The following is a 144179-nucleotide window of genomic DNA, read 5'->3' as shown; positions in this document are numbered from 1 at the left end:
GATACAGTAAGTCCAAACGGTAATTTCCGAAATCACTTTTGGGTAAAATAGTCATATCCGGTAATTCTTTACTGACTCCTTTTCTAGATAGATTGATAGTTGAAGAGTTGTTTTGATAGATACAAAGAATAGTAAAAGAGTAGGCAGCAGTGCAGAAAACTAAAAGAGAAATAGCACCACTACAGCTCGGGGCCCAGTGACCAATTTGATGGAAGTGCGTACATAAATTGATCTAACCATGAACATGGATGTATGTCATTCTTAGAATTGCGAAAGATCTTAAGTTTCCGAACAGTTAAAAAGTGTTTATAGTCAAAGTTTTCGCCTCGTGGCGACAAAGACCTACCGCGTCTGTCCCAGTCCGAATGTCGATTATTGTCAAGTTCGCGCGCCTGGCGCTCTCTTGTTGCATCTCGTAAATGAAATAAATTATTTTCTCCAAAACCCGCTGCTATCTGTGATTCTAAATTTCTTCTACTGTCTTTTCCTACGATTTTGCTTTCAATTTGTTTAACTTGCTTTCTTACGCCTCAAATTCCCTTTTAACGCGTTCATTAAATTTTCCCTGTTTTTCAACATGTTTATTTATATTCTGGTACTCTTCTGTTTCTGCAAATGGCAATGGAGCTGTATCACCTGAATCTCTGCCCCCATTTAAACTAAGACTTGTCAATTTATCTGAAATCTCCTCAACTCTTTCCGATAAGTCACCTATCTCTTCTTTCTGTTTATTTACGTCTTCCGTAAGTGTCGCGACTCGGGTTTCAGTATTGACACATTTAGTAGTTAACTGTTCATATTGTTGTGTTAGATTATTTATTCTGTCACTTGGTACGGATTCCTCGATTCTTTCAAATATTTCTTCCTTATCGTGTGCACGTTGCAAATTTAACTCTGAAAATTTTTGTACTATCACGCGATCTCTTTCTTCCTGTTCTCTATCCTGTTCCTTTTGTCTAATTTCTATTGAAATTAATCTATTATTGTGAGCATTCAAAATCGGTTGTACTTCTTCTCTAATTACTTTTTTTAATTCATCTTTCATGTTTTTGAAGCACGTCCCTATTCGTGAGTCTAACCGTGTTGCCAATGTTCGCATCTCTATTATTAATTCAGAATGAACTGTGTTCCCAGTGAGTCTAACCGTGTTTCCATTGTTCCCATATCAGTTTCTAACCGTGTTGCCACTGTTTTTAATTCAGATCCTAACTGTGATCCCAAATTTAATATTGCACTCATCAACTGCTCCATATTAACTGGTTCGAAATTCTTTTCGCCCTTAACATTTCTCGTAAAACTTACGTCCTTCGTCATAGCTGTAAAGCTATCTGTGTTCGATACTATTCCAGAATCTTCAGTCGTTAATCTCGTATTCTGAAAATTTTTTGATTGTGAAAAATTTTGAACTGGTTCCGGACTATTTTCCCGGCTTATTAAATTGTTTCCTACTTCATTATTCATCATACTGTTCTCCTGTGTTGGCGAGTTCGCCATGTTAACAATTTCGTCATTCTGACTATCTATCATTTTTGCCTTTTTCATCGATCGCGTTATCATTTACAAAACATACAAACCTCGTCGCTATACGAAAATTACACACAATATAGCACTTTATCACCAACAATACCATTCACACGAAATGCTTCCCGACAAACACGCCTAACGAACAATTAAAACCCTCACAATTGCACAAAACTGTCAAACCCGTATACGACTCATCAAAAACTAAATTCCACAAAAATACCATCAGAAGAATGCCAAGACAACTACAAATGTTCAGTTACAAAATCTATACGTGCAATATAGACTACAATTACTAAACTACAAATTACTACAACAATACTACTGTCTGCTATTTTTACTGTCAAAAGAATTCCAAGGGACGATCCGAAGCAGCGGTCGTCACGTGCATGGGGGCTCAATTAAATAAATACAACAAAAATAATTTTAGTAGCTGTGTGTCCGGTTACGAAGTCTCGTAACCGGTTGGCCCTGACTAGTATTAGTACGCAATCTGACTGCATAAAATAACAATAAAGAAAGAAAGGAAATTTCCGTTAACACAATTGATTAATTAAGTCCCCTGCAACTATAAAAGCTACGAAACAATAAAGCACAAGTGTAACTGTTCTGTCTGTGGTAGTGTGGTTCAACGTACATGTATCTGGCACGGTTCTTCCTCAATACGACAACAAATTTTAAACACCATTTACAATGAACTAATTGAAAAACCAGAAATACTATAATTGCACATAGAAACCAGAATTACAAGTCTAATACATGAACACCAGCCAGATGCTTTGTTCACTGAACCTGTGACCAAGAGGCATTATTGTTAAGGACATTTGAAATAAAAAAAATTTTGTTTACCTCCTTATATATTGACGAAAAATACACTGTGATCATTGCAACATCTTCCATATATACATTACACCAACCGAACAGTATCTACTCTCTCGGCCAGCAGAAGAACAACTGCATACGACATGCTCTCAACTAGTACTGCTCTCGACATCCTCTCAACAAGCACTTCCCACGGCAACCTCTGAACTACAACTGCTCTCGACATTCTCTGAACAACTACTGCGCCAGTAGAGGCGGCGGAATAATACCCCTTGGCGCAATCTCTGGCGCTGTGACTCAGTGTAGCCACCTTTCAACGTCATTCCTTCATGTCTTTACAGATGTCCTATCATCCTGTCCCTTCTCCTTATCAATGTTTTCCACATGTTCCTTTCCTCTCCTATTCTGTGCAGAACCTCCTCATTTCTTACCTTATCAATCCACCTAATTTTCAACATTCGTCTGTAGCACCACATCTCAAATGCTTCGATTCTCTTCTGTTCCCACAGTCCATGTTTCACTACCATACAATGCTGTACTCCAAAAGTCCTTTCTCAGAAATTTCTTCTTCAAATTAAGGCCGATATTTGATGTTAGTAGACTTCTCTTGGCCAGGAATGCCCTTTTTGTCATTGCTAGTCTGCTTTTGACGTCCTCCTTGCTCCGTCCGTCACTCGTTATTTTACTGGCTAGGTAGCAGAATTCTTGAACTTCATCTACTTCGTGACCATCAATCTTGATATTAAGTTTCTCGCTGTTCTCATTTCTACTATTTCTCATTAACTTCGTCTTTCTTCGATTTACTCTCAATCCACATTCTATACGTTTTAGACTGTTCATTCCATTCACCAGATCATGTACTTCTTCTTCACTTTCACTCAGGATAGCAATGTCATCAGCGAATCGTATCATTGACATCTTTTCACAGTGAATTTTAATTCCACTGCTGAACCTTTCTTTTATGTCCATCATTGCTTCCTCAATGTACAGATTGATCAGTAGGGGCAAAAGACTACCTCCTTGTATTGCGCCGTTTTCCATACAAGCACTTCGTTCTTGGTCGTCCACTCTTATTATTCCCTCTAGGTTGTTGTACATATTGTGTATGATCCGTCTCTCCCTATAGTGTACCACTATTTTTCTCAGAATTTCTAACGTCTTGCACCATTGTACACTGTCGAACGCTTTTTCCAGGTCGAGAAATCCTATGAACGTGTCTCGATTTTTCTTTAGTCTTGCTTCCATTATTAACCGAAACGTCAGAATTGCCTCCCTCGTGCATTTACCTTTCCTAAAGCCCAACTGATCGTCGTCTAGCGCATCCTAAATTTTCTTTTCCATTCTTCCGTATATTATTCTTGTAAGCAAATTGGATGCATGAGCTGTTAAGCTGATTGTGCGATAATTCTCGCACTTGTCATATCTCGCCGTCTTCGGAATTGTGTGGATGATGCTTTTCCGAAAGTAAGATGATATGACGCCAGACTCATACATTCTACACACCAAAGTGAATAGTCATTTTGTTGCCACTTCCCCCAATGATTTTAGACATTCTGTTGGAATGTTATCTATCCATTCTGCCTTATTTGAACTTAAGAGAGAATCCATAAAGTAGAAATTGCTAATTTAAAATGCACAAAAGAAGCTAGACAAAAAACAAGGGGGTCCAAGAGAAGAAAAGAAGATCAATATGATTCAGGTGACTCTCAGTACGGTGCAGGAAGATACTAGTGATAAGTAATTCTCATCAAGCCCACCGGGTTAGCCGTGCGATCTAACGCTCTGCTTTCCGGGCGGGAAGGCGTGCCGGTCCCCGGCACGAATCCTCCCGGCGGATAAGTATCGAGATCCGGTGTGCCGGGCAGTCTCTGGACGGTTTGTTGTTGTTGTTGTTGTGGTCTTCAGTCGTGAGACTGGTTTGATGCAGCTCTCCATGCTACTCTATCCTGTGCATGCTTCTTCATCTCCCAGTACCTAATGCAGCCCACATCCTTCTGAATCTGCTTAGTGTATTCATCTCTTGGTCTCCCTCTACGATTTTTACCCTCCACGCTGCCCTCCAGTATTAAATTGGTGATCCCTTGATGCCTCAGAACATGTCCTACCGACCGATCCCTTCTTCTAGTCAAGTAGTGCCACACACTCCTCATCTCCCCAATTCTATTCAATACCTCCTCATTAGTTATGTGATCTACCCATCTAATCTTTAGCGTTCTTCTGTAGCACCACATTCCGAAAGCTTCTGTTCTCTTCTTGTCTATGCTACTTATCGTCCACGTTTCACTTCCATACATGGTTACACTCCATACAAATACTTTCAGAAACGACACTTAAATCAATACTCGATGGTAACAAATTTCTCTTCTTCAGAAACGCTTTCCGTGCCAATGCCAGTCTACATTTTATATCCTCTCTATTTCGACCATTATGAGTTACTTTCGTCCCCAAATAGCAAAACTCCTTTACTACTTTAAGTGTCTCATTTCCTAATCTAATTCCCTCAGCATCGCACGACTTAATTCGACTACATTCCATTATCCTCGTTTTGCTTTTGTTGATGTTCATCTTAAATCCTCCTTTCAAGACACTGTCCATTCCGTTCAACTGATCTTCCAAGTCCTTTGCTGTCTCTGACAAAATTACAATGTCATCGGGGAACCTCAAAATTTTTACTTCTTCTCCATGGCTTTTAATTCCTACTCCGAATTCTTTTATTTCCTTTACTGCTTACTCAATCTACAGGTTGAATAGCATCGGGGAGAGGCTACAACCCTGTCTCACTCCCTTCCCGACCACTGGTTCCCTTTGATGTCCCTCGACTCTTATAACTGCCATCTGGTTTCTGTACATATTGTAAAAAGCCTTTCGCTCCCTGTATTTTACCCGAGCCACCCCAAGAAATTGAAAGAGGTTATTCCAGTCAACATTGTCAAAAGCTTTCTCTAAGTCTACAAATGCTAGAAACGTAGGTTTGCCTTTCCTTAATCTTTCTTCCAAGATAAGTCTTAAGGTCAGTATTACCTCACGTGTTCCAACATTTCTAGGGAATCCAAACTGATCTTCCCCAAGGTCGGCTTCTACCATTTTTTCCATTTGTCTGTAAAGAATTCGCATTAGTATTTTGCAGCTGTGACTTATTAAACTGATAGTTCGGTAGTTCTAATGGAATTTAGACTACTCCCGGTGCCTTGTTTCGACTCAGGTCTTTCAGTACTCTGTCAAACTCTTCACGCAGTATCGTATCTCCCATTTCATCTTCATCTACATCCTCTTCCATTTCCATAATATTGTCCTCAAGAACATCGACCCTGTATAGACCCTCTATATACTCCTTCAACCTTTCTACTGTCCCTTCTTTGCTTAGAACTGGGTTTCCATCTGAGCTCTTGATATTCATGCAAGTGGTTCTCTTTTATTCAAAGGTCTCTTTAATTTTCCTGTAGGCAGTATCTATCTTACCCCTAGTGAGATAAGCCTCTACATCCCTATATTTGTCCACTAGCCATCCCTGCTTAGCCATTTTGCACCTCCTGTCGGTCTCATTTTTGAGACGTTTGTATTCCTTTTTGCCTGCTTCACTAACTGCATTTTTGTATTTTCTCCTTTCATCAATTAAATTCAGTATCTCCTCTGTTACCTAAGGATTTCAACTAGCCCTTGTCTTTTTACCTACTTGATCCTCTCCTGCCTTCACTATTTCATTCCTCAAAGCTACCCATTCATCTTCTACCTTATTTCTTTTCCCCATTCCTGTCAATTGTTCCCTTATGCTCTCCCTGAAACTCTGTACGACCTCTGGTTTAGTCAGTTTATCCAGGTTCCATCTCCTTAAATTCTCAACTTTTTGCAGTTTCTTTAGTTTTAATATACAGTTCATAACCAATAGATTGTGGTCAGAGGTCACATCTGCCCCTGGAAATGTCTTACAATTTAAAATCTGGTTCCTAAATCTCTGTCTTATCATTATATGATCTATCTGAAACCTTCCAGTATCTCCAGGGTTCTTCCATGTATACAACCTTATTTCATGAGTTAGGTATTATTAAGTTATGCTCTGTGCAAAATTCCTCCTTCATTTCTTACCCCCAATCCATACTCACCTACTATGATTCCTTCTCTTCCTTTTCCTACTGTCGAATTCCAGTCACCCATGACTATTAAATTTTCGTCTCCCTTCACTACCTGAATAGTTTCTTTTATCTCATCATACATTTCATCAATTTCGTCATCATCTGCAGTGCTAGTTGGCGTATAAACTTGTACTACTGTAGTAGGCATGGGCTTCGTGTCTATCTTGGCCACAATAATGCGTTCACTATGCTGCTTGTAGTAGTTTACCCGCACTCCTATTTTTTTATTCATTATTAAACCTATTCCATCTGATATTGTATTTACAACCCTGTATTCACCTGACCAAAAGTCTTGTTCCTCCTGCCACCGAACTTCACTAATTCCCACTATACCTAATTTTAACCTATCCATTTCCCTTTTTAAATTTTCTAATCTACCTGCCCGATTAAGGGATCTGACATTCCGCGCTCCGATCCGTAGAACGCAAGCTTTCTTTCTGCTGATTACGACGTCCTCCTGAGTAATCCCCGTCCGGAGATCCGAATGGGGGACTATTTTACCTCCGGAATATTTTACCCAAGAGGACGCCATCATCATTTAATGTTACAGTAAAGCTGCATGCCCTCGGGAAAAATTACGGCTGTAGTTCCCCCTTGCTTTCAGCCGTTCGCAGTACCACAACAGCAAGGCCGTTTTGGTTAGTGTTACAGGGCCAGATCAGTCAATCATCCAGCCTGTTGCCCCTGCAGCTACTGAAAAGACTGCTGCCCCTCTTCAGGAACCACACGTTTGTCTGGCCTATCAACAGATACCCCTCCGTTGTGGTTGCACCTACAGTACGGCTATCTTTATAGTTGAGGCACGCAAGCCTCCCCACCAACGGCAAGGTCCATGGTTCATGGGGGGGAGGGGGGTGGGTGGTTTAGAAGGCGGTTTTCCATCTGCCTCGGTGAATACGGGCTGGTGCCCCTTATTTCGCGTCAATTACACTATGTCGGCGATTGCTGCGCAAAAACTGTCTACACGTATGTGTACACCATAATTACTCTACCATGCAAACATTGGGGCTACACTCGTCTGGTGTGAAACGTTCCTGGCGAGGTCCACTGGGGCCAAGCCGCACAATAACCCTGGGTTCAGTGTGGGGCGGCGGTGGGGTGAGTGGACTGCTGTAGCTTGTTGAAGGGTTGTGAACCACTGAGGGCTATGCCGGGGACGAAGCCTCTCCGTTGTTTTAGGTCCCCAGTTCAGTACAATACAGTACAAAAATTGTCATCAAGAACTATACTAAAATTGCAATGCTAAACTTTAAATTGAATTTTCTCAAAACTATATTTTTTGATTTTCAGGTACCATTACTTTCTAAACTAATTGGGTTAGAAATATGAAATAAGGTCAGTTTGTGCTCAGGATGGTAATAAGTTATTACAAATACATTGAGATCTACAAACCAACAAAAACTGTTTTCTAATAGCTTATGTATTAAAAAACGTGAAATTTTATTATTGAAAGACAAAAAAAATTTCTTCAAATGTTCTGAGAGGTATTTTGTTCATTGTCTGTGTAAATGCAGGCATCTATATTATATACAGTCAGCAAAATTTTCACTATTTTGACACTTATAGTTCTTTTGTAAAGTATACCCCTACAAAGAGTGAAATAGCAGTGGCAGTGTAGGGATAAAAATTACCTTCCGTCTGCCTTTCATTCGTCGTGAATTGAATACATACGTAAAACAGCTTGTTAACCCTCAAATGTAAAAAGTTATGTATAGGTGTTGCCAGATGTTGCTGGGTACGGGAACTATCAAAATTGACATTGGTCTCATCCCTAAATATCTTAATGTGGTATTCAGTGGTGAGACCAAAGTCGATTTTGATAGGTTCCGTACCCAACAGCAGATGGCAACACTTATCCTCAAGATTTTATATTTGAGAGTAAGCCCGTTTTTCCGCGCATGTCTTCAATTTCCCTTTAGCGCTACGCAGCGAGGCCACTGGACTATAAACAGCGCACTGTTCTCTCCGCCTTGACCGGGATGTACACAAGTTCCATTTGACAGCAATCAGCAGGCCAGCATGATGACGCGGGGTATAATACCGCAGATGACCATCGTCGGCGAATATGGCAGCGATCGGGTGAGAGGTCCCAGTCTCCCAATGTTTTAGAGGGGCTCTGCGGTGTTGCCGCTGGCATCACGGTGGGAGCCATCAGGTGTGACTTCTGGTTGCGGCTGGTAGTGATTGAGGGAATTCTGAGGGTACGGCGTCTAGTATGATAAAAAAAATTATTACTATTAAATATATTTCAATTCTTTCAATTTAAATCTGAGTTTCATACTAGAATGTCGTGTTCCCAGTTTGGCACAGCTTTGCCACAGGAGACACGAAAGCAGTCGGCTCCTGATTGTTGTCAGAAGGAGGCTAGTTTTTGATTACGCAAAGACTTCTATTACTTGGAAAAGAACAACCCGGATTTTTTTACGTAATCAGTATGAATTTTATAATTACCTAAGGGACCTTTAACAATGAACAGTAAAAAATATGCATTTGCAAATGAAATCATTCATAAATGGGGCAGCTATGAGTTGTGTAGAAGACAAGGAGCGGCCTTCTGTCTACGACCAGGATGCCGCAGTATTCTCTGCTGTAGTAAAAGCTGTTTGACATTCATAAAAATAATATGGCATGGAGATTAAAAAAGTATAAAGGAGAAAAAAAAACAGAATAAGAAGTCTGGTAAACACTAAATATATTCTAATAATTCTCACAAGCAATTAGAGCTACTTTATAGACAGCATAACTTACATAAGTAATTATCTAACTCCATGGTGCGAGCAGATTTCAGTCTGTCCTGTACTAGCTCCTATGTTCGCGTTTTTGTCACAAATTACAGTCACTTTTCTCCTTCGTTAAAGACAATTCTTGCACTGTTCAACACCTCTGATAACAATAGCTTGCCGAGTTACAGTTTCGAACATAAATTACTTGAATGTTATTAATTAATAATGTTGTCTGCACGCTGGCAAGACCGCTCACTTTGTTAGCTTAAAGTCGACCTCCTTTACGTTTTCACATCACAAGCAGAAGTACATTAAAAAAATCTGAAGATCTACCAAAGTTTTTATACTGTCATCTTTTATTTAGATCGAAGCGGAACGTCGTTCAGCTTCTGTTAAAATGCTTCTTTGACTGCGCAATCGATGTATTAGCGTCCGCGCTAGATGCGCATCTTTACAGTTATGTAAATTATACAAAACAAATGTCTTTCAAAGAATACTCAAAGCTTTCATAGGACGGAAATACCAATAATATTACATCGCTTCCCGCGTGAGGAGTAATGAGTCTGAAAGATCGTTACGACTCACGCGCAGTCGTAATATTATTGTATTCATGTACTTAGTGAATGAAGTATTTAAGGATCTCTCCTTGTAGGGAGCAAAACAAACATAACATAAGGCACATAGAATTATATACGTTTCACACTAAGTCGTCAAAGCTACACACAGTTGCTTGATCATTAACAAACTTGGTTGTGGCATGATGCCATCATAAGTGTTCAAGGATTTTACATACGTTCCTTTTTGTCTCATTCAGTCAATTGAAACATTGAAATACTAACATAGATACAAGTACAAATTAAATACAGATACAGATACAAATATACATAAATATTGACAATAAGAAAAAAAATTCTATTACAGTATTGGTGCATTTCCGCCAATTGTGAACAGAACATGAAACTTTTATCAGTCTTTCTCGTAGCGACGTCACTCCTCACTTTGTAGTTGGTAGTATTTCCCATGAACTCGGGTCATTTTCACAGGGGACTTCTTTCATCACTTTTCACTTTTCACTGCACTAAAACTGGGGATCACCTTTTCACATTCTGGTGGAGAACACTGGGAATTTCACTATGTGAAGGGGGAAGTGATATTTCTTGACTCGACGATCCATCGGGTCATGTCGGGAATCAGGAAAGTTGATGACTGGTTTAATGACGAATGAGTCAGTTTGGTGGCTGTCTTAATCTCATTCCAATTCATGTTTCCGCACATGAAAATACAGAAAAAAAAGTCTGTATTAGGACTTGCTCATTAACTAGCATCTTAATCTAAGGGAATATAGAGTAAGAATTTAAGACAATAAAAATTACTACATAGACTATGTACATATACATTATATATTATTCATATTTTGTGTCTAGGTTTTATATTCTTTCGTTAGCAAATATTAGCAAAACACGTTTCGTCTTGTACAGGTCTTTCTTAAGCAATGTATTTAGCAATATTGCCGTAGCAATTTTCATAGTTAAGGAAAAGTCATCATTAGTGTCCTTTTAATGTAAATATAGTAAAATCGTGCGTAGTTTATCAACGTTTTATTATTTTTATGTCCATTTTCATCTCAAATCTGGAGCACGCTCGCGCCCGTTATGGAGAGGAATGCTTATTGTTGAGTGCGGGCCGGCGAGCAGTCATTGAATGTTGCCACAGTGCTTCACAGTCACGTGGTAGCGAACTGGCGGTTTAACAGCGTTGGCAGTCCGCGTCCTGCACGAGGCAGATAGTTCTGTGGCTGCCAACCTTTTTTTTTTTTTAACTTGTGCATTTTGTTGAATCGTGGGTACTGGAGCAGCTCGTCAAGGCGACATGGTCAACCTGGACGGTAATTTGACTGCACCAGCGACGAAGAACAGTCATCGATGAAAATGACTACTGTCACCTATTGCAATAAGTACAATAGCTTGTCTATCCTTTGACTGATAGTCACTGTATCGTCGTTGCAACGTGAGAATACTTGTAATGCTACTTCACACGCGGAACATCACACGTGTCCATAAGTTTATTACAGTTTTGATTCACACAAGAGATAACTAGTTTTTCGTGTCCATACATGTGTCAAATCACGATTTTACACACGTGTCCATTATTTTGTCACTGAGTCACACGCAGCAATCCATACGTGTCCATATAGGTCTCTCTATACCACAGAGTAGCACAGGTAATGCTAAAATTACTAATCATGAAAGGATCATTTACAAAATATACATGGTTTTTTTTTTATTACTGTCCAAGACCTAACGAAAAACGTGTTTGCTATTCTGAATGGTGCTTCTGAAGCACGTTAGATTTTATATATTTTTTTAAAATCTGATTCTTTTCCTTTTCTTATTGTTCTATAACAGCCCCTTTTTTTTGTTCATTCATTCAGTTACATCAATAATCAGTAAAATATACCCACTTTGGCGTGCCGAACAGTTCACGTTCAAAACTTCATCTAACAGAAATCGGGAAAATTATTCCTATTTCCTAGGATGCTTTTGCTCACAGCAAATCAGATTTACATCACGTTTCGATAAGTAACTGCAGATACGCATTAACCAACGAGCCACGATCGTCAATACACACAATATACACACGTCAAGTCTTTTGAACTAATTTCCAAATTTCTTCCCCTACCGGGTAGGGTAGAAAGGTAAGAACGCTAAAGAAGAAAACTACAATAGGATAGTGCAAGGAAATGAAAGATACGAAGATAGATAATAGGTGAAATAATCAGTTGAGCAAATTCATTCTTCGGCTCCACCGTTTTTAGTGTCATCCTCGTGGGATAACTTGACTTCAGTATTAAAATGTCGCACAAATCCGCTTCCAAAGCATCTTCAAATATATCTCAAAATCACGGCATGCGGACATAACAGAAGAATATAAGCAGATTATCTCAGTCCTCAACTAGGTACCTTAATATCGAAGGTTTCTGTATAATACTCGTGACACAGGAATAGTCTCTCTAAGTTTCTCCAATACAGGACCTAATTCTAATTATAAATGCAAATTTCTTAACTGGTTGACTCATAGTAATAAATAAATTAAAGTTGCTCTCCAGTTGCGGGTACCATTATTAATTTCTTTGTACATTAACTATATGTTGCTGCTTATACTCGGTGTAATCTACATATTACAATGTATCAGTTTTGCATCGTACATGGTTCTAGCGACTTAAAATATCAATCCTTTGAAAGCTTAACTTAGGTTAATACTTCACATGTATGGACATTCTGGTCTGAATGAGGGATTTAAAGAAAACCTTTAGTACTTGGTAAAAAAGGAGATTTGCCGTAACTTAAAACTAAAGCAGCAGGTGGCACTTTGGCACATCCCTTACTCAATTCAACGACTGCAGTCTTCTATTGCTCAAGAAACTTAAAACTACCTTAAAACTAAAGCAAATCTTATTTTTCCAAATACGTAGAGTACCTTCTTCAATCACTTCATATCTTTCAAGCTCCATCATTACTTTGTGTCCACCTCACTCAAATGATTACGTCACCTGCAGAATACATGTACATGCTGTTGATTCACATACTTTCTAAACAGATCACACTCTTGTTTCAAGTTGCAGCTTAACATAATAAATGATATTTTTTTAATGTTTTTCATGGTACTTCTTCAGGTCTACATGGTGGTAAAATCCTTTTATTCGTCCACTAACTGGATCTGCCAACACGTAACAACCAATATGTGGCTTCCTGACTATAACAAGCGGTCCTTCGTATAGGTGTTGCCACTTACGATTTTTACGTAAGATGAGAGATGGTTTGAAGTGTGTTCTCAGAAGAACACGCTCGTTCAGGCGATACGACAGAACTTTATTGACATGCTTGTCAAATGCCTTTTTTCTTAAATTAGCATGAGTTGTGAGAGAGATCAGGGCTTGTCTTAACTTATTATCTAGGTTGACTTCTGGACCTTGTATCTTGGGGATAGGATCAGTCCATTCATTGCTTTCCTTTTGCCTGGAGATAAGTTCTGAAGGTGTGAAACCGGTCGAAGTGTGCTTTTAGTTTTCCGCATGTTCATTAGGTTGAATATCGCTCACAATTACCTTTGAAGTACCGGGCGGTACGCTCGGTACGAAGTTTGCTTCCGTATTCCACGTAAGTTGCGGGCTATTATCCGGAATTTCAGCCGAGATGGTGTGTGTTGGCTGGTTTGCTCGTGCATAATAGATGCGAGAATTTTGAGGTTCATGATTTTGACTTCGATAGTTAGTAAAAGGTGGAGGACTATTCCTAAAGTTTGGAGCATACCGCTGTTTGTATTGCTTGGAAGGACCTGGAGCATTTCTCCCTTGACAACAGTGCTGGAATCTAGGCTGGTTACCATACTGCTGCTGACTGTTGGTGTTAATCCAACGTCCTTTACCATTGAAATTATTATTTTGGCGATCGTTATTGTAGTGATAGCGATCATTGTAATTAACTGGTGAATTACCGTATTGCTGTTGTGTTGTCTGGTATATGGGGTGGTACCTGTTTTGATCCTGGAATTTATGTTTCTGCTTCCCGTTACGGCGATAGTAGTTGTTATTATCGCACGGAACGTCGTGTCCTTTACTGTTGTTGGGTTGGTATGACATACCTGAGTCTGCGCCTACACCGTGCGGCTGTGTAGTGTGCGGGCCTAGATTACAATTACTCCGCGCACTAGCACGCACGTCTTCCTGAATCATGTCAAGGTTGTCAAATACTGACAGAAAAGCCTCCGTGTCGTCGTCACTGACATTTACTAACTTCTCCCTGATTGATACCGGTAGCTTTGACTTAAGGATCATAATTACGTCCTTCGTGGAAATGGGCGTGTCCCAATATTGTATTTTTGGCAGGTATTTCTCAAAGTACCTACGGAGACCAGCACTTCTCGTGTTAAACGGTTCAGCATTATATACTTCCTTTCTAAGGCGTTGTTGTATACCTGAACTCCAGAATTTGTTCAGAAATTGCTTTTCGAAGTCAGCGTAATTATTACATCTTTCAATTACTTCTGTTCCCCAGACAGAACCCTCTCCTTGAATGTAACCTACTATAAAACGCATACGTTGCTTGTCATCCCAGCTCTCAGGAAAAACACCATTAAATGACTTCAGAAAAACCATTGGGTGGATGTTGCGTTTCTCTGGCAGAAAAGGCTGGAACTCGCGGTGCTTGAGAACGCTTTCTTCTTTCATTAGCTCGACAAGAGTTACTTGATCATTCTGGTTGCGTACTAGCGGATTCTTACTGCTGTGACCATGTACAAGTGGAGAGAATTTTACACGAGACATGGGATTATTATTGTATTCATGTTCTGAAGAAAGCAAGTGTGAATGCTCACTTCTATTGTCATTAGGAAAATCATTGACTTGTTGTTTCAACTGCTCAATTTCCTCAGTGAGGTGTCGTTTCCACTCGGGAAGATCTCGGTGAAAAACTCTACGAATCTCTCCTAGTTCAGTGAGAATCGTATCTCCTGATGTTCCTGGAGCAGCTAAAACTTCAACTGTGGCTGACTTAACGGCTTCCTTTAAGTCGTGTTGAACCTTGTTTTCTATATACTGTTCCTTGGTCTCGACCCATTCTACAAATTCTTTTCCTATCGTGGAACGTACGTTTGCTGCAGCATCATTCACCCTCTTTTCAATGTTTATTTCGGATAGCGCCTGTGTCAGGTCATTGACCTGGCCTTGCAGAGTGACGACATTGTCTGCAAGCTTGTTTACTTTAGCTCCGACCTCAGTGGATTTTTTTGAAACTTCTGTTGTAACTGCCTGGCAACTTTCGATTTGTACCTTAATGTCTTTGTGCACATTACCTACAGTACTCTCACATGCATCTACCTTCTGCAGAATACCTTCTATCCTTTCATTAACTTTAGTGCTTAATTCCGAGATATATTCCACCGTGACTGTCCTTATTCTTGCCTCTAAGTTGGCATCAATATTATCTAACCTATTTTTCATTGTACCAATCATGGTATTCAGGTCAAACCATTTTCGCTCTGTCTCCCGTTCCTTTTCCCTTTCTTTTTGTTCCCTTTCTTGTCTATCTCGTTGTTTTTGTAATTTATAAGCTTCCCTTTCCCTTTTCTCCTGTTCTCTTTCTTGAAAAAAAATTCTCATCATTTCAACCATCGAATTTTCTCCCGCTTGCTGTGACGATGATTGCTGTGACGATACGTCACGCACACCATCATCGTCTCCCGTTCTCTCCATTCGCGAATCGGGTCTGCCTGTTCCCGTTCGCGAACGTAGTGGGTATGACTTGACAACTGTGTCATCACCGTCATCCACACTGTTTGTCGGCTTTCCTTTGTCATCTGCCATGTTTATTTTCAAGTTTGTGACGTAACTGCTCAAAGAAATCTTTCGCAGCACGCCGATCGTCAACTCTCAGATTCGCACGCTGCGACGCTTCCTGATAGTCAAACGTCACACCGCGGTAGGTGACAATTGCAGAGCTATACCGGGTAGAAGACAAGATGGCACCTAACTTTGAAAATAAGTGACAAACACCTACTAGACACTTAATCCAGCTATTATGGCATCCATCTTGTGTTCCTATCCGTAGCAACAATGAAGATGCTAATAACGCTAACAAACAAACTTTGCATGAAGAGATCAGAAATGAATTCTAACTACGTAAATAAGCAACTCTGCAAGGAAATAACAGCGATAGGATAAAATGAAGCAGTAAGGAAAGAAATTCCGGAAATCAGTTTCTTTTATACAAGACGCGAGATTTTATGCGTAATGAAAACCGTACTTACATCAGTCGTTTTGCGCACTGCTATTATTTTCCGAAAAAAAATTTTTTTTAATACTTCCTCGGTTTCGTTCGGTACTTCCTTTACGGCTTCCCGATGTCCACCGGATGATGTCATGAAACAATAACAGAACACATTAAAAAAAAAATTTTATCAGGTCCCTGTTCGGGCGCCACATCTAGTATGATAAAAAAAATTATTATTATTAAATATATTTCAATTCTTTCAATTTAAATCTGAGTTTCATACTAGAATGTCGTGTTCTCAGTTTGGCACAGCTTTGATTACGCAAAGACTTCTATTACTTGGAAAAGAACAACCCGGATTTTTTTACGTAATCAGTATGAATTTTATAATTACCTAAGGGACCTTTAACAATGAACAGTAAAAAATATGCATTTGCAAATGAAATCATTCATAAATGGGGCAGCTATGAGTTGTGTAGAAGACAAGGAGCGGCCTTCTGTCTACGACCAGGATGCCGCAGTATTCTCTGCTGTAGTAAAAGCTGTTTGACATTCATAAAAATAATATGGCATGGAGATTAAAAAAGTATAAAGGAGAAAAAAACAGAATAAGAAGTCTGGTAAACACTAAATATATTCTAATAATTCTCACAAGCAATTAGAGCTACTTTATAGACAGCATAACTTACATAAGTAATTATCTAACTCCATGGTGCGAGCAGATTTCAGTCTGTCCTGTACTAGCTCCTATGTTCGCGTTTTTGTCACAAATTACAGTCACTTTTCTCCTTCGTTAAAGACAATTCTTGCACTGTTCAACACCTCTGATAACAATAGCTTGCCGAGTTACAGTTTCGAACATAAATTACTTGAATGTTATTAATTAATAATGTTGTCTGCACGCTGGCAAGACCGCTCACTTTGTTAGCTTAAAGTCGACCTCCTTTACGTTTTCACATCACAAGCAGAAGTACATTAAAAAAATCTGAAGATCTACCAAAGTTTTTATACTGTCATCTTTTATTTAGATCGAAGCGGAACGTCGTTCAGCTTCTGTTAAAATGCTTCTTTGACTGCGCAATCGATGTATTAGCGTCCGCGCTAGATGCGCATCTTTACAGTTACGTAAATTATACAAAACAAATGTCTTTCAAAGAATACTCAAAGCTTTCATAGGACGGAAATACCAATAATATTACAGGCGGTACATCGCAGACATCCTGCGTCCACATGTGTTATCTCTAATGCGGCAGGTTGGTGGTGGCATTTTTCCAAATGTGTTTCTATGAACTGTCTTCGTCTTGTTGCCGTACTCCTGTGGCCGACAAGATACCCAGATCTGTCCTCGACAAAACATCTGTGCGGCCAGCTAGGACGGCAATTCCATCCCAGTGCCACTATCCAGCATATCAACGAGCAGCTACAACATTCGTGGGCCAGCTCGCTTCAGGAGAGGATGAAATGGCTTTTGTAACGCCGGAAATGCATATCCTCCTATTTCCATCTATTGTACTATAAATTTTTTCCCTTATTTTGTTGCCTGAAGATATGACATTTCTGTGTATATATATATATATATATATATATATATATATATATATATATATATATATATATACTCCTGGAAATGGAAAAAAGAACACATTGACACCGGTGTGTCAGACCCACCATACTTGCTCCGGACACTGCGAGAGGGCTGTACAAGCAATGATCACACGCACGGCACAGCGGACACACCAGGAACCGCGGTGTTGGCCGTCGAATGGCGCTAGCTGCGCAGCATTTGTGCACCGCCGCCGTCAGTGTCAGCCAGTTTGCCGTGGCATACGGAGCTCCATCGCAGTCTTTAACACTGGTAGCATGCCGCGACAGCGTGGACGTGAACCGTATGTGCAGTTGACGGACTTTGAGCGAGGGCCTATAGTGGGCATGCGGGAGGCCGGGTGGACGTACCGCCGAATTGCTCAACACGTGGGGCGTGAGGTCTCCACAGTACATCGATGTTGTCGCCAGTGGTCGGCGGAAGGTGCACGTGCCCGTCAACCTGGGACCGGACCGCAGCGACGCACGGATGCACGCCAAGGCCGTAGGATCCTACGCAGTGCCGTAGGGGACCGCACCGCCACTTCCCAGCAAATTAGGGACACTGTTGCTCCTGGGGTATCGGCGAGGACCATTCGCAACCGTCTCCATGAAGCTGGGCTACGGTCCCGCACACCGTTAGGCCGTCTTCCGCTCACGCCCCAACATCGTGCAGCCCGCCTCCAGTGGTGTCGCGACAGGCGTGAATGGAGGGACGAATGGAGACGTGTCGTCTTCAGCGATGAGAGTCGCTTCTGCCTTGGTGCCAAGGATGGTCGTATGCGTGTTTGGCGCCGTGCAGGTGAGCGCCACAATCAGGACTGCATACGACCGAGGCACACAGGGCCAACACCCGGCATCATGGTGTGGGGAGCGATCTCCTACACTGGCCGTACACCACTGGTGATCGTCGAGGGGACACTGAATAGTGCACGGTACATCCAAACTGTCATCGAACCCATCGTTCTACCATTCCTAGACCGGCAAGGGAACTTGCTGTTCCAACAGGACAATGCACGTCCGCATGTATCCCGTGCCACCCAACGTGCTCTAGATGATGTAAGTCAACTAGCCTGGCCAGCAAGATCTCCGGATCTGTCCCCCATTGAGCATGTTTGGGACTGGATGAAGCGTCGTCTCACGCGGTCTGCACGTCCAGCACGAACGCTGGTCCAACTGAGGCTGTGGAAATGGCATGGCAAGCCGTTCCACAGGACTACATCCAGCATCTCTACGATCGTCTCCATGGGAGAATAGCAGCCTGCATTGCTGCGAAAGGTGGATATACACTGTACTAGTGCCGACATTGTGCATGCTCTGTTGCCTGTGTCTATGTGCCTGTGGTTCTGTCAGTGTGATCATGTGATGTATCTGACCCCAGGAATGTGTCAATAAAGTTTCCCCTTCCTGGGACAATGAATTCACGGTGTTCTTATTTCAATTTCCAGGAGTATATATATATATATATATATATATATATATATATATATATATATATATATATATATATATATATATGTCGATGTACAATTGGTTTGTTTTGTAAATATTATTTGTATTTTTACGCTGGGTCTGGCCTAGGGAAAACTATGGTCTCGAACGATTACATCGATAGGTCGTGTGGAGAACCAAAGTGTTGAGGATATTTGGTAGTGTTAACTCTCTGCCGTGTGGAGCGCTGGCTGGAGTAGGGCAGTGGAGCAGGTGTGTTCTATGACGCTCCCTGCGAGTTGCCGCGCTTTCGGGGTTTGGCAGAACGCTCGACTTGCTATGTTAGTTTCTGACATGGTGTCGCGGACGGAAGGCGTTAGCTGGCACACATCAAGAGCCCCTTTCGGATGGAGACCGTGTCGAGAAGAAGGCGCGCCAACATCCAGCTCCTGCAACAGCGACGGCCGACAATGAGTGACTGTCGCCACCTCCCCGATCGACGACTGCAAACCTTCAATCAACCAACAAGGAAGACCAAAAGCACGTAAAGTTTTAGAACTGTATGGTAGACCTCAGCTTTTCAAACTGTTGCATTACAAAATACAGCAACTTAGCATGAACCTTTGTTGCTCATTGTCCCAATTGCATTACCAAGCAGGGTCCCTTCCTTTTCTGGAATGAACCCGAGTGTCGTTGAAATTCATACGCCAGCATTAAAGTAATATCATTCCATTTCACTGCTTTAATTTCAAAGTTCAGTTAAAGTATTCATAGCTGGCTACAATATTTAGATTACACAAGCAGAAATTAAGAGTGCGAGTTTTGTTACCATATTTTAGCTTACCTGTGACTGCAGCCCAGCTTGGTATGTACTAAATTTTACTATTGTTAATTGATCAGAATCATTTAATTCAAGTTCAAAGTTAAATCTCTTATTTCTAAATTGCGTAGATTCAAGAAGCGTTTGAAATGATTGTTGAGGTAGCCCAAAACTAACCTTATTTTACTGAATTTCGTAGTGCTTCAGAAACAAAGACCACTATTAATTTCAGTCACTATATTAACTTTCAATTTTCCGGTTTTATTAATTCTTTTGCTAAATTAAGTCAGAGTGTAGCGAAATTTATTACTTCTGACAAACATTCAGTTTTCACACAACACGTGTCAACCTTCAGTTGCCACGCTTTTCGTGCTAATTATATGTGCATTAATCTTTCATTTTCAGTTATTATAGTAGTTGTCCATAGGACTGGCGACCGTAATGTTCCCCAAATCTCAAATATCTAATTAACGCCAATTAATTGTTAACGTAATGACAGCACATTTACTTTCTTTATTAATTTTACCCTTTTCTCAAAGTTAATTTCCACCAATTTCATTTGCATTTTTTCTTTCATTGAGATGTAACCCTTTCCTCCCTCTTTACCGACAAATTAACTTCGGTGACGACTGCTTTTCCCAAATTTCCATTAGGTGCACGCGGTTTAATTTTTACTGTCATTAAGGTCGATAAGTGAGGGGGAGGTTACACTTTGTGACATGAAACTTCGTGGCAGATTAAAACTGTGTGCTGGAACGAGACTCGAACTCGGGACCTTTGCCTTTCGCGGGCAAGTGCTCTACCAGAGCAAGCGTAAGGCAAAGGTCCTGAGTTCGAGTCTCGGTCCGGCACACAGTTTTAATCTGCCAGGAAGTTTCACATCAGCGCACACTCCGCTGCAGAGTGAAAATGTCATTCTGGACACATCCCCCAGGCTGTGGCTAAGCCATGTCTCCGCAATATCCTTCCTTTCAGGAGTGCTAGTTCTCCAAGCCTTCAGGAGAGCTTCTGTAAAGTTTGGAAGATAAGGGGCGAGGTACTGGCAGAAGTAGAGCTGTGAGGGCGAGGCGTGAGTCGTGCTTGGGTAGCACAGTTTGGGGCAGTTCTGCGGCGGACGGCGTGGAGGTAGGACGTAGTGTGGTGTGCGCTGCGCCGTCTGTGCTTCCGCGTGGTAAGTCTAGCGCTTGCTGCAGCTTAAAGCTCTGTTTATCGAACACTTCGAGAAGTAATGAGTAGTACACAGTGATGACTCAACCAAGTCGAAAAGACACGTTGAAACTTACCTTTGATTCTCGATATGCCAGACCTAAGTAGTTTGAAGTAGAGAATTGGTTACAAGAAAATGTGAAGCTCTCCTTTAATGATATAATCGAGATCCACCTGTCGATTGTAGCTTCTGTCGTGTTTGTTAAACTGCGTAGTTCAGAGTTTTGCGAGAAAAGTATAGTCTTCCGGAGGTGTCATGAAATTTAAGAACTCAGATGTAAACGTTGGTGAAGCCACCGTTGCACATGCTGGTTTTGGCATTCGCACGATTCGAATCTTCGAGTTGCCTTTTGAGATTACAAGAGACCAAATTAATGCTGTAATTTCATCCTTCGGAAAAGTGCTCAGTAACTTTGCCGAGTTATGGTCAAGCGCGCATAAATTCCCAGTACTAAATGGCGTACGGCAGCTTCGAGTAGAGTTACAAAAGCACATCCCGTCGTACATCAATGTCTGCGGATATAGAGGGATTGTAATTTATGACGACCAACTGCGAACATGTGGCGCCTGTAACAAGCCTGGGCACGTTCGCGCAGAATGTATACAGCGGCGCGTTGCACAGCTGCCGGCCGGCGAGGCCGCCAGGCCACCGGCGATGACAACACTGCCGGGAACTTACGCCGCCGTGGCACGCGAACGGCCGACTGCTTCCTCAGCCCCTGAACCGTGTGCAAATACAAATTCTCCAGACACTGAACTTCCAATGGATGTCAGTGCCGTCACAGCTGACGACCTACAAGAGTCCCACCAACATACGAAAACAGTTGAAGTTCCACCGAAACAGGCACCTGCAACTGTTAAGGCAGCAGATCCGCCGGAAGTTGAAGACCGACACACCTTGCAGGAAAGCGAAACTAACTTGGATACTGAAGAAAGTCCGTCGAGAGGCAATTCCCCCCCAAAAAATAAGAAACGCCGGCTGGCGCGCAAAGGTGCAGAGGAGACAGCTCCCACACTCCGACAAAAAGCGAAGGAAATAGGCAGTAGCTTAAGCCAACAGATGGCTGGCAACACGAAAGCGACACCAGTTTCTGAGGAGCGTTCCCCTTCTGTGCTGGAAAAACAGGAAGTCCAAGGAAAGCTAACAAAGGAAGCACCCACCCACCCTCAAGAAGCGAGTCACTCTCCTGAAGATTCACTCATCCAACCCACGACGACAACGTCAATCAGCTGGGCAGACGAAAGCGATCATAACAATGCGGATGAAGAAATGACAGAAGTTTCAGAAACTAAAACAGACTGTACTCCAGCCCCAAAGGTGGCTGATTTCTTCAACGAAGACGTCTCCGTGAACGAACTTTCTAAAGACCAAGGACACACCACTGAAACATTTGCTACCGGTGAATATTATTAAAATGAGTTTTAAAGCTGACGCTTGCGAGACAAAACGGAAGAATGTTGTTTAAAGTTTGATCAAGTAGAACGACCAATGTCTGAGATCGCTACAGTAAACCTTAATAAGATTCACAGTTCCTTTAAATTACAGAACTTAAAAGATTTTATATATGCTTCTGACAGTGGCATTATCCTTTTACAAGAAGTGACAGACATTGAGCTCGGTAACGTACCTGGCTTCAACGCCATTATAAACCCAGGGCATGAACGGAAATGGGCACAGCTCTGCTCGCAAAGGAGGGCATAGTAGTCCAAGATGTGGTAAAACTATCAAAAAGTAAAGGCATAGCGGCCACAATAAACAAAATACGAGTCATTAACGTATATGCCCCTTCAGGCTTCAGCAACAAGCACCGCAGAGCGGGGTTCTTTAAAGAAGAAGTTGTCCCACTATTTGGAACTCGATATGAACACCTTATCCTGGGAGGAGATTTTAACTGTGTTTTGCATGCCAAAGACCAAACTCCCAATTTCAACAAGTGTACTGAACTGGAACGTATAGTTAATGACCTAAGACTAATAGACTCATGGGAGCATATGCACGGTGCCGCCCCTGGCTTCACCCACACCACAAGTCACTCGGCGAGCCGTCTAGACAGGATATATGTAACTCATAATTTGAAACACCACATTTTGCAGTCCGAAATATGGCCTACCGTTTTCTCGGTTCACGCTGCGTACATATGCACAATCAATCTGACAAAACAAGGGACCCACCGAGGTAGAGGCACATGGAAGCTCAACGTGTCACATCTGGAAGACCAAGCTTGTCAGGAGGCATTTTACACGTTATGGAGAGAGTGCGAAAGCAAATTTAGCTCGTACAACTCTGGCACTGACTGGTGGCTGAAACATGCCAAACCTAAAATACGGAGGTTTTTCATAAATTACTCAAAAGACAAAAACTTTTGGTACAAATCAACTATAGACTTCTACTTTCAGTGTCTAAGGGATTTGTACAAGTCCGATGCAACAGTTGTGGACAACTACGAAAGAATTAACAAAATTAAAGCAAAAATTTTGGCTCTTCGGCGTAAACAACTGGAAGGCTACCAAATACGGTCGCGTGCCCAGAATATAGCACAGCACGAGGTCACTTCCATTTATCATGTCATTCGTGAAAGAAAAAGGGCGTCTCGCAAGATATTCTCTGAAATAACAACTGATGATGGAAGGAAGCTGACGAAGCAAAGAGAGATTAAAGAGGCAATCGTACAGCATTTTGAATCCTTAATGTCTAGTCAACCAGTTGACGAACAGCTTCAAGACGAGTTAACGATCAACCTCCAGGGCAAAGTATGACACGCGGAAGCACAAACTCTCATCTCGGAAGTGACTGAAGAATATGTCGAAGAAGCTATATATGGAAGCATGAAAAATACAGCCCCAGGGGCAGACGGAATTCCGGCAGAATTTTATCGCAAATTTAGTGACCTCGTAAAAGCTAAGTTAACTCTCATCTGCAACGAACTACTAAACCCTGAAAATGACATCCCGAAAGAATTTCGTGAGGGACTCGTAGTGTTAGTGCCAAAAACCGCCAACACGAAAATTGTAAGCGCTCTGAGGCCAATTACGCTTTTAAACAGAGATTACAAAATCTTTGGCCGCATCCTCGCTCGCAGGCTGAAAACCACAATGACCAGCGTCACTGGCCCTTATCAAACAAGTGTGGGCCAAGATAGGAGATTCTCCAGACCCTTTGTGATTACAGGGACCTAATCTCTACGGCCGACGTCTGCAAAATAAAATGTGCACTCATCTCACTCGACTTTGATAAAGCATTCGACAGGGTAAATCATCGTTTTCTCCTTCGGACCATGGGCGCAATGGGCTTCCCTCCTAGATTCATTGCAGTAGTAAGAAATACATTAACAAACAACTCAGCCAGATTTGTCATCAATGGGCACATTAGCCGCCCGATTGACGTCACCAGCTCCATTAGGCAAGGGTGTCCAATGTCAATGGCACTCTCCGCCATCGCCATCGAGCCCCTGCTTGCCTCCCTTGTGCAACATCTACAAGGGCTACAAATACATGGAGAAAAGATCGTGTGCAAGGCGTACGCTGATGATGTTGGCATCCTAGTCGTGAATGGCACTGAAGTAGAGAGCGCACTACAAATAGTAACAAAATATGAACAGGCATCTGGTGCAAAACTAAATAGAACAAAGTCGGGGATTTTCAACATCGGCCGTGGAATTGGGACGCAAACGCAGGGTCTGTTACGCGAGCTTGAAACCATGAAATGTCTCGGCATAGATTTTAAAAGAAATATTGCTGCGAATTATCGAAAATTACTTAACAGCATACGCGCCTCTGTACAAGCACATAGTATTAGGATACTCGATGAACTTCAGAAAGTAATAGTGGCTGAAAATGGTTCAAATAGCTCTGAGCACTATGGGACTCAACTGCTGAGGTCATTAGTCCCCTAGAACTTAGAACTAGTTAAACCTAACTAACCTAAGGACATCACACACATCCATGCCCGAGGCAGGATTCGAACCTGCGACCGTAGCGGTCTCGCGGTTCCAGACTGCAGCGCCAGGACCGAGCGGCCACTTCGGCCGGCGTAATAGTGGCAAATGTATATATCACATCCAAAGTTAATTACGTAGCACAAGTTCTGCCAGCACCTGCGCCTTTGTCGAAAAGTATCGCATCTGCACTAGGACATTTTGTCAGCCGCGGTCATATTTTCAAAGTCAAATATGACGTTCTGATGCTCCCTACGAAATGCGGTGGGTTAAATCTCACCGATATCAGCAAAAAAGCGCAAGCCTTATACCTTTCAACCACATACAAACAATGGAAGGAACCACGTGGCACCCTTGCTGCACATTTGTTAAATGAAATAGCTCCTGCTGACGTCAGTGCACCTATAAATGTCCAACACATACCTAACGGACTATACAACTTGAAATACTTTTTAGTGGAATACAGCTACATACAGGCAAGGATCCCTGAAAAAGTCATCATGAAAGTGAAAGAACTTTACAATAACTTGATGAAAGACAAACCCAGAAACGACGTAGAACAAAAGTATCCTTGAAACTTCCTGGCAGATTAAAACTGTGTGCCCGACCGAGACTCGAACTCGGGACCTTTGCCTTTCGCGGGCAAGTGCTCTACCAGAGCAAGCGTAAGGCAAAGGTCCCGAGCTCGAGTCTCGGTCCGGCACACAGTTTTAATCTGCCAGGAAGTTTCGTATCAGCACACACTCCGCTGCAGAGTGAAAATCTCATTCTGGAAACATCCCCCAGGCTGTGGCTAAGCCATGTCTCCGCAATATCCTTTCTTTCAGGAGTGCTAGTTCTGCAAGGTTCGCAGGAGAGCTTCTGTAAAGTTTGGAAGGTGGGACACGAGATACTGGCAGAAGTAAAGCTGTGAGTACCGGGCGTGAGTCGTGCTTCGGTAGCTCAGTTGGTAGAGCACTTGCCCGCGAAAGGCAAAGGTACCGAGTTCGAGTCTCGGTCGGGCACACAGTTTTAATCTGCCAGGAAGTTTCATATCAGCGCACACTCCGCTGCAGAGTGAAAATCTCATTCTGAAAAGTATCCTTGTTATAACTGGGAAACAATATCGCAAAATATTCACTGCCGGAACGTGCCAACGTATGTTAGATCGACCTGGTACTATGCTGCAAACAGAAAAATTACGACGAACTCTAAACTGCACTCTATTCGATTGGCCGAGTCACAGCTGTGTACATTATGTAATATACCAGATACCGAAGAGCATAGATTGTTGTGTGACAAGGTAAAAGACATATGGCTCTACATAAGACAAAAGATAGCGAGCGTCAGCAGAACTACGCCCAACGCCGTTACGCCTGCTGCATTTTTAAACCCTGACAGTATACCTTACCCTAAAACAAAACTAAACGCAATCAACTGGTTGAAAGGCCAAACGATGGATTACATCCTAACAAAAGAATAAAGCAATAGGGAGGACTTCTGGATATACCTTACAACTGAGCACCAAAAGTTGATAATGTACTAAAAAATACAAGGAAAACTACGCAAATTTTTTTACTAAAACAATACTGTAACCAATAGAAGTGCGTAATTTACATTATCCACAGAAGCATTTCGTATATTAGACGAATGCTTTGTGGTACAAGGTTGCACTTCACGTAGCAAGAGGAGGATGTCCAACAGCAAGTAATCAGAGAAGATCATAAATATAAACCAGTTCAGCCTATATGTATATATTACTTTGTTTTGAGGGAAGCATACGACACAGTGATGAAACTGGTATCTACCCTTTATTTAGTTTCTTTCTTTCACTCCTACTTTTCACAGGAAGATATATTTATGTTACTTATGTGTAAAATCTAGCAGCAGAAGCCTACTTTAATTCATTAACTTTCTGAAGAAGAGAATTTTACTTATCAGCAACAATGAGTTTGCTTCTTTCCGTTTTTCCACGCACGGAGAACGAAATTTACAGATGCAGTTACATTTCCATAACAATTATGTGACTGCCTTCTCAATGGAATTTACATTTATCAAAGGCAACAGAAGGGACATACTTCGTTTGTCGTTCAGAAGAAGCGTGTTTCCACATCATTAAAAAAAAAAAAAATAAAAAAAAAGTTGTAGAGCACTTGCCCGCGAAAGCAAAGGTCCCGAGATCGAGTCTTCGTCCTGCACACAGTTTTAATCTCCCACGAAGTTTCATATCAGCACAGACTCCGCTGCAGAGTGAAAATCTCATTCTGGCTTTGTGACATATTTCCCGTTGCAATCAGTGCATGCATCCTAGCCAGAGAGGTTGCAATTTCTTTCTGATAAGAGAGCTCATACTCCTAAACTTCACTCGATTTTGTAATCACTGCATTAACATCCTACACACTGTCAATGCTTAAAATTTCATTCCCCCTCTCTTACTGGGTGCTTCACTTTTTTTGTCAGTCAGTGTGTTTTGGCTGAATAGTTGTACGAAGTAATGACGCTGAACGAATTCAGCAGCCTTCTACATACAGTATACATCTGTAGTCTGCTAACCACTGTGGAGCACATGGCAGAGGATATATCCCATTGTACCAGATAAGGGCTTCTTTCCGTTCCATTCACGTGTGGAGCCTGCTTAAACGCGTCTTTGTGTGCTATAATTACTCTAATTTTGTCATCACAGTCCCTACGGGAGTGCTACGTAGGTGGTTGCTGTACATTCCTAGAAGCATTAGTTCAAGCCGGTACCTGACATTTTGTAAGTGGGATTTGTCAGGGTAGTTTACGTCTACCTTCAAGTGGCTGCCAGGACAATTTCTTCAGCGCCTCTGTGACACATCTCACGGATTAAACAGAACTGTGACCAATCATTCTGGTCTTTCTGTATACGTTCAATATCACCTGTTAGCCCTATTTGTTAGGGGTCAGTGATTTATGAGCAATGTCCTTTGTAGACTGATTGCATTTCTTAATATTCTACCAAGTAACCGAAGTCTGCGATCTGCTTAACTAATGACTGAGCCTATATGATCGTTCCATTTCTTATCGCTATCAAGTGTCATACACAGGTGTTTATATGAGCTGACCTTTTCAGTTGGACCCGTTGGTACTGTAGCCATAAAATAGCACTTTTTTTCATTTGGAATGTGCACGATTTTACATTTTTTGAACATTTTCAGCAAGTTGCCGATCTTTGCAGGTAGTGGCTACTTGATTTAATATTTCATTGGTGGAATCTTGTTGATATACCAGATGGTTATAATGAAACTTTCCCTATTTAAATCGTTATAACATGGAAACTAATTACCGTACGAGGACCAAACTTGGTACATTAATGTCACGGGCATGGGGAACAGAAATAATGCAGAATCAATTGAAATACTTGTAATGTGCTGCTACGGTATATTACATACTGGTACTGTGACTGCTACAAAAGTGGCTCAATACTGTCCAGAAAAGTCTGAAATCGCAGGATTTGCATTCCGCACAGCAGAACTAAGCATGTCCTTAGGTATGCTGGCTACCTCTCTCGATATGCTGAGCTTCAGATAAGCACATATCTGAATGTTCCCCTGATAAATACTATCCTTCAGATAGCCCCACAACCAGAAATGACAGTGAGTGAGATCAGCTGATCGTGCCAGCCAAGCATCTGGAAACGAACGGCTGATAATTCGATCATTTCAAATGTGTTTCGGAGAAGCAGGTGAACTTCACGAGCGATGTGCGGTGGGGCCCTGTGTTGCAAGAAAATTGTTGATTTCAGTGCGTCTCTCTCCTGTAGGACGGGTATGACATGCTGGCGAAGCATATCGCAGTAACACTAGCCAGTCACACTGCACTTTTTTGGTCTTTGAGCGGCCAATGGTGAACGTAGCCATGAAGCCACACAATACGAAGACACTAGCATACTGTGAGGTAACGGGTGAGTTGTGGCGCCCTGGAAATATTCTAAGTTCAGAGTTGGTGAGGCCACTCGGGGGCCTCTCGGCGGACCGCGGCCCAGCAGCAAGAACGTGGTGCCGAACGTTAGCTGAGCATGACGGGTAGCCCCAGCCCCGCGTGGCTAAGAATTCCATTGTGACGCTGTGTCGATGAAGGAGACACGCCGGGAGTGCCAAAGATGGCGGACTTTGTGAAACCTTAATGGCAGACATTTCACAGTGCGTATAGAAATTAATAGTAGCCAGATGAATCATGATACCTCAAAAAGAAACATGTACATCACCATTACTGGCACGATTATTCTGATGGTGAGATCAGATTTTCAATATCTTTATTAGTTTAAAGTTTAGTATCTGATTGTAAATTATACAAGTAACACCGAGCAACGAATTTCCAAAATCTGAACGGTTCATTCGATTTCGTCGATCGGCGTGTCTTTAGAAAGCTATTAGTGTAATCCTAAATTGGTATAAATTACAGGCATGTAACTTTAATAGTACATGAGTTACTGGAGGTCAAAGTGGTCGATTACTATCGATCGCGTCAGTACCCCACAGTTACACGAAGAAACGGTAGCAGCATGCTTATAAAAATAATTATTCGTCTATGTCTTTGTTTGTATTCGATATATACTATTCATATAGAAATTGGTTAAATATTTACCGTGCTTTAGGAAGCACAGAGACATTAGGTTACTGGCCACCTTCTGTTATATTCCTTTGATATATGTTTATTTAACTTGTTTATTTATTTAATAATATGTGCTAGAGCGGGTTTATGGTCCAGCCGTAGGAATATTTATTTAATTTCAAGTTATTTAAATATAACTCCAGTATTTCCTATGTGTTTAAATACGTTTGTGAATGTACGTTGGCTTGGAGACATGGGGGGAGCACTTAGCCAATCACAGCACTCGTTAATGGGGAGGAGGATCGTTTCGATATAGGACAGGGCAGTTCGGGAGAGTGCGGCGCGAGGGATGCACGGTCAGGGTCAACTGCGCCCCTGTGGTACTCCGGATATTACATCGTCGATTTTATTCCGTTAAGAGCAACGTGTTGAGTTCTATCCGCAACAAAGTCTTGAATCCAATAGCAAATCTGCTCCGATATTCCGTAAGCCCGTATTTTTTACGCGAAACGGGAGTATGGGACTGTTTCAAATGCTTTACTGAAATTAAGGAACACGACATCAACCAATAATAATTCCCATCCCAAAGAAAGCAGGTGTTGACAGATGTGAAAAGTACCGAACTATCAGTTTAATAAGTCACAGCTGCAAAATACTAACGCGAATTCTTTACAGACGAATGGAAAAATTGGTAGAAGCCGACCTCGGGGAAGATCAGTTTGGATTCCGTAGAAATGTTGGAACACGTGAGGCAATACTGACCCTACGACTTATCCTAGAAGAAAGGTTAAGGAAAGGCAAACCTACGTTTCTTGCATTTGTAGACTTAGAGAAAGCTTTTGACAATGTTGACTGGAATACTCTCTTTCAAATTCTGAAGGTGGCAGGGGTAAAATACAGTGAGCGAAAGGCTATTTACAATTTGTACAGAAACCAGATGGTAGTTATAAGAGTCGAGGGGCATGAAAGGGAAGCAGTGGTTGGGAAGGGAGTGAGACAGGGCTGTAGCCTATCCCCGATGTTATTCAATCTGTATATTGAGCAAGCAGTAAAGGAAACAAAAGAAAAATTCGGAGTAGGAATTAAAATCCATGGAGAAGAAATAAAAACTTTGAGGTTCGCCGATGACATTGTAATTCTGTCAGAGACAGCAAAGGACTTGGAAGAGCAGTTGAACGGAATGGACAGTGTCTTGAAAGGGGGATATAAGATGAACATCAACAAAAGCAAAACAAGGATAATGGAATGTAGTCGAATTAAGTCGGGTGATGCTGAGGGAATGCTGAGGGAATTAGATTAGGAAATGAGACACTTAAAGTAGTAAAGGAGTTTTGCTATTTGGGTAGCAAAATAACTGATGATGGTCGAAATAGAGAGGATATAAAATGTAGACTGCCAATGGCAAGGAAAGCGTTTCTGAAGAAGAGAAATTTGTTAACATCCAGTGTTGATTTAAGTGTCAGGAAGTCGTTTCTGAAAGTATTTGTATGGAGTGTAGCCATGTATGGAAGTGAAACATTGACGATAAATAGTTTAGACCAGAAGAGAACAGAAGCTTTCCAAATGTGGTGCTACAGAAGAATGCCGAAGATTAGATGGATAGATCACATAACTAATGAGGAGGTATTGAATAGAATTGGGGAGAAGAGGAGTTTGTGGCACAACTTGACAAGAAGAAGGGATCGGTTGGTAGGACACGTTCTGAGGCATCAAGGGATCACCAATTTAGTACTGGAGGGCAGCGTGGAGGGTAAAAATCGTAGAGGGAGACCAAGAGATGAATACACTAAGCAGATTCAGAAGGATGTAGGTTGCAGTAGGTACTGGGAGATGAAGGAGCTTGCACAGGATGGAGTAGCATGGAGAGCTGCATCAAACCAGTCTCAGGACTGAAGACCACAACAACAACAACAACAACAACCTGAGCACCGTTGTCCACTGCGCAGTGGATCTCATGGAGGAACAGGGCGAGCTGAGTTTCACAGGATCTCTGTTTGCGGAATCCATGTTCATTTTTACAGAGGAGATGAAGTAACACCGAACATTAAGAAAACGTACGCCATGTTAAACTAAATGTAGACGGCACCTCTATAGATTGTGTAACAAATGCAAAATTTCTAGGAATGAATACTGATTCTCTGTTGCAGTAGTGTGAACACATCAAGATATTTTCAAGCAGAATGCCATCAGCATGTAATGCTCTTAGAATCCTGTCGTCTCCATGTAACAGCCAGTGTTTTTTAGTTAATTGCTATTCATATGTACATTCAGTTTTAGTTATGGAATTCTTTCTGGGGAATGCACGAAGTATGAACACAGTTTTCAAACTGCAGAAATGGTTCGTAAGAATAATGACCAAACATAGTAGTCGAGCTCATTGTAAAGATGAAAATTTTAATAGCACTGTGTGAGCACATTTACCAGTCAGTTGTTTGCATAGAAAATAGCATTAATAATTACTGCACACACAGCTCTGTCGAGGCCCTTGGAACAAAATCTAGACTGGAATAAAGAATAAACATAAAATTCAAAATAGCGTGTTATCCCGAATATAAAACGATACAATAAGCTGCTAAAGGAGATTAAAGAAATTGCTAAAACAGTTAAAAAGTACCTGTTCGGGAATAAATACTATAGATTGAAGAGTACCGGGTTTCCTAAAAAAATGTAACACAAAAAATTAATAATACCGAAAATAAAACATCTATCATTCGCCATAACACTTTCATACTATATTTTTTCTTCTTTGTTTTTCTTTTCTGCAAATAGTTACTCCCAGAGCTATGCGATGCACACTGAGGTGACAAAAGGCATGGGATAGCGATATGCAGATGCCGGTGGTATGGCATACACAAGATTTAAAAGGGCAGTGCATTAGCGATGCTGTCGTTTGTACTCACGTGATTCATGTAAAAAGTTAAAAGGGTAGTGCATTAGCAGTGCTGTCATTTGTACTCACGTGATTCATGTAAAAAGTTAAAAGGGTAGTGCATTAGCGATGCTGTCGTTTGTACTCACGTGATTCATGTAAAAAGTTAAAAGGGTAGTGCATTAGCAGTGCTGTCATTTGTACTCACGTGATTCATGTAAAAAGTTAAAAGGGTAGTGCATTAGCGATGCTGTCGTTTGTACTGACGTGATTCATGTAAAAAGTTAAAAGGGTAGTGCATTAGCAGTGCTGTCATTTGTACTCACGTGATTCATGTAAAAAGTTAAAAGGGTAGTGCATTAGGAGTGCTGTCATTTGTACTCAGAGGATTGATGTAAAAAGATTTCCGACGTGATTATGGCCGGACGACGGGAATTAACAGACTCTGAACATGAAATGGTACTTGGAGCTAGACACATGGGAAGTTCCATTTAGGAAATCGTTCCGAAATTCAGTATTCCGAGATGCACAGTATCAGGAGTCTGTCGAAAACACAAAATTTCTGGCATTATCTATCACCACGGACAACGCAGTGGCCGACGGCCTTCACTTAATGACTGAGAGCAGAGGAACCCAGTCGCAATTATGGCCGGCTATAGAGTTAGCGCGGCTCAGTATTTCTGCAGGGGACTTCCAACGACTTGTTGAGTCCCTGCAAGGTCGAGTTTCTGCACTACTCCAGGCAAAAGGAGGTCCGTCACGATAATAGGGGGTATCCTATGACTTTTGTCACCTCAATTTATAATAATAACACCTTATCCTCTTTCTGAGCTCAACGTCTCACTCGTCATAAAGGGATGCTGACTCAGTTTTCCAGGATAGAGTGGTTTCATATTCTGGAGGGTGCGGGCTCCAATATTTATCCGGCCCTACTGATTTAGTTTTTCCGTGGTTACTCTAAATTATTTCAGGCGAATACCGGGATGGTTCCTACTATAAGGCCACAGCAGGCTACCTGTTCCACCCTTGTCATTCTATACCCGTAAACCTGTAAATGTCTGTATATGTGAATTACTTTAGTTTTGTTATTTTTAAATTGCAATAGCAAAACACATCGTAAAAGAGATCTACGGATAAATAGAACTACTACTACTACTACTACTACTACTGCTACTAGGCGCTACGGCCTACAGTGTAGATAATAAGCCATCATGCTCCACTGTTACTGCTCATTGTTAGTATTTCTCTGTCTTGCTCGTCTCAACCCTATATTTGCTTCGTCAATAATATTTTTTAAAATTGTTAAGGCTTTCGTGGCCACTTGTTGGCAGTTTGTCAATATTTTTTAAGTTTTATTTTTAACTGATATTTGATCGCATGTGAAGCCTAATGACGATTACTACATTTTAATTAACGAGACACGTTTGGGCTGTTCCCATAGTAATCATTGTAGTTCGGTCCTTTACTAATCGATGTTCGAATGACTTCTTGAGTCACGCCTGTAAGTAGCCTCGAGCTTCGAAGGCAGCACGGCACGGTGTCAACTTCTTTGGTACGACTTTTCAGAGTAAATGGGGAAGAAGCGAGGTGTGCCGCCACAAGACGGCTGCTTTTCAGTCTTTTACACAACACTGTACAACTTCATTCATGACCAACCATTTTCATAACGCGCTTATTCGTTCAATTGTTTGTCAGTGTCAGTTCAAAATGGCTTCAAGCACTATGGGACTTAACATCTGAGGTCATCAGTCCCCTAGACTTCGAACTACTTGAACCTAACCAACCTAAGGACATCACACACATCCATGCCCGAGGCAGGATTCGAACCTGCGACTGTAGCAGCAGCACGGTTCTGGACTGAAGCGCCTAGAACCGCTCGGCCACACCGGCCGGTCAGCGTCAATCTGAAATAGCTGCTCAAATGTATTAATGAAAAACTGATCATTAAAGAAGCGTTCCCTTTTACCTTTGCTGTACTCAGTTCGGCTTTATTCCAGTTGAGAGCAGTTTGCTTTGATCGCCCGCCAGGTTTGATAGGTGTTTCTTTTATATAAGAGAGGGTGCGATCCAATGTTACGCCCAGATATTTTGGATGGGAATTGTAAGGATGCGCAGTACCATTCAGAGATATCTGTAGAGGTGTTCTAGCCAGCCTATTATTTAGATGGCAGCATGAGGTCTCCGTTTTAAGTACACTTGGGATTAGTCGCCATTTCCTGAAGTATTCAGCCATCAGTTCTAGATCTTGGGTGAGAGTCTGTTCAAGAGCAGTCATATTAGTATGTTGGCATGCAAGAGTGATGTCATCTGCGTAAATAAATTTTCTAGATGCGGTAGTTGGTAGCTCGGTTACATAGAGATTGAACAGCAGAGGCGCAAGCACTGATCCTTGGGGGAGACCACTACTCAGGAGTTTTGATTTACTGAAAGAGCCACCCATTGAGATTTGCAAGACTCTATTTGACAACATGTTCTCAAAAAGAGACGTCATCGTTTTACATCTAGTAGCTTTTAGGAACTAATATGTTAGACCCTCTCTCCAGACAGTATCATATGCCGCTGTCAAATCGACGTAAACCGCACGTTTCCAAGCGTTCCTCCCTGAATGAAAGTTGTTAATGTGAGGACCTGATCTTCGAAGTTTCGACTGGGTCTGAAGCCGGCTTGGTCGATAGGCAGAGACTCCAGTATGACTGGATTTAATCCGTTGTAAAGAAGACGCTCAAGCGGTTTATATGCTACGCTTAAGAGAGCGATTGGTCTATAGCTTTCTGGTTATGGTCTGGATTTCCTGGTTTGAGGATGGCAATGATCTTTGCCCTCCTTGAATTCTTTTGGCAAAACTCTTGACTGGAGTATGTGGGAGTAAAAAGTCGTCAGCCATTCTTTTGTTGTTGGTCCACAGAGTGTTAGGAACTGTGGGTGTATGTTGTCGAGACCAGGGGCCTTGCCGTTTCTTATGCCTTGTAGGGCCTGTAGCGTTTCTGTGACTGTGAACAGTTTTGTCTTGTTGTTCAAGGCAGTTTTTCTTTGATGTATTTAGTTCTATCTTTGTTTTACGTGAGTGTTCTTTATAGACAGTCTCTCTAGACGTTTTGGCGATATTGTTGGCAATTTGGTCTGGTGTAATACTTGGTTTAGTTTCTGGTAATGTGCATTTGCTCCTAGTTTCTTCAGAAGGCTCCATGATTTTCTGCTAGAGCGTCTAAAATCCAGTTTTTCAATGGTGCTCCTCCACTTGACCCTACTATCTTTGTCCAGGCTATGCAGGAGGTCATCTGCGACTTCAGATCTCCCGCTCTTCTCGTAGTCCTCATACAGCCGTTCACTACCTTCAGTCCATCCTGGTATATACTGCTGTCTAATACCCCTAGGAAAGTGTTTTTTAGCGGTCTTTATAACAGTGTCGGCAAATTTTTGGTCATGCTGAGGGGTATGAATCGTATATTAAAGTCCAGGTCTCTAGTAGAGCCAGACCAGTCAGCTTTGGAGAAATTCCACCGGTGTACTGGAGAAGTAAGGATCACGGGGATCTTTATGCCCACCTCAAGAAAGATTGGTCTGTGCCGGCTGTGCGGGATGTGTTTAACGATGTGACGGTTAACAGGGACTGGCTAAGCCCTCGGGTCGGTGGAAACAAAACATAGGTCGGGGTTTGTCTCCGACCCCATCTGGCTGATATGAAGGTTGCCATGTCTTTATGGCTGTAAATTAGGTGCATGATCTGCATCTCAGCCCATTCCATAATTCTGAGCCCGTTTGCGTCGTTTTCCCTGTACATCCATTCAGTATGGTGGCTATTGAAATCACCTGCAATTAGAGCAGGGTGGTCGACGATGGGGGGCTGGTTTGCTGGCCAGGAAACGACGGAGGTTTGTAGATGTTAATGATGGTTAAATCTCTCACTTTTACAGTAGTTTTACGGATGTTATCGCTGTCAGATGTAGAGACTAGCTTCGCATTATCAATACTTGTCTTTGCGTAAGTAGCGGTGCCATAGTTTGGGTGATATTTTGCGCTAATCAATCTTCTGCGTTCGATGACCCTATAGATGCTCATCAGAAGCTGATAAACGTATTTGATAGGATGTAGATATAGATGAACGCTTTTATAGCGACGTTAATTTTTATAGCGACGGTAATTATTCCAAGTGTTTGCACAGAGGCGGAGTCATTATCTCTGAACTTTGTGCTTTTATCGGTAATCATCAAACGACGCGATTTCAATCGTATTAATGGAACTGTATATAAACCGAAGCGAGTTTAAAGTCGTACGTTGCCAGCGCACGATCACTGTAGACGTGCTAGGTTGAAGAAGACACTATGGCGAGGTCTGCGCTGCTTACGTTGGTCTTGGTGATCTTGGTGGCAGTACACTACGCTGCAGGTGGGTTGTCGCATTGCAACATATACTGAAGAGCCAAAGAAAGTGGTGCACCTGCCTAATATCGTGTAGCGCCCCCACGAGCACGCAGAAGTGCCACAACACGGCGTGGCATGGGCTCGACTAATGTCTGATGTAGTGCTGGAGGGAATTGACTCAATGAATCCTGCAGGGATGTCCATAAATCCGTAAGAGTACGTGGGAGTGGAGATCTCTTCTGAACAGCACGTTGCTAGGCATCCCAGCTATGCTCAATAATGTTCATGTCTGCGGAGTTTGGTGGTCAGTGGAAGTGTTGAAACTCAGATGAGTGTTCCTGAAGCCACTCTGTAGCAATTCTGGACCTTTTCGATATCGCATTGTCCTGCTGGAATTGCCCAAGTCCGGGGAATGCCCAATGAACATTATCAGACAGGACGCTTACGTACGTGTCACGTGTCAGAGTCTTATTTAGACGTATCAGGAGTCCCATATCACTTCAACTTCATACGCCCCACACCAGTACACAGCCTCACAGTCCCCTGCTGACATGCAGTGCCCATTGATTCATGAGGTTGTCTCCATACCCGCACACAATTTTAAACGAGACTAGCCCGACCAGGCAACATGGTTCAAAATGGTTCAAATGGCTCTGAGTACTATGGGACTCAACTTCTAAGGTCATCAGTCCCCTAGAACTTAGAACTACTTAAACCTAACTATCCTAAGGACATCACACACATCCATGCCCAAGGCAGGATTCGAACCTGCGACCGTAGCGGTCTCGCGGTTCCAGACTGTAGCGCCTAGAGCCGCATGGCCACTCCGGCAGGCAGGCAACATGTTTCCAGTCATCAACAGTCCAATGTCGGTGTCGACAAGCTCAGGCGAGGTGTAAAGCTTTGTGTCGTGCAGTCATCAAGGGACACGAGTATGCCTTCGGCTCCAAAAGCCTATATCGATTATGTTTCGTTGAATGGTTCGCATGCCGACACTTGTTGATGGACCCAGAATTTGCGGAATGGTTGCACTTCTTTCACGTTGAACGATTCTCTTCAGTCGTCGTTGGTGTCGTTCTTGCAGAATCTTTTCCCTGATATTCAAGGTACAATCGTGAAATGGTCGTATGGGAAAATCCCCATTTCATCGCTACCTCGGAGATGCTACGTCCCATCGCTGGTGCGCCGACTATAACAGCACGTTCAGACTAACTTACATCTTTATAGCCTGCCATTGTAGCAGCAGCATCCGATCTAACAACTGCGCCAGAAACTTGTTTTCTTATTTAGGCGTTGCCGACCGCAGCGCGGCATACTGCCTGTTTGCATATCTTTCTATTTGAATACACATGCCTATACCAGTTTCTTTGACGCTTCAGAGTATGACACAGTATCATTGACTGCAGGTAATCTCATCGGACATTTATTAGTGATTGCCTTAAAAAATCAGCCCGCATCTCGTGGTCGTGCGGTAGCGTTCTCGCTTCCCACGCCCGGGTTCCCGGGTTCGATTCCCGGCGGGGTCAGGGATTTTCTCTGCCTCGTGATAGCTGGGTGTTGTGTGCTGTCCTTAGGTTAGTTAGGTTTAAGTAGTTCTAAGTTCTAGGGGACTTATGACCACAGCAGTTGAGTCCCATAGTGCTCAGAGCCATTTTTTTTGAACCTTAAAAAATCACACTGGTGTCTTTCGATTTTTTATCATTTGGGGACCCAATTTTATAGGAATGTTATTCAGATTGTGGGCTGCACGATTTGTGTCGTTAATAGTGTTAGTCTCTTGACTTGTCGTTAGGCGCCGGTACTGGTACGGCGACGTAGGGTTGGAACACAAGCATCAACGTGCATTACAGTTGCACATAGTCACCGTGGGCCTGGATAAGGTAAACAGGACTTTACTCGTAAAGCTGTTTTATCCAAACAACACCAATGGTTCAAAAATGGCTCTGAGCACTATGGGACTCAACTGCTGTGGTCATTAGTCCCCTAGAACTTAGAACTACTTAAACCTAACTAACCTAAGGAAATCACACATATCCATGCCCGAGGCAGGATTCGAACCTGCGACCGTAGCAGTCGCACGGTTCAACACCAATGGTGTTGCTGTTCTTCGTGAGTCTCTACGCATTAAAGGAGTAGTGAGAGTCCTCTTTTCACTTCGGGGTTGAAGAACATGACGCGCAAATGCGAATCAACCGGCGATTTGTGAATCGCTCCTGGGAGATGCCGACGTCCCATTGCGCCACAAACTGTTGAATAATTTACTGTTGTCGTGGCTGAGAATGTTGAGCGCAATGTGCGATCTTCGAGCAGTGCTCGAGCTGTCACAACAGCTGAACATTCCGTGGTCTAGCTTTCGAAAAGTACTACGAACAACTACGAGGGGCGTTTGAAAAGTCGGTGCAAAATAAAAACTACTTACTTGTTTGGGGTAAATCTCTTTTATTTTTCGACATAGTCTCCTTTTAGACTTATACACTTCGTTCTAATTTATTGATCCCTTCCGAATGATAGGAATTGTCCAAGTCTGCAAAATAGCTATTAGTTGCTGCAATCACCTCCTCATTTGAATAAAATCTTTGTCCCACCAGCCATTTCTTCAAATTGGGGAACAAATAGTAGTCCGAGGAGGCCAAGTCTGGAGAATAGGGGGGATGTGAAACGAGCTGGAATCCTATTTCCAATAATTTTGCAAGCACAACTGCTGAGGTGTGTGCTGGTGCATTGCCGTGATGGAAAAGGACTTTTTTGCGGTCGAATCGCAGGCGTTTTTCTTGCAGCTCAGTTTTCAAACGGTCCAATAACGATGAGTAATATGCACCTGTAATAGTTTTACCCTTTTCCAGATAGTCGATGAGGATTATTCCTTGCGAATCCCAAACCAGTCGCCATAACCTTTCCGGCCGAAGGAATGGTCTTCGCCTTTTTTGGTGCGGATTCTCCCTTGGTAACCCATTGTTTAGATTGTTGTTTGGTCTCAGGAGTATAGTAATGTATCCATGTTTCATCCACAGCGACGAAACGACGCTTAAAGTCCTGCGGATTCTTCCTGAACAGCTGCAAACCATCCTTGCAACACTTCACACGATTCCGTTTTCGATCAAGCGTGAGCAATCGCGGAACCAAATTGCGGATAGCTTTCTCATGTCCAAATGTTTACGCAAAATTTTCTGTACCCATACATTCGAGTTGTCCACAGCACTAGCAATCTCTCGCGCTTTAACTCTTCTGTCATCCATCAACATATCATGGAATTTATCAATGATTTTTGGAGTCATAACCTCCACAGGGCTTCCAGAAAGTTCAGCATCACTTGTGTCCATATGGCCACTCCGAAAATTTTGAAATCACTTATAAATTGTTCTAATCGAAGGTGCAGAGTCACCGTAATATTTATCGAGCTTCTCTTTAGTCTCCTGAGACGTTTTGACTTTCATAAAGTAATATTTAATCACCACACGAAATTCTTTTTCGTCCATTTTTTGACAATCACTAGACTTCCTTGATTCACACGAATGCCAAACACAAAGAAATAGACCAATATGGCTGAAACTTGGTGTGAGTTCTTTCCAAAGATGCTACTAACTAAACATGACCTCGATATGCACCGGTGATGCAATCTCTCTGACTTTTCAAACGCCCCTGCTATGAAATGGTGTTATGGTGAAACAAGCGCTGTATCATTTGGGAGATTCAGAGGCGAGCGAGTGCACGGGGACTTACCCCAGTTCACTGGCACTAGCGCCACGTGATCAGAACGCGCCTGTGCGTAGGATACAGGAGTATTGTGCCATAATCAAGGAATGAAATAAAAAATTAAAGTAGCTTTTCCAAACTTTTTCAACATATGCTTCAGTATATTTATGTGATCAGATGAAGATGTTTCCCTAAATACATCGTTTTAAATAAAAACTGTGTTGCAGCAAAAATTGCTAGAAAACCAAAAATTGCTCAGAATCGGCAAATGTATGCCACAATCAAATGTTTCCAGTCTCAACTTGATCGGAGCAACATATTTGTTAAAGTCCGAGTTTTTTACGAAAAATTGAAGGCATAAAAATTAGACTCAGAAATATGAAAATTCTTATGAAGTTTCAGTTTGATGTAAAAACGTTAATTGTGTGACCCCATTAAGATATCTCTAATAGTTTTCAAGTAATTTACTAAAACCTAAATCTGGAACAAAAACTTCCTTATTTTTAATAGATTTGTATCATTTATATTAATGATAGAAAGTTCTGATTAGAACACTTGATTACATCCATTAAATAATAAAGATATTACAAATTTCCAAACTTTGATGCAAATACCAATCAATACATGGTCTCTTAAACATGTTGTTGAGAGGTCATATTCTCCTATCGATGCCGTTCTAAAAAGTTTAAATGCAGTAGAGCTAGAACTTTTTCTGTAACTAAAGTCAACTTAACTACATTCATATAAAAAACATGAAGATTGTAAACTGAACATAACAGTGTTATGAAGTAACGTGTCCGAGAAAGTGGCCATTTAGATGCTGCTACCTGGGCATAGAGCAGATGATGGCAGATGTTTCGTTTGGCCGGGCGCTGCGTCCATATACAGGGTGGTCCATTGATAGTGACCGGTCCAAATATCTCACGAAATAAGCGTCAAACGAAAAAACTACAAAGGACGAAACTCGTCTAACTTGAAGGGGGAAACCAGATGGCGCTCTGGTTGGCCCGCTAGACGGCGCTCCCATAGGTCAAACGGATATCAACTGCTTTTTTTTTTTAAAATAGGATCCTCCACTTATATTACATATTCGAGTAGTACGTAAGGAAATATGAATGTTTTGGTTGGACCACATTTTTCGATTTGTGATAGATGGCACTGTAATAGTCACAAACGTATAAGCACGTGGTATCACGTATCATTCAGCTAGTGCGGACGGTATTTGCTTCTTGTTAAAATGGACCGTTCACCAATTGCGGAAAAGGTCGATATCGTGTTGATGTATGGCTATTGTGATCAAAATGCCTAACGAGCGTGTGCTATGTATGCTGCTCGGTATCCTGGACGACGTCGTCCAAGTGTCCGGACCGTTCGCCGGATAGTTACGTTATTTAAGGAAACAGGAGGTGTTCAGTCACATGTGAAACGTCAACCACGACCTGCAACAAATGATGATGCCCAAGCAGGTGTTCTGCCACTGGGCACAAGAGAAATTACGGGATGATGACAAATTTTTTTGCACGCATCCTATTTAGCGACGAAGCGTCATTCACCAACAGCGGTAACGTAAACCGGCATAATATGCAGTATTGGGCAACGGAAAATCCACGATGGCTGCGACAAGTGGAACATCAGCGACCTTGGCGGGTTAATGTATGGTGCGGCATTATGGGAGGAAGGATAACTGTCCCCCATTTTATCGATGGCAGTCTAAATGGTACAATGTATGCTGATTTCCTACGTAACGTTCTACCGATGTTACTACAAGATGTTTCACTGGATGACAGAATGGCGATGTACTTCCAACATGATGGATGTCCGGCACATAGCTCGCGTGCGGTTGAAGCGGTATTGAATAGCATATTTCATGACAGGTGGATTGGTCGTCGAAGCACCATGCCATGGCCCGCACGTTCACCGGATCTGACGTCCCCAGATTTCTTTCTGTGGGGAAAGTTGAAGGATATTTGCTATCGTGATCATCCGACAACGCCTGACAACATGCGTCAGCGCATTGTCAATGCATGTGCGAACATTACGGAAGGCGAACTACTCGCTGTTGAGAGGAATGTCGTTACACGTATTGCCAAATGCATTGAGGTTGACGGACATCATTTTGAGCATTTATTGCATTAATGTGGTATTTACAGGTAATCACACCGTAACAGCATGCGTTCTCAAAAAATGGTTCAAATGGCTCTGAGCACTATGGGACTCAACTGCTGTGGTCATAAGTCCCCTAGAACTTAGAACTACTTAAACTTAACTAACCTAAGGACAGCACACAACACCCAGCCATCACGAGGCAGAGAAAATCCCTGACCCCGCCGGGAATCGAACCCGGGAACCCGGGCGTGGGAAGCGAGAACGCTACCGCACGACCACGAGATGCGGGCATGCTTTCTCAGAAATGATAAGTTGACAAAGGTACATGTATCTCATTGGAACAACCGAAATAAAATGTTCAAACGTACTTACGGTCTGTACTTTAATTTAAAAAACCTACCTGTTACCAACTGTTCGTGTAAAATTGTGAGCCATATGTTTGTGACTATTACAGTGCCATCTATCACAAAGCGAAAAAAGTGGTCCAACTGAAACATTCATATTTCTTTACGTACTACACGAATATGTGATAAAAATGGGGTTTCCTATTTTTAAAAAAACCAAAAAAGCAGTTGATATCCGTTTGACCTATGCCAGCGCCATCTAGCGGGCCAACCATAGCGTCATCTGGTTTCCCCCTTCAAGCTAGACAAGTTTCGTTCTTTGTAGTTTTTTCGTTTGACGCTTATTTCGTGAGATATTTGGCTCGGTCACGATCAACGGATCACCCTGTATAAATACGACCTGAGAGGCAGAGAGAGACACACTGCACACCTAGCTATCAGCCGGTCCGCGTAGCCAATCGCTGGCTTACGCACTGCCACGAATGATGTCACAAGCAGTCTGCTGCTAAACGCTTGTTTTTCGATAAAAACAGGAAGCGAACTAGCCAGGACTGTACACTGTCGCTTAGATTTTGCGGAAAAATTGTGTACCGCCCGTAATGTTAGCAAAACCGCGTCGCAAATGGTGAGATTAGTTTCCACTTTTGTGGTGAGCAATTAACTTTGATGATTAGAAGTCAGGGCGAAAGCCTATTTGATTGGAACTTGCCGTAGAGGTCGCCTCCGAAGTGCTCATAATGCTGTTTATGAAAGAGACATCATTATTATTATTATTATTATCAGAGAGATTACTGTGTTTGTGAGTGTGAAATTTTACTGAATATATGAATCAGTTAGAACTCAAAACTTGTATTTATAACCATAGCTCCTGATCCCATGCAATAAATAGAGAGTAGAAACATTTCTTTCAGTGAGCACAAGAAGAATGGGGACGTGCAGACTGGAAAATATCGTCAGCATTTTCTCCATCACTTTGTGGCTGACCGCGTCTTGTAAAAGACGCCGACGAACGATCAAATACAGTAATTCAATTCTTACTACAAACATAAAACACCTCGGTTTCAAGAGTCCTGGAACCCGTACAGAAAATAAGAAAAGAGATCAACATAAACATCATTTCCACCCTTTTTATTGCTCATGAAAACCACACATTGCACGTTGTACCACTATACAGCGAGACCTTCAGAGGTGGTGGTCCAGATTTCTGTCCACACCGGTACCTCTAATAGCCAGTAGCACGTGCTCTTGCATTGATGCAGGCCTGTATTCGTTGTGGCATACTATCCACAAGTTCATCAAGGCACTCCTGGTCCAGATTGTCCCACTCCTCAACGGCGGTTCGGCGTAGATACCTCAGAGTGGTTGTTGGGTCACGTCGTCCATAAACAGCCCTTTTAAATCCATCCCAGGCATGTTCGATTGGGTTCATGTCTAGAGAACATTCTGGCCACTCTAGTCGAGCGATGTCGTTATCCTGAAGGAAGTCATTCACAAGATGTGCGCTGGCGCGAATTGTTGTCCATGAAGACGAATGCCTCGCCAATATGCTGTCGATATGGTTGCCCTATCGGTCGGAGGATGGCATTCACGTATCGTACAGCCGTTACGGCGCCTTCCATGACCATCAGCGGCGTACGTCGGCCCCACATAATGGCGTCCCAAAACATCAGGGAACCTCTACCTTGCTGCACTCGCTGGACAGTGTGTCTAGGGCGTTCAGCCTGACCGAGTTACCTCCAAACACGTCTCCGACGAGTGTCTGGTTGAAGGCATTTGCGACACTCATCGGTGGAGAGAACGTGATGCCAATCTTGAGCGGTCCATTCAGCATGTTGTTGGGCCCATCTGTACGGCGCTGCATGGTGTCGTTGTTGCAAAGATGGACCTCCCCATGGACGTCGGGAATAAAGTTGCATATTGCGCACAGTTTGAGTCGTAACACGACGTCCTGTGGCTGCACGAAAAGCATTATTCAAGATGGTGGCCTGCTGTCAGGGTTCCTCCGTGCCATAATCCATAGGTATCGGTCACCCACTGCAGTAGTAGCCCTTGGGGCGACCTGAGCGAGGCACGTCATCGACAGTTCCTGTCTCTCTGTTTCTACTCTATGTCCGAACAACATCGCTTTGGTTCACACAGAGACGCCTTGGCACTTCCCTTGTTCAATGCCCTTCCTGGCACAAAGTAACACTGAGGACGCGATCGAACCGCGGTATTGACCGTCTAGGCATGGATGATATACAGACAACACGAGCCGTGTACCTCCTTCCTGGTGGAATGACTGGAACTGATCGGCTGTCCGACCTACTCCGTCTAATAGGTGCTGCTCTTGCCTGGTTGTTACATCTTTGGGTGGGTTTAGTGACATCCCTAAACAGCAAAGGGTCTGTGTCTGTGTTACAATATCCACAGTCAACGTCTATCTTCAGGAGTTCTGGGAACTGGGGTGATGCAAAACTTTTTTTGATGTGCGTATTATCCACCGCCGCACAGTATCAGTACAAAATTCAGATTCGCCACGTGACGCACACATTCGAGTAGACTTTGTTCTTACGTTTATTGCAAGGGCTGAAGCTGACGACAATCATGTGGCCTTGGAAAATTTTGTGGCGTGATGAAACACACTTTACGCTCAATGGGGCAGTGAACACTAACACTTGTTGCATTTTTGGATCGTCATCGCCAACGAACGTTCCTCACGTTCTCTTGCATGATGAACGCGTCAATGTATGGTGTGGCTTCACGGTATAGTTCGTGATTGTTCCAATTTTCTTTGAGGAATTCGGACCCCAATGACCAACGACATGCAGCTTTGCTTTCACAACATGTGATCCCTGATCTACTGCAGAGAGGTGCCTTGGACTCAACTGTTTTGATGCACGAAGAAACTCCTCTCAAACTGCTCGTACGTCGCTCGGTTAATACGTAAAACATATGCAGATAACGGAATCATTGGCCTATCGTCTCAAATTGCGTGGCCATCAAGATCGCCGGATTTGGAACCATATGACTTCTGGCAGTGGGATGGCCTGAAAGACAGGGTTCGTCAATGGGACACTAAGACATGCTGGAGATGGAACATGGGCATAGTGAGGGAGAAAGCGAACATCCCAACTGAGACGTTTCGGGCAGCAGTAGAGCAGTCTCTAGTGTGGTTGCAGGCTGCAGTGAATGGAGATGGTTGTCATACTGAGCAAAGTTTGTCACCTGGAAAGTAACCATGGCTCTCAATTAACGAATGTTACCTTCTCAAGTTGAAATTACAATGTGTTCCTTGTTAATGGTTTATTTGTTATTTCTCTTCCGAATCTCCTTACAATTGCTTCCACAAAATTTCTTTGCTCTACAGTCACTCCTTTTTAGTAGGAGACGTCTCAAGTAGCGAAAATTTAATTATACTCGTTACCACCCAGTAGCACTCGTACCAATTATAAGATTGGATTCGTGATTTCCTCTCAGAAAGGTCACAGTTCGTAGTAACTGAGGGAAAGTCATCCAGTAATACAAAAGCGATTTCTCGCGTTCTCCAAGCTAGTGTTACAGGCCCTCGGCTGTTTCGTATCTATATAAACGATTTAGGAGACAATCTGAGCAGCCGTCTTAGGTTCTTTGCAGATGATGCTGTCGTTTATCGTCTAGTAAACTCCTTAGAAGATCGAAGCATACTGAAAAACGACTTAGAAAAGGTATCTGAAAGGCGTGAAAATTGGCGACTAACCGTAAATAATGAAAAGTGTGAGAGCGTGAGGTCGTCCATGTTGTTGTTGTGGTCTTCAGTCCAGAGACTGGTTTGATGCAGCTCTCCATGCTACTCTATCCTGTGCAAGGTTCTTCATCTCCCAGTACCTACTGCAACCTACATCCTTCTGAATCTGTTTAGTGTATTCATCTCTTGGTCTCCCTCTGCGATTTTTACCCTCCACGCTGCCCTCCAATACTAAACTGGTGATCCCTTGATGCCTCAAAACATGTCCTACCAACCGATCCCTTCTTCTAGTCAAGTTGTGCCACAAATTTCTCTTCTCTCCAATTCTATTCAATACCTCCTCATTAGTTATGTGATCTACCCATCTAATCTTCAGCATTCTTCTGTAGCACCGTATTTCGGAAGCTTCTATTCTCTTCTTGTCTAAACTATTTATCGTCCATGTTTCATTTCCATACATGGCTACACTCCATACAAATACTTTCAGAAACGACTTCCTGACACTTAAATCTATACTCGATGTTAACAAATTTCTCTTCTTCAGAAACGCTTTCCTTGCCATTACCAGTCTACATTTTATATCCTCTCTACTTCGACCATCATCAGTTATTTTGCTCCCCAAATAGCAAAACTCTTTTACTACTTTAAGTGTCTCATTTCCTAATCTAATTCCCTCAGCATCACCCGACTTAATTAGTCTACATTCCATTATCCTTGTTTTGCTTTTGTTGATGTTCAACTTATATCCTCCTTTCAAGACACTGTCCATTCCATTGAGCTACTCTACCAGGTCCTTTGCTGTCTCTGACAGAATTACACTGTCATCGGCGAACCTCAAATTTTTATTTCTTCTCCATGGATTTTAATTCGTACTCCAAATTTTTCTTTTGTTTTCTCTACTGCTTCCTCAATATACAGATTGAATAACACCGGGGACAGGCTACAACCCTGTCTCACTCCGTTCCCAACCACTACCACCTTGAGAATTTGAGAGTATTCCAGTCAACATTGTCAAAAGCTTTCTCTAAGTCTACAAATGCAAGAAACGTAGGTTTGCCTTTCCTTAATCTATCTTCTAAGATAAGTCGTAGGGTCAGCATTGCCTCACGTGTTCCAACATTTCTACGGAATCCAAACTGACCTTCCCCGAGGTCGGCTTCTACCAGTTTTTTCCATTCGTCTGTAAAGAATTCGTGTTAGTATTTCGCAGCAGTGGCTTATTAAACTGATAGTTCGGTAATTTTCACATCTGTCAACGCCTGCTTTCTTTGGGATTGGAATTATTATATTCTTCTTGAAGGCTGAGGGTATTTCACCTGTCTCATACATCTTACTTGCCAGATGGTAGAGTTTTGTCACGACTGGCTCTCCCAAGGCCATCAGTAGTTCTGACGGAATGTTGTCTACTCCCGGGGCCTTGTTTCGACTCAGGTCTTTCAGTGCTCTGTCAAACCCATCACGCAGTATCTTATCTCCCATTTCATCTTCATCTACATCCTCTTCCATATCCATAATATTGTCCTCAAGTACATCGCCCTTGTATAAACCCTCTATATACTCCTTCCACCTTTCTGCTTTCCCTTCTTTGCTTAGAACTGTGTTTCCATCTGAGCTCTTGATATTCATGCAAGTGGTTCTCTTTTCTCCAAAAGTCTCTTTAATTTTCCTGTAGGCAGTATCTATCTTACGCCTAGTGCGATTAGCCTGTACATCCTTACATTTGTCCTCTAGCCATCCCTGCTTAGCCATTTTGCACTTCCTGTCGCTCTCATTTTTGAGACGTTTGTATTCCTTTTTGCCTGCTTCATTTACTGCATTTTTATATTTTCTCCTTTCATCAATTAAATTCAATATCTCTTCTGTTACCCAAGAATGTTAATTAGCCCCCGTCTTTTTACTTACTGGATCCTCTGCTACCTTCACTATTTCGTCTCTCGAAGCTACCCATTCATCTTCTACTGTATTTCTTTCCCCCATTCTTGTCAATCGTTCCCTAATGCTCTCCCTGAAGCTCTCTACAACCTCTGGTTCTTTCAGTTTATCCAGGTGCCATCTTCTTAAATTCTCACCTTTTTGCAGTTTCTTCAGTTTTAATCTACAGTTCATAACCAGTAGATTGTGGTCAGAGTCCTCATGTGCCCTTGGAAAAGTCTTACAATTTAAAACCTGGTTCCTGAATCTCTGTCTTAACATTATATAATCTATCTGAAACCTGTCAGTATCTCCAGGCTTCTTCCATGTATACAACCTTCTTTTATGATTCTTGAACCAAGTGTTAGCTGTGATTAAGTTATGCTCTGTGCAAAATTCTACCAGGCGACTTTCTCTTTCATTTCTTCCCCCCAATCCATATTCACCTACTAGTTTTCCTTCTCTCCCTTTTCCTACTATTGAACTCCAGTCACCCATGACTATGAGTCACCCATATGAGTACTAAAAGTATTCCTGTAAACTCCAGTTACACGATAAATCAGTCGAATCTGAAGGCCGTAAATTCAACTCAGTACCTAGGAATTACGAGGGTCGTTCAATAAGCAGTGCCCTCAGAACATATTTGTTGTTAAGAAACAGAATTTGGTGTCATTATGCATCAACATGTCTTGTCCATGCCCTATTTTTCTATGCAGTCTCCATCACATTCTATGGGGACGTACGCCGTGGAAGAGAGAAGCTCTTGTCCTATATGCGTCGCCATGTTTTCACTGCATGACTGACACTCTCGTCATCTTCTAAGTGTGTTCCCCGTAGAGCAGGGCTGGGCAAATACCGTTTCGCGAGCACGGGCGCTCGCAGATCCCCTCAGGGCCTGCCCGCGGTTCTCCCCCACTCCGCCAGCCAGCAGTACCCCCACCACCTACTCGCCTTGCCACCCACGCACGTCACTGCGCCGCGCGGAGCCACTAGGTCCGTTTACTTCCCGCCGTTTCTATCGCATTCTGTGTTTGTGATGAAACAGAACTAGTGGGTGGAAAATGGCTGAGGAGGAGTTAAAATCGTTGAAACGAAAGACCTTTGATCTTTAATCCACAGTGGGAAGAATACTTTTTTGTTGGAACGCAAAGCGGACCTCGGTACTTATGTGCAATGCAACATTGTTTTCACGGAAGAAGCACAATGTGAAGCGACTTTATCAACTGCTTCACGAGAAGGTTACAGTGGGTTTGAATAATGAAGAAAGAAAAGCCAATCTTATCGAACCGAAGCAGAAAAAGGTTCAAATGGTTCAAATGGCTCTGAGCACTACGGCACTTAACATCTGAAGCCATCAGTCCCCTAGAACTTAGAACTACTTAAACCTAACTAGCCTAAGGACATTACACACATCCATGCCCGAGGAAGGATTCGAACCTGCGACCGTAGCAGTCGCGCGGTTCCGGACTGAAGCGCCTAGAACCGCTCGGCCATCGTGGCCAGCCAGAAAAAGGAGAAAGACGTGCGAATACATGTAGATAATTATGGCTCTGAGCACTATGGGACTTAACATCTATGGTCATCAGTCCCCTAGAACTTAGAACTACTTAAACCTAACTAACCTAAAGATATCACACAACACCCAGTCATCACGAGGCAGAGAAAATCCCTGACCCCGCCAGGAATCGAACCCGGGAACCCACGCGTGGGAAGCGAGAACGCTACCGCACGACCACGAGCTGCGGACAGATAATTATGACATTGATTCACATTATCACTGTTATCAGTCCCCTAGAACTTAGAACTACCTAAACCTAGCTAATCTAAGGACATCACACACATCCATGCCCGAGGCAGGATTCGAACCTGCGACCAAAGCGGTCACGCGGTTCCAGACTGCAGCGCCCAAGACCGCTTGGCTAATCCCGCGCGGCGATGTACAGAGACATCAGCTAACTGTTATCATAAGAGGAACTAATATTATTGAATTATTTTTTTTTTTGAGAAACTCAAGACTACTGAAGGTATGTTTGTGCAATGCTAGTTGTAAGATTATTGTAAAAAGTAAGTCCCATTTGAACATTTGTAAAATCATTTCATTACCAACAGTAAATATTTGAAGCATCGTTTTCAGAATATAATTAATTTTTGCTAGCAATATTGCATTACTGATTACAATCAATCCCAAAAACCATCAACTTAAAACTTTGCAAACTTTTATTGTTGTCAAGGAAATGTTTAACTATGAATTACGTAACTTCAGTCAAATTAATTAAAGAATAACGTCAGCTTTGCTATTAAAGAATAACGTCAGCTTTGGTAATAAATACAGCCTCTTATTACGACAGTCCACCAGCAACTAATAGAGTATAGTAAAACAGAGTAAGTATATTCATGTCGCAGTTCGATGTAGCAGTGAGATGACGATCCAGTAACAGTAAAAATGGTAAGAAACAGTTTTGGGTTATTGTAGGTAACGACTAAGGGCCACGAGGACTACACATTTCTATGTTTCGTGGAAATAATCAGCAAATCACTTTTAACAAGCAGCATTTAAATTTGCATGCGAAGATTGCACTTGTTATTATTGAGAAACAGAATTAATTTCAAAGGGAAGATTTCATTTTCTATTATTAAACAAGAGATATAAATCGTAAGGGAAGGTTTCATAGGTTATTGTAGAAGGGAATGTTGCGTAGCAAAAGAGATATAAGGAGACGGGAAGGTTTCAACATTTTACACTTACGTCCCACACACGCATGTTGTGCACATATCATAGGCCCCCCGACAACCGTGTATCGGTGCCGAGTTCACGGACGCCACATATGCGTGAAACGACCTCTGACGTATGTGTGCTCCACCTGCTCTACGTATGTTAGCTGTGCGCGCGGGGAACCATGCGGGGCAGCACTCGTTCCCACCCCTGCCGTAGAGCATCTTAAAGCGGTTGTGATGCACCCGCCGGTTGGCACAAACAATGGCATCCGCATGATTCAGCATTCCTGGAGCAGTGGCTGTGACAGGATGGCGTGGCTGATCATGGAGCTCAGTTTCTGCATTTCCAGTGGCTGTAACTTCCTTTACCCACCGCCCAACTGTAATCCTATCAACTGCAGCATCGCCATACAGGGCACAGAAACGTTTGTGGGTGTTCACCACGGTTCCTTTTTCTGCATACAAGAATACGATAACAGCACAATGCTTGTAACGTGAGTCGTATTTAGACGCCATTTTGACGCTGTACTACAGCTCTGCCATCTACCAGAACGGTTAGAAACTTCACCGGCGCACACAACAAATATAAAATGTGAAGCACCAACAAGGACGTTTGTTTATGTATATTAATGGCTTTTTTTTTTAAATTTGGGACATTACTTACTGAACGACCATCGTACAATTACGAACAATTCAAATTGGAAAGAACCATAGAAAATGTTGTGGGGAAAGCAAACCAACGACTGCGTCTTATTGGCAGAACACTTAGAATATGTAACAGATCCACACTACTGGCCATTAAAATTGCTACACCACGAAGATGACGTGCTACAGAAGCGAAATTTAACCGACGGAAGAAGATGCTGTGATATGCAAATGATTAGCTTTTCAGAGGATTCACTCAAGGTTGGCGGCTGTGGCGACACCTACAACGTGCTGATATGAGGAAAGTTGCCAACCGATTTCTCATACGAGGTGCGGCTAGAAAAAAACCGGACTGATGCTGGAAAAAACATTTATTTACAATTATTTACAATTTCATGTTATCTCCTTCAATGTACTCTCCTCCTCGGTCTCTACACCGCTCCATACGAATTTTCCACTGTTCATAGCAATGCTGCAGATCATTTTCGGTAAGTCCATACATTACTTCCGTCGCTTTTTCTTTTACTGCTTCAACAGTCTCAAATCTAGTTCCTTTCAAAGCTGACTTGACTTTAGGGAAAAGATAAAAGTCACAGGGGGCCAAGTCAGGTGAGTAGGGTGGATGATCTAAGATGGGAATGTTGTGTTTTGCCAAAAACGTCTTCACTGACAACGCTCTGTGAGCTGGGGCATTGTCTTGGTGAAGGATCCATGACTTTTTTCTCCACAAATCGTTCCGTTTTCTCCGTACTCGCTCACGTAGGGTAGCCAGGACGCTAATGTAGTAATGCTGATTCACTGTTTGTCCCTCTGGTACCCAATCAATGTGCACAATCCCTTTGATGTCAAAAAAAAAACAATCATCATTGCGTTGAATTTCGATTTTGACATTCGTGCTTTTTTTTGTCGTGGAGAACCAGGAGTTTTCCAATGCATCGATTGGCGTTTAGTTTCGGGATCGTAAGTAAAAAACCACGATTCATAGCAAGTAATAACATTTTGTAAGAAAGTGGGATCACTTTCAATGTTTTCCAGGATGTCAGAACAAATCATTCTTCGGCGTTCCTTCTGTTCAATTGTGAGACACTTTGGAACCATTTTTGAACACACTTTGTTCATGTTGAAACTTTCATGAAGAATCTGCCTAACACTTTCCTTGTCAACTCCTGTTAACTCAGACACTGCTCTGATTGTTAAACGGCGATCTTGTCGAACAAGTTTACCGATTTTTTCAATGTTTGCATCAGTTTTTGCTGACAATGGTCTGCCAGTGCGAGTGTCATCACTGGTGTCTTCGCGGCCATCTTTAAATCGTTTAAACCACTCAAACACTTGTGTTCGCGATAAACAATCATCGCCGTACACTTGTTGTAACATTACAATCGTTTCACTTGCAGATTTTCCTAGTTTGAAACAAAATTTGATGTTAACACGCTGTTCTTTCTGTACACTCAACATTTTCCGACGCACAGACAAAACGTCAACTACTTAAAACAGACGCCACGGGCAGACTGAGTGCAGGAGGCAGATGAAACTCGAGCAGTAGGTGGAGCGAGAGTCACGTGACAGGCCACGCGACTTTCAGCCTTATTGCATTCGTTTTATTGTTTCACCAGTACTAGTCCGGTTTTTTTCTAGCCACACCTCGTACACAAACAGCAGTTGACCGGCGTTGCCTGGTGATACGTTGTTGTGATGCCTCGTGTAATGAGGAGTAATGCGTACCATCACGTTTCCGACTTTGATAAAGGTCGGGTTGTAGCTTATCGCGATTGCGGTTTACCGTATCGCGACATTGCTGCTCGCGTTCGTCGAGATCCAATGACTGTTAGCAGAATATGGAATCGGTGGGTTCAGGAGGGTAATACGGAACGCCGTGCTGGATCCCAACGGCCTCGTATCACTAGCAGTCGAGATGACAGGCATCTTATCCGCATGTCTGTCACGGATCGTGCAGCCACGTCTCGATCCCTGAGTCAACAGATGGGGACGTTTGCAAGACAACAACCATCTGCACGAACAGTTCGACGACGTTTGCAGTAGCATGGACTGTCAGCTCTGAGACCGTGGCTTCGGTTACCCTTGACGCTGCATTACAGACAGGAGCGCCTGCGATGGGATACTCGACGACGAACCTGGGTGTACGAATGGCAAAACATTTTTTCGGATGAATCGAGGTTCTGTTTACAGTATCAGGATGGTCGCATCCATGTTGGCTCTCATCGTGGTGAACGTACATTGGAAGCATGTATTCCTCATCGCCATACTGGCGTATCACCCGGCGTGATGGTATGGGGTGCAGCACATTCTCCAGATCTCTCACCAACTGAAAACGTCTGGTCGATGGTGACCGAGCAACTGGCTCGCCACAATACGCCAGTCACTACTCTTGATGAACTGTGGTATCGTGTTGAAGCTGCATGGGCAGCTGTACCCGTACATGCCATCCAAGCTCTGTTTGACTGAATGCCCAGGCGTATCAAAGCAGTTATTACGGCCAGAGGTGGTCGTTCTGGGTACTAATTTCTCGGGATATATGCACCCAAATTGCGTGAAAATGTAATCACATGTCAGTTCTAGTGTAATAACTTTGTGCAATGAATACCCATTTATCATCTGCATTTCTTCTTGGTGTAGCAATTTTAATGGCCAGTAGTGTACTAAAGAAAGTCCCTGCAGTACGCTTGTCCGTCATCTTTTCGGGTACTGCTGCACGGTCTGGGATCGTTACCAAATAGGATTAATGGAGCACATCGAGAAAGTATAAAGAAGAGCAGAACGTCTTGTACGAGGTGCATTCAAGTTCTAAGGCCTCCGATTTTTTTTCTAATTAACTACTCACCCGAAATCGATGAAACTGGCGATACTTCTCGACGTAATCGCCCTGCAGACGTACACATTTTTCACAACGCTGACGCCATGATTCCATGGCAGCGGCGAAGGCTTCTTTAGGAGTCTGTTTTGACCACTGGAAAATCGCTGAGGCAATAGCAGCACGGAGAGTGTCTTTCATTGTTGGAAAAAACCAAAAGTCACTAGAGCCAGGTCAGGTGAGTAGGGAGCATGAGGAATCACTTCAAAGTTGTTATCACGAAGAAACTGTTGCGTAACGTTAGCTCGAAGTGCGGGTGCATTGTCTTGGTGAAACAGCACACGCGCAGCCCTTCCCGGACGTTTTTGTTGCAGTGCAGGAAGGAATTTGTTCTTCAAAACATTTTCGTAGGATGCACCTGTTACCGTAGTGCCCTTTGGAACGCAATGGCTAAGGATTACGCTTCGCTGTCCCAGAACATGGACACCATCATTTTTTCAGCACTGGCGGTTACCCGAAATTTTTTTGGTGGCGGTGAATCTGTGTGCTTCCATTGAGCTGACTGGCGCTGTGTTTCTGGATTGAAAAACGGCATCCACGTCTCATCTACTGTCACAACCGACGAAAAGAAAGTCCCATTCATGCTGTCGTTGCGCGTCAACATTGCTTGGCAACATGGCACACGGGCAGACATGTGGTCATCCGTCGGTATTCGTGGCACCCACCTGGATGACACTTTTCGCATTTTCAGGTCGTCATGCAGGATTGTGTGCACAGAACCCACAGAAATGCCAACTCTGGAGGCGATCTGTTCAACAGTCATTCGGTGATCCCCCAAAATAATTCTCTACACTTTCTCGATCATGTCGTCAGACCGGCTTGTGCGAGCCCGAGGTTGTTTCGGTTTGTTGTCACACGATGTTCTGCCTTCATTAAACTGTCGCACCCACGAACTCCATCACCACATGTCTCCTTCAACTGTCGATGAATTTCAATTGGCTTCACACCACGAAAATTCAGAAAACGAGTGATTGCACACTGTTCAAGTAAGGAAAACGTCGCCATTTTAAGTATTTAAAATAGTTCTCATTCTCGCCGCTGGCGGTAAAATTCCATCTGCCGTACGGTGCTGCCATCTCTGGGACGTATTGACAATGAACGCGGCCTCATTTTAAAACAATGCGCATGTTTCTATCTCTTTCCAGTCTGGAGAAAAAAAATCGGAGGCCTTAGGACTTGAATGCATCTTGTATTGTCGCAAAGTAGGAGAGAGGGTGTCGTGGACATGATACAGGATTTGGGATGGACACCATTAAAGGGAGGTTTACTATATTTGGCCCGAAAAAAGCATGTCCTTTGAGAATTTTTTTCTCAGGATGTTTTATATAAATCAATGTCAAATTTGGTCAAAATGTTTATTGGTATTTCCTCTACGAACTGGATTTTTTTCGATCGGAACTGTCGACGAGCAAAGGTGGAAGTGCCGTCGGAACGAAACAAAATTTCGATGTAGACTTCTACGCGCGGTATGTCACAGGTCAGCCGGCTCGTCTGAAATCAAAATTGAGTTGACGTTAGCGAAGTAGATAAGATTCTTTAGAAGTTGGACCTCGCTTAAGTTATTTGGACCATAGGAAACAAAATGGCGGCCATTTGAAAAAAATTGGGTTTTTTCATCGATTTTCGACTTCGTCGGCCAAGTAAAAATATTTATAGTTGATGGATCGGAATAAAAGTGGTACAACTCCTAGACAATTTATTTAGATTCGTCGGAAGCAAAGAATCGTGCCAATCGGTTCAGTAGATTTGAAGTCACTTTACCGCGCGATAACAAAAAGTCATTTCGAGAAAAACGCGTTTGAAGTTTCGACTGCATATAAATGCAATATTATGCAACTTACGTTCAATCTGCTATTCCGGGTCCATAAACTAGTCCTTCCTGTCCCTCACAGAGGGCGTTCTGCTCTATCTGGGCGATCCTGCGCTGCTCCAGAGCCGCTCGTACGGCCGATGACGAGCGGTTTTCGGCCGCTTGAGTCCGGTGGTCGTCCGAACGCTTGGCGAACTGCGTCGAATAGAGTCCCAGGGTGACGTCCATCGTTGTCATGGTCTTCAGAATTTCTGAATACCCTTCGTTGAAGCTGCTCACTGCCAGGAAAGTCGCAGTCTCTACAGTTTTCGCACCAGAATGCAAATGCTTGGGGGCTAACTTCCAAACACATGCGTTCAAACTTTCATTTGAATTTTGTGTGTTTCCTCCCAGGCACCGATACAATAACTCGTCCTCAGAAAGGGCCACGTAGATCGCATGAACCACTTTTTGAATTTCTTTGGAAAGCGGCTGGTCGTGTTGATATTCGTCGATATGTCCAGTAGCCTCTGCAGTGCGCCACTTGCACCAACTAGTTTCCCCAGCCGGACAATTTTGGTGTTTCGTGATGTCATCCGTCGAACAATTGTGGAAATACGTAGCCCAATTACCTATCTGTTCCACCGAATTGGAATGCCCTCGGATTGCCAAGCTCCTTGATCACTTTATCAGTTTTAGTCATGGGCAAGCACATAGAATAATTTTTCGTGGCTACGAAGTCGAAATTCCCGAAAAAACTGGTTGTGAAAAAGGCCGATTTCAGGCAGGTGCATTTTTTTGTTCAACCGCGAATAACAAACATTTCCGTTCCGTATTCGGAAAAACCGTTTCGGGGGTGGATTCTAAACACTTTTATGGATCCAAAAATGCAATTTAAAAAATCGATTTTTTGAACCAAAAGATAGTAAACCTCCCCTTAAAACAAAGGTGTTTTTCGTTGCGGCGTAATTTTCTCACGAAATTTCAATCACCAACTTCCTACTCCTAATTCGAAAATATTTTACTGACGCCGACCTACATAGGGAGAAACGATCATCATAATAAAATGAAAGACTCAGAGCTCACCCGAAAAGATATAGGTGTTCGTATTTTACGCGCGCTATTCGAGAGAGGAGTAATAGAGAATTAACGTGAATGTAGTTCGATGAACTTAAGTGTGATTTTCAGAGTATCCGTGTAGATGTAGATGTAGCAGGTGATCGTGTGACCCTCCAATGGTGACGTAAGTCACGTGAGTGAAGTGGTGTGTACTTGACAGTGTGTTGCATGGTATCAGTAAGATGGGTCTTCGATGGTAAGCGACAGAATGACAGCTTCGATGGTAAGCGACAGAATGACAGCGGTCATGTGACACGACATAAGAATAATGGTCGTAAAAAGATAAGAACCGATAGAGCCCGGAGAATGGGAGCCACGCCGGAATCACGCCTCGTCTGTAACAGTCTGACAGGAACCGCTGCTATTAGCGCATGCGCTCCTTCTCAACCAGTTTCCGAGAGGAGATTTGAAAGTGAACTGCGCGCTGTGGACATCGGTTGTCACGTATGTCGCAAAAGTCATTGCTCACAGCACCACATAAAGTAGGCTGTTGATAAAATATCGATTTTTTTCCACTATATATATATATATATATATATATATATATATATATATATATATATATATATATATGTACCACGGATGTATGGATATGAAAACGACAATGTCGAGTGCCGATATTTTTATTTCATATCATACACTGAAGCACCGAAGGAACTGGTATAGGCATGCGCATTCTAATAAAGAGATATGTAAATAGGCATAATAGGGCGCTGCGGTCGGCAACGCCTATATAAGAAAACAAGCGTATGGCGCAGTTGTTAGATCGGCTGCTGCTGCTACAATGGCGGGCTGTCAAGATTTAAGTGAGTCTGAACTTGGTGTTGTAGTCGGTGCACGAGCGATGGGACACAGCATCTTCGAGGTAGCGAAGAAGTGGGGATTTTCCCGTACGACAATTTCACGAGTTCAAAAAATGGCTCTGAGCACTATGGGACTTAACATCTATGGTCATCAGTCGCCTAGAACTTAGAACTACTTAAACCTAACTAACCTAAGGACAGCACACAACACCCAGCCATCACGAGGCAGAGATAATCCCTGACCCCGCCGGGAATCGAACCCGGGAACCCGGGCGTGGGAAGCGAGAACGCTACCGCACGACCACGAGATGCGGGCAATTTCACGAGTGTAGCTTGAATATAAGGAAACGGTAAAACATCAGATCTCCAACATCGCTGCGGCCGGAAAAAGATTCTGCAAGAACGGGACCAACGACAGCTGAAGAGAATCGTTCAACGTGACAGAAGTGCAATCCTTCCGCAAATCGGTGCAGATTTCAATGCTGGGCCATCAACAAGTGTCAGCGTGCGAACCATTCACCAAAAGTCATCAACATTGGCGTTCGGAGCCGAAGGTCCACTCGTGTACCCTTGATGACTGCATGACATAAGACTTTACGCCTTTTCTGGGCCCGCCAGCACCGACCTTTGACTGGAAACATGTTGTCTGGTCGGACAAGTCTCGTTTCAAATTGTACCGAGCGGATGGGCGTGTAGGGGTATCGAGACAGCCTCATGAATCCATGGATTTCTACATGTCATCAGGGAACTGTTGAAACTGGTGGTGGCTATATAATTGTGTGGAATGTGTGCAGTTTGGGAGCTTTCAAAGAAAAAAAAAATGTGATGTGGTGTGGTGGCCCTCAACTATGTAGCCTCTGACTCAGAGTTGAAATATTAAAAGTTTTGGCTGGTTTCGTTATCTAGGGTCTGGGATACGTAGTTGTCGCATTACAAGCCAAATACTGCTGAGTCTACAATATACAATATGAATATACACATGAATCGAATGGTCGAAGGTTCCTATCACTCGGCAATTGCGAATTTTGAAAGTTACGAGGGCTATCCACAAAGAACATTACGTTTTGGAATTAAAAATAAATAAAGTATTGGAAATTTTTTTTATTATATACAGATGAAAGCCACACCTAAATACTACTTTTCTACATAGTGGTCATTTAAATTAAAGCACTTATCGTAGCGATGGACGAGCTTGGAAATTCCTTCGTCGTAAAATTCGGCCGCCTGCGCCTTCAACCACGTGGTTACCTCTTCTTTTGGGACAGAAAAGGTGTGATTTTTGTGGATTTCCTGGAAAGAGGCACTACAATAAACCCTCAAAGGTACTGCCAAACTCTGCACAACCTCAGAAGAGCAATACAAAACAAGCGCAGGGGAAAGTTGGGCTCAAAGATCTTGCTGATTCACGACAACGCCCGGGTCCACACGGCAAATACCACTCGTGAAGTTCTCGAATCTTTCAAGTGGGAGTTGTTTCCTCATCCGCCGTACAGTCCCGACCTGGCACCGAGCGACTTCCACTTATTCCCAGCAATGAAGAAGTGGTTGGCTATGCAGCGTTTTGATGACGACGCACAGCTTCAAGAAGTGGTAACCACGTAATTGAAGGCGCAGGCGGCCGAATTTTACGACGAAGGAATTTCCAAGCTCGTCCATCGCTACGATAAGTGCTTTAATTTAAATGGCAACTATGTAGAAAAGTAGTATTTAAGTGTGGCTTTCATCTGTGTATAATAAAAAAATTTCCAATACTTTATTTATTTTTAATTCCAAGACGTAATGTACTTTGTGGATAGCCCTCGTATATAGAAACTTATAAATGAAATACTGCAATTAAATAAAATCTGCAGGTTCTGTTTTAACGTCTTTAAATGATGACTACGATAGCAGAAGTACCTTTAAGAATGCCCTTTATTACTGTAAAACACTTATTGGTGTCGACGGTCCAGCAATTAAATAACATATGAGTTGAAAATAACAGGGAAACATAGATTCCTACTTCACGTAATTAGTTATGAGCAACAGCCTAGCTCGCGAGATATTCACTTCTAAACGCATGCTACATCTTCATTGCAGAAGCCACAGAAATCTCACAAGTGCACAGGTCGACACTACGAAATATTTCTCTCTCTCGCACCCCGCACAAACTCTACTCTCCAATATAGTTCCTGCGACCAGCCGTCGCACCTTCCCATCCAGCCCTCCAACATGTCCTGTGCCATACTATCCCTCGCACTGCACTGTTCAGAACTCCTCTCCTCTCTGGAAAAGATGCTTCTCCCACACCTCCAATCAGTCCCTCCACATGTCCTTTTTGGAACGATCGCTGTGATTGGCTAGAGCGCTCCCACCCTGTCTTTAAGCCAATGCACACTCGCAAACATAATGAAACACATTCGAAATACTGGATTTACATTTATATACCATGAAATTAAATAAATATTCCTACGGCTGGGCCAGAAACACGCTCTAACACACATTATTAAATACATAAACAAATTAAATAAACATATATCAAAGGAATAGCAACAAAAGGTAGGCCAGAAGCCTAATGTTTCTGTGCTTTCTAAAACACAGTAAATATTTAACCAATTTCATCGTGAATAGTATAAATCGGATATAAACAAAGACATAGATGAATAAATATATTTATAAGCATGCTGCTACCGTTTTTTCGTGTAACTGTGGAGTGAAACTTCCTGGCAGATTAAAACTGTGTGTCGGACCGAGACTCGAACTTGGGACCTTTGCCTTTCGCGGGCCAGTACCTCGTCTCCTACCTTCCAAACTTTGCAGAAGATCTCCTGCGAACCTAGGAGAACTAGCACTCCTGAAAGAAAGGATATTGTGGAGGCATGGCTTAGCCACAGCCCGGGGTATGTTTCCAGAATAAGATTTTCACTCTGCCGCGGAGTGTGCGCTGATATGAAACCTAGGAGACGAAGTACTGGCGGAAGTAAAGCTCTGAGGACGGGGCGTGAGTCGTCCTTGGGTAGCTCAGATGGTAGAGCACCTGCCCACGAAAGGCAAAGGTCCCGAGTTCGAGTCTCGGTCCAGCACACAGTTTTAATCTGCCAGGAAGTTTGGTATCAGCACACACTCCGCTGCAGAGTGAAAATCTCATTCTGGTAACTGTGGAGCACTTATGGCCTGATGCGATAGATAGTAATCAGCCACTTTAACCTCCAATAACTCATGTACTATTCAAGTTACATGCCTGTAATCTATGCCAATTTATTTTTACAATAATATCTTTCTAAAGACACGTCGATGGACAAAATCGGATGAACCGTTTAGATTTTGGAAATTCGTTGCTAGGTGTTACTTGTATAATTTATCGTCAGATACTATTCTTTGAACTAATAAAGATATTTAAAATCTGATTACAACGTCAGCGTCGTCGTGCAAATAATGATAATGTACATGTTTCTTTTTCATGTATCATGATTCATCTGGCTGCTATTAATTTCTATACAAACTGTGAAATGTCTGCAATTAAGGTTTCACAAAGTCTGCCATCTTTGGCACTCTTGGCAAGCAAGTCTCTTTAATCGACACAGCGTCACCAAGGAATTCCCAGCCATGTGGTCGGTCTGGATCCCAGCTAATGTTCGGCACCACGTGGTCACTGACGAGCCCCGGCTTGCCGAGCGGCCCGTGCGGCCACGCCAACTCCGAACTTAGGATATTTTCAGGGCGCCACAACTCGCCCGTTACCTCACAAGTTGGAGTGGTATGGGAGCCCTGATATGCCTAGATACGACTCTGACAGGTGATACGTACGTAAGAATCCTCTCTGAATACCTGTATCCATTCATGTGCATTCCGCTGGACTTCGGCACCCCACACGTCCAGAACTGCTACAGAGTGGCACCACGAACACTATTCTGAGTTTAAACGCTTCCGCTGGCCATCAAACTCCCCAGACATGAACATTATTGATCATATATGGGGTACCTTGCAATGTGCTGTTCAGAAGAGATCCGCACCCCGTGGTACTCTTACGGATTTACGGACAGCCCTGCAGCAATCGTCGTGTAAATTCCCTCCACACTACTTCATAAATTTGTCGAGTCCATGCTATGTCGTGTTGCGACACTTCTGCGTGCTCTCTGGGGCGCTACACTATTTAGGCAGGTGTACCGATTCTTCAGTGTATTTTTTTCACAATTTTCGGTAAATATTTGACGTTGTTCTTTTGAAATTATAGTAGAGCATAATTTTACTTTCACTGTATGAAGGAGTGTTACCACTTTTTTAGCTTTCATCAAGTGCGATCTTTATCTTTGACTGCGTGGACAAATATATGAGGCACAGAAGAAGTCCGGTTGCACTGGGCGGTGGCGGTATGAATGGGATAACAAGATTTCCGATGTGGAGAAATTGTACAGCAGCTGCATTAAAAAAAATCTTTTAACACAGCTAGTGTGTTGTTTCTTCACGTCGGCATTCTTTGAGAACAGTTGCTGAAAGTGATGAACAAAACTCTAAATGACAAACCCTGGCTTTACGGTGGGTGGAGACGTGTGAGGGGAAATGCTGACGTAAACTGCGCTCGGTGCTACCATCAGAAACTGTAATGTTTAGATTCTCCGCGCCATTTTGACACTTCAGCTGCTAGGTCGTTGGCGTTGGCAGAAATGAAAAAACAGGGAAGTCGACATGCAAGTGTTCCGGACAAATCCGATATGTGACGAAACCGAACAACGGTCCCATCGGACACATTTTATTTTGCCATTTATATGCAATTGCTATTGCTAGGAAAGTGGTTATCGCCGAAGTGTGGATGTGTTTCGTTTTTCTTTCGATTCTTGCTCGAAGGGGTATAGGCAGGTTGCCTACTTGTCGATGTACAGAATATCTAATAGCAAATCAATACTTAAATATACAACTCGAAAACCGGCAGTACATATGCAATCTGCTGCCGATATTTTTATAGGCAGGGACGTTGATACTTTTTTCCATACATCAAGAGCAGATAACGTTGTTTTTTAAATAACGATATATCGGATTCCCGATAACTTTTAAAATATCAATAGCCCTAACAGGAAGATTCGAGTATTCAGTGCGCCAAACAACACAGAAAATGAACAGTAGCCGAGCGAAGGATTGTAATGGGGTCCGATGAATTTCGATTTTGCCTCTTTTCAAATGATGCGAAGCGTATAGTGAAACGGCGAGCCAGTGAGGTGTCTAACTCACAATGTGTGGGGGGTCTAGTTCGAGCTGAAGTCGTTCTGTGACGTTTCAGTGTCGCTTTTCTTACCGTGATTGACTCAGTTATATAGGATACCGTTAATATGAAACAGTGAGCGCTTCGGTGAGTATATGTTGAGCATTCTTCTAAATCTTCTCATTCTCATGATGAGTGCGCTGTGGACATTTCTGTCTTCGGAAGAGACCTGATCACAGGACTGTGAGTATCCGTTTCTGGTTGCCAAACACTCTCGCACGTTAGCGCACATCGTCTGCCCCCCCCCCCTCCCCCAATTAACCCGATCTCAAGTCTCAACCCCAGAATAAACGCCTCGAACTATTGGTAACAACGGGTGAACCGTAGCAATTAATATACCCGCAATTTGTAAGCTCTCCAGGTTGCAATCATCGACGAGTTACTTTAGCTCGATATGACATAGCTGAAGAATTTGTGGACTCTCTTCCTCGACGAACTGAAGCTGTTATCTAAACTAGAGTTGGTGTTACGCGGTGTTACTGTGATGTCTCGTAGGGCTGAATAACTTTTTGTTACGTGGGGTTAGTTGCACGCTTGCAAGTACTTTGACCAGAGACCCTTGACGACTTGCTGGAATATCAATATATTTTTCGATCGATGCTAGAACATTGAGACACTGGTGTTGCGTTGGGGATAACCTTGTTCATATATCCAAATTTAGGTCTCTTGCGGATACTCAGCAATTATTTACAACCGCTCGCTCGTCCAAAGATTCGTGGGCCTAATTAAAGATCGGAAAGCTGCATAGGAAACACCAGTACCCAAGAAAGAAAATAGAAGTAATCCGCTGAATTATAGGCCCATATCACTGACGTCGATTTGCAGTAGGATTTTGGAGCATTCACTGTGATCGAACGTTATGAATTACCTCGAAGAAAAGAATTTATTGACAAATAGCCAACAGGGATTCAGAAAAAATCGTTTTTGTGAAACACAACTCGGTCTTCATTCTCACGAAGTAATGACTACTATCGACAGGACATGTCAAATTGAGGACATATTTCTGGATTTTCTGAAGGGTTTTGACACCGTTCCTCACAAGCGACTTCTAATAAAATTGCGCGCCTGCGGAGTATCGCCTCAGTTATGTGACTGGATTCTTCACTTCCTGTCAGAAAGGTCACAGTTCGTAGTAAGTGACCGACAGTCATCGAGTAAAACAGAAATGATCTCTGCAGTTCCACAAGGAAGTATTACAGGCCCTCTTCCGTTCCTGATTTTGCTGTCATTTATCATCCCATAAATTCATCAGATGACTGAAGTCATCCACATGAGTACTAAAAAGGATGCGTTAAATTTCGGTTTCAGGATGAAACCAGCAAATCTAAAGGCTGTCAATTCAACTAGATACTTAGAGATTAAAATTACGAATAACTTAAATTGGAACGATCTCATAGGTTATGTTCTGAGGCAAGCGAACCAATGACTGCGATTTATTGGTTGAACAAAAAATGCAGCATGTCTACTAAAGAGATTACCTTGTCCGTTCTCTGTTGAAATATTGCTGCATAGTGTGGGATACGCATCAGATAGTTCTGATGGAGGACATCGAAAAAGTTCAAAGAATGGCAGCTCGTTTTGTATTATTGTGAAATAGGGAAGAGAGTCCCACGGACATAATACGCGAATTAGGATGGCATTCATTAAAACAATGCCGTTTTCCGTTGCGGCAGAATCTTCTCAAGAAATTTCAGTCACCAACTTTCTCCTCTGAGTGTGAAAATATTTCGTTGGCGCACACCTACATACGAAGAAATGAACATCATAATGAAATAAGAGGAATCAGAGATCGCACAGAAAGATTTAAGTGTCCGTTTCTTCAGTGCGCTGTTCGAGAGTGGAACGATACATAAATAAGTTGAAGGTGGTTCGATGAACCATCTGCCAGGTACTTAATTGTGAACTGTGGAGTATCATGTAGATGTAGACTTAGATATATGTGCGAGATGTAAACTTAGATGTAGATGTCGTAAACTGCTTATGTCAAATGTCGCGATGTTTCCTCTGCAAAAGACGCGATCAGTTCTTCCAATTCCTTCCCCAGTCCGAGCAAACAAAACAAAATCTTTCCTCCTGCTTTATTCATCACTTCTTCTCAATTCCTAATTGAAGGCAGTTTGTTTATTGCCATACGCGTTTCGCTTCTTTTATCTGTGGAGCATCATCAGTGGCCTGTAATACATGTTTCTTTTTATACATGCAATAAATGTATTATGTGGTACTTACAGTATGTTACTGTGTTACATTTTGTCATGTTTTCTCTTGTTTCTTAGCTTAGAATCAACTTTTGTAGCACATATTTCGTGATGTGAAATTATCGTTCGCTGTTACTTACGATTCACAGCGGATTTACCCCATTTCTGTGTTCCTGGAGATGTGTTCATTAGTCTCCAGGCTCAGTTGGCCGATTGCCGACGTTCTTTCACCAACATTTTATTCAACACATCACATACACCACTTGCACTTTATATTTGTACTGAATGTGTGTGTGTGTTCGGTGTATAGCGTTACCAACTTTCTCCGTGTGTTTACCTCTCGTCTTTTGTTTGTGTTGTGTGTGTGTGCGTGTGTGTGTGTGTGCATGAGAGAGAGAGAGAGAGAGAGAGAGAGAGAGAGAGAGAGAGAGAGAGGGAGAGAGAGCGAGGGAGAGAGAGAAGGGGGTAAGAGAGGAAGATTAATTAATTATTTAATCTGGTTATGTTTAGGATCTCTGTTTGTTATTGTTTATGTGGCTAACATGAACATTGAGATACTGTTTATATTGTTTTGGTGATCGAATACCTTCTTTTTCATGCGACGGCTCTTTGAACGTGACAGTTTCCTTGTAATGTCAGGAGCTTTTTGTTGTGATTATTTACTCTGATAACCGTCATGTGTTCAATGTTGGATAGTTCATGTCCATGTTTTATCAGGTATTCGGCGAAGGTAGAATCGGTATTTTCGTATTTCCAACTTCTTATATGTTCTTTATACAGGTATCTGGTTTGAAGTTCCTACCTGTCATCCCTAGATATACTGACTTATTCTTGGCACTCTAGCTTGTATATACCTGCTCCTTGGAATTTATCTGGTTTGTCTGTTGTTTGTGTTACTATTTTGTGTTTCCGTGTGCTGTAGTGTCTGTGGGGTGGTTAGGTGTTTGTTTTCTCTGCTTGTTTTCATTTTTCTTTAATTGTATTGTAATTTTTAGGTTGCGTTTTCGTGCTACTTGGGTGCTGTAACCACTGTTTATGGCTATGAATTGTATTGTTTGTAATTCTTTTTCATAGGTTTCTTTGCTGAGTGGGATGTTATTTAGTCTGTGTAACATGTGTCGTAGGACTGCTAATTTTTGATTTTGCAGGTGGTTGGATGAAGCATGTACAATTGTGTCTGTGGATGTAGGTTTTCTGAAGGTGTCCAATGTGTGTTTGTTGTTGTCTCTCTTTATTGTTATATCCAAGAAATGTATTTGCTTTTGTATTTCTCTTCCCATGGTGAATTGAAATTTTTATGTATATTGTTTATGTCTGTTTGAAGTTTATCAATTTTTTCTGTTGGTTCATCTATCATACAGATTATGTCAATCACATATCTGTACCACTGAACAATTTTGCATCCTTTCTTTGTGATGACTGTATAAAAAATTGTTTCTATGTGCCTGATGAATATGTTTGCCAATGTTCCTGATACTGGGGATCCTGTTGGAAGCACATCTTCTTGTGTGTGAAATTCCTTTTCAAATTGGAAGTAATTTTAGGATGCGACTGCTTTGAGAGTTTCAGATATTTCATTAATATTGTCTGTAGGTAGTTTGTTGTATGTCAGTACGTTTTCTTCAATTAGTTTATTGTGTCAGCAATGGTTATTAAGTTGTACATGTTCTCTGTGTCGAAAGAAATAGGCGATGCTGTCTGTGTGATGTGTTATGAGAACATTTGTGTTTTTCACTGTTCTGCTGTCCTTCATTTCATAATGTTGCATTATAATTTTGTTCAAGTCTTTTCCACATGTCATGTGGTGCGTTCATGAAATTAATAACAGGCCTCAATGGAATAAGGGGTTTGTGGACCTTGGGTTGGTTTCTGAGTGTTAGTGCCTTTGGGTTCTTCCGCGTGATATGTTATTTTTGTTTATCTGTATGTGTTTGATGTCTTTGAGGTTCTTCTTTATGTACGTCTGGAAACATGCTGGTGTATCAGGTTTCAGTTGTGTGATATTGTTAGAGGAGATGAAATCTTTAGTTTTTTTTCTATATATTTTTCTTTATTGATCAATACTGTGCTGTTCCCTTTATCAGCTCTTGTAACAATGATGTTAGCTTGTAGTTTTTCTTTTAATTTTTTAGTGCTGTTGTTTTCTGCTTGAAGTTTCCTGTTTTGCTTGTTCTTTGACATGGTGATTACGTTGTTTAATTATTTCTTTACTAGTTCTCGTGTTGGCCCAGTATTTATAGTGTTATTTTCTTTTTTCTCTTCTTTTGCCAGGATCCTTTTTGTCCCCAGAATCAGATTTTATATGAAGTGTGTATCTATTTTTGTACCGATGTCGTGTTTGAGCCCTTCCTCTAATAGGTGTGTTTCTTTCTCTGTTAATTCTATATCTGTGGGATTTATTAGTTTTGTATGAAATTTATGTTGGTGTGTGTGTTGTACTTTGTCGTGCATTTCTATTTGTTTTTGTTAGAGAGTGTTATGATTTTAATTTGTGTTTGTTCTTTTTATATTGCAGTGCTCTTGCTGCGATGTGTTCAGTTTTTTATATTATTTTGATCGTCACTCTCTCTCTCTCTCTCTCTTTCTCTCTCTATCTCTCTCTCTCTCTCTCTCTCTCTCTCTCTCTCTCACACACACACACACACACATAGACACAGACACACACACACACAATTATCCGTTTAATTAATAAGAAATTAAAATTATACTCTCACAAAGAACGACAAATTTACTCACAACAAAATACGCACACGCAGACGCACAAAACAAATGAAAATATCAAACCACACATACGGCACACACAAAAGACGAGGGATAAACAAATAGCCACAGTTGGCCACATTACACGCCGAAAACAGACACATGCAGGACACAAATATAACGTGTAAGTGACTTGTTTGACTCAGATGTGGGTGAAAGAAACTGGAAATCTGCCAAATGGAGCATGCAATCTAATGAACACATCATCAGGTTTGCACAAATGGCCTAGTGATGCTGGAAGTCGCAAGTAACAACGAACGATAATTTCACATCATGAGATTTGTGCTGCAGAAGTTGATTTTAACCTAAGAAACAAGAGAAGAACATGAGAAAATGTGACATATTAACACAGTGTAACTACCAGATAATATATTTATTATATGTATAAATAGAAATATCTGTTACAGGCCACTGAAGGTGCTTCACCGATAAAAGAAGCGAAACGCATATGGCAAAAACAAACTGCCTTCAGCTGGTTGCATAGACGGAACATACCTCCACCAACTTTTAAGCAACTAAGAAACGACGGAAAACAGAAAAAAATGACGATTTTCTTTCTTGTTCATTCATGTAAAGCACGGCAGGTTTCGAAATGCTGGCCAAACGTCTCCACAAAGAATCGTTCAAACAATAACATTTGGGGAGATTGTACTGGATCAAAATGTACCGGTCACCTTGTACGTGAAATGAACACACTGAAAATACAGTACGTCCGTATCCCAATTAAGGCGATCTAGCAGTGCAGCCAAATGATTCCACATTTCAAAGTCTTATTCACTGTAGGACTACAGTGAAAGCAAGTTCACAGATGACGCCTCGGCATTCCCAACTGCCACAAAATCCTCGTGTGGAGTGGTAAAAACCAGGACGACATGCTCGTTTCAGATGATCTGCAATGTTTCTCTATTAAATTGTTTGTAGGAATTGTACAGGATTAACAAATGGGATATTATTACCTGCAGTTCATTCTAGATGTGCTTCCACAAAGTTTGGAGACTTGGGCGATCTTGACCATGGATCGCTGCTACGAGCTAAAGTCGTTGCCTGCGAGAGGATGAGATTTCAACACGGCAATGCATCACCCCACTTCGATATTTATATCTATGAGCACGTGAACAACAGATATTCGAATCGCAGGATCGGGCTATGTGAAGTCTTTGGCTTGTGAAAGCCCAAAAAATACTGATGAGCAGCTATTTTCTATGTTCCTAACAGGCTGTCTCATTGTGTGGCAGACAAAATACGGGAGAGTCCGAATAAAATTTATGCCACTTTGTAATGCTTGGCGATCGTGACTTTCGATTGTTGTTACGAGCTTAAGTAGTTGTTATAAGGCGTAAGATGTCTCAGTTTTGAGCATCAAGTTGATTGCTGTCTTACGCAGAAGTTAATGATTTCATAGTGGAATAGGGAAATAAAGGAAATACGTCGCAACGGGTAAGGAGGAAACGGAGTTTTGCACCTCCGCGACACCTCTATAAATGACGAAATGCAGCTCGTCTTGTGGATGGTTAATTCACTTGTGTCGAGTCATGATTATTTTAGGAAAAAACTATATTCCATAAAAAATCAAGAGAATAATGCTACAGTTTAGGGAGAATGTGTGCATAGAAGAGTTAATTAATACGTACATATAACTTGTTCTCAAACTCCACGTGTTAATGGCGGAATGCGACTACCCCTGAAACAAGGTATTCCTCCGTTATTCAGTTTGATCCGTTCCTGCTTGAGCACATTTATCAGCGGAAATACAGATGGCGCGTAAAATTTTCGCCTAAACTTCTAGTGTGAAGCTTCGTTAGAGTGGTTTGCGGTGACGTTTGTGCCTCAAACCACCCTGGATTTGCGTCAAACCATCCTGGATTCAATTGCCACAAGCCGTTTATTTAAAGTGATAAACAATGACGTGTAAATTTATTGTGAATTAATTCTGATTTTGGAGGAAGAAGACAAGTATTTAGTTTTAGCAAAGACAGGGATCGCCTGCAGGGGACACTGACGGCTTTGACTAATGTAGAGATAAGCCGCTACAGTTATCGTATTATTTAATTTTAATTTCATTCATCAGACTCGATCATCTTTACCTTGGTAGCATGGCGTCACAAGTTTAAAACACCGCTCAGCACCGCCGCCAATACAGAGTGGTGTGAGTGGGATCTGCGATTTAGATTTAGAAGATGAACGAAGGCAAGGACTCCTGTCTAGAACTGCGGACATTGGCGAGGCCTTGCGCATGCGCCGATGGTGTGTGTGAGGGGGCCTCATTGTCATTGATTAATGGCTTAGGCGCTGTCTTCTAACGGTTTTTCGAAACACATTCAAATCAGTCATCGCCCTGTGTAAATAAATGTTGCCTCTGTTAACAGGATTCGTCGACCTGGAAAAAGCGTTCGACGAGGTCAAATAGTGCGAGATGTTCAAAATTCTGAGGAAAATAGGGGTAAGCTATTAGCAGACACGGGTAATACGCAACATGTACAAGAGCCAAGAGGGGATAATAAGAGTTGAAGACCAAGAAGGAAATGCTCGCATTAAAAAGGGTTCAAATGGTTCAAATGGCTCTGAGCACTATGGGACTTAACATCTGAGGTCATCAGTCCCCTAGAACTTAGAACTACATAAACCTAACTAACCTAAGGACATCACACACATCCATGCCCCAGGCAGGATTCGAACCTGCGACCGTAGCGGTCACGCGGTTCCACACTGAAGCGCCTACAACCGCACGGCCACACTGGCCGGCTTAAAAAGGGTGTAAGACAAGGATATAGTCTTTCACCCCTATTGTTCAATGTATACATCGAAGAAGCAGTATTGGAAATAAAAGAAGGCACCTGAATGGAATTAAAATTAAAGGTGAAAGGATATCAATGACCAGATTCGCTGATGACATTGCTATCCTGAGTGAAAGTGAAGAATTACTTGATCTCCTGAGTGGAATGAACAGTCTAATGAGTGCCGAATATGTATGGAGAGTACATTGAAGAAACAAAAACGTAATGAGAAATACCAGAAATGAGAACAGCGAGAAACTTAACATCAGAGTTGATGGTTACAAAGTAGATGAAGTTAAGAAATACTACTGCCAAGACTACAAAATAACAAATGACGGACGGAGAAAGAGGGACAGCAAAAGAAGACTAGCACTGGCAAAAAGGGCATTCCTGGCCAAGACAGGTCTACTGGTATCGAACTTAGGTTTTAATTTGAGGAAGGGATTTCTGAGAATGTACGTTTGGAGCATAGCATTGTACGGTGGTGTAACATGAACTGTGGTAGATCTTGAACAGAAAAGAATGAAGCATTTGAGATGTGGCGTTTTAGACGAATGTTGAAAGCTAGGTGGACTGGTAAAGTACGGAATGAGGAGGTTCTGCACAGAATCGGAGAGGAAAGGAATATGTGGAAAACACTGACAAGAAGAAGGGTCAGGGTAGTAGGACATCTGTTAAGACATCAGGGAATGACTTCCATGCTACTAGAGGGAGCTGTAAAGGTTAAAAACTATAGAGGCAGACAGAGACTGGGTTATATGCAGGAAATAATTGAGGACATAGGTTGCAACTGTTACTCCGAGATGGAAAGGTTGGCACAGGAAGGCCGCATCAAACCAGTTAGAAGACTGATGACTCAAAAATAAAACCGTGATCATCGAAAAGCTCCCGCTAGGGCCGAATAAGAAATACTGCGTCATTCAAATAAATTCATCTACTTTGGGAAGATTGTTTCTTCTACATGAACTGAGGCGAGAACTTGTGGTAAATCCTATCTTCCGCATAGGATTATAAAGTTTTTAGTTTTAGAACCATTCGGTTATATACCTTGTGCATGCATACATACACAACTTTGGAATACAGTTTACACATACTTTTAGGACCAATGTTTTCATTTACCTTTCAAAAATCTTCAGTATCCCATTGGACACACGACAGACACCCAGTGTGGTCTGAAACACAGCAACAACACGCCCAGAGACCCAAGGCGAATGTCAGACTCTCGGCTTGCATGACGTGTAGACTTCCACAGACTACGTTTGAAAAACTGTTGATTGGGGTCTACGTCTTGAACGAGCACTTATGGCGACATGTGGATTTCTGCTTACACAAAAAATCAGTGTCTTGAAACTGCTGGTGCTCTGGTGGCATCGTCGAATGCTTTGAGCTGAAGGCGTTGCAATACCGTGCTGTCGACAAAAATCACGCCACACAGTTTTAGCTAAGCTGAACCTGTTGGCAATAACGCCCCTACATAAGACTTTCTGCGTTCTCCGTTTGATCTCGACTCGACGCACGTTTGGTACTGAAGGAGCAAGCGATGTGGCTAGCTGCTCCACGGCGACATCTACCAGCAAACGTATGAACTCTCAACTGGCGCAGAGATGAACCTTTAGAGTGGTGCTATGTTTAAGTTAGAGTTCAGCCCTAGTTACCATCTTCAGCGATGTGTAAGGCGTACTGCTGTGAAATGGAATGAGTCTTAAAGAAACACCCTGTAAGAAGCTGTAAACGAAACTTATTTTAGACGACAACTTTCTCTTTTATCTGTTTCATACTGTAGGTAATGGCCGTCCGTCTCTTTAATCCTGTACCTATTTTTCTTCCTAAGGAAGACCGTTGGTGAGACTGCCTTTGAGGTATTGTCTTAAATTGTCTTACGGTACTTCGTGTGATGGGCCGCAGTGACAAGCAGTGCATTGGAAATAGTTATGTAGTTTGCTACAGTATGTACCATTAAGTGTGAAAGTGAATTTACCGAGTTTCATCAAGTGCAGTGAACACAGAAATATTTTGAGGTATTCATTTTGAAATAAATGTTTTGTGTGGATAGCTCTGTCTTATTTGGTAGTATCGAACACAGACTTCCTTCAAAACCCAAGTTTGTGTCAATGCAATTCTGAAACTAAGTGGAAACAGATAAATATGTTTAAAAATACAAGATCCAATTTATTAAATAATTATTTAAATTAAAATGTGTTAAGTATATCAAACTAAAGAGTACAAAATAATTTCTCCTAGCCCATACAGATTCCTAATATTATACAGGTAGTCCTGAAAATTTGTGCTTGGAATAGTTATGTAAATACTTTAAAAATATGTGACGAAAAACGTGGGATGCATGCAATACATAACTGATGCATGAACAGTTCACACAACATGCCGGTCCTGCAGGGGAGCTGAGGTGTCATGCGTCACCAACCTTTTTCCCGCCACCCCCATCTCGGTTCTTTACCAAGCAGACCGACAGGAAAGCGAGTCAGTATTGTACTGTCATCCAGTTCCAAGCTATGTTTAAAATTTCAAGTATTTACCTCATTGGGAAGTCAGCTTCTAAATCAATTGCAAAATTTGTATCGAAAAAAAAGAGAAAGTGACCTAATAGAAATGGGTTAAAAAAGGACACTCATGATGTGTTGTTAGGCCAGATAAGAATGCCACTTAAGGGAAAATGTGGGACATGGTGGAAAGCAGAAAATTATTTCGAAAATATTTCTCAATGGATGCGTTATAGCTTATATAATTTTTGTTTTGAGTACACATTTGATGAGGGACGACATAGTCACTATGAAAGTGACAGCGATCCAATGTTACAAAATTTTTGTAAATGCCATAACAGCCACTGATCGCAAATATTTTTATTCAATTATGAGGCACTGTGTTAAATTTTATTTTTAGCCCTCCATTACTTATCTGCTTTCGAAACATGCACAGTCTATGGATTCCTTCAAGTGATGGATGTGTTACCATCTTTATGAGAGGTGACAAAGTCACTGTGAAGATGACAGCGATCCATTGTTATGAAACTGTTTAAAAAAAAAGCCAACATTGACGATTGTGGCATTTTCAAGAGTTCATATTTACATTACTATATTATGAGTGTTGATTCTGTTCATCTTCATTTTGTTATCGTTCATGTCTCCTGATATTCTACCAGTGCTTCAGATACAGTAATACAGGGTGTATCAAAAAGAATCATCCCATTTGGCACGTCTATATTTCTAAAACTTATAAACATATACAATGAATCTTGTTTTTTGATGACCAGAACCTGAAAACATTTCTTTTCATACCTTTTCATAGGTGTTCAGTATGCCACCTTGAGATGCACGGCATATGTGAATGTGGTATTCAAGCTATCCCCACACTGCAGCGAGAATGTCATGAGTTACAGCTTCTGCGGCTGCTGTTATGCGATGTCTCAATTCATTCATTGGTGTTGGTAATGGAGGTACATAAACAGAGTTTTTTATAATCCCCACAGAATAATCACATTCAGTCAGGTCCGATGACCTTGGAGGCCAGTAACGTAAGGCTGAAACATTTGGTTCAGTGCGACCGATCCATCGTTCAGTAATCCTTTGATTTAAAAATTCCCACACTTCCAGATGCCATTGTGGCGGTGCCCCAAGCTGTTGGTAAATGAAGTCATTCGAATCAGTCTCCAACTGTGCAAAAAGAAAGTTCTCCGTGGGAGTCCTTGTGAAACTATGGCAGATGCGTTTGACGTGTGTGTCAGACACTCGAGGTCGCCCCGGCGATTTGCCTTTGCATAAACCATCTGTTTCTCGGAATTGTTCATGCCATCTTCTGATGCTCTGTGCTATAGGAGGATCCACACCATACCTAGGCTCAAATGGCTCTGAGCACTATGGGACTCAACTGCTGAGGTCATAAGTCCCCTAGAACTTAGAACTACTTAAACCTAACTAACCTAAGGACAACACACACATCCATGCCCGAGGCAGGATTCGAACCTGCGACCGTAGCGGTCGCGCGGTTCCAGACTGTAGCGCCAGAACCGCTCGGCCACCAGCGGTCGGCACCATACCTAGTACGAAAGACACGCTGAACAGTTATTACTGACTCTCACTGTGCAAAACGTAGAACACAAAACGCTTATTGTTCTGCCGACACCATTTTTACTAGAACTGAAGTGGGCACACAGTGCTGCTACCTAGCGGGAACCATGTAAAACCTGAGAGTTTGCTCTTTCTACCAGTACGTTGTTCACGCACATATCTCACATAGCATAGTAGTTATGATTTTTGTAAAAAAATCGAATGATTCTTTTTGATACATCGTGTACAATAATTACTTTGTAAATCAGCCAGAACAGAAATAAAAACAAACATTGCCTTTACTGCTTGTATGGCGTTAAAGTATGGTTGGTCTTCTCGCCAACTGCAGCGCTAGCGTCGCCCCAGCTGCCGGACGGCGACAGCTTTCAACGCACCGCGCATCGCAATTGTATAATATTATGTTAGGTTGTAGCTCTACTTTCTGTGTGTTGCAGGTGGCGCTGTACCACGGACGGTGTCTACAGAGCGGGGGCGAATTATCAACGGCGTGGACGCAGCCCCAGGAGAGTTCCCTTTCCAGGTCAAGGGCCCCAGCCACATAAATATAACAAAATACGCAGCTTATATATCACCATCTATGTCCGTCCTATCGCCCTCACTCCCACCCTTAAGTACCTTGACGTCACCCTGGACCGTCGCCTCTCCTGGACTCCCCACCTCCGGACAATCCAAGCCAAGGAACGCTCCCGACTCAGTCTCCTCAAGCTCCTCTACGGCCGTATGTGGGGTCTGGACCCTTCCACCATTCTCCACACCTATAAATCCCTCATCCGCCCTATCCTTTGTTATGCCCATCCGGCTTGGATCTCCGCCCCCCCCCTACTTTTTACAAATCCCTTCAAATCCTTGAACGCCATGCTCTCCGCCTCGCCTATCGCATCCGTCTCCCCTCCCCTACGCAGATCCTGTACGATCTCATCCCCTTCCCCCACCTCCTCCTTTTCCTTGAAAGGATACGGATCCTGTACACCTCCTGTAAACTCGATCCTCCTCACCTGCTCGTCTCCCCGATCCTCTCCCACCCCCGCCCGCTGCCACGCCTGTATTCCCACGTCCCACCCGGTCTCCATCTCTCCACCCTCCTTACCCTCTCCCAAGGTGGCTTCCGCCAGCTCCCCCTCCCTGATGATGTCCTCCTCCCCTCCATCTACCCCTCCTACCAACTTTGATCCTCCCTCCCTCTTCCTGTATCTGTTCCTTTGGGCACCCTCCATCCCTCCTCCCCTTCTCCCCACTGCTCCCCCGGGCCTCCCCTCCCCTGTCCTTCTACTCCTCCTCCCAACTCCTCAGCCATTGGCATCTATGTCCTCCCCTCTCCACCCTCTCCACCCGCCCTCACCCTTCTTCCCCTCTTGGCAGGTCCCCGGACTCGCACATGCTACGTGGACTTTCGCGCGCCGGAGATCATCGCCATCTGTGACTCGTGTGTGTGATGTCGTTTTGTGTTTTTAGTATCCGCCGTCCCGCTTCTACGTTCACTTGTGCCGTCGGATTCATCAGTGTTATGTGCGGCGTGTCAACGTGTTTTCAGTGTCGTTATCGTCGCGTGTGAACGGCTCCGTGTTTTTTGTGTATCTGTGACCACTATTTTTTGCCCATCACTCTGTTCATTTTAATTCTCCGTTCTTGTACTGTTATTGTCACCACTATGGCTGAAGAGCGGCGTAGCATGCCGCTGCCAGCCTACCTGACTGTTCAGGTGTTAAAATAACAATAAAGTAAAAAAAAAACAGCTTATATATTGCATGGCTAGTGTGACAATTTTAATTGAAATCTCTTTTAAACCACACATGGTATGTAAAAGACAGTTTTTGATGTTGTTGAGCAACAGTCATACAATAATTTTTGGGGAACACATCACCATTTGACTGTATTATTGTTTATTTAATTACGACTCAGGTTTCGGTCTTTTATGCCATTTTCAAGTGACTAAGTTTATGTCGTTAACATATATCGCAGGACATCAAGCTCAAAATTGGCCATAAATTAAGAAAATGATCTTTTAACAAGACGGTGATTTTACTTTTGGCATTTCGTGGGGAACCAATATTTTTCTTAAGTTATGGCCAATTTCGAGCTTGATGTCCTGCAGTATACTCGTATGTTAATGACAAACACTCAATCACTTGAAAATGGCATAAAAGGCCGAGCCTGGGTCGTAATTAAATAAGAAACAATACAGTCAAATGGGGGTGTGTTCAGTTAAAAATTATGCAAAAGGCTTAACATGTAGAAGAATATTACGATCACAGATTCTTTCAACAAAGGCTTTATTGTCACTCACAGTCACAAATAGACATCGTTCGATATCATAGGCGTCCAAAAGGGAAGGAAAGAGAGTGCTCTTAGCCTCTGCTGGAAGAATCTAGGAACAGGATTTTTAGTCATCACAGAATTCTCGCTGAGATCTAGCCATGTCTGTCTAGGACTCTGCTAAACTGCATAGTTGAAGCTAACAACCACAGCGTCAAATGCCGTGACTTTAGCAGTCACTACATATAACTTGCATTTGTTTAGTTTTCACACTATTCCAGAGAAATTACACCGATTCCTAATTGGAGAGCCGGTTTTGGCACTGTTCACTAGTCAAGGAGGATGTGAACCTTTGAGGGACTGTGCTGAAACAGTGCCTTCAGTGTTTCTCTGGTACTTCCTCGTATCGCCCTTATCGAGCTGCAGAAAGGGACCCATCGAACACGCTGATGTACGGACTGCAAACACAACGTAAATATGGCAGCAGTGCACATGTCCATCGCCAGTTCTCACAAGGGAAGTTCCCCATCGTAACCCTCTTCAGATTTAGTGGTAAGAGAGCCCATTGGCCAGCCCGTCAAAAACTGAATTCAGATCAGACATGATAACAATAAGGTGATGTACTAAACAGTGAAAAAAAGGCGGAACAGAAACAGTGTACGTTTCAAACATAAGAAGTGCAATATGGTGCAAGCGGGAAGTTAAATGGCGTCGTGGTTAAGGGATTGCTGTGTTGGACTGCTACGCGGGCGAGACGCGTTCAAACCTCCCTTCTACCAATTTTTTTTTTTTTCAGTGTTCCATTTATTCAGGTCTGTGTCGTGGTGCAATGTCCGCTTGCAACAGCGAGATGTAAGGTAGGGGACCTATAATGACAGCTGATTCTGCAGAACTACTCTGCTAGTATCCGAACGGAAGCGCCTTTCGAGTGGGAACCGCAAACGTTTGATGACGAGGCGACAAGTCAACCGAATCCTCTACCAGAAAACACGTCTGGTTTGTCATACATGGCATTAGTAACAGTAAGTGTGTCATGTGATAGGAATCTCTTACCGACGCACCCAATTTGTACCTTGCACATATAGGAAAAGATGAAAATATAAGCTGCAGCAAATGAACGCAACAGTTTGACAATCACACAGTTTTACTGTGCTCTGTCAAAACACAGGCTTTTAACATTTTTGAAGTTGCGTTAGCTTTTGGAAGTTTTGACTCTTGAATTCATTTGTCGTAACATTGTTCACACCCCTTTAATTGTTGTTTTCATTTCTGTGAGACGCCTGTGTGGTATCTCGCTTGCTCTCACTATTCATCACATTTACTTGCGACAGTAATGTGTTCTTACCACATGACTCACTTTCTATAACCAATGTACAGTATGACAATTGCCAAGACTACAGAAAGAGGATAAATATTTCAATGACCGGACAGACAGCTGATGATGTGAAAAAATAAATAAAAAAATTTGCACGAGCTGGTTTCGAACAATCCAACACCATGACCACTTGCGACGCCGTTCCTGTTCCAAGCTGCTCATTACTGCCTTTTTATTCTTGGACCGTTCATTGATACTACACTACTGACCATTAGAATTGCTACACCACGAAGATGACGTGCTACAGACGCGAAATTTAACCGACAGGAAGAACATGCTGCGATATGCAAATGACTAGCTTTTCAGAGCATTCACACAAGGTGGCGACACCTACAACATGCTGACATGAGGAAAGTTTCCAACCGATTTCTCATACACAAACAGCAGTTGACCGGCGTTGCCTCGTGAAACGTTGTTGTGATGCCTCGTGTAAGGAGGAGAAATGCGTACCATCACGTTTACGACTTTGATAAAGGTCGGATTGTGGCCTATCGCGATTGCGGTTTATCGTACCGCGACATTGCTGCTCGCGTTGGTCGAGATCCAGTGACTGTTAGCAGAATGTGGAATCGTTGGGTTCAGGAGGGTAATACGGAACGCCGTGCTGGATCCCAACGGCCTCGTATCACCAGCAGTCGAGATGACAGACATCTTATCCGCATGGCAGTAACGGATCGTGCAGCCACGTCTCGATCCCTGAGTCAACAGATGGGGACGTTTGCAAGACAACAACCATCTGCACGAAGAGTTCGACGACGTTTGCAGCAGCATGGACTATCAGCTCGGAGACCATGGCTGCGGTTACACTTGACGCTGCATCATAGACAGGAGCGCCTGCGATGGTGTATTCAACGACGAACCTGTGTGTACGAATGGCAGAACGTCATTTTTTCAGATGAATCCAGGTTCTGTTTACAGCATCATGATGGTCGCATCCGTGTTTGACGACATCGCGGTGAACGCACATTGGAAGCGTGTATTCGTCATTGACATACTGGCGTATCACCCGGCGTGATGGTATGGGGTGCCATTGGTTACAGGTCTCGGTCAACTCTTGTTCACATTGACGACACTTTGAACAGTGGACGTTACATTTAAGATGTGTTACGACCCGTGGCTCTACCCTTCATTCGATACCTGCGAAACCCTACGTTTCAGCAGGATAATGCACGACCACATGTTGCAGGTCCTGTACGGGCCTTTCAGGATACAGAAAATGTTCGACTGCTGCCCCGGCCAGCACATTCTCCAGATCTCTCACCAACTGAAAACGTCTGGTCAATGGTGGCCGAGCAACTGGCTCTTGACAATACGCCAATCACTACTCTTGATGATCTGTGGTATCGTGTTGAAGTTGCATGGGCAGCTGTACCTGTACACGCCATCCAGGCTCTGCTTGACTGAATGCGCAGGCGTATCAAGACCGTTATTACGGCCAGAGGTGGTTGTTCTGGGCACTGATTTCTCACGCTCTATGCACCCAAATTGCGTGAAAATGTAATCACATGTCAGGTCTAGTATAATATATTTGTCCAATGAATACCCGTTTATCGTCTGCATTTCTTCTTTGTGTAGCAATTTTAATGGCCATTTAATGGCCAGTATGTATTTTGCTTTTTTTTCACAGTTCAGAACACTTCCTCCTGTTTTCATGCTTGACGCGTGATCAAATTTTGACGGGCAGTCCACTAGACGCTCTTACCACTAAATCTAAGGGGGGGGGGGGGACTATGAGGATATTCCTTTGTCAGTTACCTTAAGGAAATAAATGGAATACACAAAAATAGTGCAATAAATCCAGTGAAGGTGCTTATTTGGGTTATCTTATTTCTAAGTTTGATTTTTCTCATAATTTGTTTTCTTTTAGTATGCTGAAGTTTTGTTAACAATCGAAGTGTTGTAGATGGCGTCTAATAAGGCGTACCGATTCGATTCATAATGACAGTGTGTCTAGGGCACAACTAGGCTTCAACATATGTAGACAGTAAGACGCAACTCTCAAGCGTTTTTGGAAAACCCGAGTTTGAAAATTACAGGCATGCTTATCCTGTGTGTGCTTGGTACAACCGCTAGTGTTCAGAAAGTTGGTAGCTGAGTTTCACATATGCGAGGTCTCCGTATCGGATCTGGCTGCCGATGCTTTATTTTTCGTTTCAACGTCATTCTAACAGCAGATTTGTTATGACCCTGTAAAGTGTCAATATTTAATCATACATTTACTGTTTTCCTAATCTTCCACACGAAAAAAGCAGAAAAAGTCCTTTCTATTACGGAGACTGGAAATGAAAACAGAATACACGAGAACTTTCAGTCATATTAGTGTAGTCATTTTATTTGCATTATTGTATCCACATTTACCACAAGTATAACGTGTAACCTGTGCCGGACTGCACGAATCAGGATGATACTGACTTAAGAACATGGATAACAATAATCATCGTGACCTACAGCAGATGTAATGAACGCTGAATTTTTGGATGTTCATGTATTTTTCCAATGTGTCTATTTCAAAACAAATGTGATTTACGTTCATAGACGGTTCTCGGTCGTCACACAATTTCATAGCGTACCGCACATATCGCAGTGTAGCATGGAATATTGGTGTAGATAGTTCACAAAAAGTCGTAGTACCGGCAGCGAGATCCGAACAAGAGACACGGCGCTTATGAAACCGCTCAGCTGCGACCACACAAAGTATACAGGGTGTTACAAAAAGGTACGGCCAAACTTTCAGGAAACATTCCTCACACACAAAGAAAGAAAATACGTTATGTGGACATGTGTCCGGAAACCCTTACTTTCCATGTTAGAGCTCATGTTATTACTTCTCTTCAAATCACATTAATCATGAAATGGAAACACACAGCAACAGAACGTACCAGCGTGACATCAAACACTTTGTTACAGGAAATGTTCAAAATGTCCTCCGCTAGCGAGGATACATGCATCCACCCTCCGTCGCATGGAATCCCTGATGCGCTGATGCAGCCCTGGAGAATGGCGTATTGTATCACAGCCGTCCACAATACGAGCACGAAGAGTCTCTACATTTGGTACCAGGGTTGCGTAGACAAGAGCTTTCAAATGCCCCCATAAATGAAAGTCAAGAGGGTTGAGGTCAGGAGAGCGTGGAGGCTATGGAATTGGTCCGCCTATACCAAACCATCGGTCACCGAATCTGTTGTTGAGAAGCGTACGAACACTTCGACTGAAATGTGCAGGAGCTCCATCGTGCATGAGCCACATGTTGTGTCGTACTTGTAAAGGCACATGTTCTAGAAGCACACGTAGAGTATCCCGTATGAAATCATGATAACGTGCTCCATTGAGCGTAGGTGGAAGAACATGGGGCCCAATCAAGACATCACCAACAATGCCTGCCCAAACGCTCACAGAAAATCTGTGTTGATGACGTGATTGCACAATTGCGTGCGGATTCTCGTCAGCCCACACATGTTGATTGTGAAAATTTACAATTTGATCACGTTGGAATGAAGCCTCATCCGTAAAGAGAACATTTGCACTGAAATGAGGATTGACACATTGTTGGATGAACCATTCGCAGAAGTGTACCCGTGGAGGCCAATCAGCTGCTGATACTGCCTGCACACGCTGTACATGGTACGGGAACAACTGGTTGTCCCGTAGCACTCTCCATACAGTGACGTGGTCAACGTTACCTTGTACAGCAGCTACTTCCCTGACGCTGACATTGGTGTTATCGCCAACTGCACGAAGAATTGCCTCGTCCATTGCAGGTGTCCTCGTCGTTCTAGGTCTTCCCCAGTCGCGAGTCATAGGCTGGAATGTTCCGTGCTCCCTAAGACGCCAATCAATTGCTTCGAACGTCTTCCTGACGGGACACCTTCGTCCTGGAAATCTGTCTCGATACAAACGTACCGCGCCACGGCTATTGTCCCGTGCTAATCCATACATCAAATCGGTATCTGACATCTCCGCATTTGTAAACATTGCACTGACTGCAAAACCACGTTCGTGATGAACACTAATCTGTTGATGCTACGTACTGATGTGCTTGATGCTAGTACTTAGAGCAATGAGTCGCATGTCAACACAAGCACCAAAGTCAACATTACCTTCTTTCAGTTGGGCCAATTGACGGTGAATCGAGGAAGTACAGTACATACTGACGAAACTAAAATGAGCTCTAACATGGGAATTAAGCGTTTCCGGACACATGTCCACATAACATCTTTTGTGAGGAATGTTTCCTGAAAGTTTGGCCGTACCTTTTTGTAGCGCCGTGTATAAGTACGCCTAAAATGTTCAAATCCGGTTTTCTCGATAACCCTTGAGAGTTGCGACTTCATTTTTACAGATGTTGAAGCACCACGCGCCCTGTCAATACCAACCAAATCGCTGAGGTGAAGTTCGAACAGTTCCCTTGTAAGATGGATTACTCTGTTTCTCCACTTCGAAGAGTATATTTTGTTGTTTTTGTTAATATCCAACAGAAATATCTCAGTCGTTCTGACTTTCTCTTGTATTTTATACCTTTGATGTTCGTTCTCAGCCTAACTTTATGAGAATACGAATAAATATTTTTGTGAATATTTTGTAGCTGTATTTCACAATTTTTCGGATACTGTGGATTTAATCATGTAGGGATGTAATTCAGATTCTTGAGTCAAAAAGGTGACATCCATATTCCTATTAATCATATGAAAAGAAGTACTTTGTCTGTCCTACTGAGTCTGGTTATTGTTTAGATATTAGAATAATATACCGTAATTATCCGTTTCGGTTCATTTTACAGAATTTTCCTCGAATGAATAAGAATGAAATCTACACTTGTGTCCAAAATTAAAGCACCAAACGGAAATTCAGCAAGGTTGCGTTTATTTTGCCACAAAACAGTATCACCAGAAGATAGTTAAGTAGAGACAATGTAGAGAATACAGAACGTAATCAACGGCAACATGCATAACAGTAGACATAAATGTTCTTCTTTTTTTTTTCCAAGTTAACAGATATGTACATACATTCTGACAATCGGTTAATGTTCTCCGTATGGAGTGTGACCACCTCTGGCACCAATACGGGCCTGACAACAACGGCCGGCCTGGGTGGCCGAGCGGCTCTAGGCGCTACAGTCTGGAACCGCGCGACCACTACGGTCGTAGGTTCGAATCCTGCCTCGGGCATCGATGTGTGTGATGTCCTTAGGTTAGTTATGTTTAAGTAGTTCTAAGTTCTAGGGGACTGATGACCTCAGAAGTTAAGTCCCATAGTGCTCAGATCCATTTGAACCATTTGACAACAGCAGGACATGTTGTGAATTGCGTCATCAGTCTCATGTTGAGGCACTAACGCCCATTCTTCCCGCAGAGCTGCTCACAAGTCTTAGAGAGTGGTTGGTGGATACTGACGTGACGCAACCTGTCTGCCTAGTGCATCCCAGACATGCTCTTTGGAATTCAAATCGGGAGAGCGAGCAGCCCGCGCCATGCGTTCAGCGTCCAACAAAGCATCAACCACTATTGCTCTGTGAGGTCGAACATTATCCTCCATCAGTACGAAATCAGGTCTGGGCCCACAGCACCTCGCAACAACCGTGGGTGATATACTAAGATCTCCTGGTACCTGACAGCAGTTGAATCTTCCTGATTCACCTGTACAATTTCCTGAAGAAGTATTCGAGTGGTCAACATAATCCCTGAATGAGATTTCCACTCTGCAGTGGAGCGTGCGCTGATATGAAACTTCCTGGTAGATTAAAACTGTGTGTCGGACCGAGAATCGAACTCGGGACCTTTGTCTTTCGCGGGCAAATGCTCTACCAACTGAGCTACCCAAGAACGACTCACGCCCCGTCCTCACAGCTTTACTTCTGCCAGTACCTCGTCTCCTACCTTCCAAACTTTACAGAGAGCTCCTGTAAAGTTTGGAAGGTAGGAGACGAGGTACTGGCAGAAGTAAAGCTGTGAGGAGGGGCCTGAGTCGTGCTTGGGTAGCTCAGTTGGTAGAGCATTTGCCCGCGAAAGACAAAGGTCCCGAGTTCGAGTCTCGGTCCGGCACACAGTTTTAATCTGCCAGGAAGTTTCAACATAATCCCTGCCAATATCAGTAGGTATCCTCCTCGATATCGGTCTCTTTTCCACAATGTTTGAGTGCCGAAAAAGTGTTTTACGTGCTCTCCAGATGCGAATCCGTCCAGAATGACTCTCCAGACCAAATAGGTTCTCATCTGCAAAAGAACGTTGGCCCACCATTCGACCATCCAGGCGACAGGTTGACAGCTCCAATATAGACGTTCCCTTCTGTGAAGGCACGACAAGGGTAAACAGACAGCAGGTCTCCAGCAGTAAAGGCCACTCTTGTGAAGCCTTCTGTACACTGTTTGCCTCTATACAACACGTCCAGAGGATGCTGCGAGGTCAGATGTCAGCTGCAGTGCAGTAGTAAGGCGGTACCGTCGTGCCCTTACAGCCAAATAACGACCCACTCTTTCTGATGTCACACGAGGTTGGCCCTGTCCTGGTCTCCGGGATACAGCTGCGGTCTCTACAAACAGCACCTCATCCGAGAAACAACAGGACGATTCACATTAAGCCATCGGGCCACTTGGTTTGGCCCTTCACAGCAGATAGTCTTAGGCGTCTTCTCTGTGCCACAATGCATCGTCTGCGACTGTGTACACAACGAACGTGGATGTTAGACTACCCTGCAAATAGCACCTCGCTTGATAGGTGCCCTGACTTCATTGCTGGCGTGGTTGTCTGTTGTTCGGAATGCCGTAGTCCGTGCACAACATGATTGTACGGACATTTGTTGACAGTTTGCATGGTTATATCGTGAATTAGACACAGGGCAGGGAAATAGCAGTTTGTTGCTTTAATCTTGGACACCAGTTTGTATTGAAAGTCACAGAGGTTTACTATACGAGGGTTGATGTGTTATTTTGTATGAAAAGTCATTGACAGATGCGGAAGTACCTTCAGGAGCACCCCAGGCAAATGTGTTGGGACCATTGCTATTCATACTGAATAATAATGACCTGACAGACAATATTGATAGAATCCTCAGACTTTTTGCAGATAATGCAGTTATCTGTAAAAAAAATACTGTCCTAAAAAAAGCTGCACAAATATTCCCTCAGATCTTGATAGGGTTTCAAAGACGTACAGAGACCTTCAGCTCGCACTCAGTGTTCAGAAACGCATTTGTCACTATTTTTGCTTCGCAGCCTGGTAGGTAGCAAGAACTGAGCTATTAGAATGCGTTGTGTTTTGTTGCAGCTGTCGGTGCAACTTGATTTTCTCGGCACCTACATCCACGCCTGTGGCGCGTCTATCCTCAATGAGTTCTGGGCTATTACCGCCGCCCACTGTTTCGAAATGTAAGTATGTGTGAAACGAAACGACAAACATAGACAGTAGATTGATTTCCAAATCGTATGTGATGTAGCATCGTGTACGCGAAAGAGAAAGGGAAAGAGAAACAGTGCAAGAGCATGTCAGGATGGTAGCCAATTGCACTGAACTGTGGGGGCCGACAAAGTACTAAAGTGCGCGTCATATACGATGGCGGCCGAGCTTAGGTTCGTTCTGCGCATCTAACGTCACAAAACGCAGTCAGCCAATGAACAGAGAACGACGTTGCCCCAGCTCTACTGCAGTGCAGAGCACGGACGAGTGTCGTCAGTTTTAGAAACATTCAGCCATAAATAAAGTAATTGAACAAAAGCAATCTCTTGATAGCATACTTTCTTTGATAGAAAGTTTGGAAAGTTTGGAATTACTTCATATTCTATTAATTAATTAAATCAAACAAGCAATATGCCTCCTAACTCAGACGATAGCAAGGAAAGCTGTTTGTATCATTCTCACAAACCGCTTTTTCGCAATAAAGAACAGCGGTAATTGTTTATTTCCTATAGTACTTCGACGAAACGTGAGTAATTCATAGTCATACCAACAGTGTTTGTCGGTATTTTGCGTGATATTTTAAAGTCCTCTGGGAGAGTTATTGCATGACGAGCTGCGATAGTGTAATGGTTAAAGTGTCGCTGGCACGGTAGCTCAGCGTGTTCGGTTAGAGGGTCAGCTGCCCTGTGTAATAAAAAAACTGAATTAACCGATCAACGACGAACTTGAATGAGTGTCTTACGACGTCCGCCCCGAGCAGATGCAACGCACGAAAGCGAAAAAGTGTTTGGATGCTAAGCGAAAGGTTCTGATTTCAAACCCTGTTCGGTGCTTAGTAATTTCTATATTTAAAAACAATATCGATGCGACTTACTTCATGAATTTTATTCGTTTGAATGTCATTTTTTGAAATTTCTAGTGGCAAGTGGAAGTGTTTAAACGCAGAAAAGCGTTCCTGGAGCAACTCTGTAACAGTTCTGGACGTGTGGGGTGTCGCATTGTCCTGCTGAAATTACCCCAGGTCGTTCGGAATGCACAATAGACATGAATGGACGCACGTGATCAGGCAGGATGCTAACGTACGTGTCACCTGTCAGACTCGTATCTAGACGTATCAGGGATCCCATATCACTCAAACTGCATACGCCTCACACCATTACAAAGCCTCCACCAGCTTGAATAGTCCTCTGCTGGTTATGTAGGGTCCATGGGTTCATGAGGTTGTCTCCATACCCGTACACGTCCATCTGCCCGATACAATTTGAAACGAGACTCGTCCGACCGGGCAACATGTTTCCAGTCATCAACAGTCCAATGTCGGTGTTGACGGGCCCAGTCGAGGTCTAAAGTTTTGTGTTGTGCAGTCATCAATGGTACATGAATGTGCATCCGGCTCTGAAAGCCCATATCGACGATGTTTTATTGAATGGTTCGCACGCTGACACTTGTTGACGGCCCAGAACTGAAATTTGCAGCAATTTGCGGAAGGGTTGCACTTCTTTCACGTTGGACGTTTCTCTTTAGTCGCCGTAGGTCCCGTTCTTGCAGGATCTTTTTCCCAGCCGCAGCGATGTCAGAGATTTGATGTTTTACCGAATTCCTGATATTCACGGCACACTCGTGGAATGGTCGTACGGGAAAATCCCCACTTCATAGCTACCTCGATGTTGCTGTGTTCCATCGCTCGTGCGCCGACTATAACACCACGTTCAAACTCACGTAAATCTTGATAAACTGCCATTTTTCCAGCAATAACTGATCTGACGATTGCGCCAGACACTTGTTGTCTTAATTTTAATTATCTCTGTATTTGAATACGCATGTCTATACCAGTTTCTTTGGCTCTACAGTGGAGTTAGTGAATAGTTTCTTGCGGTATCCCCGAAGCTACTGTTACTGCTGAAGATTTTTCTCCATTGGGACCGAAGCGCAGTATTCTGTTTGCTGGTAACATGTCAATCCGTGTGAGTGTAATAGAAAAAGATCTTTACTTTGCCGTTAAAATTGTATTTCAGATGTAGTGTGAGTAGTGACAAAGACAGTTATGTTAATTTGTTTACATGGAAGCCACTGTGCTCTACTTAGTCATCTGCAAGAAGGCAGCCATACACAGCAACAAATCATGTATGTGATTCCATATTACTTCGGAAGAAATTGTAGAAATCTACAGAACATGTAGTGCCGAACTAAATTATCAGTAACAGGTTCAACCACTGGTAGAAAACTGGATTAGTTACGACCAAGGGGACAAAACTAGAAGAGCGATGGTATCTCAGAGAGTGCAGAAGTGGGGAGCGAAACAGATAAAAATCTGCCCCTAAGGGAAGTGGTCTGATTCTCTTAGTGAAAATCACTGGTGGATTTTTCGTCTACCTTGTCAGTCACCCTTGTTCTCCCATTAATGATTTTCATCTTCTAACTGACTTTAGTCATCCACTGGCTGACTTGTTGGCATGGTACGCTAAATACCATTGTGATGACAACCTCCGCAGACTGGCGTTACATATCTCTCTCTCTCTCTCTCTCTCTCTCTCTCTCTCTCTCTCACACACACACACACACACACACACACACACACACACACAAGAAAAAAACAGTTTAATTTACAAGGTGGCGATATTCACAACCTAGACGGAACACAAATGAATAAACGTAAAACATTACGTCGAGTGTAGAATACGTGAAACTATGGTACTATTTCTCTTATGAATTTTGCAAAAGTAAGACGAAGAAAAAAAACCACAAATGCAGTGTAAGTAAATGTGCAAACAGGTTTCTTGCAAATTCAAGTTTCGCTAAAAATGAAGGAAAAACAATGGACTTCATACAATATAAACAAGAGGCAAAAACAACCTAAGTAATTTATTCCTTACATGATCAGTCTGGGAACGATCTGCAATGTAACATCACAAGTCAAGATCGCTAAAAAAGCATTTTACTGGATGACTGTTTTTAATCCGGAAATACCAAAATGTACAGACGTTTTATTCTTACTACAATTCCAGAATGACCACAGAAGGTGCTTCATCAATGAAAGCAGTAAGCTTAAGACGGGAAAACCAACAATAACTGCTGAGAAAATAACCAACAAAAGACCATTTGTAGATATAATTACTTCTCACAGCAACGACGTGTGGAAAGATGCAAAATGCTGCGTGACTATGGAAGCAAGATATCAGGATCGCTTCAATATTGATGAGTAGGCACGGACTAATTATGCGACAGACTCACAGAGCCATACACCTTAGCAGACAAGAAAGCAGATGCCGCTGCTTATCACGAAGCGCATTGCGACATTTTACCACGGCTATTCGAGAACGTCAATGGATGTGGTTTTCGGACGAAGAGGTGCCACCCCATTTTCTACGGCCAGTACGACAGTACTTAACACAAACATGTAATGAGGGATGGATTGATCGAGGAAAACCAAAAGCATGGCTTCCCCATTCACCTGATCCTAATTATTGTTGAAGGGACATTTTAAACACACTGGTGTATTCCATGCTCGTCAGCAAAGTGCACAACTCACAGCACGGAGTCTCCCAAACATGCGCCCAAATTCGAGGGCAGCCAGTTTTTCGCACTATTTTGTGACTCATTGAGGAAAAGGGCTTGAGGATATGTAAGAACGAATAGTAAGCACAACGGGCAGCTCCTGTAGCGTCAATAGACGGTGGCTATCATGACTGGCCTATGTGTCAACGATTATTTTTCCTGGGCAATAATTCATAGAATCTTTATTTCTACTTTTTGACCAGTGTATCTCTTATAAGGACGTGGCACAATTTTTTTATAAAGGTTATACATGGCATTGCGAAACTATTCGTCCAAATTAATGTAGGAAGTAGAGAACAACAGCACAGTTATATACACTGGAGCGCCAGAGAAACTGGTACAGGCATGGATATTCAAATACAGAGATATGTAAATAGGCAGAATACAGCGCTGCGGTCGGCAACGCCTATATAAGACAACAAGTGTCTGGCGCAGTTGTTAGATCGGTTACTGCTGCTACAATGGCAGGTTATGTAAGTTTGAACGTGGTGCTATAGTCGGTTCACAGGTGATGGCACACAGCATCTCCGAGGTAGCGATGAAGTGGGGATTTTTCCGTACGACCATTTCACGAGTGTACCGTGAATATCAGGAATCCGGTAAAACATCAAATCTACGACTTCGCTGTGGCCGGAAAAAGAGCCTGCAAGAACGGGACCAACGACGACTAAAGAGAATCGTCCAACGAGACAGAAGTGCAACCGTTCCGCAAATTGCTGCAAATTTCAGTGCTGGGTCATCAACAAGAGTAAGCGTGGGAACCATTCAACGAAACATAATCGATATTGGCTTTCGGAGTCGAAGGTCCACTTACGTACCCTTGATGACTGCACGACACAAAGCTTTACGCCCGTCAACAGCGACATTGGACTCTTGATGACTGGAATCATTTTGCCTGGTCGGTCGAATCTCGTTTCAAATTGTGTGGAGTGGATTTACGTGTAGGGTATGGAGACAACATCATGAATCCATGGAGCCTGTATCTCAGCAGGAGACTGTTGAAGCTGGTGGAGGCTCTGTAATGGTGTGGGGCGAGTGAAATTGGAGAGATCTGTGGCCCCTGATACGTCTAGGTACGACTCTGACTGGGGACAGGTACGTTGGCATCCTGTCTGGACACCTACACCTACATCCTTTCATATTAATTATGCATTCCGACGAACGTGGGTAATTCCATCAGGACAATACGACACCCCACTCGTCCAGAATTTCCACAGAGTGGCTCGTCTGAGTTTAAACACTTCCGTTGGCCACCAAACTTTCCAGACATGAACATAATTGTGTATATCTGGGATGCCTTGCAACGTGCTGTTCTGAAGAGACCTCTACCCCCTCGTACACTTACGGATTTATGGACAGCCCTGCAGGATTCATGGTGTCAATTCCCTCCAGCACTGGTTCAGACATTAGTCGAGTCCGTGCCTCATCGTGTTGCGGCATCGGTCCCTAAGCTTACTCAATACTTAATCTCACTTAAAATAACTTACGCTATGGACAACACACAGACCCATGCCCGAGGGAGGACTCGAACCTGTGACGGGGGGAGCCGCGTGGACCGTGACAAGACGCCTAAGACCGCGCAGCTACCCCGCGCGGCGCTTCTGCGTGCTTGCGGGGGCCCTAGACGATATTAGGCAGGTGTACCAGTTTCTTTGGTTTTTCAGTGTATTTAGGTTAGGAAAGTACGGTCTCTGAAGTCAATTTTTAATGGTAGTGAATATTTTGTTAGTGGTTTTGAAGTAAAGTGGTTTGTTGACGTCACTGACTGGAAATGCGTACTGCCATTCAAAACTGCTATGTGTACGAATGGTTGGTTCTGGCGTCTGCTTGGAAACACATCGATTCATTCGCAAGCATCACCGCCTTTGGATAACAACGGTGACTTATTTTGTAAACAAACCAATTCAGTCGCAGTCATTATCGCCCTGTGACAGCAACAGCGTACATGAAGCGGTTCACGTACGATGAAATGGCTGACATGCTTCTAGTATACGTGACTGTGAATGGAAATGGACGTGATGCAGTATCGATAGCGCTTTCCAAAGTGATGGTTTCCACCAAACGTTCGGACTTGTTCATCACCTGCTACGTGAAACAAATACTCTCCGCGCAGTACTGTATGATGCAAGTCGGAATCGAACAGTGTGAACTCCCGAAATGGAAGACGAGATTCTGCGACGACATGTTGAAGACTCCCCATCTACAGTTAGCCTACACGACATATTGACACATTCTTGGCGTATTACATGAACAGCAGCTTCACGCTTTCCATATTCTTTGTGTGGTAGCACAACCAACCGAAGATTTTCCCTAACACGTACAGTTCGTACAATTATTTTTAGAACGGACTGCGCTGTACGCCTTATTTCCAACCGAAGTCTTGTGCACTCACTTGGCTTTTCAGCGTCCACAATTCGCATGTTTGAGCACGTGTGAATCCATGACGCACTCGACTTCGTGCTCGTCAACAGCGATTCGGTGGTGTGTGGGTCCGCATTCTCTGTGGTAGCTTGACTGGCCCATACATTCTTCCATTCTGCCTCAACGGTCGGAGATATCTCATCTTTATGGAACATGTGTTACCAGAAATGCTGGAGGATGTGCCTCTGAATGTTAGACAAAGGAGTACTAACGCGATGGTGCGCCAAACCATTTCAGCAGTTCTGTGAGGAATCATCTGAGAGCCACCTTCGGCAATCGATGGATCGGCCGAAGTGGCCCTATGGCCTCACCACTTGTCACGTGACCTCACGTGTCTTGGATTTCTTCCTGTAGGGGCATATGAAGCAGCTGGTGTATGAAACCGTTTTCGAAACAGAAGAACACCTCTGTTGTTAGAACTGTCGTCCTTGCTGCTAGTATTGCGGACATGCCAGGTATCTTCCAACGGACAGTCAATGGTCTGACGATGCGCATTCGAACAATTCCTGTGAATACCACTGCTGTAACTAGCATGCTAAACTGCCTTCTGTGTAGCTCGTCCCCAGCTTCAGAAATTGCCTTCAGGCAGTGTTTGATGGACTGGAGGAGCACTTTGAGGACCGCATGTTGTTGTTGTGGTCTTCAGTCCAGAGACTGGTTTGATGCAGCTCTCCATGCTACTCCATCCTGTGCAAGCTTCTTCATCTCCCAGTACCTACTGCAACCTACATCCTTCTGAATCTGCTTAGTGTATTCATCTCTTGGTCTCCCTCTGCGATTTTTACCCTCCACGCTGCCGTCCAATACTAAATTGGTGGTCCCTTGATGCCTCAGAATATGCCCTACCAACCGATCCCTTCTTCGAGTCAAGTTGTGCCACAAATTTCTCTTCTCTCCAATTCTGTTCAATACTTCCTAATTAGTTAAGTGATCTACCCATCTAATCTTCAGCATTCTTCTGTGGCACCAGATTTCGAAAGCTTCTATTTTCTTCTTGTCTAAAGTATTTATCGTCCACGTTTCACTTCCATACATGGCTACACTCCATACAAATACTTCCTGACATTTAAATCTAAACTCGATGTTAACAAATTTCTCTTCTTCAGAAACGCTTTCCTTGCCATTGCCAGTCTACATTTTATATTCTCTCTACTTCGACCATCATCAGTTATTTGGCTCCCCAAATAGAAAACTCCTTTACTACTTTACGTCTCTCATTTCTTAATCTAATTCCGGCAGCATCACCCGATTTAATTCGACTACATTCCAGTATCCTCGTTTTGCTTTTGTTGATATTCATCTTACACCCTCCTTTCAAGACACTGTCCATTCCGTTCAACTGCTCTTCCAGATCCTTTGCTGTCTCTGACAGAATTACAATGTCATCGGCGAACCTCAAAGTTTTTATTTCTTCTCCATGGATTTCAATACCTACTCCGTATTTTTCTTTTGTTTCCTTCACTGCTTGCTCAATATACAGATTGAATAACTTCGGGGATAGTCTACAATCCTGTCTCACTCCCTTCCCAACCACTGCTTCCCTTTCATGCCCCTCGACTCTTATAACTGCCATCTGGTTTCTGTACAAATTGTAAATAGCCTTTCGCTCCCTGTATTTTACCCCTGACACCTTCAGAATTTAAAAGAGAGTATTCCAGTAAAGCTGCATGCCCTCGGGAAAAAATTACGGCCGTAGTTTCCCCTCGCTTTCAGCCGTTCGCAGTACGAGCACAGCAAGGCCATTTTTGTTAGTGTTACAACGCCAGATCAGTCAATCATCCAGACTGTTGCCCCTGCAACTACCGAAAAGGTTGCTGCCCCTCTTCAGGAACCACACGTTTGACTGGCCTCTCAACAGATACCCCTCCGTTGTGGTTGGACCTACGGTACGGCTATCTGTATCGCTGAGGCATGCAAGCCTCCCCACCAACGGCAAGGTCCATGGTTCATGGGGGGAGGGAGGACCGCATGCTATAACTAAATTTATTTGTTTTGATGTTCTCTGCCTGCTTACAAAGGGAGTTTAAAAATGCCACATATTTCTACAGGAAGTAGTATTGGTCAAAACTAGAAGAAAAGTTTCTATAACGATATGTCTGGAACCCAATATCTGTCGTGTACTGTGTTAAGTAAGTATGTATATATCGACAGCATCGATGTTCCGACACGTCAACAGGCCATGCAGAATTTCATTATTCGTCTGCGCCACATCATAGCCAGTGATGGCAGGCATATCGTACATGTCGTAACCTAAATCTGAATCTCTCTAGTGACGTTTACATGTTGAATAAATTGTGTGCACGCCGTAGTTTGTAACCAATTTACATTTTTCGATATGGTTCAGTAATTGGATATATAGACCTTTTTCATATATAAACCTAAATTAATTACAAGTTGCGGCGAGCACACACTTTATTCAACATGTAAACGTCACTACAAAGATTCGGATTTAGGTTATGACATGTTCGATAAGCCTGCCATCATTGGCGATGATGTGGCGCAGACAAATAGTGAAATTCTGCATGACCCGCTGATGTGTCGGAACATCGATGCTGTCGATAACCTCGTGAGTGGCTGTTTTCAGTTCAACAATTTTGGGGTTATTCGTGTACATCTTGTCTTTAATACAGCCTCACAAAAAGGAGTCGCAAGTGTTCAGATCAGGAGAATATGGTGGCCAATCGAAGCCCATGCCAGTGGCCTCCGGATACCCCAGAGCCAGAATGCGGTCCTCAAAGTGCTCCTCCAGACCATCAAACACACTCCTGCTTCGATGGGGTCGAGCTCCGTCTTGCATGAACCACATCTTGTCGAAATCAGGATCACTTTGGATAATGGGGACGAAATCATCTTACAAGACCTTCACGTACCGTTCGGTAGTCACCGTGCCATCAAGGAACATCGCACAGATTATTCTGTGACTGGACATTGCACAGTCACCCGTTGAGAGTGAAGAGATTTGTCGATCGCGAAATGCGTATTTTCAGACACCCAGATGCGCAAGTTTTGCTATTGACGAACCCATCCAAATGAAAGTGGGTTTCGTCGCTAAACCAAACCATTCAGTGCATACCAATTCCTACCACGTCCCGTGGCCATCGTGCAGCTACAATTGCAGGTCATCAAGATATAAATGACTTTGTACGTGGTATTATAGTCGGTGCACGTGCGATAGGATGCAGCATCTCGGATGTAGCGATGAAGTGGGGATTTTCCCGTACGACCATTTCACGAGTGCACCGTGAATATCAGGAATCCGCTAAAAGATCATCTCGCCGCGTCCGGAAAAAAATCCTACAAGAATGTGACCAACGACGACTGAATAGAATCGTCCAACGTGACTTAAGTGAAAATTGCTGCAAATTTCAATGCTGGGTCATCAACAGGAGTCAGCGTGCGAACCATTCAACAAACCATCATCAATATGGGCTTTCGGAGCTGAAGGCCCACACGTGTACCCTTGGACCCTGCATGTCAGCAGGGGACTGTTCAAGCTAGTGTAGGCTCTGTAATGGTGTGGGGCGTGTGCAGTTGGAGTGATATGAGACCATTGATTCGTGTAGATACGACTCTGACAGGTGACATTCATGTAAGCATCCTGTGATCAGCTGCATGCATTCAAGTCAATTGTGCATTCTGACGGACTTGGGAAGCTTCAGCAGGACAATGCGACATCCCACACATCCAGAATTGCTACAGAGTGGCTGCAGGAACACTGCTGAGTTGAAACACTTCCGCTGTCCACCAAACTCCCCAGACATGAACATTACCCAGCACATCTGGGATGCCTTGCAACTTGCTGTTCGGAAGAGATCTCCATCCCCACGTATTTTTATGGATTTACGGACAGCCCTGCAGGAGTCATGGTGTCAGTTCTCTCCAGCACTACTTCATACGACGTCGAGTCCATACCACGTCGTGTTGCGGCACCTTTGCGTGCTCGCGGGGGCCCTACACGATATTAGGCAGGTGTACCAGTTTCTTTAGCTCTTCTGTATATATAGACGGGATAAGAACATATATATTCGGGGTGTCTCTCCTGATAGACCTCAGGCGCATTTTCTGCGGTGTTTTAGCAGATATTTGCAGTTTCATTTTTGCTTTGCGTAGATGAAGTCAGCCCAAACAAACACCGCTTATCACGTCTTTCATGCAACGCCCAGTGTCCACGGAAAGCGTCGGACTGTTTCCCGTTAGAAACAAAATGATTTCTAAATTGGAATTTAGACGTCCATCCAAATAACAGTAAAACTCGAAGACTATCCAGTACTCAAGCAATGACGACACTGCCTGGGCCCGCGATGACTGCTATCGCCGAGCACGCAGCAGTACTGAATCGCTGGTGGATCGCTTTCTTCGTGTGTGTGTTTTTTTTAAATTGTACTTGCTAACATACATCGCTGAAACGAATGTCGGAATAGACTAATTTGGGAGCGTTCTATCGAATGGGCACGTAATATTCCGATTTTAGAAACTTTTTGTTTGTAATGGGAAAAAAACCGACTCTTTCTGTTGACATTTGTTGGGGCTGACTCCAGTTACACAGTGAAAACGCGAAATCTCAAATATCTGCAAAAAATGTCGCGTGACTAGGGCCTCCCGTCGTGTAGACCGTTCGCCGGGTGCAAGTCTTTCGATTTGACGCCACTTCGGCGACTTGTGCGTCGATGGGGATGAAATGATGATGATTAGGACAACACAAAACCCAGTCCCTGAGTGGAGAAAATCGCCGACCCAGCCGGGAATCGAACCCGGGCCATTAGGACTGACATTCTGTCACGCTGACAGCTACCGGGGGCATACAAATATCTGCTGAAATACCAGAGAAAAGACGAGTCTGTGTATACAATGCCTGACGAAAAAAGTGAAGCACCCAAAAGTCATGGTCAGATGTCGGTGTAGCTTGATATACGTAGGCACAGTCGCTGTATGCGAAAATGACAAGATTTGCAATTCTCTATCACAGGCAGAACGGTCACCAGAGTGCATTAGTGTTGTTCGGGTTTAGTGTTGTTACCGGGACTAGTAGTGTGTATAAGAAGCATAAAAAGCGTGAGAGTTTGAATGATCGCTATGGAGAAGACGGTGATGCCGCAAACATGTGTGAAATAGTGTCGTCAGCACCTGTCACAGTTTACAAGGGGTCTCACTGTGGGGTTCCATTTGGCCGGACTATCGAATTGTGCAATATCCAGATTTGAGGGGCATTCGGATGTGACAGTGGCCCAATGTTGGACTGCGTGAGAACGTGAAGACACACATAGTCGTCGTCAAGGTTATGATCGATCACGTCTGACCATCACAAGTGAGGATCGCCGTGTTGTCCACCTATCACGACATAACCCCCTCACCGAGCGAGGTGGAGCAGTGGTCAGCACACTAGACTCGCATTTGGGAGGACGACGGTTCAAACCCGCGTCCGGCCGTCCTGATATAGGTTTTCTGTGATTTCTCAAAATCGCTTCAGGAAAATGCGAGGATGGTTACTTTGAGACGGTACGGCCGACTTCCTTCCCCATCCTTCCCTAATCTGATGGGACCGATGACTTCTCTGCTTGATCCTTTCCTCCAAGTCAACCAAGCAACCGTAACCCCTTTACATTGGTGCCTACCATTCGAGAACGAGTAATGGACCTTCTGCAACATTCTGTGTCATCTCGTACCATTGGTTGGAGACCAGCAACAGCCGGATCAGGGAATTTTCATCCTACAGATGGGTTGTCGTCAACATCACAGCAGAAACGGCTATGAGTGGTGCCAGGACAGGGAAGAATGCACTGCTGATGAATCGTATCGCTTTGTGTTCCCTGATGAACTAACCAATGCACTAACGCATATGAACACCGTCGGCTAGCGTGATGGTGTTGTGGGGGAGAGATCCCATTCTTCCAATGTTTTGAAGAGGCGTAGCGGTGCAACTGCTGGTGTCATGGCGTGCAGAGCCATCGGGTATGACTTCAAGTCACGGCTGGTAATGATTGAAGGGACACTCGTGGCACAACGGTATGTCATGGACATCATGCATCATCCTGTGTTACCTCTAATGTGACAGTACTAGGGTACCATTTTTCAACAGCACAATGGTCGACCACCCATGCGCCTGTCTGTATGAAATATCTGCGTGATGTTGAGGTACTCCTGTGGATGGCGTCATTCCCAGATCACTACCTGATAGAACATCAGATCTGTCCCAGGACATCACGGACCGATTATAACAGGTGTGGACCAGCTTGCATTGGGAGAGCGTCAACGGGTTTTTCCCAGCCCTCCCAACGAATCGGTGCGTGCATTCAGTCCAGAGGAGGCGCAGCGTCATATTGATAAGTGGGTTCATACTACCCAGTTCCTTGTAAATTTCACTCGATTTTGTAATCGCTGAAATAACATCACATATCCCCTTAATCCGTTTTGCTTTGTTCGTTTTGTTTCTTGCTGACCCTCTGTGCCCCGTATTTTTGTCAGACAATATACAGGGTGAAAAGTATTTAAACAGACAAACTCTGGGAGGTTGTAGGTGTCATCAAAACAAATATTTTTCCCTAATGTTCACTTTTTCCTATGAGGATTATTTAAACCGGTGGAGGCCGTATTACGCTCTTCGGTTGTTAGAGGCCGAATTACGATATTCAGTTATTAGAGGGCGTATTACGCTCTTCAGTTGTAGGCAACTGCTGTCCAGCAGTGTAGTAGTGCATTGTCTCTGTTTACTAATGGAGCGATACACCGGGAGTGAGTACTCTTATATAGTTGGTGCGTGAGACCGGGTCATTTAGCAGATTACTTGGATAGGGACGCCGTCGCACGGTAAGAACGCTGCAATTTGAGGAAGCTGTCTTGCAGCATGTGGAGCGGGATCCTTCAATCAGTACTCGTGCAACTGCACGTAACATGGGGACGAATCAGACGAATGTAAAAACAGTCCTTCGAGAGTAATTGTTACGTCTATTTCACTTACAGCGTGTCCACAACCTGGAACCAGTTGATTATCCACCCAGAGCACAGTTTTCGCAGTCGTACCTGGAAGAATGTGAAATGCGTCCTACATTTCCATCTTCTGTGTTGTTTACCGATGAAGCAACGTTCGGGCGTGATGGAGTCTTCAACATGCACAATTCGCATGTTTGGAGTGAGGATAACCCACATGCCACAGTTACTAGCGCTCGTCAAGTGCAGTTCTTCGTTAGTGTGTGGGTCGGTGTTGTTGGGGACTGTTTAATTGGGCCGTATCTGCTACCTAGGCAATTAAACGGCAGGCACTATTACAATTTTCTCGCCAGAGCATTGCCAGAATTGCTGGAAGACGTCCCGCTCCCTACAAGAAAATGCATGTGGTTCCAACATGACGGGGTTCCGGCACATTTCAATCGTCGTGTGCGTCGATTCCTGGACCGACGGTTCCGAGAAACGCGGATTGGCAGAGGTGGTCCTGTACCATGGCCTGCTCGATCCCCAGATGTGTCCCCTCTGGAATTTTTTGTGTATGGAGAGATACGCAACAGTGTTTACGCAACTCCTGTTGCATCAGAAGAGGATCTGGTTGCCCGGATAGTAGCAGCAGCAGGAACAATTCAGGATGCTCCTGAGGTTTTTGCCCGTGTCAGACAGAACATGATTCGACGGTGTAACCTTTGTTTACGTGTCAATGGAGGCATTTTTGAAAATATACTGTAATTGAAATTGGGTTGTGTTAATGTGTTGTCTCTTGGTCGTAAAAAAATGGAAAAGTGTTTGCTGGTTTAATTAATTTGCCGCCAGAGGAATCTTCCTCTACCGGTTTAAATACTCATCATAGGAAAAAATTACATCAGGGAAAAATATTTGTTTTGATGCCCCCTAAAACTTCTAAGAGTTTGTCGGTTAAAATACTTTTCACCCGGGTGGTTATAATTAAAAATTCACTATTTAACACGTTATAACACGGAAACTAATTACTGTACAAACTCGGTAGCATTAATGTCAAAGACATGGGGAAGAGAAATAATGCAGAATCAGTTCAATTGAAACACTTCTAATGTGCTGCTAGGTACATCATACCATTATACACCAGTACCGTTACTGCTACAAAAGGGGCTCGATATGGCGCCCATCAGTGTCCAGAAGCGTCTGTAAGCTCAGGATGTCATTCTGCACAGCAGTACCAAGCATGTTCGTAGGTATACTGACTACCTCTCTTGATATGTTGCGCTTCAGACCAGCACATGTGTGAATGTTTCCCTGGTAAAGCCTGTCCTTCAGGTAGCCTCGCCACCAGACATCACAGGGAGTGAGATCAGGTGATCGTACCGTCAATGTGTATTGGAAAAGCAGGTAAACCTCACGAGTGGTGTGCGGTGAGACCGTACCTAGCATGAAAACTGTTGAGTTCAATGTGTCTCTCTCCTGTGGGGTGGGTATGACATGCTGGCGAAGCATATCGAAGTAACGCTGGCCAGTCGCACTGCACATCTTTTGTACCTGAGCACCAACCTTTTCCAAAAAGAATGGGCCAGCGATGAACGTAGCTCTGAATCCACGCCATTCAGTGACACATTCATCATGCAGAGGTACTTCATGAACAGTGACTGGAGGTGAAGAACCCCCACACTCTGAAATTCTGTGTGTGCACCTCACCTGTCAGAGCTTCGTCTATCCATAGGATTGTCCAGGGGCAGCCCTAGTCAGTTTCAATCCTTGCGAGAAAATGGAGAGCGAACTCAACACGTCGTTGTGGGTCGTGTAATGCAAGCTGTTGTACAATATGGATCTTGTACGGACACCATTTGAGAATGGTTCGAAGCACCTTCCGTACAGTGGACCACGGGATGTTCAACAGCACGAGCCCTGCCTGACAATCGGGAATTACGCGCAGCGTTGTCTGCCATAGTAACAGCGATTTTGTCAAACACCTGTGGTGCAACCAGTCGTCGGCCTCTTCTCGGAGCGACGCCCAGTTCTCCTGTGGATTCGAACTTCTTCATCATGCTCCACACAGCAGGTGGAGAAAGAGGACCCTTCCATAATCCTTTCAGCCTGCGATATTCTCGAAGTGCAGCTGCAGCATTACTGTTGTTTTGATAACAGAGCTTTAGCAATAATGCCCTCCTCCTTTCGTTCAAGCCCATGTGGACACATCAGCAAGTGCACTGCGACTGGTAGGGTGTGTGAGTGTATCACGATGACTAATCACGGCATCTGGTGGCCATAGTTGGAATTGGACAGTGGCGCTGTGATGCATGGAAATCGTGCACCCTATATTCTGGACGTTAATGCTACCAAGTCTGGTACTCGTACAGTAATTAGTTTCCGTGTTATAACGTGTTATATAGGGAAAGTTTAATTATAACAGCCCAGTATATGTTTTGGACAATTAAGTAAAGCAAAAAGCAACGTCAATGGCCGGGTATTTAGGTAAGTGACCAAATAGCTTCGAATTCTTGTATAATTCATCCGAAATTGAAATTGGCCAGACAATGACGTTAACGACCATTTGATCCTGAGAAGTGTTGATGAATAAATAACTCAAATGCTATGAAAGATATAGTATTACAACAAGTTTCAACGATGACACCTTTACTTTTTTTAACAGTGTAGCGCCACCACTGTTTAGGATAGGGAAAGTTAGTTTTGCGCAATATTCTGCGCCATGTTACAGTCAGGTGTGGACTGGATTGCAGTGGGTTATGCATGCCAACAGTTGCGAAGTAGAATGGAGGCCACAGGGCCGTCAAATTGATGAAAGAGTGCATGTCGCAAATGACAGGCAGAAGGGGCCCACTCACCAACCTAGCGTGTTATGAGTACGTGATGTGCAGATAGTCAAGAATAAAAATCTGTCAAATTAACTGAAATCATTTTTGATGGTCATCTCTGTACACGCTGTACATATTTTAGGAGGTAGTGTGTGTGTGTGTTTTATTTGATAAAACCAACGTAAAATTAAATGTAATATATACAGTCACACCAACAAACGATCAATATGTACTTATGCACAAATATACACAAGACGTAACATTTCCATCATCGAAGAGAGAAATTCGGCACATGATCGGTGGATCTCTGGACTGTCAATTATGATACAAATCCTACAATATCGTAGCGAAGTAACAAATTTCGACACTGTGTGGCAATCTCCTTTCTCTTGTAATCTCTTGTTTTCTTGTTTGTAGGGGTGGCTACTATGCGATCCTAGCAGGCACAACCAGTCTCGTGCAGGGTGGTTCCATGATAAACATCAGTGAGACTATAATCCATCCTCAATACGACAGTTCTAATTCCTGGATCAACGACGTCGCCTTAATCAAGGTAGGCACAGAACTTAACATCTGACGGTAAGACAAAATCTTTATTAGATTAAGTTTCGCCGTTGGTCTTATAACACCCCCCTGCTTCCCGGGATTTGCGAAATTACAAGTTGACAATGACCGTGAATTATGAATTTTGACCAGCGTCGGGATAAGGCATCCGAATCCGAAATAAATAATGATTATTCCGCGGGAAACAGGAGACGTTATAACTTGATCGTTATTGAATGAGTAATTTCATTCAATAACGATCGGTAAATGAGATAATGGAAATAGTTTGGAAATACATTTTGCCAGTGGAAATTTTGCCGAAAGAAATGATTAAGTTCTAAAAGCAATTAAAAAATCGGTCGCCACTCAACTGATGAGCGACAGTACTGTTAAGTGCGTGAATAATTGTGTCAAAAATAAAGTTTACCTGTTTGTAGCGCAGCAGGTGGAACGGGGACTTTTACGTAAGTGCTGTGTCAGGCTCAGTAGTCATATAAAACAATGTCATAACAATCTAACTACACTTATTTTGTTCATAATTTGTCAGCTAAGTGCAATGCTGACGACACAGATAATTATCTATCGAGATTTTGAATAATGGACTGTCATTCTGTGTTTAAAATTAGGTACTTTGCACAGTTTAATATACTAATAATGAAATATATTGCCAATAATGGATTAACTATGTTTTGACTGATAATAATTCATTAATTGGGGGATTGTCAGGTGGAATAAGCTTTATAGTTTCATGAAATGTCCTTGAATTAACTTCAGCTGAATATGCATTGAAATAAATCTTAATAATCAAATTTATTACTTCAGTCTATTATTAAGTTACTACGGTTGGCGTAAGCTTATTAAGTGCAACAACTACGATAATCAGTCTGAAATTTACTCTTCACCGTCTATGCAAATAATTTGATAGTTAACATATTTTCTCTTGATAATGGCGTGACACACTCGGTTCAATAAGGTAAGGATTGGAAGAAATCTACTTGGTGTTATTGTCGGGTGGAATGTAACTGCAACACTTCGATTATAAAGTGCTTGTTATTAATTGTTCAACTTCAGAGAAAAGCACAGTCACTGGCAAGCCTTCTACAATTTTATCCTTCGAAAATTACGTAGTTCTTACTTCCCTCGTTGTCGGTGGATCGACGGAAGTCCACGGCTGCGACACAATGTGGCAGCGGGCTTTTACTGTTGCGACTTGGGCCCACAGTGCGCTTCACATTTAAGTCCTCGTTTCTTCAGCACTGTGCCCATTAATCCATAATAACTTGCCCGGCCATGCTTCGAGATATGCCGACCATTACTTTCCCGTCGTACTTAGACCCACACACTAGCCGTTAGATGTAACACAGCTAGGACTAGCAGCACTCAACTGTACTTCTTCCTCCGAGCACGGCGTTACTGCTACTACTACCCGGTGGCGCGCTCCCGCGCCCAGCGGCACGACAAAACAATCTCTCTGACTTCAACGTTAACTAAATATGCCCTGACTTGCCAGTGTTAAATATTACATAATTTAAACATAGTATTTACAATACATATTTACACTAGACAATACATCGTATACAAACAGTTTCATGTGTTAAGTAAGCGAAAAAATTCATAGCAAGGACTGCGTTGTAGCGTCACAGTCCGTAGCTTGAGATGTGCCTAATGCCCAGAAACGTATCCCACTTTCTCTTTCAGGAAGATTTCTTACATTGAGACCTGGTTTTACGAGGTTTTCTGATATCAAGATCCATATAAGCAGTTAAAAATATTGAATGTGCTCATCCACTGCTATAATAACTGTAGTAGCTGAATTAAAACCTGGCTGGTCCCGGCGGAGGTTCGAGTCCTCCCTCGGGCATGGGTGTGTGTGTGTTTGTCCTTAGGATAATTAAGGTTAAGTAGTGTGTAAGCTTAGGGACTGATGACCTTAGCAGTTAAGTCCCATAAGATTTCACACACATTTGAACATTTTTTTGAACTAAAACCCTGTATGATCGAGTAAACGAGCACAATATACAAGGAGGGCCGAACACATCCTAATTTGATAGGCTGCCCGCACTAATTCTCGTGGCGGAGCGTAGGAACCATGACCAAATCCAACGTCATGTTTGACTCCAAAGACCTTAATCGCGTCGTTATTCGTGTACAGCAACAGCCAGCACAAGTTCCTCATTCATGGTTTGTGTGTGTCTGTAATCGTGTAGCGTGAGGAAATCAGTAAACTATGAAGTGAGACAGGAACCAATGTGTGAACGCTGAAAGGGCGGAAGGGATCTAACAAGCGACGAATGAATAAATTTCTGTTGGTTGTACACGAAAACCGGAAGTCTAATGGAAACGTATAGTGCACAAACTGCTTTGCGTTGTTGTCGGGAAGGACTCATGTTCAAAACGTTCAAATTTGTGTGAATTCCTAAGGGACCAAACTTCTGAGGTCAACGGTCCCTAGCTTACACACTACTTAAATTAACGTAAAATAACTTATGCTAAGAACAACACACACACCCATGCCCGAGGGAGGACTCGAACCTCCGACGGGAGGGGCCGCGGAACCCGTGGCATGGGGCCTCAAACCGCGCGGCCACTCCGCGTGGGAAAGGACTCATGTAAAAAAATGCAGTTGGTAAAGATAGCTATTCAGATTAGTGGCACTAATGTTCACTCCGTGCAAGTGTTTCAGCGTCGGCCTCATCTTAATGCTGCTGTTAGGTGTGTTAACATGGGGCTGGAGAAGGCACTGATGGCGGAGGGCATGGCTCATATTGCAGTAGCGCCAGTTGAGTCTACCAGTAGATCGGGTTTGTCGTGGAAAGCCCACGTTCAGGATCTTGTTCAGAGACTTGTAAGGGGTCCGCAGGCCCTTACTACTAAGTTTGCATCAGCACAGGTCGACAGGGCAACTATCGATTAGTGTGTCGGGTCGCGAGAGCGAGAGTTGAGTCAGTTTCTAGTGCAGTGCTGTGTTGGGTAGGTTCCCGCGAGGCGGGCAGAGCTGAGCAGAAGCCAGCAATTGATAGAAATTACCGACAAAGGGAGTGGCCATCGCCGCGGTTTAACCCCTTTGTGTTAGTATTATACGGGAAAGTGAGAAAGTATAATTAACAGAGTGATTTCAGTGATATTTATGTGCCGTTATTGAGATTCCGCGTCTACCGCGCCGGCATTATTTGGATTACAGTGTTGGATTACAGTGATTGTATTTTGCGTGTGACGATTATGAATAGCGAGGAAGCCTGTGCTGAGATTAGCCGTTATTAATAGTGTATTGACGAAGGCAGTGGCTGTCTCCTTATTTTGGTGTTTCTGATGTGAATATAGGTCTTGATCAGTGAAGCTGTGTTGTTGTTCTTCTTGCCACCAGACAGTACATTATTACAGTATTTGCGAAGGACAATATGGAATGTAACATCTCCTGAGCAGTCCAATCCGATTGCCAGTCCCATTAGGTACACGGTCACATTAATTAATTACTTAATTTGGGCTGCTATTCAGATCCCGATCGGGCTATAACAATGAATAATAAGGGAGTGTTACAGACTTCATGCTGCCAGTTACTATCCGAACGGTATCTGAAGTATGTAATAGTTCGACACGAAAAGTAGTCTACTTTGCTTATTTTCATTCGCTCATATAATATTATGTTTTGGGATAATTCTTCCCATTCTCAAATGATATTTTTGGCTCAGAAACTGGCGGTTTGGGCAGTTAGTGGTGTCAGTTCGCGAACCCCTGGTCGACACCTATTCACTAGTGTGGGTATCCTGACATCGGCCTCTCTCTCTCTCTCTCTCTCTCTCTCTCTCTCTCTCTATATATATATATATATATATATATATATATATATATATATATATATACGATGTTACAAAAAGGTACGGCCAAACTTTCAGAAAACATTCCTCACACACAAAGAAAGAAAATATGTTATGTGGACATATGTCCGGAAACGCTTACTTTCTGTGTTAGAGCTCATTTTATTACTTCTCTTCAAATCACATTAATCATGAAATGGAAACACACAGCAACAGAACGTACCAGCGTGACTTCAAACACTTTGTTATAGGAAATGTTCAAAATGTCCTCCGTTAGCGAGGATACATGCATCCACCCTCCGTCGCATGGAATCCCTGATGCGCTGATGCAACCCTGGAGAATAGCGCATTGTATCACAGCCGTCCACAATACGAGCACGAAGAGTCTCTACATTTGGTACCGGGGTTGCGTAGACAAGAGTTTTCAAATGCCCCCATAAATGAAGGTCAACAGGGTTGAGGTCAGGAGTGCGTGGAGGCTATGGAATTGGTCCGCCTCTACCAATCCATCGGTCACCGAATCTGTTGTTGAGAAGCGTACGAACACTTCGACTGAAATGTGCAGGAGCTCCATCGTGCATGAGCCACATGTTGTGTCGTACTTGTAAAGGCACATGTTCTAGCAGCACAGGTATAGTATTCCGTATGAAATCATGATAACGTGCTCCATTGAGCGTAGGTGGAAGAACAAACTAAAATGAGCTCTAACATGGAAATTAAGCGTTTCCGGACACATGTCCACATAACATCTTTTCTTTATTTGTACGTGAGGAATGTTTCCTGAAAGTTTGGCCGTACCTTTTTGTAACACCATATATATATATATATATATATATATATATATATATATATATATATATTATTGGTGTTTTGCCCTTAAAGAGCGCATTTGGACTAAACTACATGGCCAGTTCCTTTTGCTGCCTTCCTTGCTACCCAAACTTCCCTCATTCGCTCGCTGTGTTTCTGTTTCCGGTCCTCTGTCCATGCTTCTTGTCGGCTTTGTGTCTTCGGCTTCATCTTGATTGCCTTTTTGGTTACCCATATTTCATTCATCTTCTGGCTGTGATCTTGCTTGCATTCTTCGGTCCATTTCATGACTGTTCGTTTGTCACATTGTATCTCATGTAGTTTACTTTTCTTAATGATGTTTCTGAATTTTATTCTGTCGTATATATACACTCCTGGAAATGGAAAAAAGAACACATTGACACCGGTGTGTCAGACCCACCATACTTGCTCCGGACACTGCGAGAGGGCTGTACAAGCAATGATCACACGCACGGCACAGCGGACACACCAGGAACCGCGGTGTTGGCCGTCGAATGGCGCTAGCTGCGCAGCATTTGTGCACCGCCGCCGTCAGTGTCAGCCAGTTTGCCGTGGCATACGGAGCTCCATCGCAGTCTTTAACACGGGTAGCATGCCGCGACAGCGTGGACGTGAACCGTATGTGCAGTTGACGGACTTTGAGCGAGGGCGTATAGTGGGCATGCGGGAGGCCGGGTGGACGTACCGCCGAATTGCTCAACACGTGGGGCGTGAGGTCTCCACAGTACATCGATGTTGTCGCCAGTGGTCGGCGGAAGGTGCACGTGCCCGTCGACCTGGGACCGGACCGCAGCGACGCACGGATGCACGCCAAGACCGTAGGATCCTACGCAGTGCCGTAGGGGACCGCACCGCCACTTTCCAGCAAATTAGGGACACTGTTGCTCCTGGGGTATCGGCGAGCACCATTCGCAACCGTCTCCATGAAGCTGGGCTACGGTCCCGCACACCGTTAGGCCGTCTTCCGCTCACGCCCCAACATCGTGCAGCCCGCCTCCAGTGGTGTCGCGACAGGCGTGAATGGAGGGACGAATGGAGACGTGTCGTCTTCAGCGATGAGAGTCGCTTCTGCCTTGGTGCCAATGATGGTCGTATGCGTGTTTGGCGCCGTGCAGGTGAGCGCCACAATCAGGACTGCATACGACCGAGGCACACAGGGCCAACACCCGGCATCATGGTGTGGGGAGCGATCTCCTACACTGGCCGTACACCACTGGTGATCGTCGAGGGGACACTGAATAGTGCACGGCACATCCAAACCGTCATCGAACCCATCGTTCTACCATTCCTAGACCGGCAAGGGAACTTGCTGTTCCAACAGGACAATGCACGTCCGCATGTATCCCGTGCCACCCAACGTGCTCTAGAAGGTGTAAGTCAACTACCCTGGCCAGCAAGATCTCCGGATCTGTCCCCCATTGAGCATGTTTGGGACTGGATGAAGCGTCGTCTCACGCGGTATGCACGTCCAGCACGAACGCTGGTCCAACTGAGGCGCCAGGTGGAAATGGCATGGCAAGCCGTTCCACAGGACTACATCCAGCATCTCTACGATCGTCTCCATGGGAGAATAGCAGCCTGCATTGCTGCGAAAGGTGGATATACACTGTACTAGTGCCGACATTGTGCATGCTCTGTTGCCTGTGTCTATGTGACTGTGGTTCTATCAGTGTGATCATGTGATGTATCTGACCCCAGGAATGTGTCAATAAAGTTTCCCCTTCCTGGGACAATGAATTCACGGTGTTCTTATTTCAATTTCCAGGAGTGTCGTCTTCAGCGATGAGAGTCGCTTCTGCCTTGGTGCCAATGATGGTCGTATGCGTGTTTGGCGCCGTGCAGGTGAGCGCCACAATCAGGACTGCATACGACCGAGGCACACAGGGCCAACACCCGGCATCATGGTGTGGGGAGCGATATATATATATATATATATATATATATATATATGTGTGTGTGTGTGTGTGTGTGTGTGTATCCAATCTGCATTTGGATCGCACTTCCTTGACTCTTGTGCAGAAAGGTGTGCAGTACACTGCTGCATACATTTTCAATAAGCTGCCACAAGAATTCAAAAATCTTAGCAGTAATACATGCGCTTTCAAATCTAAACTGAAGAGTTTGCTCATGGGTCACTTCTATTCTTACGAGGAGTTCCCTGAAAAATTAAGCTTATTCCTATGTTATATTGTTGATTGCGTTTATATATACTTATAGCTTGTATTTTTTGGGTTCCTTAACGTTTTAATATATCTGTTATTACTTTTAGGTTGTAATTTCATGTAATAACACGTTCCATAACCATGAAGATTTGCTCCTCAATTCGGTCCTACGGAACTAGAAGTGTAATAAAAAAAAAAAAAAAAAAAGAAAAAAAAGAAATGACACACTGATAGAGCTCCTTCAAGTATACCTACAGTAATAAAAAAATAGTGTAACATCAAAGTATGTTGCAATATGTACTAAGAAGCTCAGACCTTGTAATCCTGTTACTGGCGAAAGTTTGAAAGAACTAGGACAAGAGTGAACAGAACTAGGTGTACATTATGGAGAAATGATCGTGTGGCATTGATTGCTGGGAGACCCCATTCGGGGAGGTTGGGCCGCTGGGTTGCATACTTATTTCATGTGACGCCGACTTACATAGGGACGAATGATCACCATAATAAAATAAGGGAAATCAGAGCTGAGTATCCATGTGGGTGTGGATGTAGATGTAGATGATTACAGCTGTCAACACGAATATGACCCGATCTTAGCCCCTGCCTGTGCGTACGCAGTCGCGTGTTTGGTGATTGAATAAAGTGTGTCTTCCCTTTACAATAGGCTGTCTTGTTGCAGTGGGGAGAGATCGGGATTGTATCGATGATGTATAAGGGCTTCCCAGCGAAATCTCTACAGCATACTCCGAAGAGCCTTGGCAACATGTAAACCCGCATGCACTTCAGTTGTTAATGTTCGCTCGAAGATAATTGGATTGTCCGCCCTGGTACGGCAACAAATCGGACAGCTCCATTTGCAGTACGGTCCAAACGCGAAAGTTTCTTTCTGCCTTCCAGTCACGTCTTAACGTCGACCAATCGTACTGCTGTGATTCCATACAACCGGACGACACGCACGCTGCATTTCACTGCCATTTCCGCGAACGGTTTTGTGTCACGTGACCAGGTACCAGTTATACACCATCCACAGCGCTCCTAGCGACCGCTGTGCCATTTTTTCGTGCTACCAATACGAGGACTAATCGATCGGTCGCGAAACAAGAAACCGCTGTGAAAACCGAAAGTTTCCAACAGTTAGCTATACCTTACAGCTACTTCTCCACATAGTCGCCGATCCGACTTAGACAATTGTCGTAGTGTTGTACCAACTCTCCAATACTCTTTCATAGAAGGCAACCGCCTGTGCTTTCCGCCGATTTCTCTACCTTCGTCTGCAGCTCGTTGTCTGTGTCACAATGTTGTCATCATAGCCAGCGGCCGGCCGGTGTGGCCGTGCGGTTCTAGGCGCTTCAGTCTGGAACCGCGTGACCGCTACGGCCGCAGGTTCGAATCCTGCCTCGGGCATGGATGTGTGTGATGTCCTTAGGTTAGTTAGGTTTAAGAAGTTCTAAGTACTAGGGGACTGATGACCACAGATGTTAAGTCCCATAGTGCTCCTAGCCATTTGAATCATAGCCACGTGAGCAGAGATGAAACTCAGGATCAGCCAGTTACGGGCTGTGTCGTGGCTGACCAAACACTTCCCATAGAAAACGCTGCAGGAGCATTTTTTCTGCCGTTCAGTTCCTTTTCCTCCAAACCAACCAACCAACCAACCAACCGTTCTCATTGCTCCTTAAGAGTGCGGCCGAGAATTGCCATCAAGAAGGGCATGCATGAGAGTTACGTTGTGTGGGCTGCACGCCATTAGTTGAAATCTCTCAGCAGGCCTTCACACTTGGCAGGAGACACTACTTTCTAGGCATCTTTACGTGGTCACTGCACGGTTAGAACTGAAAAGAGCGAAGTGGCGCAATTGACGGACGTACTAGAGAGGCACTACCCAACACATCTGTGCCAAACCTCATCCGATTTTCACAGTGGTTTCCATTTCGCGTCCGATCGGAACTTACTTTCCGAACAGCCTTCATATGTTACACGGCGATTTTATTTAAAAGGTGAGCCAGCCTTTCTGAGTGCTAGCTGCAGTCTGCTGTCCTCCGTATTCTGTGTCCAGTTATTGTCTACCATTATCTGACCCGATAATATTTTTACAGGTAGCGACACCTTTTGTCCTGGACGGCACCACGATGGGAACTATACAGCTTCCAGCGCAAGGACAGGAGACTCCAGAGGGCTCCAGTGTCACTGTCATCGGCTGGGGTACAACCTCTGTACGTAATGTGTTCCTTACTGCTCTTTCATTGCGATTCCTCACTTTGTGGTGAGTAGGAAACTGTGGAAGCCTTTGACGTTAGTCATCAAAGAAAATGTTGTTGGATTATCACCAACGAGGTTCCTATCTTCTTCTTCTCGTTAGCGTTCCCCCACCCCATCTAGGACAGTCTCCACTTTACTCAGTTTTACACAAATATATTTCATTTAACTTTGTGGCCGAATGTCGTCCTGTTGCCACATTGATCAGTAAGCTAAGGGAGGGAAGTCTCTGTATACAGTGATCACCAAAAATCTCTGAGGGCTGCCCACCGCGACATTGGATGCCGCTTGCTGGTGTTGCGGGCGCGTGACGTGGTAACAAAAGTATGTAAGCGGACCAGAGACGGACGTGGGATCACTCTAGCGAAGATATGCGCTGTAAATGGGGGAAATAAATTGAGACAAGCGACTTTGAGGAAGGGAAGATTATTATTAAGCAGTGACTGTGAACGAGTATCTCGAGAACGGTGAAGCTGGTCAAATGTTCACGTGCTACTGTCGTGAGCATGTTCGGAAAGAGGCAGCCAAGAGGCGCTAACTGGCTGGACGTCCACGACTCTCACAGAATGTGTCGTTCGGAGGCTTGTTTGCTCTGTAAAGTAGGATAGATGGTGATCTGTGGTATTCCTGTCCAAAAAGCACAATGCTCGCTACGGTCGCAGGTTCTAATCCTGCCCCGGACATCGATGTGTGTGATGTCCTTAGGTTAGTTAGGTTTAAGTACACTACTGGCCATTAAAATTACTACACCAAGAAGAAATGCAGATGATAAACGGGTGTTCATTGGACAAGTATATTATACTAGACCTGACATGTTATTACATTTTCACGCAATTTGGGTTCATAGATCCCGAGAAATAAGTACCCAGAACAACCACCTCTGGCCGTAATAACGGTCTTGATACGCCTGGGCATTGAGTCAAACAGAGCTTGGATGGCGAGTACAGGTACAGCTGCCCATGCAGCTTCAACACGATACCACACACAGTTCATCAAGAGTAGTGACTGGCGTATTGTGACGAGCCAGTTGCTCGGCCACCATTGACCAGACGTTTTCAATTGGTGAGAGATCTGGAGAATGTGCTGGCCAGGCAGCAGTCGAACATTCTCTGTATCCAGAAAGGCCCGTACAGGACCTGAATTATCCTGCTGAAATGTAGGGTCTCGCAGGAATCGACTGAAGGGTAGAGCCACGGGTCGTAACACATCTGAAATGTAACGTCCACTGTTCAAAGTGCCGTCAATGCGAACACAAGGTGACCGAGACCTATAACCAATGGCACCCCATACCATCACGCCGGGTGATACGCCAGTATGGCGATGACGAACACACGCTTCCAATGTGCGTTCACCGCGATGTGGCGAAACACTGATGCGACCATCATGATGCTGTAAACAGAACCTGTATTCATCCGAAAAAATTCACGTTTTGCCATTCCTGCACCCAGCTTCGTCGTTGAGTACACCATCGCATGCGCTCCTGTCTGTGATGCAGCGTCAAGGGTAACCGCAGCCATGGTCTCCGAGCTCATAGTCCATACTGTTGTAAACGTCGTCGAACTGTTCGTGCAGATGGTTGTTGTCTTGCAAACGTCCCCATCTGTTGACTCAGGGATCGAGACGTGGTGCATAATCCGTTACAGGCATGCGGATAAGATGCCTGTCATCTCGACTGCAAGTGATACGAGGCTGTTGGCATCCAGCACGGCGTTCCGTATTACCCTCCTGAACCCACCGATTCCATATTCTGCTGACAGTCATTGGATCTCGACCAACGCGAGCAGCAATGTCGTGATACGATAAACCACAATCGCGATAGGCTACAATCTGACCTTTATCAAAGTCGGAACGTGATAGTACGCATTTCTCTTCCTTACAAGAGGCATCACAGCAACGTTTCACCAGGCAACGCCGGTCAACTTCTGTTTGTGTATGAGAAATCGGTTGGAAACTTCCCTCATGTAGGTGTCGCCACCGGCGCCAACCATGTGTGAATGCTCTGAAAAGCTAATCATTTGGATATCACAGCATCTTCTTCCTGTGTGTTATTTTCGCGTCTGTAGTACGTTATCTTCGTGGTGTAGCAATTTTAATGGCCAGTAGTGTAGTTCTAAGTTCTAGGGGACTGATGACCTCAGATGTTAAGTCCCATAGTGCTCAGAGCCATTTGAACCAAGCACAATGCTGGTGCACGCGCAAGTGTTTTTGAGCACATTGTTGAACATGGAGCTCTGCAGCAGAATATCCCTACGTGTTCACATGTTGACCCAACGATGTCGTCAATTACGAATGCAGTGGGCACAGGTCCGTCGGGATTGGACCGTCGATCAATGGAAACGTGTCGGCTGTCCGGGTGAATCACACTTTTGCTACACTAGGTCAATGGTCGTCTCCACAAACGCCGTCATCGAGATGAACGGCGGCTCGGAACATGGAGCGTGCCACGCACGAAGGCTATTGGGAGTAGGATTATGCTACATGAGACATTCCCCTGCGCTTGCATTGGACCTGTGGTGGTTATCGAAGACACGCTGACGGCTGCGAACCACCTGCATCTGTTCAATGCTTCAAGTCTTCCCCAACGGCGATGTTATCTTCCAATAGGATAATTGTCCGTGTCCCGGAAGCAGAACCGTGCGACAGTGGTTTCAGAAGTATAATAGTGAACTCACGTTGATGTCTTGGCGACCAAATTTGCTTGATTTAAATCCTATGGAATCCACCTGGGTCGCTATCTGGCACCATCACCGCGGTACAAAAGTCAGGGGCGGGTTATTTACGCGAATTACATGGCCTTTGCGTAGACATCTAATGCCACATACTTCCAAAAACCTGCCAACGAACTGTGGTATTCCTGATACGCAGAATCAGTGATGTATTTCGTTCCGAAGACGGACAAACAAGCCATTAAGCAGGTGGTCATAATCTTTTGGCTCATCACTGTATGTGACCCCTATCGACGAACAGCGCAAACTTCGCTCTCTGTGTAATAGTATTTTAACTGTTGGTCCATCGTGTGTTTTGAGACGAAACATTTGCTTCAACGGGCGCGGGTACCCGCCGGAAAACCGCAGTCAGGCTGGCCATTACTTCAGCCATGTTCGTGAATGCGCCGCGGGGATTCGACAGGGCCGGCCGAGGTGGCCGAGCGGTTCTAGGCGCTACAGTCTGGAACCGCGCTACCGCTACAGTCGCAGCTCCGAATCCTGCCTCGGGCATGGATGTGTGTGATGTACTTAGGTTAGTTAGGTTTAAGTAGTTCTAAGTTCTAGGGGACTGATGACCTTAGAAGTTAAGTGCCATAGTGCTCAGAGCAATTTGAACCATTTTTTTTTTTTGATTCGACATGGGTCTAGGCCACTGTTAGTTAAAAAGGTGTTGTGGGATAAAGTATATATAGAAAGAGACGCTAATGTCAAATTCAGTGTGTTCCATCGTAAATTTGTGCCCGTATCTGAAAGTAGCTTTCCTGAAGAGTTAGCCAGAAAATTCATTAGACCAACAATTAAGCCACGGATAACTATGGTAATTAAAATCTCGTGTAAGAGGATGAGGGAAATTATATAAAGGCCAGAATAAGTCAAGATCCGATTTTACTTGCGTACTAAAGATAATTTTGTTATGTTTTAAGGAAAGTCATTAAAATGTTCAGAAGTATATGGGCCCTGGCAGAAATGAATAACGCAGATGGTAAGATTAAAACTATATGAAATATACAATAATGATAGAAGCTGAAAAAATGAATCAAAGTTTGTGTCGCGCCTAGGACCTGAACCTGAAATTTCTTGCTTACTAGGTCAGTGGAGCTAGCCATTACAACCCCATTGCACTATAAGTAACACTGCTGCACGGACTAGCCTAGTGCAATGCCCCCCCAGCCCCCTCCCCTCCTCCAACACAAACTTCAAGTCTTCAGCTTACTTTTCCCCTTCTTGGGTCATCACTATTGTCGAGTCTTTGGAATAGCACACCACCACTGGAAATAACGGGGTAATCCTGCCTGTACCTCAAGCGTAGGTGGTTTATATGTCTGATACAATTTAATTTTCATTGAGGAATTTGAGTCTTAACTTTATCTATCATAGTGATTGAAGCTGAAGAAATGAATTAAAATTTGTGCAGCTGTTTTACCTGTATTGATACAGTGGTGTAACGGGTATAATTCCCAGCTAGTTGTAAGGAAACTAGGGTTTAGGTCCTGGCAATGGCGCAGACGTCAACAATTCATTTCTTTAGCTTCTGTCATTATCGCAGATAACAATGAGACTCAAATTTCTCAAGGAAAATTTAATTACATCAGATCTGTATGGGATATTGTCAAACGGGAGATAGGGCAGCCAGTCAGCGAACAAGGTACCATAACAATTAAACTAACTAACAATGTTGTGACTGATTAGTGACAAGTTGCAAGTGGTTGTAACAATCAATTTTGTGAGATAAAGTACTCTGTAGTGAAGCCACTTTATGAAAAGGGAGACAGGAATAATGTTAACAACTTTAGACCTATTTCCATGCCATCGGTGTTTGCTAAAGTTATCGAGAAGGCTGTATATATAAGGTTACTGGAGCATTTAAATTCACATAATTTGCTGTCAAATGTACAGTTTGGTTTTAGAAATGGTTTAACAACTGAAAATGCTATATTCTCTTTTCTCTGTGAGGTTTTGGACGGATTAAATAAAAGGTTGCGAACGCTAGGTGTTTTCTTCGATTTAACGAAGGCTTTTGACTGTGTTGACCACAAAATATTACTGCAGAAGTTGGACCATTATGGAGTAAGGCAGGTAGCTTACAATTGGTTCGCCTCTTACTTTAAGAACAGAAAGCAGAAGGTAATTCTCCGCAATATTGAGAGTGGTAGTGATGTTCAGTCGCAATGGGGCACTGTTAAGTGGGGCGTTCCCCAAGGGTCGGTGCTGGGGCCACTCCTGTTTCTTGTTTATATAAATGATATGCCTTCTAGTATTACAGGTGATTCAAAAATATTTCTGTTTGCTGATGACACCAGCTTGGTAAGAAAGGATCTTGTGTGTAATATTGAAACAGTATCAAATAATGTAGTTCATGAAATAAGTTCGTGGCTTGTGGAAAACAATTTGATGCTAAATCACAGTAAGACTCAGTTTTTACAGTTTCTAACTCACAATTCAACAAGAACCGATATTTTGATCAGACAGAATGGGCATATTATAAGCGAGACGAAACAGTTCGAGTTCCCAGGCGTTCGGATAGATAGTAAGCTGTTGTGGAAAGCCCATGTCCAGTATCTTGTTCAGAAACTAAATGCCGCTTTTTTTACCATTAGAACAGTATCTGAAATAAGTGACAGTTCAGCACGAAAAGTAGCCTACTTCGCATATTTTCATATGCTTATGTCGTATGGTATTATTTTTTGGGGTAATTCTTCTGATTCAAAAAGGGTATTTTTGGCTCAAAAACGGGCTGTTCGAGCTATATGTGGTGTAAGTTCGAGAACCTCTTGTCGACCCCTATTCAATAGTCTGGGAATTCTGACATTGCCCTCACAGTATATATTTTCTTTAATGTCGTTTGTTGTTAGCAATATTAGCCTATTCCCAACAGTTAGCAGCTTTCACTCAGTTAATACTAGGCAGAAATCAAATCTGTATGTGGAATGCACTTCCTTGACTCTTGTGCAGAAAGGAGTGCAGTATTCTGCTGCATCCATTTTCAATAAGCTACCACAAGAACTCAAAAATCTTAGCAGTAGCCCAAAGTCTTTTAAGTCTAAACTGAAGAGTTTCCTCATGGCTCACTCCTATTCTGTCGAGGAGCTCCTGGAAGAGCTGAAAAATTAAGAAAATTCCAGTGTTACATTGTTGATTTTCTTTATTTAGACTTACGACTTGTCGGCTGAATATGTTTTTTATATTTCATTTTATCTGTTACTACTATCGTGTTATAATTTCATGTATTGACTCGTTCCATGACCATGGAGATTTCTCCTTAATTTGGTCCTACGGAACAATAAATAAATAAATAAAATAAAAAAGAAGGCTATTTAGGATGATGTTGTTGGATGTATTAAGATTTGTAAAGGAAAATGATGTGTCTGAAGAATTGTGGTCAGAGAAACAATTGTTAGCCAACACTATGTGTGTCTGCGATGGCATCACTGTGGAGTCTTAAAATCTTTGGCAGTCAGCAGTGGAAAGCTGCGGTGTGCAGCAGGCGCGATTCCTTGAGTGTACAGTGTTATGCATGGACCTACTTTTGGAACTATGTGAGTTGCAGATATATTACGAGGAGGAATAATGACGCAGAACAATGGTCGGACAGCATAAAAAACATAAAAAAGGTTTTCAAATGAAGAACAAAGTATTATTTGATAATGTAAAAAGTTTATTTTTATTTTCGTAGACTTGTATTGTTAGTCACTTCACCTTCGTATCAGTCGAGTTTTTGATAATTATTCTATTGATTGATCTTCTGAGTTAATTTACTGTACCACAAAAGTTATTAGATTAAATGAATTTTCATATTCTATATTTGTCATATTCTATAACTGGTTTTTTTAATAAGTTCCTTCTTAACTGAAATTTCAGTACTTAAAGGTTGGGTCATGTGTTTCATTGGCATTCTCTCTCAAGATTATGAGCCCAATTTCCTCGACCAACTGTAGTTAGTTGTTAGCAGTATTTTTTTAGCTGTTGCGGACTCTTTCTATGTTGCTGTTTCTGCCAGTACTTTATTTTGCAGGTGAGATTCATAATACGTCATAGTTTCGTTTCCTTTGCCCAATGTAGGTTCTGTCAGTTTCTTTCTTTTACCAGAACCATATGTCAGCGCAGAAATTTGATGTGTTACAGGGTACATTCTTATACAGATCGAGATTATAATGTGGTGTGCTTTTTTATGCAGTTACGTTTTTTTCAAACGGTTAGAACTGAGGAAGTCCACTGAGGGTGAAATTATTGGTTTGTTTATTTATTTGCTTATGAATAAAATCAGTTTTCACACATACAGGAGTTTTTTCAGTTTCATGTAAGTGATGTGGCTTTGAGCTCAGTAGCACATTTACATTGTCAATTAACATTTCCAGGTTCGTATTTACGATAACACACTCACAAGTAAAGGCTACTCATACTTGCCCGCCCGGTTAGCCGAGCGGTCTAACACATGGCTTTCCGGAGCGGGAAGGAACGCCTGGTCCCGGCACGAATCCGCCCGGCAGACTTGTGTCGAGGTCCGGTGAGCCTGCCAGTCTGTGGATGGTTTTCAGGCGGGTTTCCATCTGCCTCGGCGAATGCAGTCTGGTTCCCCTTATTACGTCTCAGCGATTGCTGCTCAAACAAGTTCTCCACGCACGCGTACACCACCATTACTCTACCAAAACATAGGGGTTACACTAGCCTGGTGTGATACGTTTCCTGGGGAGGGGGTCCACTGGGGCCGAAGCGCACAATAACCCTGGGTTCGGTGTGGGGCACCGGGGGGTTTCTAAATGTAGCAGCAAAATATGGATAAAATGGTTCAGTTGAAGAACAACAGACTATACTAAAAATGTCTTTCCACAATACTTTGAGCAACTAGAAGTAGCATCACCATCCTTCAGTAAAATTAACAGAATTATAAGAGTTCCACAAAAGCAAAGGTTCATGTGGTGTTGTTGGCATTACAGAGCTCTCAAAAGTTGTTCTAACTGAGTAAATAATGTCCTTAATAACGTATGTAAGGCCTCACTGGCACAGGCAATTTTTCCAGACAGGTTAAAATACGCCTGTTTATGAGAAAAGCGAAAAGAAAGATTTAAACAATTATCGCCTAATTCCACTAGTAACATGTTTTTACAAATTGCTGGAAATAATAATGTGCGTACTCGAGAGTACTCTCACATTTATTGTGCACCAAGCAAGTCGTACAAGGGCCGGCCCCGGTCGCCGTGCGGTTCTAGGCGCTTCAGTCCGGAACCGCGTGACTGCTACAGTGGCAGGTTCGATTCCTGCCTCGGGCATGGATGTGTGTGATGTGCTGAGGTTAGTTAGGTATAAGTAGTTCTAAGTTCTAGGGGACTGATGACCTCAGATGTTAAGTCCCATAGTGCTCAGAGCCATTTTTGAAGTCGTACAAGGGAGATTTGGAAAGTAAGGTCCGATCGGTCGCGAAATGGAAATCACGATGAAAGTCAAAAAGGTTTTAGTTTCAACAGTTACCTACACCTTTCAGAAGGATGTAGGCTGCAGTAAGTACTGGGAGATGAAGAAGCTTGCACAGGATAGAGTAGCATGGAGAGCTGCATCAAACCAGTCTCAGGACTGAAGACCGCCATACCAACAACACCTACACCTTACAGCTACTTCTCTACATACTCGCCGCTCCAACTTACACATTTGTCGTAGGTTGTACCAACTTTTCCATACCCTTGTCACTGAAGTCCAGCCGCCTGTGCTTTCCACCAATCCTGTACGCTGGTCTACAGCTCGTTGTCCGTGCGAAAATATTGCCGTCGTAGTAGGCAGCGATTCGTGCTAGAAGAGATGAATCTCATGGGGAGCCAATTACAGGCTGTATGGTGAGTGATCAAACACTTCCCATCGAAAACGCTGCACCAGTGTCTTCATAGTCACTGCAACGTGCAGTGGAGAGTTGTAATGAATAAGAAAACACATGACAGTTATGTTATGTGGGTTGCATGACACGAGGCGAAATCTCCCACGAGGCCCTCATATTTGGTGGTAGATGCTATTTTCTAGACATTTTTACGTGCTCACTGTGCACTCAGAACTGAAAAGAGCGACGTGACGCGATCGACGGGCGTACTAGAGACGTCGCGCTACACATCTGTGTAAAGATTCATCGGATTTTTCGCTGTGGTTTCCATTTCGCACCCGATCGCACCTTGGTTTACGAGCAGCCGTCGTAACGTCTTCACATCTGCGCCTGCCATCCAGGAACAAGTAATGGACACACTGTAAAATTCTATGCCATTTCGCATAGTTGTTCAGAGACTCGCAGCAACTGGACTAGGGTATTACTGCCCCACGTGGGGGCTGTCATTAAAGCCACAGCACAAACGGCTGCATTTGGAGTTGTACTGTGACCTGGAAGCATGGACTGCTGACGAACGGCGTCGCATTTCGTTTCTGCACTATCACGGACGATCACTGTCGGCGAGTATGGCAGGGACCTGGATGAGATTCCATACTTTCGCTGTTTTGGAGAGACACTGCGATGTAACTCCTGATGTCACTGAGTGGAGAGCAATCGAATGCGACTTCAGGTCAGTGCTGATAATTACTGAGGGGATTCTGATGGCACAACAGTACATCATGGACATACTGAGTCACCCCAAGTTACCTCTTGTGCTTGTGTCGTCGTGCCATTTTCCAACACGATAACGGTTGTCCACGCATGACGGGTTTCTATATGAGCTGTCTGCGTGATGCTGAGGGACTCCCGTGTCCAGTAAACGTGGTATTACACGACGATCCGACGCGAACGGTACTGGTCTAGCCCGACAGCCATCTAGCGGTAGAAAGGTCGAAACTACGAATGTTCGCAGACACATTATCTGTGTGCCAGAATAGAGAGCAGTTCTAAATTGCCGTCCATCCGAGCATGTGCAGTAGGCAGCGATAACTCGCGAATGTGCAGAAGGGGGTACCGCAGTGCTTTCTGCTAGTTATTTGCTTATTATTAGGTGACTAGAGGCTAATTTCAGATTTTTGTGTTGGCGGCTTTCCGCATTTTTTCAGTAAGTAGGTTTTCATAAATGCTGAAAGGTTTTTCATTTTTCAATCGACAATCGTTTCTTGCTGAGTAGTATGCATATAACGTTACACGGTGATTTTCGATTTGTATTGTAATGACTTAGCCTATGTAAGTTCATGTTTGATTTGATTGTATCTCTTGCCTTATTTCAGCACACTAGAAAAGAGAAATTGGCAGTGATCGACGAGTGCGTAATCCGCAAAAACGTCTGAATTGGTGGCCAAATGAAATGTGGCCAAAAACCAGGGTTGTAAAAGATTGCCCGGTCGCCAGGAAACGCAATGTTACCACCGGCCTGCATCATAACAGGGCATTTATCGGTATTTTATTCGTGATTTTGGCTGGTATGATCACAGAACGTATAAACAAATGATTTAATTCTTACTTTCGAGAATGTGAGACAGTCTTCCTCATGGCTGTGTCACACTTGCTAATCCCATCTTCTATCATAGACAGCAGCTTCTCGATACAGGCCATGTCCATCCTTACGAAGTTCCGAAATTCTTGCGGATCTTCGTGCCTCAGTTCTTTCTTAAGCAGTGAATATAGTCCCCTGCCTTCGTTCATTCTTTTCAGTCGGGGTCGAACTCAACAACGTCTGGCTTTTCGTTTTCATCATCGTTCTGCCCTAATCCGAAGATTTACTGCCGCGAGGGATTAGCCGAGCGGTCTAAGGCGCTGCAGTCATGGGCTGAGCGGCTGGTCCCGGCGGAGGTTCGAGTCCTCCCTCGGGCATGGGTGTGTGTGTTTGTCCTTAGGATAATTTAGATTAAGTAGTGTGTAAGCTTAGGGATTGATGACCTTAGCAGTTAAGTCCCATAAGATTTCACACACATTTGAACATTTTTTTGAAGATTTACTGTCACTGCCAGGGCGATAACTCCAAAAACAAGTGGATCCCTCATGTGCAAAATGCTGTATAAATGAAAATTTGATATACATATACCTGAGTAACCAAGTGTTGTTATGTAAAACTAATTGTTGAGTCTGTAATTCAGAACGGCAGTAGCCTACATAAGAGAATGAAAATTGCTTAATAAATAATGACCAAAAATAATTTCTAACTAAATAGGAACCTCGAGCTCACATAAAGGCCGCATGACGTTACAGTATTTCACACGGTCCCCCTTGTGTTTCGCGCGCTAGAATGAACGACTTTACAAGAGATCAGACAGTCTTATTTGCGTTTCTCGCGTCATTACTGTCTGCTGCGCATGTGCGCCGGGTACATCACGCGTGGATGGTGTAATAGGTCTACGTGAACCAGTCTGTAGTCACAGATGTGCACGCTTGGGGCGCTGATGCATACGTGTACGGTTTACGCGCATTGTGTAATAGGCACTTAAGCTGCGAAGATCTGCCCCAGACAGGAAGAGTGTGGAACCAGCTAGAACGTCAGTTTCGCCCAGCGCCAGTGTCCGTTATATCAAGGGCCAGTCACAACAGCTGTGTGCAGGCTTGCCTCAGGTGAGGATCCAACATTTTTATGACACACTCCCTAACCGACGTAGTGCATGCGGAATGTTAGTTGGAGCTAGACGCAAGAAATGTTCTAGTTCGCATTTTTTTTCTTTTTCTTCGAATCATCTGTCTTCTGACTGGTTTGATAAAGCCAGCCACGAATTCCTCTCCTTTACCAACCTCTTCATCTCAGACTAGCTCTTGCACGCACGTCCTCATTTATTTTGTGGATATAGCACTCCGTCTTCAGGCCACAAGTGGCCCATTGGGACCATCCGACCTCCGTGTCATCCTCGGTGGAGGATGCGGATAGGAGGGGCGTGTCGTCAGCACACCGCTCTCCTGTCGTCGTGATGGTATTCTTGACCGAAGCCACTACTATTCGGTCGAGTAGCTCCTGAATTGGCATCACGAGGCTGAGTGCACCCCGAAAAATGGCAACAGCGCATGGCGGCCAGGATAGTCACCCATCCAAGTGCCGACCACGCCCGACAGCGCTTAACTTCGGTGATCTCACGGGAACCGATGTATCCACTGCGGCAAGGCCGTTGCCCCCAATCATTTGGTGGATGCATTCCAATATCTGTCTTCTTCCTCTACAGTTTTTACGGTCCAGTACCGCGAAAGATACTCTCTGATGTCTTAACACATGTCCTACCACTCAGTACCTTCTTGTCAGACTTTTTCATATATTCCTTTCCTCGCCGATTCTGCGAAGAACCTCCTGATTCCCTCCTATCCGCATCCTCCAGCTAATTTTCAACATTCTTGTGTAGCACCCCATTTCAAATGCTTCGATTCTCTACTGTTCCGGTTTTCCTACAGTCCGCGTTTCACTAGCATACAATGGGGTACTCCAGACGTAAATTCTCGGAAATGTATTACTCAATCGTTAGGGAATACAATATTCCGCGACCCACATTGTCAAGAGAGTGCCGAAAGCACCAAATTTCAGGCGTTACCTCTGACTGCGGATAACGCAGTGGTCGAAACTTCCTGGCAGATTAAAACTGTGTGCCGGACCGAGACTCAAACTCGGGACCTTTGCCTTTCGCGGGCAAGTGCTCTACGAACTGAGCTGCCCAAGCACGACTCACGCCCCGTCCTCACAGCTTTACTTCTGCCAGTACCTCGTCTCCTAAAGCTGTGAGGACGGGGCGTGAGTCGGGCTTGGGTGGCTCAGTTGGTAGAGCACTTGCCCACGAAAGGCAAAGGTCCCGAGTTCGAGTCACGGTCCGGCACACAGTTTTAATCTGCCAGGAAGTATCATATCAGCGCACACTCCGCTGCAGAGTGAAGATCTCATTTTGGAAACACAGTGGTCGACGGCCTTCACTGAATGGCCTAGAGCAGCGGCGTTTGCATAGAGTTGTCAGTGCTAGAAAGAACAGATACCATCTTCATATAGTTAAGGCTAACCGGACATTGACCTTCTTCTTCTGTGCTGGATGCACACGCATTGCCCGAACTCTTACGGGACTCGATAAGATGGTCTGCCGCGAGTAATGAGTGCATTGGGCAGGAGCACTACGAATGTAGTGTGTGGACGTTAAGTTGGAAATGTGGGTCTCACGAGGAGCATGCAAGGGATAAATCCTTGCAGTCGCACTATCCTCTGTGCCCTCGGTGGCTCACATGGATAGAGCTTCTACCATGTAACCAGGAGATCCCGGGTTCGAGTCCTAGTCGGGGCACACATTTTCAGCTGTCCCCGTTTATGTATATCAACGCCTGTCGGCAGATTAGGGTCTTTATTTAATTATCATTCCTTCGCTAACAGTACGACATCGCCAGCAGCGCCTGTCCTGGGCACAAGACCTCATCGATTTGACCCTGGACGGGTGGAAAGTTGTGGCCCAGTCAGGTGAATCCCGACATCGGTTAGTAAGAGCGTTCAAGTGTGGCGCAAACCCCAGGAAGCCGTGGACCCAAATTATGAAGAAAGTACTGTGCAAGCTCTTAGTGGTTTCATAATGGTGTAGTCTTTTTTATATGGAATGGACTAGGTCCTCTTATCCAACTGAATTCATAACTGCCTGTAAATGGCTACTTTCAGCTAGTTGGTGACAATCTGCAGCCATTCATGGAGTTAATGTTCCCGAAGAACGATGGCATTTTTATGGATGACAATGCACCATGTCACCGGACTGCAACATTTTGGACATGTCGAGCGATGGTTTGGCACTCAGATCGCCCGACCTGAATCCCATCGAACATTTGTTGTTGTTGTTGTTGTGGTCTTCAGTCCTGAGACTGGTTTGATGCAGCTCTCCATGCTACTCTATCCTGTGCAAGCTTCTTCATCTCCCAGTACCTACTGCAACCTACAGCCTTCTGTATCTGTTTAGTGTATTCATCTCTTGGTCTCCCTCTACGATTTTTACCCTCCACGCTGCCCTTCAATACTAAATCGGTGATCCCTTGATGCCTCAGAATATACCCTACCAACCGATCCCTTCTTCTAGTGAAGTTGTGCCACAAACTTCTCTTCTCCCCAGTCCTATTCAATACCACCTCATTAGTTATATGATCTACCCATCTAATCTTCAGCATTCTTCTGTAGCACCACATTTCGAAAGCTTCTATTCTCTTCTTGTCCAAACTAGTTATTGTCCATGTTTCACGTCCATACATGGTTACACTCCATACAAACACTTTCAGAAACGACTTACTGACACTTAAATCTATACTCGATGTTAACAAATTTCTCTTCTTCAGAAACGCTTTGCTTGCCATTGCCAGTCTACGTTTTATATCCTCTCTACTTCAATCATCATCAGTTATTTTGCTCCCCAAATAGCAAAACTCCTTTACTACGTTAAGTGTCTCATTTACTAATCTAATTCCCTCAGCATCACCCGACTTAATTCGAACATTTATGGGACATAATGGAGAGGTCAGTTCGTACCCAAAACCCTGCACCAGTAACATTTTCGCAATTATGGACGGCTGTAGAGGCAACGCGGCTCGGTATTTCTGCTGTGGACTTTCAAAGACTTGATGAGTTCTTGCCACGTCAAGCTGCTCCACTACGCTGGCACAGTGTTAGGAGGTATCCCATGTGAGGTACCGCAGTGAATCGATTGCAGGTGCGAATCGTTTTAACACATCTTTCACTTCTGCTCTTGACTGAGTTGATGCGAAACGTACGTCCGGAAAATCACGGAAGATTATTTTTAACCTTTAAATGCCAGCGGACGTTGATCTATCTGTTACGAAGTCACACATCACGTCAGCCAAGGCGCACACTTGTTTCCACATTTCAAAACGCTTCACAGATGGAATGGTTGTAAAAAATCACAGGAAACCAGCGCATGCCATCATTCGCGAATTCCAAAATGCAACCAGCAGTCCAGCTCACACAATGGCTGTGCGTAGCGAGTTAAGAGTGTGTCGGGTACAATGGCCACGCAGTTCCTCAAACGTCACACATCTCTGTATCCAGTCTTAAGCGACACTTGAGGCGCTGGAAACAGTGACGCCACTGGACAGTGGATGACTGGGAACGCGTCATCTGGAATGATCATTCACCTGACGCCCTGTGGCAATCCGAAGGCAGGCGCTGGGTTTTGCGAGTGCCTCGGAAACGTTACCTGCCATCATGTGAAGTGCCGAAAGTGAAGCACAGAGGAAGTGGCGTTGTGGTGGGGGGGTATTACTATGTGGCCTTCTTACCGCGCCCAAGAAAACGCAAAAGCGGAAGGGCATGAAAACTTGTTTTGTAAATAAAACCGCCTTTCCTTGCTGCGACTTAATTTATTTTTTCCAGACGCATTTCGTCTTTTTCTTTCTCTAAGGCATCTTCAGTGGCATCTTGAACGATGCAGTTTTGTTATTTTTAGATTACCAAACAGTTCAAGTCGTGTCTTTTTTATGTAAATAAATAATCACATGCAGTTTCTTGGTATCTGCGTTTTCCTCTCATCTGGTGTGGAGGTCGTAGTACCGCTTCATTTCCGAAATGTAAGTACAATTTTGTATTCCGAACTTTTTTATTTCACGCTGTTCACCACGTTTTCCTTCTTCTTTGTGCTGCACTACTATTGGTTCAAATGGCTCTGAGCACTATGGGACTCAACTGCTGAGGTCATTAGTCCCCTAGAACTTAGAACTAGTTAAACCTAACTAACCTAAGGACATCACAAACATCCATGCCCGAGGCAGGATTCGAACCTGCGACCGTAGCGGTCTTGCGGTTCCAGACTGCAGCGCCTTTAACCGCACGGCCACTTCGGCCGGCTGCTGCACTACTATTCTTTTGCCACTAGTTATAGCCATTTGTTTGAACATTGCACTTTTAAAGGCGTAATTCTTGTGAGTTCAGTATGTGTTTTTCCTCCTGTTTGGTTTGTTTACCTACATGTTGCCAAACTGACGAAGTATATGTTGAAAGCGAACGTTTATTCATGACGTTACATTTGTGTGTGTGTGTGTGTGTGTGTGTGTGTGTGTGTGTGTGAGAGAGAGAGAGAGAGAGAGAGAGAAAAAGAGAGAGTGAGCTGAAGAGCATATATATATATATATATATATAACGTGTGTGGGGCGGGGTTGACGGTTTGTGTTGTAGAGTGTTGAATGTGAATGTAATAGATGTTAGAGAGTGGTTGAAAGCTTTGGTGATCAGCTGATTTGAGTTTGGTTTAAATGGTCTGTGGAGGGGTTCAAGGACACGTGAGTGAAAAGATTTTCGGTGTTATTATTACTACTACGATAATAATCCTCGTTTGGAGTGTCATTCTATTATTTTATCTATTAGTGTAAACAATGAATTGTTCGGCCTGTATACTTGATAATTTAACAGCAGAAAGGAAAACCATGTTGAATGATCAAGTACAGCTGCCTAACAATTCACTATTTACACCAATAGATAAAATAATAGAATTGAATTCCAAAAGAGAAAATAATAATAATAATAATAATAATAATAATAATATCACCCAACACTTTTTCACTCAGTTGTCCACGAAACCCTCCACAGCACATTTAAATCAAAACTCATATCAGCTGATCACCAACCAAACAAACTGGATAAGAACACATTTTACAACATTGTGTAATGCATCCAGTATAACAACAGTGCGGAGACGGTGTGGTTTGTATCAGTATGACGAGTACTGTATAAAAAGGCATTATTGAGACAATGGTTTGTAGATAATAACATTCCTGAATTAGACTGGCCTATCCAGAGCCTTGGCTTGAACACAATGGAGCATTTTTAGGATGAGTCGCAACTTCGACTTCCTCCAAACCCCAGCGACCAATATCACTACGTTCTCTGGTTTGAGCTTTTGAGGAAGAATGGGCCGCCGTTCCTCGACATACATTCGGCACCTCGTTGAGAGTGTACCCTGCAGCATTCAAGGAGTCACAAAGGTGAAAGGTCGACACGTCCCATTTTAATATCCTCTAAGAAGTGTTCTGGAGTGCATTTCTCTGACATTTATTTCACGGTAATTTCTTTTGTGTTTCATAAAGAGTATTTTTTCAGTGTTTTCTTTGACTCCGAGGCTACAAGCTGTCACACATATAGATGTTGTGTAAATTGGTTTTGAATAGCGAACAGTTTACTAGGATCGGTTGAATATCGATTGATTTGTGAATCACTCAAAAAGATTTTGACAGTTTTACTCATCTCTTCGGAGTGAAACTGTTTTTGAGTGTGAGTGTTAGATAGCTGTAAACAGTTTCATTGTAGTTTCGGGACGCTCTAACGAGAAGTAACACATTTTGCAGTTCGGTGGAAGCTCTCCGGCTGAGCTGCAGAAAGTGGACATCGTGGTGTGGAACCAGGAGCTGTGCTCGTCTCTCTACTGGGACGGCTTCGAGTACCCGGTCTACCCCACCATGATCTGCGCAGGTGGCGTCGAGCAGCAAGCTGGTTCCTGCAATGTGAGTGTGCACAGATACTAGTGTGCAAACGTTGCCTAAACGTAGGTTAAGTTTCTACATTTCGGGGTGTACAGGGCAAGGTCAGTTAAGGGGGGTAGAAGGTCAAACGGAGGAGGAGAGGCACCACAGGACATTTTAATTTCCACTGTCTATACTTTTATAAATAAATTCATAAAACTTTGTCAGCATGACCAGGATGGATTCAGGATTCACACTCATAGCAGTGGAAGTTCAAAAACATAACAAAATAAATTTTTTCCGTGTGAATCTTCATAATTTTTTCACTTGATATTGGCTGCATTTGATGCTATAGGTACACTTTCCTTCATAAGTAAGAGAGATTCTTCGATGAATTTTACACAGCATACAAACCATACTTACAGGAGTATGAAACTCAAGAATTTCCCAAATCTATTAAAAACTGTGGTAAAAACTGACATAATTAACTATAAAATTTGAGTTTTTTTTAAACATGAAGTTTAAAATGTAACATCTCATTCATTTTTTCATAAATTAAATAAATTCTAGAATTTCATACACTTATAAGTATGCTGTGAAAAATTCATCGAAGAATCTTTCTTACTTATGAAGAAAACTGTATCTATAGCAACAAATACAGCCAATAATAAGTGAAAAAATGATGAAATGTGACATGTAAAAAAATTATTTTACTATGTTTTTGAACTTCCACTGCTATGAGTGGGAATCTTGAATCCTTCCTGGTCATGCTAACCAAGTTTTACAAATTTATTTGTAAAAGTATAGACAGTGGAAATTAAAATGTCCTGGAGTACCCCACCTGCTCCAAGTCGGCCTGTTTGACGTCCTTTCCCCTCTTAAATATGATGCAAAATCAAAAAATTATTCTGTATTTTTGAAAGTAAAAGAGTAACTGTTGGGGAAAAATAGTAATTATTACAGAGTATTTCATTTCTGACGTTACAAATGAAGACTAGAAAAATTAGTAGCAGTGTATTTTTTGGGACAGAAATTCTTAATAATGTTTCATCAAATATACGTAATATACGTGTGATATTGTTATGTACACTGAAGATAGAAAATTGAGATCTTATAAATGAGGTAGAGAACACACGAAATAATACATGTGTATAAATGGGATTTTTCTGTGGGCGATGCTTCTAGAATATTTATGGTGCGAAACGTACGTCGGAGAGAAATACGGAAATTTCTTAATTTGTTTTCCTGTTTTTAATACTATGAATTCAACCAGCAATGGGCAAGAAGTATTTACAATTATACTTAATATATTGTCAATAATATAGAAAAAAGACATACGCAAAAGAGAATCACTGACTTGTATTTTTTCATGAAAATCAGCAGAACCATTATGCACAAAGTAGAGTCCTCGTTTGATATTTCTCACCCCCAGTACCAATATGAGGAACTGACCATTTCCCTATCACATAACTCTTATTAATAAAAAAATGTCTTTTTTAATTTAACTGGAAAACTATTTGGTCCTTGTCCACGGGCTTTAGAGACATAACTTCTAGGTACTCTTCCAGTACTTCTTGTATGGTACGGACATCTCTGTAGCTGCATAAATTCGTCTTTCCCCCTCTAAATTTAGGCAGATATAATTTCCTCCACCTACATGTGCTGTTTATGGTGTGGAATTTCTGAAGCGAACATCCATGCTTTCGTCAATTTTCAAAAAGATGTCGGAATCGGAGTCAGTCTCCTCAGATTTGCTCTTTTTTGTGTACTTGCCACAACTTTGGTCACAGACATAGCTTTCTGGCTCTCTTGTTTTTGATCTACTCCTTTTTCGTTGGGAGGCTTTTCTTTTTACAGCGATGGGTTTACTACCGCAGGTATGGTCGGTCTCCCGCGCTAGTGCGGCTGGCGTATGGGAATGGCGGCAACCAGCGCTACACCATTGTGTGGTTAGTGGCCTAACCGTAGGCAACAGTGCGTGTGGATTTTTGAATGGATCGTATCGTGTTTAAGGATTACATTGACTGCTTTATAATTACCTCCGTATAGTAAATGTGACAATAATTAGTAATTCAGCAGATAGAGTACAGTTCTCTGTGAATATAACATACATTTGGTGGCTACACATTCAATATTTGCAGAAGTATGGCAAATGTTCTAGAGCTGTGTGCACATTTATTTTCAGTCTAAATGTGTTGTTTGTGAAAATTATTTCTTAGCTTCAAAGTGAAATTTCTAATGGAAAAACAAATTTTGACTAGCTGTTCGTAAATAATGGCAGTGTAATAACACTAGGAACGTTAGTGCTAGGTACGGCTTTGTTTTGAATAGATGAGGGTGTATCTTTTTTCTTTTTTTGAAAGTTTTCACTATATCAGTTGTAGAACATCGTACCACTGTGATGTCGTGTAAGTCGTAAGAAGCAGTTTGATATAGGACACTGTGGTCTATCAAGTCAGGGAAACAGCCTAGAACTGGCCTATAAAATGCACCTAAACTACGGCGCATCCACCCTGACCGAGATTTTAAAATCCTCTAGACCCTCTTACGTCACCAGCTTAGCCAGTCTTAACTGTTTGAATCTCATTTCTTTTTCTCGCTAAAATCATCCTTGAATGTTAAACACACGTTGTTGTTGCACTAACAAATTGTAAAACTGACTTTTTGCTTAAACTTTACTTCAACTAAACCGTTTTGTTTCTTAATTAGTTTTTGCATTACGTTTACAAAAATTCTTTTTCTTCTCGTTACCCTCTTGGGAAAGTTTAAACCACTTATCTTAACAAACTCAACAAAAAAATTCAAAAATCTGGCCAACTAAGCCGATTGTACAAAGAGGGCGGGAGGGTATTCAAAATGTCGCACGATGCACATGTGGTGCAGCTTAGGTGTCCTCTGCAGGCAAAACTTAGGTTGTTTCCCGCCTTGATAGATCACAATTGTCCTGAATGAAACTATTCGTCCTGACTTCCAATACGATACGACACCACAGAACATTCTATAGTCCTCATTCGGCGTTTTCGGCCTATGACTTGCAAACGATTGTTCTTTAAGTGTCGCTGTTTATTGACTCTACTTGTAAAACGAATGTGTCTCTAGTAAAGTCATAATCGGATCTGTGATAGTATGAAGCAAATTATACAGTGGAGCATATAATTAACCGGAATACAGTGATTAGGTACAGCTCTTGTGCCTGCTGTGCACGACCATAACAGTAATTGTCTGTGGCTCTGTTATTTACACATTTCTAACCGACTAATGCCCAATACTATGACGCATAGGAAACATATATCATTCACTTAATCTCACTTTGTGTCTCTTTTCCCATAAGTCAATCAATTCTTTCATCCCATGGCGGCGAACACCCCTCACACCCACCCCCATGTTCGTTCCGTACTTTAGCTTGTGGAGACAAACAAAATGGTGCAGGAAGGTCACTCTTAGGTTTGAGAACAGCGACTATCGGCGTTCAGTTGATTCAGTCAGCGGAAATAAATAAAGCGAAGGAGATATGAGCAGATTGGTCACATAATACCACAAAATCAGGCGGACGGAGGACATCGAAAAAGTTGATAGAAGTGCAGCTCGGTTTGTATAACCGTGAAATAGGGAGGAGAGTGCCACAGATATGATACGTGAGTTGGGGTTGCAATCATTAAAACAAAAACGTTTTTCGTTGCGGCAGTATGTTCTCAAGAAATTTCATTCACTAAATTTCTCCTCAGAGCGAGAAAATAATTTGTTGGCGAAACTATCATCATACATAGGGCGAAATTATCATCATAATAAAATAAGAGGGATCAGAGTTCGTACGGTGATATTTAAGGCTTCGCTTTTCACAAACGCTGTTCGATAGTGGGACGGTATAGAAATAGCCTGAAGGTGGTGCGATGAAGCCTCTGTCAGGCACTTAACTTTGAATTTCAGGGTAATCATGCAGATGTAGATGAAATAAGCCACTTTATGGGACCCCCCCTCCCCCCCAACCAACTGTATAAGAAACAACTCTAATCCATACATATCATAAAAATGTATGTATGTGTGTGTGTGTGTGTCTGTGTGTGTGTGTGTGTGTGTATTCCTCATCTCCTTTTAAGCCTATGGACCACTTTCAACCAAACTTGATACACATATACTTTACTGTCAGGTGAATATTGTTGTAGAGGTAAGACCCACGTACCTATAGGGGTGGGGGGTGTAAAAGGAGCGTAAACCGCAGTGGATGAATTCCCAGACTTTATTCATCCAGTATTTCACAATGAGAGCACTTAGCGACTTTCAACGAACTTTACATATAATTTCAAACCTTAACGAAATTTTTTCTTGCTGACAATCCCTACTAAACGACGACAGGAAAAATATTCATCGCTTGCTACTTTTCTGCTGTTCATACAGTGAAAGTACCGTATGAGGCATGACGTTATTATTTATTAATTCTTTACCACTAAATATGTTTGCGACTCTTTTACAGACGGTATGCACTATAACACACTGAATATAAGTGAAAAATTATATCATTGTACGGCACATAGTTCAGGAGATATGATGTCATAAACAATGAGGTGCGTGAAAAACTACCGCATCGTACATGACGTTAAAATTTGTTTCTTCGCTGCTACTGAATCCATTCGTAACACATTTTTCAGACAGTATTCACGTATGCTGCTGAATGTGCCTACAAAATTATATCACTATACGACACATAGTCCAGGAGAGATGACGTCATAAACATTAAGCAGAAGGCCATACGCTGCGTGGTACGGGAGTGGATATACAGCTATAAATAAATAATTGAGCAATGCCCGATTTCTCCACTAGTTTGGTTATGAATTGTAGTGGAAGAGATCATAAATTATACTAATTGGGTAACAAATAAGACGGATGTGAATAAGGGTCATAAACAGACCCCCTTAACTACATCCATAACCAATAGAGCAACTGCCCTCCATTTACCCGTAAGGTAATTGGTCTAGAGGGGAGGGGGATGGGGGTCATAAATCATAGATAAAGGGAGATCACCACTCACATTCAGCAAGTATGTAAACGGGAAGTTGCTTAATGTGAATGACTGACATTTTTTTAATTCCTGATATTCATTACTATAAGTTATGGATTATTATTATTATTATACATATTGCTGTAAACAGTAATTACAGCAGATGAGTTCACTATTGTTATTATCATTATGCAGGGCGATTCAAAAGTAACCGTATTCTCTGCGTTAGTGTAATGTATGGATCAATATAAGAGTAAAATGTGAAATAAAGTTTTGTTTGAAATTGCTTTATTTCCGAGTTATGATACATAATTTCATTTGTGGTAGACATAAGATCATGGGCCAGTACAGGCCTCTGGCGTGTCGTGCACGCCTGCGTTTCGACTGATGTTGCATTGTCGACAGTGTCCCTGCATATTTCAGACCATCTCCAGAGTTACTTTTGAATCAGCCTGTATATTGCACTTATCCCGACAAGTGAACAAGTCGCGCAGGACCAGATGCTTGGACCGCCAAATCTCTGGATCTTAACCCGTGGGCTTGTACCCTCGGGGCTGTTGCAAGGAGCTCGTGTATGGAGCTGTAATCGAGAATGTAGCACAACTACGGCAGTGAACTGCGCAGAATGAGGTGAGCAGAGCCCTCTGGAGCGGTAAGACTTCAAGCACGTCAGTGTCTTCATCTCTGTGGGCATCACTCTGAACGTGTCCTGAGGTAAACATACAGCACGTAGTTGAGTTGAATTTCAGGTCTCTTCGCGTCATTGTTTTCTGAAAAGAATTAATTCTGTGTTGCTTCTGTTGCACTTGTGATCCATATTCTACTGCATAACTCTGAAATAGTTGCTTTAAGTGTTACTCTTACTTTGATGCATACATTACATCCACAAAACGTGTACAGTTACTTTTGAATCAGCCTGTATATTGCACAGCTCTATACATGTTGTAACGTTTACTCACCAGGTAGTTCGGTTAGATATAAAAAAGGGCATGTGCACCCTAATCTCTTCAGTTAAGATAAATGCATTAGTAGAATAAGTAAATAAATAACATATGTTACTGCCATGGGTAAGGTAGGTAATTATCAACATCTTTGATAACACAAACATAGTAAAGGCACTAATGAATGAAATACATTAGCTGGACAATGATTTATATCAATGGGGCAAGTTGAAAATTTGTGCCGGACCGAGATACAAAGCAGGGTCTTCTGTTTACTAGGTAGTTCCGCTGACCACTACGCCGTCACGGCGGAGTACCCTAGCACACCTGTCAGGCCCAAGTTCTCAACTTATCTACACATTACGCATGTAGTCCCCCTATCCTCATTACCCGTTACATTTCTCTGATTCCTGTTAGAATTCGAGCCTGACGTGCATCTACACTGAAGGAATCATGGCCTGTCCTCGCCTTATATATATATATATATATATATATATATATATATATATATATATGCGGTGTTCGTTCTTTCAGACAAATCCAAAAGAACAGACACCAATATACAGGGTGACAATTACTGAACTATATGAAATAAACTCGTTATAACTTCTGAATATACACTCCTGGAAATGGAAAAAAGAACACATTGACACCGGTGTGTCAGACCCACCATACTTCCTCCGGACACTGCGAGAGGGCTGTACAAGCAATGATCACACGCACGGCACAGCGGACACACCAGGAACCGCGGTGTTGGCCGTCGAATGGCGCTAGCTGCGCAGCATTTGTGCACCGCCGCCGTCAGTGTCAGCCAGTTTGCCGTGGAATACGGAGCTCCATCGCAGTCTTTAACACTGGTAGCATGCCGCGACAGCGTGGACGTGAACCGTATGTGCAGTTGACGGACTTTGAGCGAGGGCGTATAGTGGGCATGCGGGAGGCCGGGTGGACGTACCGCCGAATTGCTCAACACGTGGGGCGTGAGGTCTCCACAGTACATCGATGTTGTCGCCAGTGGTCGGCGGAAGGTGCACGTGCCCGTCGACTTGGGACCGGACCGCAGCGACGCACGGATGCACGCCAAGACCGTAGGATCCTACGCAGTGCCGTAGGGGACCGCACCGCCACTTCCCAGCGAATTAGGGACACTGTTGCTCCTGGGGTATCGGCGAGGACCATTCGCAACCGTCTCCATGAAGGTGGGCTACGGTCCCGCACACCGTTAGGCCGTCTTCCGCTCACGCCCCAACATCGTGCAGCCCGCCTCCAGTGGTGTCGCGACAGGCGTGAATGGAGGGACGAATGGAGACGTGTCGTCTTCAGCGATGAGAGTCGCTTCTGCCTTGGTGCCAATGATGGTCGTATGCGTGTTTGGCGCCGTGCAGGTGAGCGCCACAATCAGGACTGCATACGACCGAGGCACACAGGGCCAACACCCGGCATCATGGTGTGGGGAGCGATCTCCTACACTGGCCGTACACCACTGGTGATCGTCGAGGGGACACTGAATAGTGCACGGTACATCTAAACCGTCATCGAACCCATCGTTCTACCATTCCTAGACCGGCAAGGGAACTTGCTGTTCCAACAGGACAATGCACATCCGCATGTATCCCGTGCCACCCAACGTGCTCTAGAAGGTGTAAGTCAACTACCCTGGCCAGCAAGATCTCCGGATCTGTCCCCCATTGAGCATGTTTGGGACTGGATGAAGCGTCGTCTCACGCGGTCTGCACGTCCAGCACGAACGCTGGTCCAACTGAGGCGCCAGGTGGAAATGGCATGGCAAGCCGTTCCACAGGACTACATCCAGCATCTCTACGATCGTCTCCATGGGAGAATAGCAGCCTGCATTGCTGCGAAAGGTGGATATACACTGTACTAGTGCCGACATTGTGCATGCTCTGTTGCCTGTGTCTATGTGCCTGTGGTTCTGTCAGTGTGATCATGTGATGTATCTGACCCCAGGAATGTGTCAATAAAGTTTCCCCTTCCTGGGACAATGAATTCACGGTGTTCTTATTTCAATTTCCAGGAGTATATATATATATATATATATATATATATATATATATATATATATATATATATATATATATATATATATGCGGTGTCCGTTCTTTCAGACATATCCAAAACAACAGACACCAATATACAGGGTGACAATTACTGAACTATATGAAATAAACTCGTTATAACTTCTGAACGTTTGGACGTTCAAACTGCACGGTTGGCTGCGGGTCATCATGGGAATCAGTATGTGCACGCATGGTTTGCTTTAGCGGTGGAGTCCACTTTCATTTGGATGGGTTCGTCAGTAGGCAAAATTGGCGCATTGGGCGACTGAGAATCCACATTTCGCGGTCGAGAAGTCTCTTCAGCCACAACGGGTGACTGTGTGGTGTGTGATGTCCAGTCAGTAATTGATGCGATATTTATCGCCGGTACAGTGACTACCGAACGGTACGTGAAGGTTTTGGAAGATGATTTTATCCCCATTATTCAAAGTGACCATGATTTCGACAAGATGTGGTTCATGCAAGACGAAGCTCCACTCCTTCGAAGCAGGAGGGTGTTTGATGGCCTGGAGGAGCACTTAGGGGACTGCATTCTGACTCTGGGGTATCCAGAGGCCACTGGCATGGGCGTCGATTGGCCGCCATATTCTCCGGACCTGAACACTTGCGACTCCTTTTTTAAAGAGGTGTACAGCAATAACCCCAAAGCCACTGCTGAACTGAAAACGGCCACTCAGGAGGTCATCGACAGTATCGATGTTCCGACACTTCAGCGGGTCATGCGGAATTTCGCTATTCATCTGCGCCACATCATTGCCAATGATGGCAGGCATATCGAGCATGTCATAACTTAAATCTGAATATCTGTAGTGATGCTTACATGTTGAATAAGGTGTGTGTACGCCGCAGTTTGTAACTAATTTACGTTTTTTCTTATATGGTTCTGTAATTGTCACCCTGTATGTAACTAAGGTGAGAACAGCCAATGATTCCTTCAGTGTAGATGCACACCAAGCTCGTACGCTTACAGCAGTCAGAGAAATGTCACGAGTAATGAGGATAATGGGGAATATGTGGTTAAGCTGAGAATTTGGGTCCGACAGGAGGTGGGGTAGGATAGTCCGTGCCATGACGATGTAGTGGTCAGTAAATATGAGACCCTGCTTCGAAGCCCGATCCAGCACAAATTTTCAGCTTGCCCCATTGATATAAATCAGTGACTATTGGCAGCTAATGTCTTTAATTCCTCTGTGCCTTGATTCACAGTGCTTTCAGAACTAGAATGATGTCCGAAAGAACAGACACCACATATAAATACAGCAAAATTATGCACTTTGAAATATTGATAATTTTACATTGGAATTGATGCCTGCAGGGTGATTCTGGAGGGCCGCTGTTCCACGAGGGAGTCCTGGTGGGCATCGTGTCGTGGTCCTACAACTGCGGCGAGCCACCCTATCCAGACGTATTCACGCGCGTGTCCAGCTATGTGGACTGGATCAACCAGTACATCGCCGCCTAACAGTGGCTGTGGGTCGCTTCTTGTTTACAGCAAAGTATTGATGTATTGCTTATGGTATGTCGTCATAAATACAAGGATATGAACAACTGACAATAAAATTCAAAATGTAATTCAGTTCAGTCAAGAGTGCGTTCCACCACTTACACATCACACGTCATCCTATTTTACTCTGCAGTCTCGTTATTGCGTAGAACAAACGTTACTTAACATGTAATATTAGAAAACTACTAAAAACATAGAATTTTTGCTAAGAAACACAGGAGAAATCGAAGAGCAGTTATTTTCAAGTTACTTATGTACAGTCGTGCTCAAAAGTATCCAAACGACCTGACTTGCATTTCGCCTGGTCGCATGCAACCCACATAACGCAAGTGTCTAGCAGATCCTCTAATCGCTCCTCGATACAGTCATTTGACTATTGAAAATGGTTCCAACAAGTCACCACTAGAAAACACTGCTCTGTATCGCAACAACTCAAGATATAAAGTAATACCAAGGCACTACAAATATCAGGAAACACCTTATCACAGATAAGACTGTCTTTAAGGCTTGTAAGCTCACATTTATTACAATAAATGACACACCTGAAATGCTACCACTCTCATTATTACGTCAGATAGGTAATGCACATAGTAAGTTCGTCGTATTCATGATTTCCTCTTCAATGTAACATACCATACTTATTATTTAACAAAAATGACATTAAAAATTTAAGTTATTCACGAGGAGCTAGTTGAGAATATGTATGAACTTCAAATGACACAACGAACCGTCTCGTTCTGCATATGGATTCAAACCCAGGTCATGCAGACTAAGCAAAGACTTCGCGACTGACGGAAACTAACAATCATTCCTGACGAGGCATTCAGAGAGTGATATGCCTCGATTTTAGACAGTATCAGTTATCAAATATCAACTTAAAATAACATAACGTAAACATTTTTAACGGACGCGGATTCCTACCCAGCATCTACTTGTCCTTGTTAACGAACTACGAGAGATGTTAAATATTGCTTCTTCACAAGTAACTTATTTGAGATGCCCTGAGGTAAAGCTTTGTGTTGGACAGGAATTCGAACCCAGAACCTAATCGGATTGTTATCGAAGCACAATTAACTGTGCCATATCGGTTTTTCGTGGCAGTAGCTAGATGTTCTAACTGAAATGACGAGACGAAACATAAATTTTTTCCTTCCCAGGACTCCAAAGTGGCACCTATCGCTGTTATATTCCAGAGAAAACGAACGTTAAATATGGGTTTGCTACACCACCAGCGACATGTGACCGTGTTTGAACTAGAAAAAATATGACGAAGAGTTCAGTGGTGACTGGGAATCGAACCCCATAAATATCGTTGTTGACTGCACACAAAGAGACGTCAGCTACTCAATTTTTCTCCCCCAGCAGCTCGGAATAACATCCTTGAACTTACAGTGATCTCGCAAATAGTTCTGTATCTCACTGGGAGTCAAAAACGTCATATATCGATAGTGTTGACAACGAAAGAAAATACATTATAAATCAAATTTTTTATCCACCAGCAGATAGGTGTTCCCATGCTAGAACTTAATAATACATAATGAAAACTTTGTGACGGGCCAGGATTCGAACCCATTCACGCGCAATATGTGGAGATGTTGAGGAATCTGCAATTCTCAACTAACAACAAACTGTAGTCGAGCTGTATTGTCTTCACTTGGCATAGCCAGAAGGGAACAGAATCTGTATCTCCTTATCAAAAATCATCAGTAGAAGTTGGAATCGAACCCATACTTTAACTATATGAACCTATTATCAATGCAACAGACCACCACAGATTCTTCCCGATGAATCATTCTTCTGTCACAACGCCGTTGTGCCACACTGGATGAGACTTCTGACACACAGGCTCCCTGTAGTGGTTTGCAGCATGTACAGTACATTCATTTACTTCGTTGACCGAATCGCTACGAACTTGCTGCCTCGGCTACCCAGTGCATACATTGGACTCTATTTTTGTAATCAACGAAATAAAATCATGTAACTGCTACCTACGCAGAACTGTAAACAGTGCAGGATGCAGAAATTTAAATAAGAAATGTTCCTTTCCACTCTAGTGCGCTTACTGTTTGTTGAAAACGTCGTGCATTGCAAAAGAAAAGCTGTAACTGTCTGTCTCCCAGAAGTCTACATCCGACCACATGCATTATCTCACAGCACTGTGGTATGCAGAAGTTCTGGAGAAATTGTTGTTGACTTCTGCAGCTGCTGTAGCTACGTGTGGGCTAGTAGCTTAACGGTAAGTGTCGGGCACTGAAGATAAAACGTCGTGAGTTCGAGTACATTCACTGCTACATTTTTTGAAATTCAATTCTGCTGTCTGCTGAAGTTATCAATTTAATGGAACTTTGAACATAATTATCTTCACTTCTCAACACAAAATAGTCGCATGTGGAAAAACGGCTAACTTCTGCGACATTTTGTTCTTTTCAGGTTTAATAGACTGCCAGGCAGCAGATGCATCTCGAAACTTTTGTAATATGTATGGGGAGGGCGCATCGTGCCAAAATACGCCAGAAAAGTATTTTCTACATTAGCTGTCGTGTGGTAGTGGAATTTTATTCTTCATCAAACCTTGTTTGACAGCTTTAACTCAGAACAGGTTTTCTACATGCATGTAATCAATAAACTGCATGTTCATTGTCAGACTGTTATAAATAACATTAGAGAATTCGCATATATCATTGATGATTAATTTCTCTCTCGTGAACTGTATTAGAAGAAATGAAACAAAACTACCCACGATAATCTTACGGCGATAGTCTGTTTCTATAAAACTGAGTATCTGTACACAAGTGTGCCTCTATCGGCATGAATTAGTAAAATACTACTCACTAAGATTTCGACTAAGTCTGTGTTTGATTGGTATGCTGTGTCATACTCAAGTGGTATGCAAATGTGGCATTTCATAAATAAAGTTATGTGTTCCTAGAAACCCAAAATTTGCTTGTCAGCAGCGGAGAGAGGAGTTGCCTGTTGTGCAGCATTGTAAGTTTTTCACCATTGCACTATGAGCCGAAAGTACTTTCTCGCGATTTCCTTATTGATGTTTGATCTGACTGCTTGTAGCTCTTTCACAGAAGAGATAAAAACGTTACACTCAACAAGACTGGACCCACAAACCACAACAAACGATTTTTCACAAGTCAGCACGTTACCACAGAGCTAGGGAAGAGGCCTGTGTCTACACGTCCTCTTACAAGGCCAATAGTGCATAGAACTCGTAAACCGCTACTTAAAGGACGAGATTAATTGCGATTTACGCGTGCAACGACTTTCCTGGGCTGAAAACCATAAATTTACAATCTTTTGTTACACCTCAAGCGATAATAACGCAAATTATTCAATGGAAATGACAGGAAAAATAAAGTGAACTTTGAGGCTCAATTCCGTGCACACCAGGAAGTAACTCGTCGATCACAGAGTTACCAAACGTAACTTGCCTTGTTGCCAAATCTTAGTTAAATAACCAGCAGAAAGAAGACAAACCAATGTGATACTACAGCGGGCTGAGAAGTGACCATAGCTGGCGTCTCAAAGACACAGCTGCTATGTCCTGGAATACGTAATCCGAATGATTCACATTTCTGTAACTAGGTTTAGGGACTGGAGCGTAGTTACTAATAATACTCAGAACTGACTGCAAACTAAGCATCATAAATCAGTAACTCTCATTGTTGTTTTTATATTTCTTTCGTAAGTGTACTCAAAACTAAGAAACTCATTGACGGACGTTTTCGTGCCTCGCCGATAGTCGAGCACAACAAACAGATAAAAAAAAAGAATGTGTGTGTGTGTGTGTGTGTGTGTGTGTGTGTGTGAGAGAGAGAGAGAGAGAGAGAGAGAGAGAGAGAAATAAAAAAGAATGAGAGAGTAAAAAAATTGTTGTAATGAAATTGAATCATGGTACGTAAAGAAATCTTTCATTAAAATGACACGTTCCACATCATTACGAAATGTCGTATTCATGATCTATGGAACAAGTACTAATCTAATCAAATCTAATGTAATTTAGTCATATCATATTGCTGACTAGCCATGAAGAGGCATGAATTACCGAAATTTTTGCCAATATCAGTAATCAAATCTAAACTTGAAAATAAAAGCCGACAGTTTTTGTAATAAACCGGGACTCCTATCAAGACCCTTTCGCCCTTGTTAACTAACCACAAAAGATGTCTGATATACCTCCATTCAAAAGTAACAAAGTATGCTTGCATTTAAGGATGAAGCGCATGATGTGAAGTTCTGTGAGGGAGATACGAACCCAACACGTAATTGGATTGTTAACGAAGTAAAATCAAATGTTACATATCGGTTTTTCTTACCAACTGCTAGGTGTTTGAATCTAAAGTAAGGATACAAATTTTTGTGCCTGAGCGACAATCGAACCGCGCACCTACCGTCCTTCTTTATCATCCACGAATATAGCTTAAGTATCAATTGCTTATTCACCAACAGTAATATGTGTGCATGTTCGACCAGAAATAACGACACCTATTGTAATTGTTGGCAACATATGAACAGACATTAAAAATGCACGTTGATTTTCAGTAGCGGGCCGGTGTGCACGTGATAGGGCTTGAAATGAAATTATGAATATTTTTGTACTGGATCAGGATTCGGACCCACATACTTACCTTTGGAGGATTGCAATCTTGGGAAAAGGAACGAAATGATTGAACTATACTGTTCCGAGAGATTCAGATCCTCGAAAGAGGAGATACAAAATCGAATTACAGTCCAGCACGAAACTTTTCAACGTCTCTAGTTCAATCAAGTACGAGTAATATAAGAGCCCTGTTCCTTTAAATGGCAATCGGTTCATCAAATAAAATAAAATTTTCTAATGTAAGTAAGTTTACTGGCGACTGTATTCCTGTTTACCATGACTTCCGCCTATGTCATTTCCCAACGTAAACCGGCTCTCCCCAGTTGGTAATGAAGGAACGTGATGTTTAATGCGGATTCTGGATTATAACGTCTTCCTCTTGAGGTTACCAGACGTAAGGTAAATCTATTTGTGCCTCTTAAAAGTAAATGCATGAACCCACGCATTGCACCTGTGATAGTTCGTTCCACCAGAACATTTTGGCCACATTTCCCAGCCCCAGGAGTGTGCTCTAATGGATGATCCGCTTAGCTTACGAAATTAGTCACGGTGGAAACCATTCGAGTCTACTGACGCGAAGATTATGCTATTCTCATGTCAGCAGGATGTAAAGACTCTTCTAGGCATCATAGCCTCGATGTGAAGCCATTTTGAAATTTTCACTAATTCAGCAAATTTCTTAGTTCGAGAAAATCCACTGTGAAGTGTGAAGTTACCGGATAATTCGATTAATACCGTCATTATTAGTATTATTTTCTTCATACCGCTGCTGAAACACATATGCTTGAAGATCATTTAAGGCCTTTTGGTCATTATAGAAGTAGTTGCCTGTCTACGGAATCCTTTTCATGTTAATATCAAACATCAGAAATTACTTGTAGATTACATTAAAACTGAAATAATTGATGAAGACTTTACTTGATAACAAAAACGCGCTGCCTTTCTTCATTTACTTGCGCCTAGAAATGGCTGTCGAATACTGCAAAACCAAAATCCAAGAGATCTACTGCATTCGCATATACGTCGCTATCAATTCTCCCACGTGATTTGGTCGACGTTACCTGCTGAAAAACACGCATCCGACTCATTGACCTAACACTTAGTCGCTGACCTTAAATTCTAGCTCAGAGTGACACCAGTATAAGTAACCTAATGTAGCGAAGTCTGTTTGCCAGTGCACTTTCTCACCGGAAAATATGCAATTCATCATTGGGCTC

General features: G+C 43.2%; 1 protein-coding gene and 1 pseudogene across 1 annotated transcript; one reads left to right on the top strand and one right to left on the bottom strand.

Moving 5' to 3' along the window:
• Positions 1-36631: 36631 nt before the first annotated feature.
• Positions 36632-138377, top strand: LOC126234659 (mite allergen Der f 3-like). The gene is made up of 7 exons (XM_049943393.1): positions 36632-36745; positions 75902-75987; positions 86355-86455; positions 102605-102740; positions 111635-111751; positions 128721-128876; positions 138165-138377. The coding sequence occupies exons 1-7, from the start codon at positions 36682-36684 to the stop codon at positions 138309-138311; spliced, it is 807 nt and encodes a 268-aa protein (XP_049799350.1). The 5' UTR covers positions 36632-36681; the 3' UTR covers positions 138312-138377.
• On the bottom strand, positions 123423-123540 carry LOC126208089 (5S ribosomal RNA; annotated as a pseudogene).
• Positions 138378-144179: the final 5802 nt, after the last annotated feature.

Source organism: Schistocerca nitens, chromosome 1 (genome assembly GCF_023898315.1).
Source record: "Schistocerca nitens isolate TAMUIC-IGC-003100 chromosome 1, iqSchNite1.1, whole genome shotgun sequence".
NCBI classification, from domain to species: domain Eukaryota; kingdom Metazoa; phylum Arthropoda; class Insecta; order Orthoptera; family Acrididae; genus Schistocerca; species Schistocerca nitens.
Note: the sequence above shows the minus strand (reverse complement) of the source record. Positions and strands in the feature narration are given on the sequence as shown.

Excerpts from the sequence above, each read along its gene's own strand:
- LOC126234659 (XM_049943393.1), top strand. The coding sequence starts at position 36,682 with ATGGCGAGGTCTGCGCTGCTTACGTTGGTCTTGGTGATCTTGGTGGCA. Across the intron at positions 102,741-111,634 it reads ACGACGTCGCCTTAATCAAG|GTAGCGACACCTTTTGTCCT; the intron begins GTAGGCACAGAA and ends ATATTTTTACAG. Across the intron at positions 128,877-138,164 it reads AGCAAGCTGGTTCCTGCAAT|GGTGATTCTGGAGGGCCGCT; the intron begins GTGAGTGTGCAC and ends TGATGCCTGCAG.